Source organism: Diabrotica virgifera, chromosome 9, assembly GCF_917563875.1.
Source record: "Diabrotica virgifera virgifera chromosome 9, PGI_DIABVI_V3a".
NCBI lineage: Eukaryota > Metazoa > Arthropoda > Insecta > Coleoptera > Chrysomelidae > Diabrotica > Diabrotica virgifera.
In genome coordinates this window covers 149,703,223-149,836,462 of record NC_065451.1, presented here as the reverse complement: position 1 = coordinate 149,836,462, position 133,240 = coordinate 149,703,223, and the positions used below count along the sequence as shown (strand labels likewise).

The 133,240-nt window shown below is 35.1% G+C and overlaps 1 protein-coding gene and 1 long non-coding RNA gene across 4 annotated transcripts; one reads left to right on the top strand and one right to left on the bottom strand.

Annotated features, from left to right (window-relative positions):
• Positions 1–32,075: 32,075 nt before the first annotated feature.
• On the bottom strand, positions 32,076–123,800 carry LOC126892317 (caspase-1-like). 3 transcript variants are annotated; one of them, XM_050661815.1, is made up of 6 exons: positions 123,294–123,475; positions 104,780–104,919; positions 85,065–85,315; positions 78,789–78,938; positions 62,281–62,430; positions 32,076–32,573 (listed from the first exon to the last, which is right to left on the bottom strand). In XM_050661815.1, the coding sequence occupies exons 3-6, from the start codon at positions 85,285–85,287 to the stop codon at positions 32,320–32,322; spliced, it is 777 nt and encodes a 258-aa protein (XP_050517772.1). In that variant the 5' UTR covers positions 85,288–85,315; positions 104,780–104,919; positions 123,294–123,475; the 3' UTR covers positions 32,076–32,319. The 3 variants fall into 3 exon arrangements, with proteins under 3 accessions (XP_050517772.1, XP_050517770.1, XP_050517771.1); XM_050661813.1 differs by lacking the exon at positions 104,780–104,919 and having other exon boundaries at positions 123,294–123,800; XM_050661814.1 differs by lacking the exon at positions 104,780–104,919 and having other exon boundaries at positions 32,076–32,543; positions 123,294–123,800.
• Positions 123,801–124,515: 715 nt separating this feature from the next.
• On the top strand, positions 124,516–125,555 carry LOC126892316 (uncharacterized). Its single transcript, XR_007700784.1, has 2 exons — positions 124,516–125,056; positions 125,113–125,555. It is a non-coding gene; the product is annotated as an uncharacterized LOC126892316 (long non-coding RNA).
• The last annotated feature ends 7,685 nt before the right edge of the window (positions 125,556–133,240 follow it).

Below are 133,240 nucleotides of genomic sequence, written 5' to 3'. Positions count from 1 at the left end.
TATGCCCCAATCATTTTCGACTAGTAAGGCCAGGTCGTCCGCGTATGCAATCGCCCTTACTCCTCTCTCCGTGTTTACTTCTAGTACCCCGTTATATAATATATTCCACAGTGGGGGTCCCAGGACTGACCCCTGGGGTACACCCGCGGTCATTTTCATCTTCTTTTTCTTGGATATACATACGGTTGTTTCAGATAGGTAGTCTTTTATTATGTTGGACACATACTCCGGAGCCCCACTCTCGACTATTCTGTCTATAATGAGGCCCCAGTTTGCCGAGTTGAAAGCGTTTTTAATGTCCAACAGAACAAGGACCACCCACTTTTTTTTGCTTACTCTAGTCGTGTCCCTTATCCAGGCCGCGGCATCGACTGCCGATCGGCCTTTTCTAAATCCATATTGCTGGTTTGATAGCACTCTCTCATCTTCCAACACGCCTTCCAGCCTCTTCTTGATAAGCGCCTCATAGAACTTACCAAGGCAGTCTAGGAGGCATATTGCTTCGCTTCCTTTAGGTCTTTGGGAAACTCTTGTTTCTGCAGTAGGTCGTTGCATATTCTTCTGATCAAACCTTGTTTCTCCGTCTATCTTGATTGCCTCTGGTGGCAGCCCGTCAGGGCCGGGAGCTTTCCCTGTCTTCATCTCTTGACCAGCGGTTTTTATTTCCTCTTCTGTAAACTCCTCCACCATATTTGGAAATATTTTTATAAAATTCTGGATGTCTTTGGTTGGGATGAGGAGTTCAGCCGATTCCATCCGCTGGTCCTCATCCAATTTATATGAGGCGATTATTTTCAGGGCCTTCATGGTTATCTTGTAGGCATCGCCCCATACATCTTCGTCCAACGCTTTTATAAGGGCCTGCCACTTTTCCTTTTTTTCCTGTTTTATTTTTTTATTTAATTCTTTCTTTAATTCCTTGTACATTTCTTTGAGCTCGAGGCTGCCCTGGCTTGTCGTATAATTCCTGCGAGCTCTGAGGCATCTCTCCCGTAGACCTTCAATCTCATCCGTCCACCAATAGGGGGATTTTTTATCATTCTTTTTCTTCACGGTGGCCAACTTTGCTGCATCTTTTAGTGCTCTTTTTAGTTGGCCAAGGTCAGAAATCTCTTCCTCGTTGATCTTTCTGACCTCCGATAGGTACGTGGTTTTGTTAAAATAGATGTCAGTGTGTCCTATCGACCGTCTTATTCCCCCCTTCACCTTAATTTCGTGCCTAATGTATCGGTGGTGGGTAAACAGCTGGTCGTCGAGGACATCCCAGTCGTGTATTCTGCGGGATAGCCCTTCACTTGCTAATGTTACATCGATGTGTGTCTGGCTGGCCCCTCTCACAAAAGTTGGTTTGTTGTTGTTCAGAACTTGGAGGCCAGCCTGGGCTATCCATTCATTCCAGAGTTCCCCCTTTTTATCATTTATGGGGGAACCCCACAACCTTGACTTCGCGTTGATGTCCCCGGCAACGATCACGTCTTTTTCGTTTGTAGCGGCACTTATTACTTCGTCTACGATGCTTTGGTATCTCTGCATAGGGATGTTCGGAGATACGTAGCATGCCAGAAGGCTGAAGTCCCTCAGTTTAATGAGGATATGATTTCCGCCCCTGACAATACCCCGCACTCCTAGATCCCTATTTCTAATGAGCACCGCCACATTTTTTCCGTTGTCTTGTACCCATCCACCTTCCGAGGTTATCTTTTTGTTCGGTTCGGGGACGATGAGCAGGTCAGATTCTAGCATGCAGGCTTTTGCGTTGACAAGGTCATGTGCTCTTCGAGCCCTGCCCACATTCACTTGCAATATCCGTATACCAGGTTGATCCTTGAGGTCCGTTTGGTTCAGTTCCCGAGAGTCGCCCCTACATCGGATTCTCCATTTTTAATAAATTTAAAATTATTAAAATTTGATATAAATAAAATGAATAAATAGATAAAAAAGTATAAATAAAATTGACTAATAAATAAATATAAATAAATAAAAATATAGATAAAATAGTTAATAATATAAATAAATAAATAAATAAAATATATACCCTAGGTGGGCTGTATATGGGCCCACCTTTGTTTTCCAAAAAATCTGTTGTTTCTTTATTATTCGTATTCTAAGGGGGGTTCTCCCTCTCCTCTCCTTCCGTAAACTAGGGCTCTGTAGGCTGGACAGGCCATCCTGTCCATCCTGTGCCCCTCATCCTTGCACACTAAACAAAAGGCTTTGTTTGTGCAATTTACTGCCGTGTGTCCTTTTTCAGGCAGTTGTAACAACAAGCTGCTTTACTTTCTTCTTTGCAGTCATATGTATTATGACCGAACTTAAGACACTTGTAGCACCGTATCGGGTTGTGCCTCTCCATGACTGGGCATATCACCCAACCTACCTTTATCGAGCCGTACTTCCTCAACTCCTCTGCTTTGGAGGGTCGTACGGTTATTGTGGCTACTTGCTCCCCATATTTATTTGTTCTAAGGACTCTTACATCAACTTCCTCCTCTGGGATGCCCGTGTAGCTTCTTATGGACTTTTTTAGGCTTTTTTCACTAACCCCCGGATCTAAACGCGTTATCGTGAAATACGTTTCTTTTCTACGTATTGCGGTGTCCATACCAGTCATTTTTTGATCCAACTCCGTTCTTAATTTTTGTGCTGCCCCCTCCCCTTTAGTTTTACTAGTAAATCTCCTCCGTTTGTTTTCTTTAATTTCTCTACCTGTAGGCCCATTTTCCCTATATCAATTTTTTCTCTCATCTCCGTTAAGACTTCAGTGTACTTCCTCCCTCCCATCTTTATTAGGAGGGCTTCCTCTTGCTCTCCTTTCCTCTCTACACCTATTTCCTTACCTCTTATAATTATTTCCCAGGAAATATCCTCGCTTTGTCCTGCGTACTCGAGTGCTTTTCTTACTGTTTCTTTGTTCAGATCGTTTCCAATTACCACTCGTACGACCGTTGGGATTTCGCTTATACGTTTCATTGCTTTTATTGCCTTCTCTGCCATGTCGTATAGGCTTCCTCCCCTCTCGTTCCCTATCCTGGCCACAAAGGTGTACCAGGTTGTCTTTTTGTTATCTCTTTTCTTGGAGGTCTCTAAGTGCTCTATTTCTCCTTCTTCACCTTTTTCTAACATATCTGCCTGGTCCTCCCCTGTCTCCTTAAAAATGTTTTCGACCCCTTTATCTTTAGCATTTTGTTGGATTATTATCAAGCTTGTTTTCTTTTCAACTGACTCCAGTAGCCCCCCTTGTTCCCATTTTGTTTTCGTAAATACCTTTTCCTCCCATTTACTATCGCATATGCTTAGGAATATTCTTTTCCCTCCCCCCATATGTAGTGCCTTTGTAATTCTTTCTTGTTCTTTCTGTTTTTTTCTTTCAACTTTTAGTTTACATTGTTCACATTTTGTGTCTTCATGGGTTTTGTTGATTTCGTCTATGCTGTCGTCTATTTTATTGTTGGTAGATTTTATAATCCCAAACAGCTTTCTTATTTCAGTATCCATTCCCTCCCCTAGTTTATCGCTTACTTTCTAGAATAGTTCCTGCAATTTTCTATTTATTTTTTCTTTTCTTGTTTCGTTCGGGAATTTTATACTTTCCTCTAGTCTTTCCCTCTTGAGGTCATTTATCCTCTCTATGCTGTCCCCCTTTCTTTTTTTGTGTTTATACTCCCTCCATATCTTTCTTCTTCAAGCAAGATGGTGGCTAGCACACTCTGTTGAAGGGCATTTCGCCATCCTTCCTCCATTTCTTCTGCATCCGCCTGCGATTTTTCCTCTCCTATATCTTCCTTGTCGTTCTCGCTGTCTTCTAAATCGATTGTCTCCCCGACTAATGTTGACTGCTTTTGGACAGTCGACCTATTCATTCTCCTTCGTTCGTTGTGTGTGCTTAAGAGTTCTTTTTCGAAACTGGTCATTTCTTCTTCTTCATCCTTTCTAAAGTCGTCTAGCGACTGTTCTCCTCCATTCGGTTTTGAATCGTTTTCCTTCTCATTTTCCTGTATGTTTTGCCTGTGTTCGTCATCTTTGTCCCCCATCGGTATTTTTTGTGTTGGTCTATCCATGTAGTTCCCACGAGTCGGGACGTGCTACACGTCCGACGCGGCAGTGCGCCCTTACCGCGTTAAGGCTAGGTTACATCGGGAGGTCGCCAGGTATCCCGAAGGGATCGTTTGTGATGCTCTAACCCTCGCATCTCTCATATCTTTGGCACGATGCCTTCCACCGTGATAGTGGGGATTATTTTATTGAGGTTTACTCCTCTAGGCTTTTTATCACGGTTGCCTCCGGACGCAGTGGCAGTCTGTATTCGCAGGCTACCTGGAATTTCCGCGAAACTGCTGCATTCCCTGTTACGCGGGATTAGGGTGGGGATTTGTATATATGGGATAAAGGTACTTAGGTGGGGTGAGACATTTCGGCTACTCTTTATAGAGAGGTTAGGATCATTCTAAGAATGAAAAAGTGTTTATCGATAGCCGACAAAACGTTTGTTGGAAGTGGCGATTAGACTTAGGAATTAGAGTAGCCGCAGGGAAGTTGGAAGGTATCAGTCAAATTGCTGAAGGCGAAGACGCCGCAACTGTTCGCTTCAATTGCCGCGCCTTTTAGCGTCCAGTGGCGGTGTCCGGCGACCACCCGGTGCACAGACACTGGACGCTAAGACTGTGTTTGGTTTCACTGGTGTGCTCCCCTCACAAAAATTTAGGGACCAAGACCAGTTACTCGGCCCTCCCACCAACGTCGAGGAAAAAATTACAATTCCGAGGAGAGGAACATTACGAACTTGCCGGTCTCCAGTTACGTCACGACTTCCGGATGTGCAATATATTATCTTGTTATTTATAGTATCATGGGTAGAATCATGATACTATAAATAACATGCCGGTCTCCAGTTACGTCACGACTTCCGGATGTGCAATATATTATCTTGTTATTTATAGTATCATGATTCTACCCATGATACTATAAATAACAAGATAATATATTGCACATCCGGAAGTCGTGACGTAACTGGAGACCGGCAAGTTCGTAATGGTTCGTAATCATTCGTAATGTCCGATTACTTTGAATTGTTCGCGGTTATCTTTGACAGTTATTTTGACTAGAATCTCGACACTAAATTTTTTTCGAATACATTGAAGTTTAATTTTATTTTGCTAATTGAATAATTTCATCACATAATGCATACAAATCCCATTTAACTTTAACAAGAATTCAAATTCAACTTCCGATCTCCAGTTACATCATCAATACGCGAGCTCGGACGTATTTGCGCTACGGGAAAATACTATCTCTTTATTTATATTATCATGATTCTACCTTCTACCAATGTATTTTGAATCATGACATAGTCGGTTTGCTAAACTCAGACACAACTGGCTAGTAATTTTAGTAAGTAATTTCGCCAATTTTGGCAAAAAAAATATCTACTAAAATCACTAGACAGTTTGTTGTGTCTGAGTTTAGCGAACCGACTATACTACAAATAACAAGATAAGATCTACCCGTAGCGCAAATACGTCCGAGTTCGCATGTCGTAACTGGAGACCTGAATATGAATTCTTGTTGTTAGCTTACAACCGCGACCGCGAACAATTCAAACTAATCGGAGATCATTCGGACATTACGAACTTGAAGGTCTCCAGTTACGTCACGACTCCGCTCTCTTCAGGATTGGCAATATATTGTCTCGTTATTTATAGTATCATGTTTTGAAATAAACAAATTACATGCATCATTGTTTTTGTGTGTATTAATTCAAAAAGTATTATTTTTTGCCACCCTGTATAAATAACTATGGTAATATTTATATTACTGAAAGACAATTAAATACCTTTTCAAATGAGCTCTCACACGACCTGTATTCCCATTTAAAAAGTCGATTACGTCATCGCGCTCCGATGGAAGACGTCACTAGTATGATATAAACTGCTCGTCAAAAGTTAGGGATATCATAGTTGATTTTTTCGTGATCAGATGAACGGATTCCGCAAATTTTTTTTTTATTATTTTAGATTTTTTTTAGTATTTACACATTTATGCAAAGGTTTACTCAAACTTTTTTTTGTACTTATACTGGGTGGAAGAAAAGAAATGTTTTTCCTTTGTTATGTTTGTGACACCCTGTAGGGAGGTCGGGGTATAAATGTTAGTATACATCGAAATCGTATTAGTCTTATGTTTTGTGAATATTTTGTTTTTTTGAATTTTTCTGATATCTTTAGTAACAAAGAAACTACAATAAACGGAATTACTCTTTAATATGTGTTTTAACTGACGACATGCGTCACACATGCAAAACAGAGAAGCACATATTAAAGAGTAATACCGTCTAGTTTCTTTGTTATTAAAGATATCAGAGAAATTTAAAAAATAAAATATTCAGAAAATATTCAGAAAATATGAGACTACAACATAGTATCGAGGTATACTCACCTTTGCCCCTTTTCCTCCTTACAAGGTGTCTCTAACTTTTGTTTCGGTTAAAACACATGTTAAATTACAAAACCGTCATTTTTTTATTCTAAAGATATCATTGACATTCAAACAACATGTTCAAAAAACATAAAACTACAATACGATTCTGATGTATACTCACATTTGTACCTCGTTCTCCCTACAGGGTGTCTCAAACTTAACATAAGAAAAATATTTATTTTCTTCCACCCATCAGTGCCGTTTTATCCATTGGGCGCTTGGGGCGGGTGCCTAGGTTAGCGGGCCCCGGAGGGGCCCTTTGGGACCCTTCCTTTTATTAATAACAAATTAAAGTCCGCTAAATAATCGAGGACCATATTTTTTTAAATAGAGAAAAAGACTACGAAATATCTGTGATTTCGATATGGTCTGATTTTAAGACTGATAAATAAGAACTGTGACAACTTTTAAACCAAAGAGCGATTCCTTAGAAAATTGTAAAAAAATGTATGAAGCTGGAGACAAAGCTTATTATAGAAGATTAAATGAAAGCAACTCTTATAAAGTAAAACCCAATGGAGGCAAAGAGAAGTATCAAGGCTGTTTATTGTTACCCTTGCCAATTATTTTCAATCGAAAAAAAAATAGTTTAACTAACTGATTTTGGATTATTTTACCCACTGGAAATATTTGAATAGTTTACTCAAATCTCACGAAGGAAGTAAATTTCATCTGAAGTGTATGGTTACATTAATAACAAGATCATCAGTTGGAGTTAGATGGATCATCAGTTAAATTGGAGTTATATAGACGCTGGCTTAAAAGAGCAAGTAGAACGCGAAGCTGACTATTGAGTAAAGGTCCTAAGAAGAGTTGTGGTCACCATTAAATTACTTGCTTCTCAAGGACTAACTTTTCGTTGATCCCATGAGAATTTAACGAGTCGTCATAAGGGAAATTACTTAAGTTGTCTTGTAGACTTTGCTTTTGACAACTTCTTAGCTCAGCATTTACAGCGGAATGCGAATAAAGAAAAAGGTTCAGTTAGCTATCTGTCTTACCAAACTTGCAATGAATTCCTGGAAGCGATGAAAACAAAACATGTAGAAACTTTTGACGCTGTAAATACTTTACTTAAAAACTACGGATCCATCAAACATATTTTTCCAGTTAAGCAATAATAGAGACAAAAAATCAACCGTTAGAAGTGAAGCCAAGTCACTGCATAATAAAATAGATACCTTTGAGACAGGTTAACTTGGATACTCTATTGACACTGATTTGGGCAAGGATTTTAAAACGAGTGAATGCAACAAGCCAAACGTTAGAAACAGTGGACTTGGACGTCTCAATTGGAGTAGAATTATTGATATTTGAGCTTTGTTGGAGACGTAAGAAATAAATTAAGCGAAATTGAACTAGAGCCAAAAATATTTTTTGTAAAGGCAATAATCTCAAACATATTCTATAGAATTGGCCTTCAAAAAACAAAGAAAAAAACATTTTTCGGGGAAGCAGTTGAAAGTGAAACAATTTTAAAGGGGCAAAAGATATTCAGAATTGAAGTACCTATTTAATGTTATATTATGCCACAATATTTCTCAAAATCTTTTAAGGAGAATATAATGCTACAAATGTTACATCAGCTGTTAGATGTTTTTTTAGAAGAAGTCAAAAAGTGAATTATTAATATTTTATGCGAGGAATATAAAAAAGATGTTGATGAAACTAAAGAGAACTTGCATAACGAAATTATTCATTTTATAACGTTATGCCAAAATTTGAATAAATATTTGAAAATTTGGTGTCATCCAGGATGTATTAATATGGCAGTTTGCTAATGCCTAGCCAAGAAAAAAAGTGAGTTAATTTTTGTCTTGTATATTTTTTAGAATATGTTTTTTTGTTTATCATGTGTTGTTCTGTAGAACTTTCTGTTTTTTTTTATATTTTTAAATGTATTTTTTGGAATATTTTTTACGTTTGCCATTTTTCTCGTTTGGTTTTCGTGTAAAAATCTTTTTAAAAATGTTTTAAAAACGTATGGGTTTTACAATAAACGTTTATAGTTAATGCAGGTTAATGCATGTATTTTTTTTGTTAAAAATATTGACAACGAATAGCAATGCAGGGCCCGGTAAATCTCTAGTGCCCAGGGCCCGAAGTTAGGTTAAACCGGCACTGCCACCCGGTATAAGTACAAAAAATACGTTTGTGTAAACCTTTTCACCACTATGTAAATACTAAAGAAAAATCTAAAATAATAAAAAAATGGCGGAATCCGTCTGTTTGAAAAAAAATCAACTATGAAAAAAGCATAATTTTCTATTTCCCTAACTTCTGACGAGCAGTTTATATCTTAAATATCATAATTTAAAAATAAAAATCGACAGGTTTCGGGATTTTTGTCCAAAATTTTCTATTCTCGAAAAAATGAATTTATACCATAATTTTGCCCCTGATGTTTGATTTTTGAGCAATTTAAATAACTATTTTATTTAAAACTTTGATGATTTGTTTTATTGACATTATGTAATTAACTCTTACAGCTCAAGACTATTATTTGTATTTGTCGTAGATGTTGCTAATTTTTCAGTTGTCGTGTTGTCTCTTTCGTTAGTTGTTCCTTTGTAAATTTAATTGGCCAATCAAAATTTAATGGCGCCCACCCTTTAGCTATAAATATTTAGCTGTATTCTCGTTTTCCTCGAGTTCAAGTGTCAAACCGTTAACCAATTATTATCTAGCAATCATTTTTCTATTATTTGTCTACAGTTTTCATCTTTTATTGCAACATATAAGCCCTACCCAAAGAACCACGTCCGTATCTCTCCCGACTCTAAGCAACGTGGCCACCGTATCGCAAATGTAAGCGATCGGACAGGGCCGTAACTACGATGTTGGGGGCCCCGAGCAAACGTAATCTGGGGCCCCCTTCCCCCATCGCAAGGGGGTCCAGAAAAATGTTTGATATTTAACCCCTTGAAATCGCATTTTCCCTCCTGTGTGAACACCACACTCTCCTCTTTTTTTTTCTGCATGTCCTGCAATAATTATAAAATTAGCAGTGCTAATGAATACATCTTCATGTGTATCTGGCATTGTGGACGGATCATCAACGAATGCGTTCCTTCGCTACAATGTAAATGGTCTTAGTTTGTAGCGAACGAATAACCAAGCGAACTACCAAGCAAACTTAAATGCACCTTAAGGTGCCTTAAACAACTGCAGTGTGAGCCAAACACACTCAGTGAAGCTGGTCAGTGCGCTGGTGGGACTGATCCTAATGTGCTCATTCTATCTTACCCTTGCCCTTCTTTTCAAAATGTGGTATCATGTGGTTCCTTTCACATATGTACCAAGATGTGGTCTGGGAAAATTGGTTAAGACAAAGTAACTGGGCTGGGACCTGGGGCATTCCGGTTGCATTTTAATTTTTATTTCGCCAAAATAACAAATTTCCTCAGCAACAAATTATATCTTTACGAAAGGTCTCGCGGCTCCAGCTTAGCCCGGGTCCCCTCTTTCAATGGATGGCATTTTATGTTTTATTACGCCGAAATAACTAATTTTCTAACTAATAATTTAAATTTTTATGTTAAGGTCTCGGGGGTCCCAGCTTAGCTCAGGGCCCCTGTTCTGTTCCAACTGCATTTTAGTCGAAAGGACTAATTTTCCCAGTGAAAAATTAAGACTTTATGTTGCTGTCTTTTTAAAATTGTCATTTGAAAATATTTCGTTGATATCGGCTTTTCAATTACATATTTTTATTTTCCTCGTTAAACCTATGCACGGCCTATATTATGCCTATGCTATATTAAATCTATGCACGGTCAACCAAAAGGGGGCCTCTCAGTGGCGTTAGAAATACAATAAAACATCATAATGCTGGCGAGTACCAAACAAATCACATTCAAGCGACCAATATTGTGGTTGAAGACTGGGATGGACCACTTACAGTATCTGCGCTGTATTGCCCCCCACGACACTCTATCACAAACGAACAATTTAAAGATTATTTCAATTCACTTGGGAGCCGCTTCATAGCAGCAGGGGACTATAATGCCAAACATACCAGGTGGGGATCAAGACTAATCACTCCGAGAGGTAGAGTTCTCTTAAATATCATAGAGTCAAATAATATGGATTATTCATCAACCGGCGAACCAACATACTGGCCCTCGGACAGAAATAAAATCCCCGATTTGGTCGATTTTGCTGTAGTTAAGAACATCCCTAGGTCTAATATAAAAGCTACATCATGCTACGAATTATCTTCTGATCACTCGCCTATACTATTCACAGTTGGAACCCAGGTACTTATTAAAGAAATATCCCCCTCACTTTATAACAGACGCACACACTGGCCAAAATTCAGATCTATCCTGGAGAACAAGGTGTCTCTAGACATTCCACTAAAAATCAAAGAGGACATTTTTCTTGCTGTGGAACAACTAACTACAAATATCCAATCAGCTGCCTGGCAAGCAACACCAACAATACAAAATAAATGCATAATAAATGACTGCCCACAAGTTGTCAAAGAAAAAATTTCGCTAAAGAGAAGACTGAGGAAAAGATGGCAACAGACCAGAGATCCTGCTGATAAGCGTAGATTCAATAGTGCATCAAGGGAATTAAAAAAGCTCTTCGAAGATCTCAAAAACCAATCACTTCAGTACTACTTGGAAAATTTAGATTCCACTAAAGATACCGATTATTCGCTATGGAAAGCCACGAGAAAACTGAAACAACCCCAGAAACCGTCACCTCCAATTAGAAAATCGGACAGAGAATGGGCTCGTAGTGCACAAGAGAAAGCAAGTTGTTTTGCAGAGTATTTTTCCGAAGTATTTACTCCCAATCAAGTGAATTCACCTGTGGAAGTAGACGTATTCTCATTTCTTCAAAGTCCATATCAAATGAGTTTGCCTATTCCGAAATTTAAGTCGTCCGAAGTCATCTTGGCTATTAATAATTTAAACGATAAAAAATCTCCAGGGTACGATTTGATCAGTGGAAAAGTATTGAAAGAATTACCTATCAAATGCATAAAACTTATAACGTTTATATTCAATGCCATATTAAACTTAGGTTACTTTCCTGATCAATGGAAAGTGTCTCAGATAATAACCATTCTAAAACCGGGGAAACCTCAAGAAGAAACTACATCGTACAGGCCAATCAGCCTCTTGCCAATCACGTCTAAAGTTTTCGAAAAACTATTAGTAAAAAAACTCGAACCCTGGATCAAAAATCTAATTCCAGACCACCAGTTTGGATTTCGATCCCATCACTCAACAATCCAACAAGTTCACAGAGTGGTAAAACATATAAATGCTGATTTTGAGGCCAAAAGGTACTGTTCAGCGGCATTTCTTGACGTTAGGCAGGCATTTGACAAGGTATGGCATGAAGGCCTCCTATACAAGCTAAAAAAGACATTACCGCACAGCTTTTACATTCTTCTTGAGTCATATTTGTCAGGTAGGTGTTACTTTATTAAATACCAAGATGCAATTTCCAAACTCTATTCTATCAAAGCTGGCGTACCACAGGGTAGCGTGCTGGGACCTACCTTGTATCTCTTGTTTACCGCAGATATACCTCCACCTCTTCAGGAACCACTAGAGGAGAGACCACTTACAGAAGAAATGATGCTAGGAACATTTGCCGACGATACTGCAATCCTAGCCTCACACACAGACCCTATTTATGCCTCGCATATCCTTCAAGCGTATCTAGACAGAGTACAAATTTGGTTTTTGGAATGGAAAATTAAAGTGAATGAAGGAAAATCTATTCAAGTTACATTTACAACACGAAGAGGAACTTGTCCTCCTGTAACTTTAAACAATCACCAATTACCATCAGCCAACGAGGTAAAATATCTTGGTATTCATTTGGACAGAAGTCTCACATGGAGGAAACATATCTGGACCAAGAGAAAGCAACTAGGTCTCCAATTCAGAAATATGTATTGGTTAATGGGCCGTTCATCAAGACTATCTCTGGATAATAAATTGCTGCTCTATAAGGCAATACTTATGCCAATCTGGACATATGGGTTGGAACTATGGGGAACAGCCAGTCACTCCAACATCGAAATCATCCAACGCTTCCAATCAAAAACCCTCAGAACCATCACTAATGCACCTTGGTACATCAACAATAGAATTATTCATCGAGACCTTAAAACTGATACGGTACAAGAAGTCATCACAAAACGTAGCGCTGCTTACATTGCCAAGTTGGAGGATCATGAAAACCAGTTTGCACTTAACCTCCTAGACAATTCCCAAGAACAGCGTAGGTTAAAGAGGTTCAAACCATTGGACTTACCATTTAGAGTAAACTTTTAAACTAATGAGTTAGTAGTTATGAAATGTAATTATTTTGTACAGAACTTTATAAAAATTGTACTTTGATCTTGCCAGTGGGTAAAATCTTGCTTGTCCTTAGTCAATGTAATTACTTTTGTTTATTGTTGACACTCAACAGATTGCAAAATAAATTTAAATATAAAAAAAAAAAAAAATATCGGCTTTTCAATTACATATTTTTATTTTCCTCGTTAAACCTATGCACGGCCTATATTATGCCTATGCTATATTAAATCTATGCACGGCCAACCAAAAGGGGGCCTCTCAGTGGCGTGCTGTGACATTTTCGGAAGAGGAAGCGATTCAATAAGGGTTTAACAAATATTTTCTTACGAGGGTCGAGATCAAAACATATACCTACTTAATAGGTGTATACCTAATGTATTACCTGTTAACTTATATCGACTAAAACCAAGAACTACAAAAAATTAGGTATAGTGTTTAACCCAGTCTGAGAGACATGCACACGCCTTGAGAATGAGATTCGGGTGATACAAATTCATTGAGGCAAGGAGGATTTACTCTTATAAGCGGGTGTCACTCCATCCCGCCCCAATGCTTCATACTATCCACTTCCCCTCCGATAGCACTCTGATGCGCTATATGGGCTCTCTATCAGCAAAGTGCTTATTATGTGGGAGTCCTGGATACAAGGACTCACAAACGAAATCCTACCCCGATCAATGCAGGTTAGTGACTCTAGTGACTTAGTATATCGTATATCTAGTGACTTATCATCGATCTGTACTGCTTGCTCAGGGTCGAGTCCCTGCTCCAGGCTTGGTTTCTTTGAACTTAAAAAGAAGAGTTCTATTCAAAATTGTTTTTATATTCCGATTTCGAATCACCTTCCATAACACACAACTTTCAATAATATGACACTTATTTACTTATACTTGAGTCTATTCTCTTATCAACCAATGCAAATTTTTTGTCGATAACATCGTCGTAAAATTTTGGATTTTCTGATAATTGTTTAATAAATGCACTCTTTTTCAATGGATAATAGGGCTAACTTGGAAAGTCTGTCTTCACTTGTAAAATTTATTGTAAAACTGTTGATGCGTTTTAATACTGAAAAACTTCGTTCAACTGATTCACTTGTAGCTGGGATAGTTAGTACCTACTACTTAATTCACACAACTTGCCCACTTCACACAGAGACTGATTTAAACCAGTAGTATTCAAAAAATTCAACCGATTCCTAAGTATTTCTTTATCACTAATTTCAGGTGTTTTATAAATGACACTTAACTGAGAATGCAAAGCTAGATTATCAAAAAAAATCATAATTTAATCGTACTGAATTAAATAGGTACATACCTCTGTGGGAGATTTGAATGAATTATAATTAGACATATTAAAATTACATAATTCTACATATTTTATTTCTTTAAAATTTTCAAAGTTATAATTCATTTGTTATTATTATTATCAGATTTAGCCATACGGCTCACACTCCCTCTAAGGGGAAAATTGACTCATCCCAGATACCTACGGTATCAAAAGGATTGAGCTCTGGTGGGACTCTTTCCGTGTTATCGAGCCCTAGGTGACTTGGAATGCAGGTGTATCTCCCAGAAATTTTCGTACGCATCTGGCCGTCGCGAGTAGTACAGCTTTCTGCATGGTCTTATAAAGATGTTCATTCAGACCCAGCTTTTTTATGCTTTCGAGGAGGGTCTTCGGAATGACTCCAGTAGTAGAAATAATAATCGGTATCGTCTGGGTACTTTGCATTCTCCATTGCCTTCGTATTTGAATTTCTAGATCTCTGTATTTGGCGATCTTTTCAGTAAATTTACTACGTAGATTATTGTTGTTAGGTATCGCCACATCAATTAGTGTTGTTTGTCTTGTTAATTTATTAACTAGTACGAGATCTGGTCTATTATGTGCCACTGTTTGGTCTGTGAGCACAGTGCGGTCCCAGTATAGCTTGTAGTTGCCATCCTCAAGCATACTCTCAGGAACGTATTGATAATACGGGAGATGGTCTGTTTGGAGAAGTCCCAGCTTGATAGCTATCTCTTGATGAAGGATTTTTTCCTACTGCATCATGCCGTTCCTTGTATTCAGTTGCAGCAAATGCCTGGCAGCCCCCTGTAAGATGTTGGATGGTTTCTTGGGCTTGACATCCATATCGGCATCTGTCGTTTTGAACCTGAGGGTCTTTGATGATATATTTCAGGTAATTTCTGGTTGGTATAACCTGATCCTGAATGGCCAGTAATGAACCCTCCGTTTCAGGGAACATCTTTCCTGATGTCAACCAGTAGTTCGACGCTATATTGTCGACATAATCTTGGCTGACCTCATTGGGATGTCGCCCGTGCAGAGGTTTACCCATCCAGGCGCGCACTTTTTCGTCCTTAGTAAGGTGGTTTATGCGCATTTCTGGTTCCCTCAGTTTGATCGGTGTTGTGTCATCTACTGCGCAGATAGCGCGATGTAGAGTAGATGTCTCAGCCTGCATCTGAAAATAAGTTCTTAAATTAGCAATTTGTTTATCTAATTGCTCACCTATATCCATAAGTCCTCTTCCTCCTAGATTCCGTGGTAATGTTGTTCTTTCTACTGCACTTTTAGGATGGTGTTTTTGTGCATTTGTGAGGTGTGTTCGTACTTTTCGCTGAAGAGCTTCTATATCTGTTTTTGTCCACTTAACAATACCAAATGAGTAGCTAAGCGCGGAACACGCGTAGGTATTTAGTGCCTTAAACAAATTTCTACTGTTAAGGTGTGAGCGAAGCAGCTGTTTTACCCTTCTTATAAACTCAGTAGTTATCTCTGTTTTCAATTGTTTATGGTCAATTTTCCGCGCTTGCTTTACTCCAAGATATTTATACATATCGTTTTCACCCATGGCCTCGATGTTCTGACCATTTTGCATATCGAATCCTCCGGGGTGTACTTTTCCTCTGACTATATTTAAAATACGGCACTTGTCTAGTCCGAAGTGCATACTAATATCATTAGAAAAAGTTTCTACAGTTTTTAGCATCTCGTCCAGTTGGTTTCGAGTGGAAGCCATTAATTTCAAATCATCCATGTACAATAAATGATTAAGCTTCGCCACCACATTGTTGTTATTTTTTATGCTAAAACCTGCATCTGTTGAGTTCAATAGCTGAGATAGTGGGTTCATAGCTAGACAGAACCACAGTGGACTCAACGAATCTCCTTGAAACAGGCCCCGGCTGATTGCGATATTTTCAGTTTCGATGTTACTTTCACCAGGTATTTGAAGGTGAATTCTAGTTTTCCACTCTGTCATTGTATGTTGTAAAAAGGTCACTATATTATCATCGACTTTATATATTCTCAATATATCTATAAGCCATTCATGCGGCACTGAATCAAAGGCCTTCTTGTAATCAATAAAAGCAGTAAATAGGTTCCTCTTTTTGGAATATGCTTGATTAGAAATGACTGAGTCGATGAAAAGTTGTTCTTTGCAGCCCATGGAACCCTTAGCGCATCCTTTTTGTTGAGGCTCTATAATATTGTTCAGCGCACAGTGTTGGTAGATACGCCGGGCTACACAGGATGTGACCAATTTATACAAAGTTGGAAGACAAGTAATTGGGCGGTATTTTGCTGGATCTTGGGTGTTATTTTGATCCTTCGGTATTAAATAAGTGGTTCCCTGAGTTAGGAATGATGGTATATCCTACGGATGAGAAATAACATAATTAATTAATGTTGATAAGCATTCATGAGCACTCCAAAACTTCTTGAGCCAAAAGTTTTGAACTCCGTCTGGTCCAGGAGATTTCCAGTTATGAAGCTCTTTGATGATATTTGAGACTTCTTCAGTGGTGAAGGGTTCGTAGAGAGTAGTAGTGTAGTGTTGGCAGTTCTGTGCCGTATCTTCTATCCATCCAGCATTGTTGTTAAGAGCAGCTGGTGTGGAAAGTTGATTTCCCCAAAACTCATGAATTTCTTCTTGGCTTGGATAAGACTTATCGAGATTTTCTACGGTGGAATTGAGTTTTCGATAGAACGCCTTCTCAGCAGTCTCAAAAAGGGCATTGTCGGATTTTCGGTTGTTACTCACTTTGTACCTTCTTAGTCGTCCTGAATAAACTGAGTCTTTGTTTTAACGTATCCAGGCACTGTTGGGCTGTGTTGTTTTCTGGATCGTATCTTGAGTGTCTTGCAGTATTCCGTATTATTTCTTCAGCTCTCCTGATGACTCTTGTACTTCTTACACCTCGTATATATTCTGTGACTTGACCAATATCCCTACGCAGCAATTCAATCTTTCCGAGCAGTCTTTTTTCCCAGGGTGCAATTCTGCTACCAGTCCTTCCGTTATTAGAACCCCGTCGTGTTCTGATCTTAATGCCCATTACATTAGCAATTGCTGTTGCTGCACAGTAGATTAGCATGTGCAGATACTCTAATGTGTGGGCTTCTACGACATAATTGGGTAGGACTTCAGTGTTCACAATTTGTAACAGCACACCTAGTCTCTTACAAGAGTTTATTCGTGGTAGCGGTGGTCTGCTAAGTGGATTTGTTCCATTAAACTCTTGTACAGCACGTGCCATTTCGCTTACTAGTTTATCATGTAGCTCGTTGTTTTCCTGCTCTGTATTGTCAGGTTGAGTTTCTTGTATGGCCAGCTCAGGAATCTGCTCATGCACTTCATTGGGGACTTGATCTTCAATTACAACATCGTTATGAATCTCCCGTTCGACTTCGCTTCTGATGATATTGCGTCTAGTCTCTGGGATAAGGTTGTTTCTTATAATTACCCGGTATTGGTCTGATACTCGTTGCTCCGATACTTGAATATCTGGGTACGTCCTGCAAAATTCGGCATACAGCTGTTGTCGGTAGCCGATTGTTTCTTGACCGAGGTTTGTCAACTTGTAGTAGAAGCGCAAAATGTTCTCATTGATGGACACAGTCCATTTCATGCGCTGCCTCGGTCGTCCCGCTTGAGTGAGCGCCGGCTGATGATCCAGCGCAGCACCTTCGGCGGGTGGAGCTCTTGTTGTTGTTTGGCTCGCTTGTGGTTGTGGTTGGGCTGTAGCTGATTGTATGACAGGGGCCCGCCTCCATAACACCCTGCCACCGACGTCCCGCATGCTGTCACGTCCAGCGCCGGCTCTAGACCTGCCCTGGCGATCCCCAGGCAGCGATCCTAAACATAAATTATTATTCTCCATTCTCATGGGTGTGCATTTTATACCTACTACCAGGTGTCAGTTTTTTTTCCACGGCAAGTATCCCTGCTACTCTCTGGGTATTGGCGCTACGAATACCCAGAAAGCATCCCCCATTCGCAGGGGGCCGCGCCTGATAGAAGAACTGACAAAAAACTCCCACAGGAATTACTAGAAGTTATTATTATTACAAGATTTAGCCATACGGCTCACACTCCCTCTAAGGGGAAAATTGACTCATCCCAGATACCTACGGTATCAAAAGGATTGAGCTCTGGTGGGACTCTTTCCGTGTTATCGAGCCCTAGGTGACTTGGAATGCAGGTGTATCTCCCAAAAATTTTCGTACACTTCTGGCCGTCGCAAGTAGTACAGCTGTCTGCATGGTCTTATAAAGATGTTCATTCAGACCCAGCTTTTTGATGCTTTCGAGGAGGGTCTTCGGAATGACTCCAGTAGTAGACATGATAATCGGTCTCGTCTGGGTACTTTGCATTCTCCATTGCCTTCGTATTTGAATTTCCAGATCTCTGTACTTGGCGATCTTTTCAGTAAATTTACTACGTAGATTATTGTTGTTAGGTATCGCCACATCAATTAGTGTTGTTTGTTTTGTTAATTTATTAACTAGTACGAGATCTGGTCTATTATGTGCCACTGTTTGGTCTGTGAGCACAGTGCGGTCCCAGTATAGCTTGTAGTTGCCATCCTCAAGCATACTCTCAGGGACGTATTGATAATACGGGAGATGGTCCGTTTGGAGAAGTCCCAGCTTGATAGCTATCTCCTGATGAAGGATTTTTCCCACTGCGTCATGCCGTTCCTTGTATTCAGTTGCAGCAAATGCCTGGCAGCCCCCTGTAATATGTTGGATGGTTTCTTGGGCTTGACATCCATATCGGCATCTGTCATTTTGAACCTGAGGGTCTTTGACGATATATTTCAGGTAATTTCTGGTTGGTATAACCTGATCCTGAATGGCCAGTAATGAACCCTCCGTTTCAGGGAACATCTTTCCTGATGTCAACCAGTAGTTCGACGCTATATTGTCGACATAATCTTGGCTGACCTCATTGGGATGTCGCCCGTGCAGAGGTTTACCCATCCAGGCGCGCACTTTTTCGTCCTTAGTAAGGTGGTTTATGCGCATTTCTGGTTCCCTCAGTTTGATCGGTGTTGTGTCATCTACTGCGCAGATAGCGCGATGTAGAGTAGATGTCTCAGCCTGCATCTGAAAATAAGTTCTTAAATTAGCAATTTGTTTATCTAATTGCTCACCTATATCCATAAGTCCTCTTCCTCCTAGATTCCGTGGTAATGTTGTTCTTTCTACTGCACTTTTAGGATGGTGTTTTTGTGCATTTGTGAGGTGTGTTCGTACTTTTCGCTGAAGAGCTTCTATATCTGTTTTTGTCCACTTAACAATACCAAATGAGTAGCTAAGCGCGGAACACGCGTAGGTATTTAGTGCCTTAAACAAATTTCTACTGTTAAGGTGTGAGCGAAGCAGCTGTTTTACCCTTCTTATAAACTCAGTAGTTATCTCTGTTTTCAATTGTTTATGGTCAATTTTCCGCGCTTGCTTTACTCCAAGATATTTATACATATCGTTTTCACCCATGGCCTCGATGTTCTGACCATTTTGCATATCGAATCCTCCGGGGTGTACTTTTCCTCTGACTATATTTAAAATACGGCACTTGTCTAGTCCGAAGTGCATACTAATATCATTAGAAAAAGTTTCTACAGTTTTTAGCATCTCGTCCAGTTGGTTTCGAGTGGAAGCCATTAATTTCAAATCATCCATGTACAATAAATGATTAAGCTTCGCCACCACATTGTTGTTATTTTTTATGCTAAAACCTGCATCTGTTGAGTTCAATAGCTGAGATAGTGGGTTCATAGCTAGACAGAACCACAGTGGACTCAACGAATCTCCTTGAAACAGGCCCCGGCTGATTGCGATATTTTCAGTTTCGATGTTACTTTCACCAGGTATTTGAAGGTGAATTCTAGTTTTCCACTCTGTCATTGTATGTTGTAAAAAGGTCACTATATTATCATCGACTTTATATATTCTCAATATATCTATAAGCCATTCATGCGGCACTGAATCAAAGGCCTTCTTGTAATCAATGAAGGCAGTAAAAAGATTCCTCTTTTTGGAATATGCCTGGTTAGAAATGACCGAGTCGATGATGAGTTGTTCTTTGCAACCCATGGAACCCTTAGCGCATCCTTTCTGTTGAGGCTCTATGATATTGTTCAGAGCACAGTGTTGATAGATACGTCGGGCTACACAGGATGTGACCAATTTATACAAAGTTGGAAGACAAGTAATTGGGCGGTATTTGGCTGGATCTTGGGTGTTATTTTGATCCTTCGGTATTAAATAAGTGGTACCCTGAGTTAGGAATGCTGGTATATCCTGCGGATTAGAAATAACATGATTAATTAATGTTGATAAGCATTCATGAACACTCCAAAACTTCTTGAGCCAAAAGTTTTGAACTCCATCTGGTCCAGGAGATTTCCAGTTATGAAGCTCTTTGATGATATTTGAGACTTCTTCAGTAGTGAAGGGTTCGTAAAGGGTAGCAATGTAGTGTTGGCAGTTCTGTGTCGTATCTTCTATCCATCCAGCATTGTTGTTAAGAGCAGCTGGTGTGGAAAGTTGATTTCCCCAAAACTCATGAATTTCTTCTTGGCTTGGGTAAGTCTTATCGACACGTTCTACAGTGGAATTGAGTTTTCTATAGAACGCCTTCTCAGAACTCTCAAAAAGAGCATTGTCGCTTTTGCGGTTGTTACTAACTTTGTACCTCCTTAGTCGCCCTGAATAAACGGAGAGTTTTTGTTTTAATGTATCCAGACACTGATGTTGTTTTCTGGATCATATCTTGAGTGTCTTGCGGTACTCAGCATTATTTCTTCAGCTCTCCTGATGACTCTTGTACTTCTTACACCTCGTATGTATTCTGTGACTTGACCAATATCCCTACGCAGCAATTCAATCTTTCCGAGCAGTCTTTTTTCCCAAGGTGCAATTCTGTTACCAGTTCTTTCGTTATTAGTACCCCGTCGTGTTCTGATCTTAACGCCCATTACATTAGCAATTGCTGTTGCTGCACAGTAGATTAACATGTGCAAATATTCTAATGTGTGGGCTTCTGCGACATAATTGGGTAGGACTTCAGTGTTCACAATTTGTAACAGCGCACCTAGTTTCTTACAAGAGTTTATTCGTGGTAGCGGTGGTCTGCTAAGTGGGTTTGTTCCATTAAACTCCTGTACCGCACGTGCCATTTCGCTTACTAGGTTATCACGTAACTCGTTGTTTTCCTGCTCTGTATTGTCAGGTTGAGTTTCTTGTATGGCCAGCTCAGGAATCTGCTCATGCACTTCATTGGGGACTTGATCTTCAATTACAACATCGTTATGAATCTCCCGTTCGACTTCGCTTCTGATGATATTGCGTCTAGTCTCTGGGATAAGGTTGTTTCTTATAATTACCCGGTATTGGTCCGATACTCGTTGCTCCGATACTTGAATATCTGGGTATGTCCTGCAAAATTCGGCATACAGCTGTTGTCGGTAGCCGATTGTTTCTTGACCGAGGTTTGTCACCTTGTAGTAGAGGCGCAAAATGTTTTCATTAATGGACACAGTCCATTTCATGCGCTGCCTCGGTCGTCCCGCTTGAGTGAGCGCCGGGTGATGATCCAGCGCAGCACCTTCGGCGGGTGGAGCTCTTGTTGTTGTTTGGCTCGCTTGTGGTTGTGGTTGTGGTTGGGCAGTAGCTGATTGTATGACAGGGGCCCGCCTCCTCAACACCCTGCCACCGACGTCCCGCATGCTGTCACGTCCAGCGCCGGCTCCAGACGTGCCCTGACGATCCCCAGGCAGCGATCCTAAACATAAATTATTAATCTCCATTCTCATGGGTGTGCATTTTATACCTACTGCCAGGTGTCAGTTTTTGTTCCACGGCAAGTATTCCTGCTACTCTCTGGGTATTGGCGCTACGAATACCCAGAAAGCATCCCCCATTCGCAGGGGGCCGCGCCTGATAGAAGAACTGACAAAAAAACTCCCACAGGACAAAAAACTCCCACAGGTACTACTGTGGGAGTATAATTACTATTATTATCTGTATTACTGTATTATTATTATTATTATTTAGCCATACGGCTCACACTCCCTCTAAGGGGAAAATTGACTCATCCCAGATACCTACGGTATCAAAAGGATTGAGCTCTGGTGGGACTCTTTCCGTGTTATCGAGCCCTAGGTGACTTGGAATGCAGGTGTATCTCCCAGAAATTTTCGTACGCATCTGGCCGTCGCGAGTAGTACAGCTTTCTGCATGGTCTTATAAAGATGTTCATTCAGACCCAGCTTTTTTATGCTTTCGAGGAGGGTCTTCGGAATGACTCCAGTAGTAGAAATAATAATCGGTATCGTCTGGGTACTTTGCATTCTCCATTGCCTTCGTATTTGAATTTCTAGATCTCTGTATTTGGCGATCTTTTCAGTAAATTTACTACGTAGATTATTGTTGTTAGGTATCGCCACATCAATTAGTGTTGTTTGTCTTGTTAATTTATTAACTAGTACGAGATCTGGTCTATTATGTGCCACTGTTTGGTCTGTGAGCACAGTGCGGTCCCAGTATAGCTTGTAGTTGCCATCCTCAAGCATACTCTCAGGGACGTATTGATAATACGGGAGATGGTCTGTTTGGAGAAGTCCCAGCTTGATAGCTATCTCTTGATGAAGGATTTTTGCTACTGCATCATGCCACTGCATATTATTATTATTATTATTATTATTATAAATCAAATAAGGGCAGAGGTGCGAGCTCCTATTATGCCCAAAAACAAAGAGAAATATCATTTTACAACTAATACAAATTAAGAATAAAGTTAAAAATTAACAAACATCAAATAAAAATATTGAAACAATAAAACAATGTCGCCCTAAAACAATTAAATCCTGTAAAGCTCCCATAATGTTCAAAACAAAGAAAAATATCGTTATAAAACTAATAAAAATTTTAAAGATTACAATTTCAAACAAAATTTTGAAACAATAAATAATGCTGTCCTAAAATGATTCAGTCTTGCAAAGAAAATAAAGAATTATCAAGTCTATTTTTAAAAATGTTAACACTAGTTGCCGATATGGTGTCTTCATCTAAGTTATTCCAGATGTTAAATATTCTGTTTGGTAAAAAGTTCATTCTGGATCTTGTTGTCGTCTGTTCCCTCTTTAATTTATAACGATGACCTCTTAATCGTTCGTCTAGATTTAGCGTAAATATTGTGTTAAGGTTTCCAAAATTATATTTTAAAATACGGAAGGATATAATTAGGTCACCTCGAAGACGTCGATGTTCAAATGTTGTTAGATGAGCCAATGATAGTCTGTCTTCATAATTAGGTCTTACACGGCCAAATGCCAGTCTTGTGGCTTTACGTTGAACATTTTCAAGTAAGACTTTATCACGGTTAAGATCTGGACTACACACTGGTCCGGCAAACTCAAGAATAGGTCTGACGTATATAGAGTAAAGTTTACTCATTGAGGTTAGAGATATTCGTGTAAAACATTTGCGGATTAGAAACAGTTTGGAATTTGCACGTTTACACACGGACACTATATGGTCAGACCAATTTAAGTTACTGTTAACTATCACTCCAAGATCTTTGTGGGAGGTTACTGACTCTATGGGATGCCCATTAATAAAGTACGGTAGTAATGGGTTATTTTTGCCAATATGTAGTATGACGCATTTTTCAATATTCAGTGGAAGTAACCACTCTGAGGACCATTTGAATATTGCGTCAAGGTCGGTTTGAAGAACATGTTGGTCAATAATTGGATTCACATATAATTTAGTATCATCTGCGTAAATGGAAACCTTACTGGATACAACAAGAGGAAGATCACTAGTGTATATACAAAATAGTAGTGGTCCAAGTACTGATCCTTGTGGAACTCCACTCTTGACTGGTTTGTCCAGTGAATAAGCTTCCCCAACACGAACTCGGAAGTACCTGTCTGATAGAAAATTTTGAATCCAAAAGTTTAACTTTCCGCGGATACCATAGTGATCCAATTTAGCTAGTAATCGACGTTTGGGAACACGATCGAAAGCTTTGGAGAAATCTAAATAGACTACATCAACAGGATGTCGATTGTTTAAAGATGAAGACCAGTCACTTATACTATGAAGTAAGTTTGTGATCGTTGAACGACCCTTGATAAAACCATGCTGCTGGTGAGGGATGACATTTTCTTGAAGGAGGAATTCAGACATAGCTTCAGAAATAATGGATTCCATGACCTTGCCGACAATAGGAACTAGGCTGATTGGACGATAATTATTGCAGTCAAAAATGAATAACCATTTTCAATTTCGTTGCAAAACGAAAATACAGCCGAACCATATTCCAGTCCAATGGCTTGGCTTGCAAATTGTAGAAGCCTCGGAGGTGTAACCAGAGAAGGTTCCCATTGTTTTCATTCTGGTGGGATATGTTATATGCCATTAGAGTGAAAACTTAGTCTATTGCAGTCAAGTTTATTTCCTTTCTTGAATATAGGAGTAACCGAAGCCAATTTCCATGACGAGGGAAGAGAACCCTGATTAAAAGAAGTATTCATTATAAAGGATATAGGAATGGCTACAGACTCTGCACACTGTTTAAGGAAAAAGGAAGTTAGTCCATCTAATCCAGGTGATGAATTATTGCGTAGTTTCGACAAATGTTGTTTAATAACATCTGGAGTGAAAGAGATATTATCAAGAGTTGTAAGGAGACGTGGACTCATTATTTGAGGAATGGTGTCATTTGGTTCGTCTGTAAAAACCTGAGAAAAAAATAAGGATAAACATTCCGAAGATTCATTATTAGAAGAACATATTGTAGAATATTATCAAAAATTTCGATGTATAATCGTCGATAGGTCTCTCTTTCGCCGAAATATCAATCATCATTATTTTTCTTTTAGGTTCGAAGCCCATATTTTCAGCTTTATCCCAAATATTTTTAAACAGCTCATTTTTTTAATCATCATAAGTCATCAAATTGTCTTATACAAAATGCAATGTCACTTGACTTCGTCTGTAAAATGTCGTAGGTACTATAAAATATCAGTAAAAGGAAAAATCTCAAAATGTCAAATAAAATATTAGTAAAAATATTAAGCAAAAAATTGAAATCGAGCCATTTGTACCTAAATACCTACCCCTTATAGCAGCAGTAACAGACTCCGCATCTCGTTTTCGAATCGGAAGCGGTCGGACGAGCGCTTCCAGGCGTATCAAAATTCGCGTGAAAGGAACATGACTAGCGAGTGAGGTTATTAAACCCTGACCAATTTTTGAACGGAACAAATGCATGACAAGCAGCGATTTTGAGATGCGCTTCCGTCAGGACCGGACTGAATCGTTGAATTGTGTGCTTATTTGAGACCGTTCGTATGCGATCAAATTTTAATAATGTTTCAATGCCTATTAGTTAAATAATAGATTACTTAGATTAGGGAAACATTGTTGATAATTAAATACTAATTAATAATATATGTATTTTCTTATATGGAAGTATAGGGAAGCGGTGCTTCCCCCGCTTCCATGGACCGCACGCCTCTGGGGCCTCTGAGGGACCCCCTTTGGCCGGGGGCCCCGCTCCGGTTGTCCCAATGGTAGTTACGGCTCTGTGATCGGACCTTTCCATCTTCTGTCATTCCTTGTTTCACCTAAAGATAATATTACGCCAGTCAATGGGAGCAAGAATAGGATATTACCTCCGAATTTTATCCTACTGCATGGATTTTAATGAAAATTTGGGCCTACCCTCTACTTATCTCCTAATTCAAAGTCTACCCTATGCCTATGTGTGCTTTTATCTTGGGGGTGGTTCCCACCCCTTCTTAGGGGAGGAAAATTTTTTGGTTAAAATAACCACGGAATTCGCTAGAGAGCCTAATTCTAAGCAAAAACTGTTCTATAATTTCTTTTGAGAATTCGACACTTTTTGAGATATTCGTGGTTGAAAATTGGCCATTTTCATTGAAACATAATAAATACCTTTTCGAACGGTTTTTGCGAGTACCTTAAAAACTATGCATCTAACTAAAAAAACTATATTAAACATTTTTGTAGGTTATAAAAAACAAAGAGACACTTGCCTTCATAAATCTTCTAGTTATAATACAAAAAGAGATATGGTAGGTGAAAACAGTTTGTTTTTTGGTACATTCTCAAATTGGTGTATTCAACTTGAAATAACAGAGAAACGGTCGATTTTAGGTGTATAATGCTGCTAATACTTTTTGTAGTGCTTGAAAAGACCTTTAAAATGAGCTATATTAAAGGTCCCTTACATTAAAACTAAGCGAGATATGCTGCAAACAAAATTGACAACTAATGTATTTTAAGAAAAAATGAGAAGTAATTTTAACCCCCATCCACCAAAATGTAAATGCATCGTTTTCCTTCCACAATACCTTTTATTATAGTGTTACTTCTATGTTCAAAAAGTTGGACGGGTTTAAAATGAATGGTTTTTGAAAAAAAAAGATCAAATTTTAAGCGCATTTTTAAATTTTCTTAAAAATCTTCTTTTTTCTCCATGTAAATTGAAAATGATAAGAGATACAGTAATGAAAAATAAGAAGGAAATTTTTATCTGAAAAAGCCCTACATTTTTGTGTGGTATCTTTTTTTCGTATCCCTTATCTTTTTCGAGTTACATGGAGGAAAAGGAAGATTTTTAAGAAAATTTAAAAATGCGCTCTATAATATGATCATATTTTTTTTTTAAACCATTCATTTTAAACCAGTCCAACTTTTAGAACATAGAAATAACACTATAATAAAAAGTATTGTAGAAGAAAAACGATGTATTTAAATTCTGATCGATGAGGGGTTAAATATACTTCTCATTTCTTCTTAAAATACGTTAGTCATCAAATTTTTTTGCAGAATGTCTCGCTTAATTTGAATGTAATCGACATTTAGTATTGCTCATTTTAAAGGTCTTTTCAAGCACTACAAAAGTTATTAGTATCCATTATACACCTAAAATCGACAGTTTCTCTGTTAGTTCAAGTTGAATAAACCGATTTGAGCATGCAGCAAAAAAACAAACTCTTCTTACCTACCATATCTCTCTTTGTATTTAAACTAGAAGATTTATGAAGGAACGAATATCTTTGTTTGTTTATAACCTACAGAAATATTTTACAAAGTTTTTTGTTCGATGCATAGTTTTTAAGGTATTCGCAAAAATCCGTCCGAAAAGGTGTCATTTTTCAATGAAAATGGCCAATTTTCAACCACGAATAACTCAAAAAGTATTGAGTTTTCAAAAAATAATTATAGAACAGTTTTTGCTTAAAATTAGGTTCTCTAGCCTCTTCCGTGGCTATTTTAACCAAAAAAATTTTCACCCCCGAGAAGGGGTAGGAACCACCCCCAAGATAAAAGCGCACATCGGCATAGGGTAGACTTTGTTTCTTGAGCTATTCCCTACTTACTGTGAAAATATCAAGTAAATCGATGTAGTAGGATGGAATTCGGAGCCAAATACCCTCATTGACTGCCCTATATCGTCGATTGATGAATATGGTGGTATTCCCCCATATTCATCAATCAACGATAATATCGTCCTTATATTCTTGTTCAGCCTTTAGGACCTCTTGTCTATCTGATGTGATATTAACCTACTTGTATTGCATTGGCTGTAACTTTAACTATTGTGTAGATAACTTTAGATACGATCAAGATTGTTAGAGAGTCTGACATTAAGTTTGGAAGAAACTTATAATATAGCTATTTCAATGGAATAATGGCAGAACTCAACTCTCAGGTTATGCAAGTCAAAATCCAACATTCAGTGCTCTGCCTGGTAACTATCAATTTGAATCACAGAGGTCTCCAACGAATTCTGAACTTGTCACTGTGACAGCTGCTACCAACTCTACTGCTAACTCTTCTAGGTCAGGACACAAATGTTTTTTCTGCGGTGGGTCAATACATCCAAGGAAAAACTGTCCTGCTCGGGAATCCATCTGTAAATCCTGTAATAAAAGGGGGCACTTTGCAAAGGTTTACCGCTCCAAGAGCGCTAGTGCATCTACCAATGTATTTGAAGGCTACGATAACTTCACAGCCTGCATTCTTGCTGTTACTCCTGCTTCATTGACGAAAGCTATCGTGCCTGCTTTTATAAAAGGCCTTCGTGCTGATGCCCTTATAGATACGGGTAGCTCTGTCAGTTTTGTTAATGAAGACTTCGCTAACATGTGAAAACTCCCTAGGAAGCCATATACGCAGACTGTTTCTATGGCCTCATTATCGCATTCCTCTAAGTTAAAGGTGTAACATGTCAAAATGTTAAAATTGGTGACCACTCCTATGACAACATTAATTTACTTATAGTTAAAAATCTCTGTTCTGATCTGATAATTGGTCATGATGTTCTATCTACCCACTCGAGTCTAGAGTTTGAATTTGGAGGACCTAAAGAAGTATTCAAAGTATGTAGCGTCGTTGAAGCCTCAGTTCCCGCAGTTCCTTTATTTTGTAACCTGACTTCAAATTGTAAACCAATCGCAGTAAAATCACGCAGGTACAGTGCTAAAGATAAGATTTTTAGTAAAAATGAGGTGAAGAAACTTTTAAGCGATGGCATTATTGTAGAAAGTCAATCCCCTTGGAGAGCGCAAGTCCTTATCACCAAAAACGAAACTCACAAGAATCGCCTTGTCATTGATTATTCTCAGACAGTTAATCGATTCACACAACTTGATGCCTATCCACTACCCAATATCGAGGAAATGGTTTCCAAAGTGTCACAATTCACTGTCTTTAGTACACTAGATTTTCCAAGTGCATACCATCAGGTCCCAATCCTTCCACATGAAAAAGATATACACAGCCTTTGAAGCCGCTGGTAAACTGTACCAATTTCGACGTATTCCGTTTGGTGTTACCAATGGTGTAGCCAGTTTCCAAAGAACAATCGACTGGCTCATACGCACAGAAAATCTTGAAGGGACTTATGCCTACATTGATGACATAACTGTTTGTGGCAAGACGAAAGTAGAACATGACAAAAATCTTATGAACTTTCTGAAAGTCACAGACAAATACGGCTTGACTCTAACCAAAACGAAGAGCAAATTTAATCAAACAGTAATAAACTTACTTGGTTATACTATAGGCCCAAGCCATATCATAGATAGTAGCAGACTCCAACCCTTATTAAAAATGTCTCCACCGAATGACACTGTATCTCTCAGAAGGATATTGGGTATGTTTGCTCATTATTCAAAATGGATTCCCAATTTTTCCGAAAAGGTCCACACATTAGCTCATGTCAACAATTTTACTTTAAACAAAAATGCTTTATCATGTTTTGAAAATCTAAAATCTATAGTTGCAAAGTCGTCTATTCATGCTATCAATGAAAATATGCCATTTGTTGTTGAAACCGATGCTTCAGAACCCTCAATTGCTGCTACCTTGAGTTAGGATTCCAGACCCGTTGCTTTCTTCTCAAGATCACTTAACTCTAGTGAGCTGAACCATTCTGCTGTGGAGAAAGAAGCGTACGCTATAGTTGAATCTCTAAAAAAGTGGCGTCATTTTCTTATAGGAAAGCCTTTCACAGTAATCACTGATCAAAGGTCTGTAATATTTATGTTCAACACGAAGCATTCCAGCAAAATTAAAAATGAAAAATTGTAATAACAAAGATGGCGACTTGAATTGGCACCTTATAAATATGACATTATGTATCGACCAGGAAAAGACAACCTAGCAGCAGATGCTTTATCACGCATCTGCTCTTGCGCTACTACCACGACGGCAGGTGCATCAAAACTCAAGTCACTTCACACAGCACTTTGTCATCCAGGAGTAACACGTATGTTTCACTGGATAAAATCAAAGAATTTACCTTTCTCTCTCGATGAAGTTAGGTACTTTACTAGGTACTTTAAGACTGAGGGACCTCTTCCGAAGCTCATAAAAGCCACATCTCCCTTCGAACGCCTTAGTATCGATTTTAAAGAACCAGTGCCTTCGAATACCAATAATCGTTATATTCTTACGGTAATAGATGAGTATTCCAGATTTCCATTTGCTTTTCCATGTCGCGACATTAGTGCCAAAACGGTAATCAAGAATTTACATAACTTATTCATGATGTTTGGAATGCCTGCATATATCCATTCGGATTGAGGGACTCAATTTTTATCAGCTGAAGTCAAAGAATTTCTCAACTCCAGAGGAATCGCGACAAGTAGAACTACTGCTTATAATCCTCAAGGAAATGGTCAAGTGTAGAAGTTGAATAAATACTGTCTGGAAAGCTATCCAACTGGCCTGTGAATCACATGAAGCACCTATTGAGACTTGGAAACAATATCTGCCAAATGTTCTGCATTCCATTCGTTCATTGTTATGTACTGCAACTAACTGTACTCATGAAACACCACATGAAAGAATGCTCGTGCACACACGTAGATCTCCAAATGGGAATACGATACCGTCATGGCTAGCAGAATCAGGGCATGTATTGATGAAAAGGTTAGATCGGAAAAGCAAGTATCTCCCTATCGTAGAAGAAGTAGAGGTAATAGAGGCAAATCCTGAATACTCTTTTGTTAAACTGAAAGACGGACGGGAGACAACAGTGTCGAATCGTCATCTGGCTCCAATTGGACGAGGTGGGGGAGAAATACTAGAGATACCAGATCAAGAACCAGTCTTGGTAGAGGACCTACAGGAGTTACATTCGAGCTTCAATGAATACTCATCTACAACTACGCAAAACATGCAGCCCCAGGCAGATACGTCTATATCTCTCCCTCCACCGGCTCCATTACTTGTTGAAGAACCCCCAGTGTTCTCGACGAAGTTCAATAACACCTCCTTCAGGAGCGCCTAGAAGATCTGAAAGAGTTCGTCATTTACCACGGTATTTGGAAGACTATAGTGTGGGAGAATGATGTGATATTAAACTACTTGTATTGCATTGGCTGTAACTTTAAATATTGTGTAGACAACTTTATACTGCCAGTGTTTGACATAAGTTAGTGTCACTGCCAAGTTATTCTCAAACTCATTTTGTTAGCGTTATAATAGAATACGTGTCGTAATGGGGTAGTTACTCTGAGAAGAGGGTTGGTTGTTAGGAATACACTATTTGTTCATACTTTATTTATTGAACACTACTACTTATTATCAGTAACAAGTTGGTGGACGAAAGTCTATATTATAACTACCTTGATGGTTGAATAATGAATGCTGAATAATGAATGATCTCTTTCTTTACTTGTTACGTATCTATAATCAATCCCAATTGTTTATTATGATTGTTGACACGATTCGACCTAATGAAATAATTATATCAAAATAGCTGACTAAGGTGATCTTGAAACAAGTGCATTATATTGGGAAATTTGTGTCACCTAGTTATTTACAACAACAGGCAATGTTTGTTTTAAGATATTTAAAAATTAAATGAATATGAGTTGCTTTTATTTTGGAATGATAATATAAGTCCTGTACAGCGTTATGTACAATTTTACGTTGATTAAAACCTTATATCACAGGTTTTACTTTATCATTACACTATCCGATCATATAATTCTTTTATTCTTCTTCTTCTTCACGTGCCATATCAGAATTATCCGACGTTGACGATCACCATTGCGAAGGCTTCTCGATCTTCTGCAATATGGAATAATTGTCCTGCATTTGATATCTGAGTCCATTCAAGAATGTTTTTTAACCAAGAAACTTGTTTTCTTCCTACACCTCTACGGCCCTCTATTTTGTCTTTAAGGATCAGTTGTAATATTTTATATCGACTTCCCCTCACTATATGTCACAGATAAGATATTTTTCGATGTTTAACAGTCTTTAGCAGTTCTCTATCTTTTATTACTTTTATATCTTATTCTTTTATTACTTATATTTATAATTCATTTTCCTTTCTTAAATACTTCTCAAGGTTTCTTTCGTGTTTTAGATTATCTCACAGTGTCGAAGATTAGAAAAAAGGTAGATAATAAATTAAAATTATATAAAAAGTAAAACATTTATTTTATAAAAAATACATGTTTAATGAAAACAATTTTCTAAAAATAATAAAGACAAAGATAACAACAACAATAATTATTTATAAATTATAATTGTAATTTAATGTTTATGAAATTGAGAAAAATTGATTTTTAGTCTTATGATAAAATATTTCGGTTTTATCGCAGAAGGTTTCCGTTGAAATCAATTAAGAAGAGTATCCACAAAACCAGAAATAATGTTTTTAAACCTCCTTATCACCCTCCTTATGGTTAAACTGGATAAATCTAGTAAGCATGCTCACTATACAGGGTACTTGTTTTTGCTGGTGCATGCTGGGGATGTCTGGAACGTTGCTTTCACAGTCTAAGGCTACACGTTTAGAGACGAAGGTCAGAATACTTAAGAGGTCCAGCTCAAAAGCTTTTTTCTTCAGCTCGTCACAAAGTGATTGGATGAACCAGGAACCTTTAACGGGATTACGCCATGAAAAATAACCTTAATGAAAATAATTTTAATAAGTATGTTGCATAAATGTGTGCTGTTACCCACATAACAATTTCATGTTCTTAGTAGACTCATAGAACATACCTTCCAGAAAAAGTATATGCTGAGAATATGCGTAATTACCATTGGGAATGTGCAGAGCAGATGCTGAGTATATAGGTACTACATTACATTACTTAAACGTTCTATTTATATACTTAAAATTTACGGACATCTTGGATATTAGTGCACCCTATGTAACGCACAGCTGAATCTTATGTTTGTGCGTCATAGTGTTGCCATGCTGTTTTCTATTTTTTTTTTCATAATTTCAATCAATGTTAAATGTAACTACAAGAATAATAGAATAAGAACGTTTACTTCTCCGTCATTATACTAGGTAGAATGACAAATGAGGTGTCAAATGAAAGCTTATAATCCAAGGATAGTACTAAAGGTGAGAAATTAGACCTAGGTTGTCTGTCCGTCTATCTGTCTGACCGCGAATATAACTCATCCGTCACTATACCAGGTAGAATGACAAATGAGGTGTCAAATGAAAGCTTATAATTCAAGGATGGTACTAAAGGTGGGAAATTTGACATAGGTTGTCTGTCCGCCTGTCCGTCCGACCGCGAATATAACTCCTCACTATACCAGGTAGAATGACAAATGAGGTGTCAAACGAAAGCTTATAATCCAAGGTTGGTACTAAAGGTGAGGAATTTTATAAGCTTTTATTTGACACCTCATTTGTTGTTCTACCTGGTATAGTGACGAAGGAATTATATACGCGGTCGGACAGACAGACGGACAGACAGCCTACGTTAAATTTCTCACCTTTAGTACCATCCTTGGATTATAAGCTTTTATTTGACACCTCGTTTGTCATTCTACCTGCTATAGTGACGGAGGAGTTATATTCGCGGTCGGACGGACAAGACGGACGGACGGACAGATGGACGTGGATAATTCAATGTTTTCACATTTTTTCAAAATTGGTGAAAACAACAACTTAATAAACTTTACTTAATTGGTGTTTCAAAACTAGTTACTTTTAACACATTACACAATATCACAAGGATCCTAGCAAGTTAAACTTCACAACGATTTAAAATAATTAAGTAAAAACCAATCTATACATAACATATTACCTAAAATACATAAATGATACATTTCACACACAAATATATTATCACAAAAAATTATAACGTGATAGTATGAAAAAAAAAAAGAGGATACGGCAACGGTGTTACAAGTGATGGTCGGATCCAATGCCAAAATCTACACAGACATATTAGGGTGCACTAATATCCAAGATGTCCAAATTTACTACAGCACATATTTTTAGTTTATGGGAAGAATATATAGTACTTGTAAGAATATTACTAATATTTAAGAATATTACTAATATTAGTAAGAATACTTACTAATACTTGTAAGAATATTCCAAGGATGTGCTATATTTCTCAGAAGTATGTTTTCAGCATCACCCAATCTCATCCTAGGTTCTACTAAATATTATATTTACATGTTCTAACTGCATATGAGAATGTAGTTAGTAAATTCTACAATATTAATAAACAATATTTTAAATCCAAGACTTTTCGTTAAGAAACTGCTTTCTGGCTGCATCCTGTATCTCCGGCTTTTACAATATATAAGCACAAGAGACGACGAATATAGAAGAAAGCAAATAAAGGACACTTTGGCCTCGTATTTACCCTCTTTTCGTCTAGGAAAAGGACCGAAAGACAGTTTCAGGTACTCAAATCTGAGTAAAGGTGAAAAAGATAAAGGCAGTTTTTGTTTTCATTTGATTTAGAGTTGGACCACCATCTCCATATAGCTATTTCAGCATATATGCATCCTCAGTGAAGCTATGCAGTCACAAGTCTGAAACAAATATCAACATTACTGCCTATTTAAGGGAAAACATCGCTATGCAATGATTCCACCTTTTGAGACGCAAAACAGCGACATATCCACAGAGAACGGCAGTTCTCACCAGTGGCGCACAACACCCCTACATGCGACACTATATATACACGAAATTTTCGATTTTCTAAACCTGACTGAATTTAAACTTGGGCCAAACCCCATCTTAAAGTTTAGGAAAAGACTCGTCCATTCATATGTCAACCATCAATTTTGGTCCAAGGGTGTGGATTTTACGGCCCTTCCCATTTAATGCCTGTTTTTCGTTCTCGTCCCCAAAACTCCCAAAAATTTCAAAAATTTAAGCCCGACCTTTGCGGCTTCTGATAGCACAGATAATTACCTTTCCAACGCATGTTAAATTTTGAAAATCGGTTATACCATTCAAAAGTTATCGAGCTCAGAAATATGACTCAATTTTTATTTAAAAAATGGAAAATGTTTGTGGATATGTATGTATGTATGTGTGTGGAAAAGTTACACCGATCTGAATAATTTTTTCTGTGTTTCAAGAATGTGTGAGGGCCGATTCAGAACCGGTCTAATTTTTGACTTCTGACTACCCTTAAGCCAGCTAGAGGGCTAGGTAGATACAAAATAGCATATTTTTTGGGCGTATATATCTTAGGTTTAACAAAAAACAGGAAAACCGCAAATACACCAAATCAATAGGGTTGAGTTAAGCTTTTAAATGGCGCATAAGCGAGCAAGCTGAGACATACACACTGCTCACCATAGCCAAAAAACTGAAAAATTAAACTTTGAAAATTTTGGTTTTTCGACAATTACTCAAAATTTCAACCTACGAATTGCGCCAATAACTGAGCGTTTGTAGAAGGACTCAGGACGCGTCTAACGGTGTATACCTCATATCTGGGAAAATTCGAATTTTTAAGTTATAGGCTTCATAAGTATGATCAAATCTATTTCTTATGGGAAAAAACGGTTTTCAAGCTCAATAATTCCTGTAATACGTTCAGTTATCACACTCGATCTTGGATGCATCAGATACTACTTGTCAATACGTTTCAAATTCATGTTTGGTGATCAACATCAGGTAAGCCGTTCAGAAGTTATAGAGCTCCAAATGTATAATTAGTCCAGGAACTGTAATTTTTCACTTAGCAATTTTTACAGAATGGATAGATTTGTTTGAAAATTTGACAATAAGTAGTGGATAGTCCAAGGATCAAAATCTATATGATGCAGAAATACGCTTTTACCATGGGGTGTGACAACCAACCTCATCTCGAGGGTGGAAATTTTTTATTATATTTTGACCGCAAATGCTGGTAAAAATATTAATTATAAGCAAAAAATGTTCATTATAAATTTTTTTCATAAAATTAATAGTTTTCGATTTAGTGGTTATCGAAGCTGTTAGTTTTATATCGAATAAATTACCAGAGACCGGTAGTTCCCGCCAGTGGCTCAGAAATACACCCCCCTACACGCGACACTATTATTTGCACGAAATTTTCAATTTTCTAAATCTGACTGAATTGAAAATTGTGCCAACTCCCATCTTCAAGTTAAGAAAAAGACTCACCCATTCATACGTCAACCATCCATTTTATTCCAAGGGTGTCGATTTTACGGCCCTTCCTATTTAGGGTCTGTTTTTCGTTCTGGTCCCCAAAACTCCCAAAAACTTCGAAAATTTAAGTCCGACCTTTGCGGCTTCTAACAATACTGATCATTACCTTTCCAACTCATGTCTAATTTTGAACATTACCAGAGAACGGCAGTTCTCGCCAGTGGCGCACACCCACACCCCCCTACACGCGACACTATATTATACACGAAATTTTCGATTTTCTAAATCTGACTGAATTGAAAATTGGGCCAACTCCCATCTTAAAGTTCAGAAAAAGACTCACCGATTTATATGTCAATCATCGATTTTGGTCCAAGGGTGTAGATTTTACGGCCCTTCCTATTTAGGGTCTGTTTTTCGTTCTCGTCCCCAAAATTCCCAAAAATTTTAAAAATTAAGTCCAACCTGTGCGGCTTCTAATAGAACTGATCATTACCTTTCCAACGCATGTCTAATTTTGAAAATCGGTTATACCATTCAAAAGTTATAGAGCTTAGAAATGTGACTCAATTTTTATTTAAAAAAGAGAAAATGTTTGTGGATATGTATGTATGTGTGTTTAAAAGTTAAACCCATTTGATATTTTTTCTCTGTGTTTGAAGAGGGGGTCAGGGCCGATTTAGAACCGGTGTAGTTTGTGACTTTTGACCACCCATAAGCCAGCTAGAGGACTTGGTAGGTACAAAACAGCATATTTTTTTGGGGTATATATCTTCGGTTCAAGAAGAGACAGGAAAACCGCAAATACACCAAATCCATAGAGTTGAGTTAAGCTTTTAAATGGTGTCTAAGCTGTCAGGATCAGACATACGCACGGCTCAGTATCGCCGAAAAACTGAAAAACTAAACTTTGAAAATTTTGGTTTTTCGACAATTACTCAACATTTCAACCTACGAATTGCGCCAATAACTTAGCGTTTGTAGAAGGACTCAAGACGAATCTAACGGTGTATACCTTATATCCGGGAAAGTTCGAATTTTTAGGTTATAGGCTTCATAAGTATGATAAAATCTATTTCCTGTGGGAAAAACGGTTTCTTAAGATCAATAATTCCTGTAATAGCTTCAGTTATCATACTTGACCTTAGATCCATCAGATACTACTGGTCAATACGTTTCAAACTCATGTTTACTGATCAAAATCGGTTAAGCCGTTTAGAAGTTATTAAGCTATAAAAGTATAATCCAATTAACGATTATTCCCGAAATGGTTTATGTAGTTGTAGTGGTTACGACGCTAAATTTGATCTGGCAACGGGCAATCCGATTTCATTTACCGGCCATCTCAATATTTTTGTTTCAATCTATTTCGAATAGAAAAAAATCTAGTGTACATTCGATAGATACTAGATTATTTGGGATATAATGCAACAAAGGTGACCATTTATAAAGCTTGACGTGTAATAGGTAGTGTGACCAACTCCAATTCAGTCGAACTCGGGACAAAGCTGAAAAAAATACTTAAAATCCGGGACTTTTCAATGAAAATCGGGCCATTTTTTCAAATATAGAACTTTAATATCATCATTTTATTGATAATTTAACATTTTTATGTTGACAATGATATTTTTGTTGGGATTAAGCAACAACTGATTGTAATTATAACTACATTTTTCTTAGTTTTTGACGTTTCGACTCCCAATCCGGAAATCGTTCTTAAAAAAGGAAATTTTTTATGTTGTACTAGTATTACAAAGAGCACTGAACGCTAGAATGCTGGAAAAAAGACCGGTTGGAAAGCCAAGAAAGGGCTGGGAAGACACAGTAAACAGCGACGCACAAGCACTTTTAGGAGTCCGTGTATGGAGAAGAGCAGCCACATACAAACAACAAAGGTGGAGGCAAAAAATAAAGGAGGCCAAGGCTCAATTTGGGCTGTAGCGTCGTAGAAGAAAAAAAATTAGTACATATTACATTCCAGACATTGTCGACTTTTTTGCGTCCCACCAATTCAATTTAATGTGAATTCTTAAAAGAATAACGTATTCAAAATTTCAAAATAAAATTTTACCAAAACGTTGAAAATTCGGATGGCCCAGAAGCCTTGTCCGGGACAGCGGGACACGACTTCGTAATTCAACACTAGTAATAGGGGAACATTGCATTCAACTTCATACATTTAATTTATAAATAACTTTGAAAAACTCCTGATACAAGAATAAAAAACCGCTAAACGCCGTAAAAATGAGTGGCGCATAAAATATTCCAGCTACAAAAGATCTGATATGAATATTACTTGGCGCGAAAATGGATTTTCATTTGATGCAAAACAAAATTCTAGTTTTATTTTAAAAGATTTTTCCATAATATTTGCTAAATTTGAAGTAAACGCGCCACAAAAGAGTTTTAAAATGCAAACTGTATCAAAGTTACTCTTTTGTGGCGCGTTTACTTCAAATTTAGCAAATATTAGAGAGTTATTGCCACCGGCAAATAAAGGATCCTTTATTACAGGATACTTTAATAAAGGACAAATACAGGACGGGTCTAAAAGAGTGGTATTGCAAACGCAGTTAAGGAATCTTTTATTTTGACAAATGACATGAAATATTTTTGTAAATATAAAAATAACCTATAAAATTCCATTTGTTGGTAAAAGTTAAAATAAGATAATTGAAAAGAGTAAAACGTTAAATTTAATTATTTTGTCATTTAAAGATGTTTAGACAGCAACTTATATCCCATAATACTCATCGTTCAATAATATGGAAGTGCAATTGGAAATACCTACTATTTTAGGAGTTTTTAAATACTTTTGGATTATGGGTATATAAAATGGGGAATTTCTGCAGAATATATTATTAGGGAATAGTGGATATCCAGTCCTCAACTACAACTACCTATGACACCATTGCAGAACATTCAGACAGAAGTTGTGTTTTATAATCAATCACAAACCCCTTCAAGAATTGTTATTGAAAGAACATTTGGTATTTTGAAGAGATTTCCCATTTTAACATATGTAATGAGATGCAAGTTACCTTTTTTTCAAAGAATAATATCAGCTTGTTCAGTTTTACATAATATTGCAGTAGATAATAGAGAAAACGTTGAAATACTGGCAAATGAGTGTGCTATTGATATTGATATAGAAGCTGTGGCAGTACATTTTCAACCAGGAGCTAATCTAATGCAACTTAATTGTGTGTGTGTGTTTGTTTAAAAATATTGTTCAACATTTAAAGTCTTAAACTAGGTAATTTTATTTTTATTGGACTGCAGTTTGTTAATAAACTTATAAATAAATATAAATATTATATTGGTGACTGATTTTAAGTATTTTATGATCATTAGCAGGTTTTAAATAATAAATTTATAAATATATACATGCTATTGGCGTTTGATCTTTTATCGTTTAAAATATATTCATTGTTCATTAAGATCCATTATGGCCCTCTCTTTTCACCTCTGGATAACTAGTTATCAGGAAGTTTATCTGACAAGATACTAATAGATATCTGGCAGAGAAAAACTTCCCGTTAACTAGTTATCCGGAGCCGAAAAGACAGATACTAAGGATACTGTTATATAAACTTCCCAATAATTAGTTATCTGGAAATGAAAAGACCTCTAATATCTAATCTGTCAAATAAACTTCCCATAGACAAAAATATAATAGAAGAATTAAGCTTTATGGTGTTTTTTTCTTAATTTTTTTGGCAGTGTTTAAATAAACAAACACTGATGGCATGAAATGGATCACGAATCACGAATAATTAGGTTCTAGGAGGAATGAAGAAAGAATTGGAGATTGTGTTTACCATTAAACGCATAAAACTGCAGTATCTGGGACACATATGAGAAATCAGCACCGTTACTCCCTGCTGCAATACATATTGCAAGGTACAGTCAAAGGTAAGAGAAGACCCAGTAGACGGAGAATATCAATGGAACTGTTTCGAATTGCAGCTAGCAAGGTTATGATTGCTAATATGATTTCCAACATTTGAAACGGATAGGAACCAAACGAAGAAGATGGCATGAAAATGAAAGTGTATTAATACTTTTGATTAAAAACTTTATAGATTCTAATCTGTAAAATACCAAATTTTCAAAAATAAATAAGTACTTAAACCTTTGTTTTATTTTGTTAACCTAAACTGTTATATATATGTTGAATTGAACTCTATTTTGAATCTAGAATTTTAACAAATCCTAACCTTCTTTAAAACTTATTGAAATTACCTCTTACATCTATAATAAATATTTATTTCTATACAAAAATGTAAATTATATTGAGTTTAAATGAGTTAATGATAATCTATGTCTGAGCATTGTAATTAATAACACTTTTTATTTACATAATATTCCTTTTTACAACTTTTTGTAATCACTCAAGCTTCAATAAAATGTTCTTTTTTATATTCCTTTGGGTCAAAACATCAATAATCTATATCTGAGAATATTACTTAGAGTTCTTTTTAATAAATAAAACCCAACATACAACTTTAAGGATGAAAGTTAATCAAATATCAATCCCACAATAAAATTATCAATCAAAAGAAAGGACAAGATAAATTCAAAATACAAGTGAAGTTAGACTTTTCTTCACATTTTTGACACGTTATGTCAAAATAAAGGAACTTTTATTAAAAGAAGGGTGTCCTCGAATTTTCCTTAAATACAGGCGGCCTGTATTTTATTAAAGGACAAAAATAAAAGACGCAATACTGCGCATGCTTATATGTCAAAATACAGGATCTTTTATTACAGGCCGACTAAAAAGACGTTGGCAATAACTCTCTATTATGGAAAAATCTTTTAAAATAAAACTAGAATTTTGTTTTGCATCAAATGAAAATCCATTTTCGCGCCACGTAATATTCATATCAGATCTTTTGTAGCTGGAATATTTTATGCGCCACTCATTTTTACGGCGTTTAGCGGTTTTTTATTCTTGTCTCGTAATACGAGGAAGACGAAAAGCCGTAGATACAAAGTTTGTTTATATTTTTATATTTAAGTATTAAGTATATTTTTATATTTTATGTTTAAGTTTGCAAATATTGTTTATTTTTATTTCAATTCTTCTAATTGTATAAATGAAGCAAACTTTGTATCTACGGCTTTTCGTCTTCCTCGTATTACGAGAGATGTCGCTGTTTTGCGTCTCAAAAGGTGGAATCATTGCATCGCGATGTTTTCCCTTAAATAGGCAGGATTGTTGATATTTGTTTCAGAGTTATGACTGCCTAGCTTCACTGAGGATGCATATATGCTGAAATAGCTATATGGAGATGGTGGTTCAACTCTGAATAAAATAAAAACAAAAACTGCCTTTATCTTTTTCATCTTTACTCAGATTTGAGTACCTGAAACTGTCTTTCGGTCCTTTTCCTAGACGAAAAGAGGGATTTTTATATAGATAAAATCTCATTGTCGTTGGAGATTTCAATTTTCCTGAGATTAGCTGGCCCATTATTTCCAAAACTGACACTATTAACTCCCAAAATTTGTTTAAAAACTTTGTCATGAACTCAAACTTAATCCAACTAATAACTGAACCTACAAGGTTTAGAGTTAATAATCATCCTTCAATTTTAGACTTATTTTTTACAAATGATGATCAATTAGTTTCTACACTTGATGTGTCCTCTCCTGTGGGTATTTCTGACCACTCACTTATTACTGCTCACATTCAATTTAATCTAACACCACTTTGCAAAAATAATCTCGTAACGTATGCCACTACTGATTTCTTTACTGTTAATTTTGTTTTATCCCAGATAGACTGGCAATCTATTTTTCTTAATCACCCAGATCCATCGTCAATGTGGGACTCTTTTCTTCATACTGCTATTAAAACAATTTCTGATAATACAACTGAACGACAAATATACAAAAATCGATTAAAACCTTGGATTAACCTCTCAGCTATCCGCTTAATTCGACATAAACGAAAGCTTTGGCGAACATATAAACTTACTGGTTCCCTGTATGATTTTCTCGCTCACCGTAATTTTTCTAACAGAGTCAAACAAACGTTGCTAAAACTAAGAACAGAATATGAAGAATCTATCATATCTAGTGGTAACAGTAAAAAAATTTATCGGTACATTCGCACATCTTTATCTTCTAAAGTCTCCATACCATTACTTCAAAAAGATGATGGGTCCATATGTTCTTCTAATAATGAATCTTCGGAATGTTTATCCTTATTTTTTTCTCAGGTTTTTTACAGACGAACCAAATGACACCATTCCTCAAATAATGAGTCCACGTCTCCTTACAACTCTTGATAATATCTCTTTCACTCCAGATGTTATTAAACAACATTTGTCGAAACTACGCAATAATTCATCACCTGGATTAGATGGACTAACTTCCTTTTTCCTTAAACAGTATGCAGAGTCTGTAGCCATACCTATATCCTTTATAATGAATACTTCTTTTAATCAGGGTTCTCTTCCCTCGTCATGGAAATTGGCTTCGGTTACTCCTATATTCAAGAAAGGAAATAAACTTGACTGCAATAATTATCGTCCAATCAGCCTAGTTCCTATTGTCGGCAAGGTCATGGAATCCATTATTTCTGAAGCTATGTCTGAATTCCTCCTTCAAGAAAATGTCATCCCTCACCAGCAGCATGGTTTTATCAAGGGTCGTTCAACGATCACAAACTTACTTCATTGTATAAGTGACTGGTCTTCATCTTTAAACAATCGACATCCTGTTGATGTAGTCTATTTAGATTTCTGCAAAGCTTTCGATCGTGTTCCCAAACGTCGATTACTAGCTAAATTGGATCACTATGGTATCCGCGGAAAGTTAAACTTTTGGATTCAAAATTTTCTATCAGACAGGTACTTCCGAGTTCGTGTTGGGGAAGCTTATTCACTTGACAAACCAGTCAAGAGTGGAGTTCCACAAGGATCAGTACTTGGACCACTACTATTTTGTATATACACTAGTGATCTTCCTCTTGTTGTATCCAGTAAGGTTTCCATTTACGCAGATGATACTAAATTATATGTGAATCCAATTATTGACCAACATGTTCTTCAAACCGACCTTGACGCAATATTCAAATGGTCCTCAGAGTGGTTACTTCCACTGAATATTGAAAAATGCGTCATACTACATATTGGCAAAAATAACCCATTACTACCGTACTTTATTAATGGGCATCCCATAGAGTCAGTAACCTCCCACAAAGATCTTGGAGTGATAGTTAACAGTAACTTAAATTGGTCTGACCATATAGTGTCCGTGTGTAAACGTGCAAATTCCAAACTGTTTCTAATCCGCAAATGTTTTACACGAATATCTCTAACCTCAATGAGTAAACTTTACTCTATATACGTCAGACCTATTCTTGAGTTTGCAGGACCAGTGTGGAGTCCAGATCTTAACCGTGATAAAGTCTTACTTGAAAATGTTCAACGTAAAGCCACAAGACTGGCATTTGGCCGTGTAAGACCTAATTATGAAGACAGACTATCCTTGGCTCATCTAACAACATTTGAACATCGACGTCTTCGAGGTGACCTAATTATATCCTTCCGTATTTTAAAATATAATTTTGGAAACCTTAACACAATATTTACGCTAAATCTAGACGAACGATTAAGAGGTCATCGTTATAAATTAAAGAGGGAACAGACGACAACAAGATGCAGAATGAACTTTTTACCAAACAGAATATTTAACATCTGGAATAACTTAGATGAAGACACCATATCGGCAACTAGTGTTAACATTTTTAAAAATAGACTTGATAATTCTTTACTTTCTTTGCAAGACTGAATAATTTTAGGACGGCATTATTTATTGTTTCAAAATTTTGTTTGAAATTGTAATCTTTAAAATTTTTATTAGTTTTATAACGATATTTTTATTTGTTTTGAACATTATGGGAGCTTTACAGGATTGAATTGTTTTAGGGCGACATTGTTTTATTGTTTCAATATTTTTATTTGATGTTTGTTAATTTTTAACTTTATTCTTAATTTGTATTAGTTGTAAAATGATATTTCTCTTTGTTTTTGGGCATAATAGGAGCTCGCTCCTCTGCCCTTATTTGATTTATAATAATAATAATAATAATAATAATAAATACGTGGCCAAAGTGTCCTTTATTTGCTTTCTTCTATATTCGTCGTCTCTTGTGCTTATATATTGTACAAGCCGGAGATACAGGATGCAACCAGAAAGCAGTTTCTCAACGAAAAGTCTTGGATTTAAAATATTGTTTATTATTTTTATTTCAATTATTCTAATTGTATAAAAGTAGTAAACTTTGTATCTACGGCTTTTCGTCTTACTCGTATTACGAGAGATGTCGCTGTTTTGCGTCTCAAAAGGTGGAATCATTGCATCGCGATGTTTTCCCTTAAATAGGCAGGATTGTTGATATTTGTTTCAGACTTGTGAATGCATAGCTTCACTGAGGATGCATAGATGCTGAAATAGCTATATGAAGATGGTGGTCAAACTCTGAATCAAATAAAAACAAAAACTGGAGTCTTATCATACCAGCCGACGAGTAAAGACGTTAAATTCTAATTATTATTCGCTTAGTTTTTGCAAAAGTTAAAAACGCGTTTTGTGAATGTGTTATTTTAACGATAAACATTGGTAAGGTGACTTTATTTAAATACATATTATAGACGACTTCAAAAATAGGCCAGTATTTACTGGCCCCAAATAATTGATATTTTGGCATACAAAATATCAATTTCTACATCATGGCATCCTCATCTACGTCAACTAAACCTACTTCTACACCAGACCAACAATCTCTTGAACCTAAAAGCTACTGTTCCGTAACCAGACAACCAACCGCTAATGTTTTTCCATCAAGAAACCAAGCAATTGTGTTCGACGCAATTGACAACACCAAAATTGAAGATTACCTCCACAGTTTAAGCCAAATTATTCGACCAATAAATATTATTTTCTGTTCAAAGCTATCTAACAACAGAATGTGCATTTACTTAGCAAATGAAAAATTAGTGGACGACTTTATTACCAACCACGGAAAAATCAAAGTTAATCAACAACTCTTACAAGCACGACGACTAATCACACCCAGCCAACGACTAGTACTCTCAGGCGTATGTCCATCTATCCCACACTCAATCTTAGAATCCGAATTGCAAGCACTTGGTGTCAACCTTCTGTCACCCTTATCATTTCTCCGTATAGGGACTTCCAGTCCTGAGTTCCAGCATATATTAAGCTTTAGGCGACAAACCTATATATCCCCTTTAACCAACCATACCTTACCCGATTCTTTTATTATAACCCACGAGGAGACATCATATAGAATATGGATATCTTTAGACAACCAGACTTGTCATATATGCAAAAACACCAAGCATTCAGCAAAAGACTGTCCAACAAAGGCATCTGTATCAGGTGACACCACTTCAATCCCTCAAAATACAGAATCAGGTGAGAACTCTATTGAAAATAATTACAATCAGGCGACTAAAGAACTAACGAGTGGCATCCCACAAAATAAAACGGAACTTAACGATCAAGTTGTACAAAATGAAACACTAAGCACAGAACTCCAAACTAACCAAATAGAAACAGATCCAATATCACAAAAACACACAGTTTCTGAGCGTTCTCCAACTCCTTCATCAGAACACGCTTTTGAAGTACCAAAAAACAAAGAGAAAAAGACTAAATTAAACCAAGGCAATAAACCAAAAAAGACGTTAGAGGAAATGCTGAAACCTACAGAAGAATTATTTAGAGACCAAAATTCCAGTTATCCCTTAAACTATGATCAACTAATAGATTTCTTCGAAAATTGTACAGGCTCTTCCGACCCAATAAGCATTACAAAAATGTATACCAATGAAATTTCTGAAGTTACAGACCTACTGACAAAAATTTATCCTAAACTAATTGACCGAAAAATTAAAAGTACATGCATCCGAATAAGAAATAAAATTTTACGACAGATTGATCCGGACTTCCATACCGAACCAGAAAGCGACACCTCTACGGACACATATTAAAATATCAATATCATTCACTAGTTTAATTCAATGGAATCTGAATGGGTATTACACCCATTTAGAAATGTTGCAAATACTAATCTCAAAATACAGACCAATGATTATATGTTTACAAGAAACTAATTTTAAAAACAACACTGCACATAAACTAAAAAACTTTAATTGTTTCTTTAAAAATCGACAACATGCTAAAATCGCCAGTGGAGGAGTAGCCATATACATAAAGGACGACATTAATAGCACAGCAATACCACTAGAAACAAACATTGAGGCAATTCAGTCAGAATCAAAGACGTAACTAGTTTTTCCGTATGTAACATATACATCCCCCACAATCAAGAACTTAACCATAACGAAATATCGGATCTTTTGGAACAAATACCTACTCCACGATTAATTGTTGGGGACTTCAACGCACATAATCCTTTATGGGGTTCAAAAAAATTAACACATCTTGGTAGAAAAATAGAAGTACTTCTGGAAAAACTCAACCTAAATTTACTTAATGATGGACAAGATACCCGTTTCGACATAAGAACGGGCGAGGGTTCTGCTATCGACCTATCTATATGTGAACCATCAATAACGCATACACTTTCATGGGATGTATTACCAGAGCCATACGACAGCGACCATTATCCTATTTTAATCCATAACGAAGATGCATCTACAGCTATACCAGAAGCAAAATGGAACTTAAAAAATGCGGATTGGACGAAATTTCAAAATCATATCGAACGCAACTTGCATGCCATAAATGAAAATAGTAGTGTGAACGAAGAGGTAGATTTTATTACAAAACTAATAATAGATTCAGCAGATAAAAATATTGGAAAAATTAACTTCAATAGTAAATTCCATCCAGTTCCTTGGTGGAATCATGAATGTCGACAAGTAATACAACAATCCAAAAAAGCGTTTAATAAATTCAAACGACAGAAAAATGAACAAAACTCTTTAGAATTTAAACGATTAAGAGCTATAGCCAGATTTACTATCAAAAAAGCTAAGCGCGAATCTTGGAAAACATACGTTTCAACAATTGACAGTTCTACTCCATTGACAACTGTATGGAAAAAAGTAAAAAGAATATCTGGTGCAAAATCACACAAGTCAATAAATCTGTTAGAGCAAAATAATATAATATATAAATCCCAAAAGGAAATATCAAATATACTGGCATTAGTTTATGAAAAAAATTCAAGCGACGCAAACTATTCACCAAATTTCTTAAGGAACAAAAGAAATGAGGAAAGATATACCATAGATTATGAAGATCAAAATAATAGTGAAATAAACTTTCCAATATCGATGGATGAATTAGAAGCGGTAATAAAAAACTGTAAGAACTCGTGCCCTGGACCAGATAATATACCCACTATTTTTCTAAAAAACCTCACCTACCCATCTAAAGAACACTTACTCAGCATTTTCAACTTAATCTTCTCGAAAAGTTTATTTCCAAAATCGTGGAGAAATTCAATAATAATTCCTATTCCTAAGCAAAGTAAATCAAAATCAAATCCCAAAACATATAGGCCAATATCTCTTACTTGTAGTATGGGCAAAATGCTAGAGAAAATAATAAATAACAGACTAATGTGGTATCTGGAATCAAAAAAATTAATTATACCAGAACAGAGTGGCTTCAGAAAACATCGTTCTACTGTAGACAATCTTATTGACGTAGAATCGGAAATACATGAGGCTTTTGCAATTAAACAACATTGTATCGGAATATTTTTCGACATTCGTAAAGCCTACGATACAGTGTGGAAATTATCAATATTAAAAACTCTTAGCGAATGGAAAATTAGAGGTAATATACTCAAATATATATCAAACTTATTAGAAAATAGACAGTTTCAAGTCAGAGTAGATGGCGTAAATTCCTCAACAAGAAATCAAGAAAATGGTATACCACAGGGCTCGAACCTTAGCACAACTCTGTTTCTTATAGCTATGAACTCTATTACCGCAAAAATGAAACCTCCTGTAAAAGCTAGGCTATATGCAGATGATTTGGTTATACTTTGTAGAGGAAAGAATCCAACAACTATCCATAACCATGTCCAAAAAGCCATAAATCATATTGAAGAATGGTCATCCACAAGTGGACTTCAGTTTAATACCCTTAAAACCAAAGCAGTGTGTTTTACGAAAAGTCACCAAATACAACTGAAGAACTTATACTTAAATGGAACACAGGTTAAATATGTAGACGAAGTTAGATTTCTCGGTATGATATTTGATCAAAAACTAACTTGGAAAATACATTTAGAATATTTAAAAAAGACATGTCAGCCTGGAATAAATTTGTTACGATCACTTGCAAACAAAAAATGGGGCGCCGACTCGTCTACATTACTACATATCTACAAGGCCCTAGTACGTTCCAAACTTGACTACGGCTCAATCGTTTACAACTCCTCAAAAAAGACGTACTTAAAAACAATAGATGTGATTCAAAATACAGGTCTTCGAATTTCCTTAGGAGCACACCACACAAGTCCAATACAAACTCTATACTGGGAGACTGGAGAGATCCCACTCACGTTTAGAAGACAATATCTAAGTCTTTCTTATGCCGCTGCAGTATCCTCTAATCAAGATAACCCAGTTATACACAACGTATTTGCTGACCGCTTTAAAAGTTGTTTCCAAAACTCAAATAGAACTGATCACCCTTTTTATTACCGCATACAAACTTACTTATCAAAAATAGGTATTCATTTTCCAGACACCTACGATATTTCCGCAATCCAAACCCCTCCTCCTTGGACAATTCGCCTTCCCTCTACTGATACCAGCTTATTGCGACTAAACAAATCAGAAACGCCTGCAAGTCAAATCAATCAAGAATTTCTTAAAATATTAAGCAAATATGGTAGCTGCTTCAAAGTTTTCACCGATGCCTCCAAAAACGAAGACGGAACTGGCGCAGCAATCTACTCGTCAGATTACACAGCAGCTTATAAGTTACCTTCATATACAACAACGTTCTCCGCTGAACTGTTTGCTATTCTAAAAGCATTGGCTCTGATAGTTAACAAAAATAATAAGAGAAACATCATTATCACAGATTCTCTCAGCTCAATATTGGCATTAAAACAACTCTATTCTGATCATCCACTACTACTTTTCATTAAAAAGGAACTGAAATATGCAGAAAATATGAATATTAAAGTTAATTTTATTTGGGTACCATCTCATACTGGAATCGAAGGTAACGAGGTTGTGGACAAAATAGCAAAGAATGCACCTAATAACCCAAACGCAGAAGAGAACACGCAAACCCTACACACCGACCTGAAAGCATATTTCAAAGTAAATACTTTTAAAATATGGCAGGATACATGGAGGGACTCATCAACCAAGCTATACGAAGTTGACATTAACCACAATCAAATTCCACAATTCAAAAACAGAAGAGAGCAAGTAATCTTCACTCGTCTCCGGATTGGCCATACTCGATTAACCCATGACTACATACTCCAACGTGCCGATCAACCTGTGTGTGATTTGTGTAGAAGTGTCCTTACCGTAAAGCATTGTTTATTGCAGTGTCCGAAGTATAAAGTGCAACGAAAAAAGTGCAACATACCACCAACATTAAATAGTGCACTCGGAAAAGACAGTGATACAAAAAGCATCTTCACATTCCTCAAAGACTGCAACCTCTTACCAAAAATATAGTATTTTACTTTACTTTGTATATATTTAGAGCTTTTTATAATTTCCTATTGTTATGTTTAAAATCTATTTTTAAGTTATAATTTTGTAACACAATCCATACACGCTAATAACCCTGCGTGGTTGATGCGGAATGTAAGGAAAAAAAACAAAAACTGCCTTTATCTTTATCACCTTCTACAATATTACTTAAAAAGTAAGTATACTTTAGTTAGTTATATAATAAATATTATATGGGTAAGTAGGTATACATATTTAGTTATTATGTGCATGTCAAAATAAAAATGCTACTTACATATTGCTATATAATAGCTAAATATATAAATATTATGTAAGATGTATGTACATAACTAAAATTTATATGTATCTATACACATATTTTTACTTACTATTTAAGTAATATTGAAGTACCAAATTGAATTTATTATTTTCAAGCTACCCACAAACAAAATAAACAGGTTAATTATGTATGTTCCTAGTGCTTGTAGAAATACTTCGTCTTCGCTTCGTCATAACAGCGTAGACACAAATGCCTAACTGTACTGTAAACTATTAACAACTATTTTCATATTTTGCCCTTGTTCCCTACCCCCTTCCCTTATGCATGTATAGGCAGTGGCCAGAATGAGAATGAATGGCCGTTTCATGTTTCCCGTTTCACCGTTTGGTTGTGGGTTTTGGCACAGCCACCAGCGCTTAACAAGCTTACCTGAATGTAATGTACTTAAAAATAAAATTTCACGTAAAAATACTCATGATATAAACTCAAATCAAAATGGTATATTCAATTCAATTATGAAAACGAAACGAGAATTTCTCCTTTTTCTTCAATACAATTAATTTTTAAACTTTTTTACCATACAATTCAAACGATTTTAAAAAATGAATTAAGTAGTTCAATATTGTACCTACCTACATATATAAACGTTATTAATGATTCTTAACGAAGTTGATAATCTACAGGCTAACATTATTTTTCCTATACATACATTATTATTCTTTTTAAGATATTTTAAAAGTACATACAAGTATGTGTTAAGCATATACTTTTAAAGAATATTCGAGTAAGGTATATTCTAAGAATAAACTTTTACGAATATTCCGAGAGACTACGTACACGAATGTGCTCGGTATATTCGGTACGAGAATATTCTTTGAAGTATATGCAAAGAATATGAAATTTAGAATGTTTTAAGGTACATGCTATGCTTGTACTACGCATATATGCGAACATCATTGTTATGTAGGTAATGATACGGTGCGTTATTTATATTTTAGGATTAGGCATTAACCCGTAAATGGCAACTTCTTTCTGAACGCCTAACAATTTTTATAGTGGCTTGCGAAAAGAAAACAAGTCTATTAAAATTTCACTAGATAGGTATAGCGATTTTTATAATCTAAATATTTAGCGAAAACTTTCAATTAAATACAATATTTCCGGAGAAATAAAACCTCTATTGGAACCAGTATCTGGTTACAAGTGGTCTGGTCTAAAAGTTGCACTTCACTACCTGTCTATTCATCATGGCCATACTCCAACAAAAACTTGGTTCCGATACTCAGTTAGAAGTAAAACTAATATAAAATAAAAATACAAATGTATACTATTTTTATTCAGTTGCAATGCGAAGCCAAAACTGTCTTAATTTTTACTTAGATTAGAGAGCACAGCCAGCATCGACGATTTCACCACTTTTTAGTGGTTCTTGAGAGAATGCATAGATTGCTATACCTGTCCCAAGTGGAAAATATCGACTCTATTAGTCCACGCATTGCAACTGACGAAATGGTAGTACATAGGTGCGTAGCAGCATCTGCTAAATAAAAGTCAAAGTTTTCAACCTAATCAAAATATTTTTAAAGTTATTTAATTGAAAACTTATTGGACCATTTTCATGGTAACACCTACATTAGGGTGGAACGAAAAAAATGTTTTAATAATAATTTCAATGTGTAATAGTGATAGAGAGTTGCCTATAGCCATTGTTAAGCCATAGATAAAATATTTTTCGAAACAAAATATTTTTAGAGGTGCCGCAAAAGGGTTGAAAATTAGAATTTTTAGTTAAATTTTGCGAATTTTGATGATTTTGGTTTGGTAAAAAATAGCTATTTTCTTAATTCCTATTTTAAATGATAAATACACACTCTAAAACTACTTTTTTTTTTAATAAAAGATAATTTTAGTTTTAACTTACAACAATCCAATATTTATTTTTACTAAAACTGGCAAAGTTTGAACTTGAATTCCACATTTAAAGAAATATTTAATAGTACATATTTATTTCATTCCTTAATAAATTTAACATTCTAACTATAGTAGAAGAGCGAATTTCAATAGTACAGGAACCTGGATCAACCTTCCTAGGGCATATAACTCCTGCTTCCGGAACAGGTGAAGCTATAAAAGATAGCATAATGGAGCAGTTTCAAGGTGACAATACTTTGAACATTTCAAATATAACAGCTGTCGGATGTGATGGAACTGCCACTAACACCGGTGTTAACAACGGTGTTGTTAACACCGGTTAAAGAAAAAAAAACCTAAATAAGCCGCTGAAGTGGCTGATTTGTTTGTTTTATACCAATGAATTGCCTTTGCGTCATTTGTTGTGGACATTTGATGGAAAAACTGAGACCCTAATGAATTTGGAGGACTTTTAAACAAAGAACTTGAAATCTGCAACCAGACTAACCAGCTTCCTGTGGTTTATTTCGCTCCCATACAAAACAACCTCCCTATCCTAGAGATTAAGGGTGATCTAAGCACAGATAAAAAATATAAGCACAATCTCCAGTGATGTATGTCTTTCTGATCTTTCTTTAAAAACCCCTGGGAAATTAGCTCATTCACGATGACTTACGTTAGCCAATCGCCTACTTCGGTTATATGTTGCAACAGACAATCCTTTAAATAATCAAAAATGAATAACCATTTCATATTCCTTTAAATAATCTGACAACTTTAACTACATACATACATATGTGATGGAGGTGTATGCTCCAGTTTGGTTTCATGTCAAACTGAAACCATTTTGTTTAAATGGATCAAAACATCTATGCACGCATCAAATTTCCACGTTATCTTTGTGAGGAACATCTCCAAATAATTGATCCAGTAATTTATTACTTCTCTCACCCAGAAAATGTGCTTCTCTCCATGTTATGTGACAAGGGAAAACACATAAGGGAGCTAGGCCAGCGGCGACTTTTGAAGGTAAGATCGGATCTCATAAATGGTGTAAGGAAGAAGGAAGTTTGTTGTCCCGAAACTTAACTTTAATGCGAATGACTGCATTTATATAATTAACTGGACGGAAGAAGAAATGATTGAGCCTCCTATGACAAAACATAACTGACGAGGACTTAACAAAGTATATAAGTGAAGCAAGAGACCCTAGTTGTCAGGTACAGTGTGTGGATTTTCCGTGTTTTCCCTGTCATATACAGGCAGTGAAAAGAGTCATACACCTCGTGACTGAGTCATCTCTTAGTGTCTGTAGTCTTGAAGCAAAAATGGCTTTGTTAGAGCAAATATTGCTTCCCAAAAGATTGAGAAAAAAAAACAATTTATTTAAATATCAAGATGAATATTGTAACTAAAGAAATATTATAGCAATGTGTACATATAGCAATGAGAGCAATGTTAACTGCTATTAGAAATATTAGGTTTGTTCTAGCAAACAGTCAAACTAGTCAGAAACCGTCAGCAAACAGTTGGTCAGTGAGAGAACATAATACAGGCACCAGTGCTATCCCCTCTACTCGCGCTGGTCGACTGTTCGCTGATAGATAGATAGATAGATTTATTTAACTACTTTACAAAAATATTGTTTGTAGCAAGTCAAAATTACAAGGTATATCAAAAAATTATAAAAATTACAAGGTGTATAAAAGTACAAGGTGTATAAAATAGAAATATAAAACATAACTTATTAATATCACAAACAAGAAACATAGATTAACAAAAAATATTTTGTGTCACGGTAAGCATTTCAGTGGATGTTCTGCAATGCGTCATATATTCTTCCGAGCAATAAAAGCAATGCTTCAACAGATACCTTTTTATGACTTTTTTGAAACTGTTACAGCTTAGCTGTTTAATATCTTTTGGTAAAATATTGTAATAGTTATAATAAGACAATTTTTATCTGAAAGACGCAATCTACAGCGATTTGTTCGCAAATAGTGAGAGTTTCGCGTATTGTGAACGTGAACATCAGACTGCTTTATTAAATGGGCCCTTTTTCTGTGAATTTCAGTCAGAACTTGATATATCAACAGAGTAGGTAGCGGCATAATTTTTAATTTAATGAAGAGAGGTCGGCAATGTTCCAGATAACTAACCCCTGCTAAAATTCGGATAGCTTTCTTTTGCATCCTGAAAATTTGAAGAGCATTTGTTGAATTGCCCCATAAGATTAATCCATAGCTTAGGTGCGAGTGAAATAAAGAAAAATATGTCACCTTCAATGTTTCAAAGTTGACAACCCTTGCTAGTTGACGAATAAGAAACAATGAACTAGACAGCTTCCTCTTTACTTGTGAAATATGAGCCGACCAGTTCAATCGATTGTCTATGGTTATTCCTAATAGTTTAGCAGTCTCTTTTTCATCTGGATCGCCATGTAAACCACTTGCAGATATAATCAAGTCCTGCGTTTTTTCAGTATTAAGTTTTAGTTTGTTCGCAGCAAACCATGTACTAGATTTATCAGAAACTTCCTCGTAAGCCATTTTTAAATCCTCATTATTATTACCTGATATTATGTATGTCGTATCATCCGCGAATTGTACTAATTTGTACGGAGATATGAAATGAGGCAAATCGTTGACATATATAATGAATAAAAGAGGTCCCAAGACCGAACCTTGTGGGACTCCATGTTTTACGGGTCGAAAATCGGAGAGATGACCTTTAGACACAACAGCCTGATGTCTGCCACATAGGTACGAAGAGATAAGCTTAAGAGGGATACCTCTGATTCCATAATAATTTAATTTGTGGAGCAAAATGTCATGTGAAACGCAGTCAAAAGCCTTCGACAAATCGCAGAGAGAAATTGCTACGCGATTGCCACGTTCAAGTCTCTCAATCACCTCGCTCACAATATTATATCCGCGTTTGTAGTAGAACGAGCACTTCTGAATCCATATTGCGAGTTGCTAAAATAACTTTTAGACTCAAAATAAGAATATAATTGTTGTTTGATCACCTTTTCAATCACTTTCCCGAATGTAGAAACAATGCTTATGGGCCTGTAATTGTCAGTTTTCGAGGAATCACCTTTTTTATAGATAGGTAGTACCTTTGAGTACTTAAGTGCTCCTGGAAATACTCCAGTTGATAGAATTAAGTTAATAAGATGAGTGAAAGGTGTTAAAACTATTTGGTAAGTTTCTTTTAAGATCTTGCCATTAATTTTGTGAACGTCCTTACAATTGGAATTATTAAGAGATTTAATTATTTGAGAGATCTCATCTTCCACAACAGGTCGGAAACAAAAGGACTTGCTCGGGGAAGGATAATTTCTGTAACTGAAGAGGATATCGTCATTAATAGTGGGAAGGGATGTAATTATGTTTTCTGTGATTGTAATAAAAAATTGATTTATTTCGTCTGGAGATAGATCTGGTTGTACCGAACTGGATCTTGTATTGCCTCTTTCGAAGTTTAATATTTTCCAGCAGTCTCTAGGTTTATTATTGGAGTAAATAATAAAATCAGAGTAAGCCGACTTTTTAGTATTTTTTAACTGCCGATTATATTCATATTTTTGTTGTTTATATAGTTTGAAAATATCGGGATCCTTAGTGACATCTGTAATGTGTTTAAGTAGAGAAAGATTATATATGTAAGCCCTTAATTCGTCATTAAACCATTGCACGGGTATTATTTTAGCAGTTTGTCGTACTTTTTTTAATGGAAAAAACTTTAATATTAAGTTGTTATAAGTTTCAGTTAGAAAGAACATCAAAACATCGGGATCGTTATTGGTATCATAGAAAAAGTCCATCTTTATACTAGCTAGTGCATATTTAAGCTTCTGCAAACCAGAAGAAGTAATAGACCGTTGAATTGATTGATTAGTGTCAACAACTTTAAGCTCAGAATCAATAGATATAAATTGTGCTCGATGGTCAGAGAAACAAGGTTCAAATACGCCCACTCTGTAGATATTTTCAGAAAAATTCGTCATAATGTTATCGATGCAACTACTGGACTGAGATGTGATTCTAGTATAATCGTTTATCGTTATTTCTAGACCAAAAGACATTAACAGATTTTGAATATCATAAGAAGAGTCAGATTTAATTTTAAAATTTATATTAAAGTCTCCAAGTATAATCAGTTTGTCTGCTTTATTAAGTAAGAACGCTATAACATTCTCAAAATTCACCAAATAAGTCACAGTCACCATTACCTGATCTGTATACAGTTAAAACATTGGTTTTTATTGAAGGTATATAAATTGCACAAAACTCTGAAGTTTGCTCTACGTTATATTGATTTAGATTAAGAGAAGAATACATAAGATTTTCTTTTACATAAATTGCAACTCCACCTTGTTTCTTTTTAACCCTACAAAAAAAAGTTAGCTAGTGAAAAGCCGGAGATGTTAATTAGTTTTAGATTTTCTTCAGTTTGCCAGTGCTCTGAAAAACATATGACGTCATAGAACTTTTTATCCGCAAGAAAAGCATTGATCATATCGACTTTATTTGATATACACTGTAAATTTACATGAAACATGCTTACCGTGCCTAGTTGAATTAGGTTATTTTGAACATTTGATTGAGAGTTAACACTTATGATTTTGAAATGTTTTAAAGAGTCTAGCTGATTATTATTTATGGTACATTCATCAGCGTGGTTGGTTATATCAAATTTGTCTGGTGCGTTCTTTGAAGGTATAAAAAACGCTGGACATATGCTCCATGGGGCCATTTATCAGAGTCCATAGCATTTTGGAAATTAGATTCATAAATGCTTACCTTAAATGACGAATATATATTAGGATGTTTCGAAGTGAGAGCCTCACAAGTTACTTCTGGAAAGTGTGGTTGTAACATATTTCGTAGGTCATTTGCGTTCACCTGTGGATCCACCCGGTATACGTGAAGATTTGTCATTTTTGAAACTCCCTTAAATTCTTTGCCCTTTATTTTAATGGTTTCATTTTTGCCTACTATAAGATGCCTTCTTGGTTTGTTTCTTTTCACTTCTTTCCATTCGTTGTTGATACGAGAAGAAGTATCCTCCCTTAAACTTATGATTTCGTGACATTTTTCTTTTGTGGCAGCACTCAGTATAGCAGAGGAAACATCTTTTCTTGACACTTCTGATTTTATCGAAGAGCTGGCAACAGGCTCAATTAACCTTTTATTTTTGTCTGGTTGGACAGTAAGCTTATCAGCTTAAGTTTTATTGTTAATTAAGCTTTTTGAGGATTCCCCACTTTTTTGTACATGATTTAAATTGTCAGCTTTTGTCTCATTTTTATTTAATTCACATTTTAATACGGCAATAAGATCATTTAAAATATTTATTTTGTCTCTTAATTCAATTATTATTACATCTTTTTGTTTTAATATGTATGCAAATACCTGTGAGTCAACTAGCTTACTTCCTTGAGTTTCTATAGCATCGTAAAATGCCTGGTCTAGGTCGGTAGTGGCCGCTGTCGGAGTACAACATGTGACTACTTCGTCAGTAATAAACGTAACTGCACTAAGATTTCTGGCACAGCCAGTATGGAAACAGCTTTCACAAATACTGCACTTTACACCATTTAAAACATTCTTTTTACACTTTTTACAGGACTTTGGCTTAGGAGCATTTTCCAACGTGCCTATGCCATTTGATGCCATGTTGCCGAATTCCAAACTGATGAGAACAAACCTATTATTTGACTAAGAAATGTTGCCACGGCACCAGGTTAAATATGTATATAAAATATTTGAAATTTTCTGTATTTTTTTGTTAAAAACCTATCTTTTCAAAGCTCTTGCGGCGCCTCAAGATGTAAACATAGAACAACAAAATTTTGTAGTTTTATTGTAGACATGATAAGGCAACTTTCAAGTGCTATTAGAAAGTTCTTTGAAAAAAAAATGTTTTTTCCTATCCTTTCGTTCCACCCTAACCTCCATGGCTTCTAAAAATTGCAAGCCAGATGGATGCTGAAGCGAAGAAGACAAGAGGAATTCTAAAACTTGCAATTCACGACCATGTCTGTTCAGCTGGTAAATTCCAACGGAAAATGGACCTATGTTACTCAAAGGAGTAATACTAAGTCCGTTCAGCTGGGGTCGTGAATTGCAAGTTTCAGAATTCCCTCTTGTCTTCTTCGCTTCAGCATCCATCTGGCTTGCAATTTTTAGAAGCCATGGAGGTGTTACCAGGAAAATGATCCAATAAGTTTTCAATTAAATATCTTTTAAAAATATTTTTAAATATTTTTATTACGTTGAAAACTAAATATAAAATAATGAATCAAAGAAAACATGGGGAAGTCTAAAAGTTGCAATTCACTACCTCATTCACATATTCATGGCCAAATTTCAACGAAAAAAAATTAGACATTTACATTTCAGTAGAAACCACGAATAGGCCTAATAGTACGTTCTTTAAAGGTAAAATATTGCAAAGCCTCTAAATTTTAAAGAACCGCTTGGATTGACATGAAATTTGGCAAACACATAGCTAACAAGTCAAAGAAAATAAGTGATATTGTGCCGATGTGTGCTTTTGCCCTAGGGGTGCCATTTTGGGGTGAAAAATATATGTTCGAAGAGTAAGTCCGGAAATGGATAAAATGACTAATTATAAGCAACTTTTGTTCTATAAAGTTTATTCACCAAGTTAATACTTTTCGAGTTATTTGCGAGTGAATATGTTAATTTTTCTACAAAATATCCACGTTTTCAGACGGTTTTTCGCAAATAACTCTAAAAATAAGTATTTGGTCGAAAAAAAAAATATAGCACGTAAAAAAGTGAAAAACATAGTGTATATATTAGGTCATTATACCTAGTAGAAGCAGAATTATAGCTAATGAAAAATAGGTTCATATTCGTCAAATTCCAAATCGAATATTTTAACGTGCCATAACCAACCAATCCAACGTGTTGGATACCCTGGTTTACCAACTCAGCAAGAACGGTTTCCACACAATAGCCTATGCAGACGATATAACCGTCTTGCAAAGCGGTAAGTTTGAGAACACACTATGCGAGAGATTACAAGTTGCTCTCAGACTAATAGAAACATGGTGTAAGGAACACTCACTGTCTATAAATCCAAAAAAGACAGAGATGGTCCTCTTCACCAGAAAAAGAAGGATCACGGGCTTAATACCCCCTAGGATTCTAAACTGCAGTCTGAATTTCTCTGAAGAATTGAAATACCTTGGTATTACCCTTGACAGGAAGTTAACATGGAACTCTCACTTAGATAGTAGAGCTAAAAGAGCATATATTGCCTATGAACAGTGTCGGCGAACGGTCGGACGCACTTGGGGCCTTTCGCCCAGGGTGGTCGCCTGGATCTACACTACTGTCATTAGGCCAATGCTAACTTACGGAGCCATTGCTTGGGTACCAAAAGTGCTACAGGCAACAGCGATCAACAAACTAAACCATATTCAACGGATGGCTTGCCTAAATATAACAGATGCCATGAAATCAACACCAACTGCTGCAATGGAGTTGCTCATTGGCATTACCCCTTTAGACATATATGTCAGAGAGGTGGCGCTGATGACGATGATGAGGTTACGCTCAGCGGGTGCAAACCTTGATGTAGGAATGGGACAATTGAGATGTCGTTTCTGGCGGGGTGAGCTGGAGGCACTGCCCCAGCTGCATGCGGGCCATGGATGCGACTCAATTAAACCTACGTTTGTCTTCGACAAACTCTACAAAATCGAAACAAGACAACATAGGGAGTCAAACGTGGCAAATGCATATTGCATCTACACCGATGGCTCCAAAACGAAAGAAGGCTCAGGATGTGGAATATACTCCAGATCATTGAACCTTAGTATAAAATGGGGCATGGGCAAAAATGCCAGCGTAGTTCAGACTGAACTGGCTGGTATCTCCATAGCCGCAAAAGAGATAATCGGGAAAGGTATAGCCGGCAAAACTGTAATAATCTGCACAGACAGAAGACAAGCGCTACTAACCCTGAACAGACCACGCGTCATATCAGGGCTAGTAATGGAGTGTCATGAATCACTAGCCCAAGCTTCGGATGGTAACAACATCATCCTGAGGTGGGTTAAAGGACACAACAGAAATAAAGGCAACCGCATTGCTGACCAGCTGGCTAGAAGGGCAGCAGGCCTAAGACTCTTAGGACCTTGTGATCTTTTTGGCTTGTCGACTACAACAATCGCGGAAACTGTCAAATGTCACTCCCACACGCAAACCGTAAGAAGATGGAAAGAAGGGCCAGGATGTAGACTTGCCAAGGTAACACTAAGGAACCTTGGGAAGTCAGCATCAGAAAAGTACTTGAGAATGACCAGGAAAAACCTACGCTTGACCGTTGGTTTTTTAACTGGCCATTGTCAACTAAGAAAACACCTCCACACACTGGGGCTAGTAGACACATCTCTATGCAGGAGGTGTGAACGAGATGACGAAACTGTCGAGCATGTCCTATGTGAATGTCCGGAGTTATCGTCAATACGAGAGTATGCGTTCGGCGAGCCTTGGCCTACACCTACCGATATAGGGGAGATGTCACCAGGTGATTTGTCTACCTTCCTGGAAATGGCAGGATGGATAATGAACTAAGGACGACAACCCCCTGGGAGGATGTACAATGGGTCAATTGTGGCCTAAGTGCTGTGGGACTTGACTCACACTCCCTACTCTACAGAGATACAGAACGTGCCATAACCAAAAAACGAAGCACTTTTTTGGGGAAAACTTATTTTAACTTTTTTAAAATGTTTAAAAAGTGCTTATTTTTGTATGTTAAAAAAGTTTTTTAGCATCAAAAGTAAACAAGTTACGCTCAAAATAAAGTTGGTCCCTTTTTTTTGGCAAGAAATCGGGAAAATCACCCGCTAATTAGCATTTCAAATGAACTTAATTGTTACCACTTCACAAGTTTTTTACTCGCGTATGTATTGATCATTATGATCTGTAAGTTTCATCGGTTCAAAGTCCTTATTTTTGAAAGAGCTGTAGTTATAAGGGCTTGAACGAGTCACTTATCACGAGTGTATGCAAATTTAGAAACACCGAATCTTAACCAACTTTTGTCTTACAGAAAAACAAAAAAATACAAAATATTCAGAAGAGTAAAGCCGACTTTTTTATTGTATAAGATTTTTGGTATAGCTAACAATTTTTAAGTTATTTTGAAAAAAAAAACATATTTTTCAAAATTAAAATTTTTAAAAATTTTACTTTAAAACCAATTTTTTTCAGAAATAAGCACTTTGAATCGATGAAACTCACAGATCATAAAAACACAACATAAGCAAAGTAACTTGTGAAGCGGTAACGATTAATTTCATTCAAGTTGCTAATTTGGGGGTGATCTTCGTGATTTTTTTTTTTTTGGCAAAACAAAAGGGACCAACTTAATTTTGAGCGTAACTTGCTTACATTTGATGCTAGAATTAAAAAAAAACAGAAATAAAGCTTTTTTGAAACACTTGTAAAAAGTTGTAATGTGTTTTCCCCAAGAATGCTTCATTATTTGGATATTTCACATTGAATTATTCTATTTGTAATTTTTTAAACATGAACCTATTTTTCGTTAGCTATAACTTTGCTTTTGCTAGGTATAGAGACCTAATATATACCGTTTTATTCACTTTTTTTTTCGACAAAATGCTTACGTTTTGAGTTATTTGCGAAAAACCGTCTAAAAATGTGGTTATTTTGTTGAAAAATAAACATATTCACTTGCAAATAACTCAAAAAGTATTGATTTGGTGAAAAAACTCTATAGAACAAAAGTTACTTAAAATTAGTCAGTTTATCCATTTCGGGACTTATCTTGGACATATATTTTTTCACCCTCAAGAAGGGTGAAAGTCACGCCCAGGCCAAAAGCACACATCGGCACCATATCACTTTTTTTCTTTGACATGTTAGCTATGCGTATGCCAAATTTCATGTCAATTACAGCGGTTCTTTAAAATTTACAGCAAAAACCGTGAAAGAATGTACTATAACCAGAAACTGGTCCCAATAGTTTATAATAGAATTGTTTTAAGCAGATGTCGCTACAGCATCCATATCGAGTTAAGTATTGATTTGTTGCAATTCGACATTGGGAGACTGACTAGTTTTTAGTTCGTGCAGAGGTAAAATCATCAAATATACCCCTCCTATCTCTAATCTATACCTCTAATAAAAGTAAAACCTACGTAAGGGCGTTTTTGGTCCTCTCTGAACGAACCGAAATGTAAGATGTCTCTCATTTTCGTTTTACAGCGAATTATTTAAAAAAATAAAGATACGCCGAAGCTCGCATGTTTCTTACCAATCGCTGTAGAATATACTATGAGGAAGTCAGCTTCAACTGGAATTTTATAAGAAGTCTGCTCTCCATCAGTTTCAGTTTTTTTCAATATGATCCCACTATCGAATTGCCTACCTCGACAGGCTTGCAAGAAGAATATTTTCGGTTTTCCTAAAAAATGAATCATGATTTTTATTTCTCACGAAAACAGCGTGTCTACTTAAGTTGGACATTTACGGGAAACTTTTTTTATTATTAGGTACATACTTTTACTTAAAGTTATTCTTCATAAAAAGTTCTGCATGATCTATAATCTATAGTTTATGTTTTAACCAGGAGGAGTAAACTAAAAAGACAGATTCAGACCCAAGAAAGTCACTAGAATAATAACCAAATACATCTTCTTTTTTGGTTGATCTAGTCGGCCCTCAACGTTAATCCATAAATATTATATTAAATTAATACGTCGTTAAAGAGTTCCAAAAACAACTGCTTTTTATATAAAAGCAGACTAACAATCTAAAAATTAAACGAATAACACAGAAAACACAAAAATCGCCGATATAACTTAATTAACCTATGAAATGTCACTAGTGTCAAAATTTTAGAACAGTGGAGTAAATTTGCCTGTGGTTGGACCAATTACAATCAAGCAATACAGCGCGGTAAATTTGAATCACTCCTCTTGGTTAAAAAAAAAACATAAAACATAAGATGCAACCATCATATTTACATCAAATTTCATCAATTTTATACGAGGTATGTCAAAAAATATGAATTTCGCTCAAGAGTAAAGTATGTATCTTTATTTTTCACAATATTGAAATTTGCTATTAAGAAAGGTTGTTTAGAATTAAAAACTATGTTTCAATATACAATAATTGCATCCTTCTAATTTAAATATTGTAAACTATAAAGGTACTTTATTCTTGAGCGAAATTCATATTTTTTGACATACTTTCTTTCTTTCTTTCTCCCCTTCCTTATACCCTTTCAGGTGTCGGATTTGGGTTTAATTTAGCTACATATTCACCCATCTCTTCCATTCTTTTCGGTCCTGTGCTATTAGTTTCATTTCTTCTAGCGTTTTCTGTTTGATTTTTCCTGCTTCTACTATTTGCTGTATCCATTTTTTCTTCGGCCTGCCTTTTTTCTTTTTTGTAATATTCCTTGTTTCGTGAATTTTCCTTGCTAGTCTACTAGGTTTCATTCTCATCAGATGTCCATACCAGTTTAATTGACTCTTTATTATTTTATTCATTATTGGTTCCTGTTTAGTTATCCCTCTTATTGTCTCATTTCTTATTCTATCCCATTTGGTCTTTCCGGCTATAGCACGTAAATGTCTCATCTCAATTGTATTTATCCTACTATTATGCTTTTTCTGTAAAGTCCAATTTTCGCTTGTATACAGTATCGTCGGTATCACAATCGTATTATATATTTTAATTTTTGTTTCGTGGGACAATTCTTTTTTCCTCAGAATTGGCGCTAGTGCGTAGTACAGTTTGTTTGATTTTTTAGTTCTGTTTGTTATTTCGAGGTCTATTTTCCCATCATTGGTAATAATACTTCCAAGATAATCATATGCTGTAACTATTTCCAGTTGAGTATTTTTGCATTTTATAATTACTTCATTTTCTTCCTTTTCGCCGATGACCATTATTTTACTTTTCTCGATGTTTATTTCCATTTTTAATTTCTCTATTTCTTCTGTCCATATATTTATGAGTTTTTGCATTTTTGTCACGGAATCTGCTATCAGGACTATGTCATCCGCATACAATAGGGCTTCTATTTTTATTGGCTGTAATCTTTGGTATCCTATTATTGTCTGTATTTGGTTCGTTCTTTCTCCAGTATTTCTAGTCAATTCATTCATGACTATTATGAATAGTAGCGGACTAAGACTGTCTCCTTGCTTGATACCTCTTTCCCAATTGAATTCTTCAGATCTTTCTCCTGCTATCTGTACACGTCCTTTTACTACTCCGTATATATTTTCTATTATTTTTATCAGTGTACTTGGTACTTTCATGTTCTGCAAGCATTTCCATATAATTTGTCTTTCTATAGAGTCGAATGCTGCCCTTAGATCTATGAATGCTAGAATGAGCTTTCCCCCCGAGTCAATACTAATTATGTAAATGTTATCGTTTGTCTGTCTTTCTGGTCTAAACGCTGCTTGTTCTTCTCCCAGTTCTTTTTCTACCTCTTGTCTTAGCCTCTTCTCTACTATTTTCGTGTATATTTTAAAACATACCGATGATAAACATATTGCTCTATAATTTTCGCAGTTGACGTGTTCTCCCTTTTTGTATATTGGCACGATAAGGTTACTTTGCCAGTCTTTTGGGATTTGCTGCTTTTCCCATGCCTCTTTGTATATTTTCAACAACCAGTTTATCCCTTCTTCTCCCATGTACTTGACCATTTCCGGGTCTATGTCATCATCCCCTCCAGCTTTACCTATTTTTACGTTTGATACTTCCAATATTACTTCTCTATTTATTTGCTCTAATTCTTTGTTCTCGTTATCTTGATATGTTTCATTTCTATCATCTATTATTGCATTTCTAAATTTGTTTTCATAGTATTCTTTCCATACTTTAGCTATTTGTTCTGGAGTTGTTTGGATTTGGTTTGTTGTATCCCTTACGGCTGTTATTTCTTTATGTTTTCCTTTCTTCATATGTCTGATTGTTGTCCAGAAGCTTCTATTATTTGTTACATAGTTTTGTTGTAATTCTTCTCCAAACTCTTCCCACGTCTTTGTTTTTACTTGTTTTATGATGTTTTTCGCTAATCGTCCCAGCCTTTTGTATTCTTCTTTATCTTCTTCCAGTTCGGTCTCAATGTATTTTTTCCATGCTATTTTCTTTTTCTTCACTGCTGTTTTAACTTCATTGTTCCACCATCTCGTTCTTTTATGGAGTTTGTTATGTTTTCTGATTCCACATATTTCTGTTGCTGTAGACTTTATGACTACTTTGAAGGCGTTCCATCTTTCTTCCAGTGTCCATGCCTCTTTTTGGTTTTCTAGTTGTCTTAATCTCCTATTTGTTTCTTTTTTGTAATGTTCTCGCACCTGTTCTAATTTGAGCTTATTTACTTTTACTCTTTGGTAATCTTTTCTTTCCACCTCCTTTATTTTTTCATCCTCGAGTTTTGCAGTAACCATCCTGTGCTCTGTAGCTAGTTCCGGTTCCTTTTCAGTTAAGACGTTATGTATTTTATCTTCCAGGTTTATCGTATAAACTATGTAATCTACCAAACTTTTCGCTCTTCTCTCTTCCGCCACGAACGTATATTTGTCTTCGATGTTTTGGTTTGTAAATGTGTTTCCTATTAGTAGGTCATTTGCTTGGTAGAAATCTAGCATTTTGACACCATTCCTGTTCAAACATTCCTCTCCGTATTTTCCAATGCATCCTAATCCTTTGTTGACATCCTTGCCCACTCTTGAATTCCAATCTCCTAAAATTATGATTTTCTCTCTCGATTCTCTTAATTTGTCTAGTGCTCTTGTAACAAAAAGAAGAAAACTTCTGTTGGAGTGAAAGTAAAAAGAAAGATATACTCCAACAGAAGTAAGGAAAAAATAAATAAATAACTAATGGGACATAGATGTAGAGAGAGAGTGGGGTGTGTGTAAAGAAAAGGGTGTAGTGGCTTCTACGTTGAGAAGCCGCAATAGGAAAAATACTACTAAAGTGCAGTAGTACTGAAGAAAGGGGGATTAGAAGGGATAGAAGTAAAGTGGGAAGAGACAGAGGCAAACTGAATAGAGTTGGCTAGCAAGAGATGCAAGAAAACCACTTGACACTCAAGGATGGATACGGCTCGTTTGCATGCCTGTCGAAGAACAGTAGCTCTATATAGATAGTAATGATGACTAAAAGATGAAATAATAAAATAAGAATAATGTACTGAAACTGAATGAAGATGGATAATTGCTAAAGACGAACAAGATAAATAAATCTAACAAATCATGGGCGCCATGAAAATGATCTTCGATCATTTTCCCAGGTATCTTATACTGCTGTCAAATATTAAATATATCAAACCTGTAATAACAAACATAAAGGAATAATAAAATTCATGATATACAAAATAAATAAATATTTATTAAAATAACTACTAGATTTTTAACAATCTCTGAGTTAGACAAGCATATATCATGTAACTCTAAAATGACATAAGTTATACAAGAAGCTATATATATTTTAAAGATAACAACAATAATGTTATCTGTTATAAACTTAAATACCTCTTACATATATATAGGGTACAAAATTACATAAGTCTTCTACCAAATGGTTATAGTACGCCTGCTACGTACAACTAAAGGAAACTGACAAAGATGAAAATACTACAAATAAATAGGACCAAGCCTCACTAAGGGAAAATACAATAATGAATAAATAAAGTTAAATATACAATTGACTAAAGTAGAAATGAAGTTGAGGTAAATACCGACGATGACCTAAATTAACCGAACAAACGGAATAAACCGAATAACAGTAAAATATTTGGGAAACAAGCTAGTAATATTAAAAAATAAATTTACCCGAATTACATAAACCAATATCAAAGCAATAATAAATTATTAAAAACCTAATTTTCTCTAGGCTTATTCCTGTGCACAAGAAGTTACCGTAGATACAAAGTTTGGGAACCAAATAGTCTAATATACAAATATGTCAAAAAAAAACCAGAGGTAACCTAAATCTGGAAAAAAACATAGTGTATTTAACAGATAGTCTGAAATATAAAAAAAACCAATAGTTACTAAAACACCTCACTAAATGTTCCCAAACGAGGTTGCGGTTGCATCCTAGAAAATGATGCACCAGGATGGTGCGACCCCATGACTCTTGTAGGCCCAGGTGCCAAGACGAAAATTGAGCTGGAACGCTCCCATAGCTTGCTCCCAGATTACTACCCAATGATGACTTGACTGTGGCTGTAGTGTTTTCCCAAGGTGGTCAAATAAGGTCTAGGACTTCATGGTAGGGTTTCTCCCAAATGGCTAAAAAACATTCCCAGTTTTATTTCTCATTTTAAACATGAGCAAAAAGTAAAGGGAAGAAGAAATAATTGAGGAACTTTTTAGAAGCAATAGTATAGAAAAACCGACCATTAAAACTGGAACAAAAACCAATCTCAGGTAACCTTGAACTGTTTTGAGTGTGAATACATGGACAAATGACATTGAAATGATTTATTTGAGGAAATATCTGTAAAAATATATTGAATTTATAAAATATTGGATGTTGAATAATTTAAAACCTACAGAGAAATGGTAATTATTTTCAATATTAATTTGAGGACTTCAAAAATGTTTGGTTATGTAAAACCAAAAACCACATTAATATAAAAGATCGATATAAAGATAATATAAAGATCGAAATAATCTACATCCTTCCCTTAATAGATTGACTAAGAAAGTTTAAAAATGAACCAAGTATATCTAATGTTCCATAACAAAAAACAAAGCTATACAAAAAAATTATTATGAAAAAGTAGATCTCACCGAATGATTCCTATTTAGACTCCAACAGGAGTTGTCACCCACATGTCTCCTCACTCCAGACAATCCTTGGTGGTAACCTTTTACTTTACTTTAAATTGCTTGATGTTATAAAATAAGTTGGATGAAATCATCCGCCATTCTATATGGTACCTCTATTCGACACAACAGCCAACAGTCAAGTAAAGAACGAGAGGCGCTTCTCCGCCAAGGTAAACGTCAAACTCTCTCAGAAAACGAAATCATTCTCGATAGGTGGAGTACGTTCCATCACCGAGGTATGACGTCACCCCAGTAGTCCTATACGAGAAATTAGAGAATTTAAATGGAGACCGAGGAAAAATAATTATAATAATAATTAAAGAGCTAATTTTGTAACGTGACCGTTACACTCTTTGGAGTTCATTGTAGAATTCTGTCATCGTTTCTTCATCTCTGCCTTCAGTTGGTCCATATAATTGTATGAATCCTATTTTGTCTTTTAGGTCCAATTGGATTGTTATAATTCTAGATGATAATGTTTCATAGTGTGTTATTCTTGGTTCTAGTCTCTTATTTACTATTATACCAACTCCTTCCTTTGCTCTTTGTCCCTGCGGTACTCCTGAATAATAAAGACTATATTCCTCATTTAGATTTATGTGCCCTCCTCCTACCTTTTTTGTTTCACTTATTCCCATTATTTGGATACCCATTTTTTCCATTTCTTCGGTTATTTCTATTTCCTTTCCATTTAGAGAGGTCACGTTCCATGTTGCTATTCCTATTTGTTCTGATTCTTCATTTACAAAACTAGTATTTGATTTTCCATTATTGTTATTACTACTACTACTACTATTTATACTACCTATACTACCAATATTTCCACCACCCATCCTATTTCTATTATTATGTTTAACATTTGAACTCCTAAACCTAATCTTATCACTAATCGAGTCTATACTTTTATTTTCATTGTCCAGTGTATTCGTAATTTCCTTGTTTTCTGATCCTTGTCTGGCATCTACTTCGTCTCTTCTCTGTCGCTCTGCTAGTTTTTTGGACTCGCTACCTCCACTACCTTTTCCTCATTGTAGTTCCATCTCCATTCCTTACCATCCACTGTAATTTTGTTGTACCCAATTTTCACTGTTTTTCCTTTATCTCTCATTTCCCTTGCTTTGTCTCTTAGAGATTTCATTTTTTCTCTCTCTTTTTTTGTAAGGTCCTCTGTTATCCATATTTTCTTGGGTTCAACATTCTTTAGTTTGTTCCTATTTCGTAGAATGGCTGTTTTTTCTGTTTCGTTTCCTAGTTCTATTAAGCATGTTCTTATTCCAATCTTACATGCTCTTTTAATATTAATATTTACACCTAAATGTTTTCCAATCATATTTGTTGCTCTTTCTTTCAGTGTTGCTGAATCGTCAGTATCAATTTCTAACCCACTAATAATTAAATTATTTTTCCTTTTGTCTTTGTCCATTATTTCTATTGTTCGTTGGAGTTCTTTTATATCTTCTGTTATCTTTTTATTTTCTTTTTTAAACAATTCATTTTCTTCTATCAAATCTTGTCTTTCCTTAGTCCATTCATTTTTCATTTTTTGGATTTCTAGTTTTATAATATTTATTTCTTCATTATTTTGTTTTATTTCTTCTTTTAGTTCTTTTATATCACTTCTGGTCTTCTTATTTTCTTCCTTCATTTCTGTTTTTAAGTTATTTATTTCTGTTTTAATCTCCTGCTTCAGTTCTGTTAATATGTTCTTTATTTCATCCATTTCTTGCTTTTCCTTATCGTCTTTTTGGGGTGGTGTTCTTATTGTTGACTTACTTTTCTTAAATGCTTCCTCTTTGTCAAACGAATTATCATGCTCCGGTTTGCTCCTTTTATTGTTCATTCGAGTGGGATCATACCCGTAACCTTATTTTGTTCAAAGTTGGCGTCAGGCAGTGTCTTCCACCCTATCCGTTCAGAGAAAACACTACCTACCTACTTTAATTTAATTTATCTTCCACCTGATTAAATTTTCCAAAGCCGTCCCTGACTTTTATATTTAATTTTGCTAAACGGCTGGTCTTAATCTATTCTCGACAAGTTTTTTGTTCCTGGTTTATTTTATTTAGTTTTTGATTATAATATGCTTAAATATTAGGTACTGGATTTTTGATTTTATGAATATTAATCTAGGCATGCATTAACTTACAGTTTTTCTGAAGGCTTTTGCGTTGTGTCGTACACTGCACTTTCCTTTAACTATTAATCTTACTTTTAATATTTTATTATTTGTTTATACCACTTAATTTTTGATTTTTATGAGAGCTAAATTTTTCACGTTGTTCACTTTCGATTTCCAGGACCGGACCGGTTTGACATACATACTTCGTATAAAATTAATAAAGTTTGAATGATGGTTGCATCCCTAGATTTTAGACTATGCAGAGCTTTGTATGAGGAATAACTTTGGAATTAATAATAAAAGAGTTATGATAAAAAAAATTATGTTGGGTATTCGTAATTTGAGAAAAATTTGGATTCAATTGCATATTAGAACATAGTTTTTAATTCCAAACAACTTTTCATAATAACAATTTTCAATCTGATGGTTGAATTTTAAATTTTAGACCATGCAGAACTTTTTATGAAGAATAACTTTTTTTCGTAAAATTAATAAGTAAAAATTTTCCCATATGTGTTCAACTTCAGTAGACACGCTATATATACAGAGTGTCCAGAAACTCTACACCGACAAACGAAGACAAAAGATTGATTGATTCTATCCATTGCGAATTTCTAGTACCGGTCATAGGCGTCCGTTTTGGGTAGGGCAACGGTTATTTTATCGCATAACTTTTTAATCTTTAACGTTTAAACATTTTTGACTCTGGATTAATGAATTTTGAGGTATTCTAGAAATAAAAGGTACTCTTGCTTTAAGTCGGTAGGACACACCGTTTTCTAGAAAAATCGATTTCGAGAAGAAAAACAAATAATGGAAAGATGGAGAGAACATTTCAAAGAGTTAACTCATGCAGACACGGATATAATGGTCCAGGGTTACTAGGACCATCTTCTCCCGGTAAGGGTGGTTAACCCTTATCCGAGGGGTGGAATGATTAATAGTCGTATCACTGCTTAAGTTGTTTTATTATACTTGCATGAGTATAAGCTGGTAGCAAGCTACGCGACGTCGTCTCGCGGAGTGGAGATGATACTATTTGAATATGAATAATCTTACGTCTAAGAAAGTATAATGACGAATGTGGAATGTGGATTCCCTTACTATGTTTTGATTGTATACGTATATTTGAAAGTGCCGAGTCAGCGGCGACCCTGAAAGGTGTTTATAGTAAACACCGACCGTGACTGTATGTATAACTACTCCTCACAATCTAGGTCAATAATATTTATGTAACGAAAGATATTTGTTTATGATAACATTTAAATAATTGAAAGAAATTAACGTAGATAATTAAAGGGTATTTTAAAAGATATCTAATAAGTACAGATGAATTCTTGTACACCTTTCCCTCCTAAGAATTTTCTGACTACGGGGAAGAAAATTTTGCAAGTAGTGCTACCAACCAATACTGTGTTGTAATCAATACAAAAAAAAATTTATTTTATATAAAAACTTTCCTAAAACTACGTAAATACATAAATAAAAATAAAAATGTTCGTTTAACAACATTGTTTCATTACACTTGTCACTCACTGTGTTTTCGGATTGTAAGCATATAATCTATTCTTATGTATTTCCTTGATTTTATTGTTTTCTATTCTGATTTTACAATTAACGTTATTTACTTCTGTTATTGTGAAGGGGCCTACATAAAGACTATCAAACTTACCATTCTCTTCCCTTTTTACCAGGACCAGGTCTCCTATTTTAAAGTGTTGAGGTGTTGCTTTGAGCTTATTCTTTTCTTGCCGCTCTTTTTTGTTTTTTAATTAGAAGGTTCTAGCTCTCTCGTGTGCGCTTTGTAGTTTGTATCGTAACTCATTGTAGTAGGCATCTATATTGTAACATGGTTGAATCTCCTGTGTAAGGTCTTCCGGTAGGTTAACCTTCCTGCCATATAACAGTTCGAACGGTGTGTATCCATGATACGCGTTAGGGGTTGTATTGTAGCAGTATGTGAACATTCTGCAACACACATCCCAATTTTCTCTGTCTTCGTCTATGAATGCTCTTACATACTCGTTCAACGTTCTGTGTAGTTTTTCGCAACTTCCAATGGACTGTGGGTGGTATGCCGTTGAAAAGTTGTGCTCTATTTTTAATAGCTTTGTTAATTCCTGCATTACTTCGTTCTTATACTCTGTGCCTTGGTCTGTTCTTATTTGCTTCATGAGTCCGTATGTTGGAATGAAATGATCAAAGATTCCTTGTGCTATTGTCTCTGCTTCTTTATTGCGCACTGGTATGCTGACCGCGTATTTTGTCAGTTCACACAACATTGTGATACAGTATCTATTACCTTCATTATTTCTAGTGAATGGACCTATTGTATCTATGTATACTATGTCCCATGGTTTGGAAGATGTGTCCGATATCACGAACTCTTCAACATGTGTTCTTTTCGGTTTGTTAATTTGACATTTGTGGCATTGTTTAACGTATTTTCTTACGTCTTTTTCCAAATTTTTCCATCGGAATCTTGCCTTTAGCTTCTTTATTAGTCTATTATTCCCTACGTGTCCTCCGAACATCGGGTGATTATGGTATTCTTCTATTAATCTGTGTTTTTCTTTGTCATCTTTTATTGTTTCTGGTACTTCACATATGTATATTTCTATATTCTTCAATTTTTTATTTCCTTCTTTAATAAATTCATCAATTGTGCACAATTTAAAAATAATATCGTTTACGTATATCTTTACTTTACGTACTGCCTTCTCTACCGCCAGCTTATCAAGCTGTGCCAACGCTTGGTTTAAATCGAAATGATCCAATCCTGTGGCTATGCTTTTGCTGCATTTTATTTTGTTTTTGGCCCTAATGCTCAGTCTTGGTGAGATTAGTTCTGCTCCAAAGGACAAAATTGGTAGTCTATGCGCCTCTAAATTATTTAGTACCTTCCTTACTGTCTGTTTGGTGGCTTCTGGCTGTAGTGCGAGTTCACTTTCAGCCTTTGTTTGTCTTGCTTCTTTCTCCTTTTCTCTTGCTTGAGCTCGTGTTATAGCTAATATATGGGTGTTGTCTATGTATAGGTTCTTTAGTTGATGCAATGTTATTCTTGAAAGGCTGTCTGCGTAGTTACTTTTCCCTGTTGTATATTCTATCTCGAAGTCATATTCTTCTAGGTCTAATCTGATCCTCGTGAGTTTTGAGGTTGGTTCTTTCATTGCAAATAGGTGTGTCAAAGGTTTATGGTCTGTTTTTACTTTGAATGTTGGTGCTCCATATAGATAACATTTAAAATAATTAATTCGCCAATGGATCGCTAATAATTCCTTAACGATTATAGGTTTATTACATTCTCCTTTACTAAAACTTCTTGATGCATATGCTATAGGTAGGTCTATTCCGTTGTAATCTTGACTTAAAATTGCTGAACAACTCTCGTTGGATGCGTCTGTTGTTAGGATAAACTGTTTGTTGAAATCAGGATATTTTAAGATTGGTGGTTCCGTCAGAGATGATTTAAGCTTTTTGAATGCTTTTTCACACTCATCAGACCAAAAAAATTCTACTCCTTTCCTCGATAATCTGTTGAGTGGTCTGCATATTTCCGCAAAATTTTTAATAAAACGTCTATAATAGTTGCAAAATGCTACAAATCTCTTTGTTTCTTCCGCTGTCTTAGGTGTCGGGTACTGTTCAATTGCTGCATACTTCGCTTTGTCGGGTGATACTCCCTCTTGAGAAAGATCATGTCCTAAATATGTTACTTCCCTTCTAAAAAAATTGACATTTTCCTGGGTTAAGTTTCAAATTGAATTTTCGACATGTCTCAAATGTCTTTTTCAGGTTGTCTAGGTGGTGTTTTTCAGATATTCCTATCACTACTATGTCATCCATGTAAAGAAATGCTTTGTCTGGTGTTAATCCTGAAAATGCTATTGACATCATTCTTGAAAAGCTATTCGGGCTTACATTTAATCCAAAAGGTAATCTGGTAAATTGAAATGCTCCGTTTTCCGTGCTAAACGATGTGTATTTTCTCGATGACTTTTCTAATGGTATTTGATGAAAACCTGACATTAAGTCTATAACTGAAAACCATTTTGCTCTTCCCAGTTGATCTAATATCGAATCTATTCTTGGTAATGGGAATTTGTCTGTAACTATCTTCTTGTTCAATTGTCTAAAATCTATGCATAATCTCCATGCTTTTCCTCCATCTATAGCTTTTTTCGGTTCCAGTACTACTGGGCTGTTGTACTCGGATGTAGATGGTTCTATGATTCCTTGGTCTCTTAGTTTTTGTACTTGTCGATTTAATTCCTCTGTTTGCGCATGAGGTGTCCTATAATTCTTGATATATACCGGAGTTTGGTCTTTAACTCTTAGTTTCTGTTCGTAGAAATTGTTACAGGTTAGGGCGAATATGTCTGAATATTCTTCGCATAACGATACTAAGTTATCTCGTATGTATTCTGGTATGTCTAATTTCAGTGATTCTCGTAATTCTTTTTTTCTATCCTTGCTGTCGTTGACTAGTCTATATATGTTGAATAGTTTAATGTCCAACGTCCTGATTGTGCTTGCCTCTACATTTACTGTTTCGTATGTTGTGTTCAAAATTTTGATGTATGGATTATTACTTGAAATAATTGCTCTTGCTATGAATATTCCTGGTTGTATTTCTTGTTGCTCCACTATCCTGTCGTTCTTTAGCGTTTGAAAAATTTTGACTATTCTGTAAATTTCACATCGGGGTGGTATTATTATGGTGTCATTATCTATATTATCCAGAATTTTCGTACTAATGTAACAATCGTTGTCCTCTTTAATGTGCATTTTAAGGTTTGCGTAGTCCAGTATACATTGAAAGTTAGAAATAAAGTCTCTCCCAATGATTCCGTCTGTTGGAATTGGAAAGTTAGGTTCTACCAATTGAAAGATGTGTTCGAATCGAGTTCCTTTTACTTCTAGTGTTGTCTCAACTTCTCCCATTGTTTGCAACTCTCCTTTAGTGACTCCTTTTATTTTCGCCTTTGTGTTTGGTTTCACCTGTTCCTTCATAAAATCCTGTGAACATTTTAGTATTGAAATATCAGCTCCTGTGTCTATGATAAAGGTGCTTGTGTTTTCAAGGATTCCTGTTTTCATTCGTACAAAGTTCGTTAGGTTTAGGTCGAAGTTGTAAATGTTATATTTTATTTCTGACTATGTGCTTCCAACTTCTTGTTCATTCAAAACCCCAACTGCTGGTTTTCTTGTTCTTCTTGACTGTCCTCTATCTCTAGTAACCTTACGTTCCTGTTACATCCTCCTCTCCGGTTTCCTCTGTATGTTTGATTGTTAAATTGTCTGTATCCTCTGTTCGAATAATTTCGTTGATTGTCCGTTGCTTCTCCTTCGTTCCGTTGTCCGAAGTTATTTCTTCTTCCTCTGTCATATTTGTTATGGTATCCTCTTCTGTATTGCTGCTGTCCTCTCCTATTCTCGTAGTTTGTCCTATAATTTAAGACTCTTCCATGTGCATTTTCTTCAGTCGTATCGATCGATAAAAATTTAGATACTACTTCCTGCGGTGATGTAAAGTTACCTGCTTCCAGTATTAGCTTAGCTTTCTCTGCATTAACGTTTCGTTTCATTGTTGTTACTACTATTTCCGTCGTATATTTCTTCGCTAACTCCAGTGGCATTCCTTCCGCTATGTATGCTACTTTTAATTGTTCTGCTAACTCTTCCACTTCAGATGCGTACACTGCTGCATCTCTATGCCCTTGCCTTTTCTTGGCTAATTTGGCTATTAAATTCTTCGGATTATCACCTCTTAGTTCTTTCTTCAGTGCTTCAGCTATCCGTGGAATCGTATCTTCCGTGGTTATTAGGTTCCTAGCCTTATTGGTAAGTCGTGTTTTTATTAGCGTTACAGCTGTGTCTTCATGACCTTCTGCCAATTTTCCAAGTAGTTCTAATGCGTCCAAAAATGGTTGTAATTTCCCTGCGCTTCCATCGAACTCGTTGGGCAATATCTTGCTTGCGATATTCAAAAATTCACTGATTGTCAGAGCCATGTTTAATATTGTTATATCTTGTTTTATGTCACCTTTTTCCTCTTCTATTTCGTCGTTAATTATTTCTTCTTCTACTTCCTCGTCGCTTTTTCCTTCTTCTACTTCCTCGTCGCTTTGTTCCTTTTCAACTTCCTTGTCGATTGGTTGATGTATTGAATTTGGAACCACTGTTCTTACATTTACTGCTTGAAATGAGCGTATAACTTTGTCTCTGATTTTTCCAAAATATTTGTTGCACGCTTCCCTCTGTTTGTCCGAAAGTGCTTCCCAGTTTTTCTTAGTTAAGTGCGTGAACTTGTTATAAGATTTAATTAGCTGTGTCGTTACTTCTTCCTGTATGTCCTTAGATTTCGGTACTTTTTTCTTTAAGACCCTTCTGCTTTGTCTTCCTACTTCTTGCGCAATTTCCTCAACTATTTTGACAAAATCTTCCCAAGTAACTTTGTTGCTACTCATTTATACATAATTTTTCTATCCTCAGTTCCTGCACTTCTTAGCGAAAATATAAATTCGATAGTCTTACGGTGTATATAGATATGTAGTATATAGATATATAGTAAAAAAATAACGAGATAAAATAATACGTCAATATATGGTAAAAAATATGTAAAAAAATTTGCAATAATAATAAATAAAAGTTCAATAATAAATAACGTTATATTAACCCTTGTAAATAAGTAGTTAGAATAATAATGTAAATGTATTATGCATATAGCGTATATTTGTTATATATTTATATCGTATTGTACACTATAAATTTATATTTATAGTGTATATTTACGATAGCAAATATTAAAATCATAAAAAAAAATTGCAAAAATGTACCCTCGTAATGAATAATATAAGTAATATATACCTCAAATAATAATGGTAATATGCCATGTGAATAACTTTAATATTTGTGATAAAAAATTCCAATAATACCCATAAAGATAATTAAAAATAAATAGATAAAAATACTAGAAATATACCTTACATTACTGCTATACTATTCATTTGTTATGAAATATCGTGGAAATACCATAAGAACAAAATATAGACTCACCACTTTAAACGTTTGTGTTCGTATCACCAAAAGTTCTCGATGCACGTTCCATGGCATTGTCCATTGTCCCACGATGTTCCATCTCCATACCATTGTCCATTTAGCTCCATGTCAGGCCTGCTGTCTCCATCCTTTCTACATACCACACTGTATTCTAGGGTGGTCGAGGTACCAGAACATTGACGTTTTTCTCCATTTCTCGTTTACCAGTCCTGTGACGTCTTTCCAGTCTCTCTTCCCTGGTCTTGGATCGCCATATAATGGTCCAGGGTTACTAGGACCATCTTCTCCCGGTAAGGGTGGTCAACCCTTATCCGAGGGGTGGAATGATTAATAGTCGTATCACTGCTTAAGTTGTTTTATTATACTTGCATGAGTATAAGCTGGTAGCAAGCTACGCGACGTCGTCTCGCGGAGTGGAGATGATACTATTTGAATATGAATAATCTTACGTCTAAGAAAGTATAATGACGAATGTGGAATGTGGATTCCCTTACTATGTTTTGATTGTATAAGTATATTTGAAAGTGCCGAGTCAGCGGCGACCCTGAAAGGTGTTTATAGTAAACACCGACCGTGACTGTATGTATAACTACTCCTCACAATCTAGGTCAATAATATTTATGTAACGAAAGATATTTGTTTATGATAACATTTAAATAATTGAAAGAAATTAACGTAGATCATTAAAGGGTGTTTTAAAAGATATCTAATAAGTACAGATGAATTCTTGTACACGGACAACATAGGGGAGATACAAGAAAGGAATGAAGAACAACAAGTGGAATCCGTAACAAGAGAGGAATTAGAGAAAGCAATAGAAATAGTAAAATTGGGCAAAGCACCAGGCAAGGATCATATCACCCCGGAAATGATAAAATTCATGGGGACAGAGGGAATGGATAGCATGAAAGAACTAATGAATGATATCATAAATAGAGAAGAATTACCAAAGGACTGCAAGAAAGACATTATATTACCAATACACAAAAAGGGAGACTAGAGAAATTGTAATAATTACCGAGGTATCACCATATCAAGTATCCCTGGGAAGGTATTCGCAAGAATAATAGAGACAAGAATAAAAACCCAAATAGAAACAATTATGGAAGGCACAGTGTGGATTCAGGAAGGACAGAAGCACGCAAGACCTAATTTCACATTAAGACAAGTAAGTGAGAAGGTAATCAAGAAGAATAAAGAGATACATATGTGCTTCATTGACCTGGAAAAGGCGTTTGACAGAATCCGAAGAAAGGGCGTATGGAAGACACTAAAAGAAGGCTAACAAAACGAGTTTTCGAAACGAGAGTGCAGGGGAAAAACAAAAGAGGAAGACCAAGAGTTATGTGGGTAGATGAAATCAGGAAAGAAGTCGAGGAGAAGGGATTGACATTGAAAAGTACAAGAAACCTAACGCAAGATCGGAAAGCATGGAGACTACAATGCCAAACTCAACTACACCAGCCTAACACCTAAAGGTAGAAAGGCTTAGGACTAAGTAAGTAAGAATTCGTTGTTACTTTTTCTTTTTAACTCCCAACATTCAGTTCCGCACATCATAGCTGGTCTTATAGCAGTTTTATAGAACTTACCCTTCAACTTCATTGGAATTTTTCAATCATACAACACACCACTCCTGCCTTCCAGTTCATCGACCTAGGTTCTTAAAACTACTACTAAACTTAAATCCTTTCATAATAACTTTACCATATTAAGTTACCTCTTTCAAATAATATAATTTTGCCCTACTAATGCCCTAGTAATATCTCTTACCTGCAAGGCTGGGACACTTGTCTGCAGTAAAAGGTGTCCAAAGTGTTTCAGGCTTATACGGTCCATCTTTTGCATGTACTATTCCCAAGTCACCATGGGACAGAACAGAAATTAACAGACAATCATATTTGTTATGATCGATTTTGGCAGCTGAAAACAAAATATAATTTTTTGTAAACATTTTTTTAAAGTCAATTCAGTATTACATACATATACAGGGTGGGCCAATGAAAACAGTTCACCTCGATATTTGGCAGTATTTATTAGATTTTAAGGAGATCAGGAAACAGGTCGTTTTTGTTCCAAGGGGGACACATTTTTAGAACATACATCTGTCATTTGTCAACCCCCACCCCTTCCACTTTTCCAAGGCATTTATATGAAGTATTCAGATAATATAACGATCGTCCACGATATTTTTTTCGATATCTGCACCATCTATGAGAAAAATACTATTCATCGTCATTCTCTTTGCCTTATCCCTATGCGGGGTCGGCTTCCCTAATTGCATTTCTCCACACAATTCTATCCTGGGTCATATCAATATTAATCCCCTTTACCAACATGTCCTGCCTAATCATCTCCCCCCAGATCTTCTTTGGTCTTCCTCTCCTACTCCTTCTAGGAATCTGCACTTCAGCTACTCTTCGTATTGGATGATTAACGTCTCGACGTTGAACATGACCAAACCATCTCAACCTACGCTCTCTCATTTTGGCATCAATTGGTGCCACACCTAGGCTTCCCCTAATATACTCATTTTTAATTTTTTCCTTTCTTGTCACTCCACTCATCCATCTAAGCATTCTCATCTCCGCCACATGCATTCGTTGTTCCTCTTTCTTTTTCACTGCCCAACATTCAGTTCCGTACATCATAGCCGGTCTTATGGCTGTTTTATAGAATTTTCCTTTCAGCTTCATTGGAACTTTTCTGTCACACAACACACCACTCGCTTCCTTCCACTTCATCCATCCAGCCCTAATTCTACTGCATGCATCTCCATCTATTTCTCCATTACTCTGTAATACCGATCCCAGGTACTTAAAACTATTGCTTTTTACAATCAGTTCACCATCCAAAGATACCATTTTATTTGTAGTAACTCCATCTTTAAATGAACATTCCAAATACTCTCTCTTTGTCCTACTAAGTTTTAAACCTTTTTCCTCCAGAGCTCGTGTCCACTGTTCCAGTTTTTGTTCTAAGTCTCTTTCACTATTTCCTACTAACACATCATCAGCATACATTAAACCATTAAGCACCATGGAATGTTACCCTGTAGTTTCGCTGTTATCTGGTCCAAAACTAATGAGAATAAATACGGACTAAGCACCGAGCCTTGGTACAATCCTACTTTCACATGAAATTTATCAGTCTCTGCCACACCTGTCCTAACACTAGTCGTTACTCCCTCATACATATCCCTCACCTCACAATCTTTACATATGCACCAGGGACTCCTTTCTTCTTGAGTGCCCACCACAGAATATCTCGAGGAACTCTATCATATGCTTCCTCAAGATCAATGAATACCATATGAGCGTTTGTTTCTTTACTCCTGTATTTTTCCATCAACTGCCTTATAATGAAAATTGCGTCTGTTGTTGATCTGCCCTGCATAAAGCCAAATTGATTCTCGGATATGTCAAAATAATTCTATTAAATAAACCTGCTAGCCACCTTATTCCTGTCTCTCCCAATGCTTTCCATACTTCCCCAGGAATATCATCTGGTCCTACCGCTTTTCCTTTCTTTATATTTTTTGAAGCGCTTTAGCCACTTCCTCGTTTGTTATTTTGGTGACCATTGCTGCTACTGTCTCCGTTGACTCCACAGGCTGTCTGTCAAATTCTTCTTTTAAAGCGCTTGAGCCACTTCCTCGTTTGTTATTTTGGTGACCATTGCTGCTACTGTCTCCGTTGACTCCACAGGCTGTCTGTCAAATTCTTCTTTTAATAAGCTGTCAAAGTACTTTAGCTTTTGCTACTGCTACTTTCGCTTCAGTAGCAAAAGCTAAAGCAGAAGCGTATTCAAACCTATGTGAGAAAAATACTATTGATTAATTTAAAGTACTTACAACACCTCTTAAAAATGAAACACAACGCCTATGGTTTGCTAATACGTCATTTTTTTCTGTCACGTCACATTTACTTTTGATGTGAAATAAAAAATGATATATTATCAAACCATAGGCATTACGTTTCATTTTTAAGGGAAACAATTTTGGACGACAGTTATGTCTGAATGCTTCATCCAAATGCCTTTCTAAATGATGTATCACATATGGTATATTCCCTATCTAAAAATAAGGGGTTGGGGAAGTGGAAGGGAGGTGGCGGACAAATGACAGATGTATGTATCGTAAAAATGTGTACCTATTAAGAGCAAACAGTAGCGATCAACAGGTAGCAACAAACGCGGTCCAAGATTGCGAAAGTTCTGCGAAAAGTGAGGCAACAGTGCGTTGGTAATTCGACACTGACAGTGACGTTTATACTATCAAAAACAATAATTTTTATACACATAGGCGCGAAATGTTGCCAAGTCAGTGACGTTCGATTTCTTGTTATAAAAAAATCTATTTTTAGTAGTTCTAATGTGACACAAAATCTAGGCACGGGATAAAAAAGTTTATTTGAAGAAAGTTTATTTTTTTGTCTTTCTTAATGGCGGTACAGGTCCTTTTTGCAATATTTTATTTAGTTATAGAGTAATTTCCACATACTAACATATTTCTGAAATTGGGCTCTGTACCGTCATTCTTTATTATATTACGAATATGTGTGCCAAATATGTTTAATGAGTCATACCCTTAAAGTATTCTTGCGTATTATCCATTCCAGAATACGAGCAAAATTAGAACACAGCATAAGTAAAACACAGTTCGGTTTTAGATGCGGTTTTGGAACTCGAGAGCCCCTATTTGCAATACAAGTCTTGATTCAAAAATGCCTGGATCAACAGAAAGATGTTTACGCCTGTTTTATCGACTATGAGAAAGCATTTGATACTATCAAACATGACAAACTCATAGAACTATTACATCTTTCAGGACTTGACACTAAGGACATCCAGATTATAAAAAATCTATATTGGAATCAAACAGCCCACATAAAGAATGGACATATGGTGAGTGAAAACATAACCATTTCTAGAGGGGTTAGACAGGGCTGTATTCTTTCGCCACTGCTTTTCAACGTGTACACGGAACAAATATTTCTAGAGGCACTAGAAGAGTACAATGAGGGCATCAAGATTAATGGCGTACCAATAAGTAATTTTCGATATGCAGATGATACTGTTATACTAGCCGATAACATCGAAGATTTACAGATGATGCTAAATAGAGTAAATACAACTGGCAACCAATTTGGACTGAAGATCAATAGAAAGAAAACTAAATTTATGGTGATCAGTAAAAAGAACATTCAACATATCGACCTGAATATTGAAGCCGAACGTATTGAAAGAGTACACCGATTTAAATATCTGGGATATACAGTAAATGATAAGTGGGACCCGACGTAGAGATTAGGATCCGAATTGAAATAGCAAGATCCAAATTCATAAAAATGAGAAAGCTCTTAAGCAACCGCAACCTAAGCGTTAACCTCCGATGGCGCGCCACAAAATGCTATGTACTCTCTACGCTACTTTACGGAGTAGAAGGGTGGACGTTAATAGCAGCAACTATAAAGAAGTTAGCGGCTCTAGAAATGTGGCTGTATCGACGCATACTGAGAATTCCTTGGACAGACAGAGTGACCAACACAGAGGTATTGAGACGAATGGGTAAAGAGTTGGAATTGTTAACAACTGTTAAAAGGAGGAAAGCGTCATACCTGGGCCATGTGTTCCGTAATGATAAGTACAGTCTGCTACAGCTTATCGTCGAAGGCAAGATTGAAGGTAGAAGAGGTTTGAGCAGGAAGAAGAAATCCTGGCTGAGAAACTTGAGAGAATGGTTTCAAATACCAGAAGCTGCGAACATAATACATGCGGCACAAAACAGAGAAACCTATCGTTTGATGGTCGCCAACCTTTGGTAGAAGACGGCATATAAAGAAGAAGAAGTGCCAAATATCTCGACAAAATATTCAAAATTACAGCCGCAATCTTGGAACGCGTTTGTTGCTACCTTTTGATCGCTACTGTTTATATCCCTACTTTTTCTGTCTTTACACGGCAAATTACGTGTAGTAAAATTCACACTGGTAGGTATGTTCTTGGATAACTGTCATTTGTATAATTGCAAATTATTAATTCAGTTAATAAATGTGATAATTTTTCCACTAACTATGTATTCAGTGATTGTAATAATTTATATGTACAACATATGTTGGAAAAGGATGTGAAGTTGTACTTACTGTTAAAAGAAGAAAGCTTGAATACTTTGGCCATGTTATGAGAGGTGACAAATACTCGCTGCTGAGACTGATCATCCAGGATAAAATCAGGGGTAAGAGAAGTATCGGTAGGCGCAGAATATCTTGGTTAAGAAATCTGAGGGAATGGTTCGGCTGCAGTTCCATCGACCTATTTAGGGCGGCCGCCAGTAAAATAAGAATAGCTGTGATGATTTCCAACCTCCGATATGAGACGGACTTTAAGAAGAAGAATAAGTACAACAAAAACTAATAATCAATCGAGAAAAGAGGAAAAGTGTTAAAGTGATTTTTTAATAATATATTGTTACTATGGAACGCTTACAATTTTGAACATCTTTAACAACAAAATATTTGGATCACAGAATATATTACCCTGATGTATTCTCTGCTTGGATCTTCCACAAATAATACACAATAAATAACTTTTTATTAAGTTCACGTCTTAAATCAATTACTTATCAAATACACTATAATATATGAATATTATTTAATCAACAACTCAAAATATTCCCGACGCCATATCAAATATTTAAAATTGTCACTGATTGTCACTATCTGACTGACAATATTCTGACAATATTCTATTCGACTGAGTGCGTTGTAAGACAAAGATAGATTTGGAAAATATTACCACGGACATTGTGTTCATTTTTTTCGAATCATGAAAAAACCAACAAATATTTTTGAAAAATTTAAACGCAGAATGAAAGACTAAATTAACTCTAAACACCTCTACCGGTTTCGAAATTTATTAGCCTCTCATCAGGAGGCATGCTGCTCTCTCTGATCCAACCAAAACAAACCTCGGCGTGCAGTCACGGATTTGCAACAAACGAAATGGCATAGATGCCCTAGCGGCAACTGCTAGCAAAAGACTAAGTTTTGAATCCAGTGGAATATAAAACATGTTATTTTACATCCCACCCGACTGAAAACAATGGGAACCTTCTCTGGTTACACCTCCGAGACTTCTACAATTTGCAAGCCATAACGGATGCTGAGACTAAGGAAGATGAGGGAATTTTATAATTTATAATTCACGTCCCATCTGCTCAGCGCGGTAAAGTTCCAATGAGAATGGTTCCCTTCGTACTCCAATCAGAGTAAACATGTAAATAAAAAATGAATAACCATTTTAAATTTCGTTGAAAAACGAAAATACACAGCCGCATCATATTCTAGTCCAATCAGAGAGTGCAGCAAGCACCTCTACCGGTTTCGAAACTTATTAGTCTCTCAGGAGGCACATATGCTGCTCTCTCTGATCCAACCAAAACGAACCTCAGCGTGCAGTCACGGATTGCAACGAACGAAATGGCATAGATGCCATAGCGGCAACTGCTAGCAAAAGACTAACAATCCAATGGCGCTAACCAGTAACACGCTAATGTGTCATAAAACATTTGTTGATATAAGAGGAGGACATACGAGATTCGACATACTTAATAATAGACTTGATAACAGTAATCTCAGTACGAGACATCCGCAAGTGGGTGTCAAGTTAATCGCGGTACATCATCAAATAAGTACTAACTCCATCATAATTGCAATTGTAAATAGTTCGTCACCAATAAAGATGTATGGGCCATTCCACGAACATACGCCTGTTTTGGATTACTTCGACAACGAATATTTTACTGTGCAACATAAGAAGTACGAAAGTAAATGGCGCTGATAATTATTCCAATAAACAGCAATGTAATTTGCAATTTACTTTCGTTCTTCTTATTTTGCACAGTAAAATATTCGTTGTCGAAGTAATCCAAAACAGGCGCATGTTCGTGGAGTAGGGTATAATCATAAAGTGTATGTGTATCCCGACTGTCCACACGCACTACCCCAGTTAAGGGATACCGCTTAACTGGGGTAGACCCTTAAAACTTACTGTCATCAATATGTTGTTCAATATCCCGATTATCTAAATCCTTGAAAACCTGCACATCAAAGCCCAAAGCAATAAGGCACTCTTTGAGGTTTCTGCAGTCTTCGTTAGTACCTCTTCTAGTTAGTAGGTCTTCATCGTCGAAGAATTCATGATTGAAAATAAGGGCCATACCTCTTTTAGGATGGTCCATGTTGTAATAAGGGGAATTTTTGTGCACTGGCATTCTTGCAGCTTTTTCACCAGACGTTTTTCTAAATAAAATATATTTTTATAACAAGTAAAATAATACAAAAAATTAAACTAACTCACAATAACCCTGGCATAGAAGCTAAGCTGAAATGTCAAAAAAAGAGGACAGAATGCCATAAAGCTGCTAGTATAGATAATATGAACAAGATTCTGCAGAATGGAACCAAACCACAAATCTGTAGTTTAGGTGTTAACCTTCCCATAGGATGTAAAACACCCCATCCCGTAGATGTCTGCAGAAAAGAGCCAAGCCAAATTAGGATAATACTGTCCTCTATTAGCGAAAGAACCAACCAATATTATAGTTGTAGCTAGTGATATAAGTCGAGAATATTTAAAATGGAATTATTCTCCTGAGCGCGAATATTTCCGGAAACTTTAAATGGAAAATTCTCGAGAATATTTCCGAGAATTTTCAAGAATGTTTCCGAGAACTTTAGAGAATATTTCCAAGAGCCTTTTGGACGTAAGAGTCAGTGACATGATTTGAATTTACATGGAAGTAGCGCTATTTAATTCACACGGCCGGTGAACCTATACCACTGCCAAGTGCAACATTGATGTGATCATTGCCTTCATTATTTTTATACTAAAAATGCTTAAACTATACTAAAATCACAATAAAGATGCACTAGAAATAAACAAACAAAGGGCCAATTTCTCATATCGAGTTCAACTCCAGTTTAACCTGAACTTCTAGTAAACGTCTGTTTAAAGTCAAAATCGTCTTTCTCAATTCACGTTCAACCGATGGCTGTTAAACTTGAACGATGCTTGAACGGTGGAATTCGGCCGTTCAAAGATTTCAGAACTCAGTTCAGATGATTTCATGGACTACGCATGCGTTGTATTAACACGAAACGCTGTCATAATATAAATATAATATCCTATTTTATTATATTAAGCCTAACGATAAACGATAACATTATTTTTGTTTTTATAATATTTATTTATAATTATTAAAATGACTATTTGACTATAAATACTTAAATTTAAACTTACTAATGAAGTAAAAACCTCACATGTAGGTAGGTGGTATATAATTTATTAAAAATTTTTTTCTAAAAATGATCCAAGATGGATAAAATCACAAACGTTTTCGGACCAATCAGTCCATCATCAAGTGATAGAAACTTCAGATCCAAAGTAGTTGGAACTAGCTACATATTTAGGTCAAAAGACCTTAATGTAATAATAATTATGCCATTTAGACTACAAAAATGTCGACAATAAGTCGATGTCACAAGAAATTAAATTGCAACGGTATTACAAAGTGGTCTTCATCTTGGCCTCAAACTGACAGACCTTGATGTGCACTGGCACTTAATTCAAAATGTAATTTTATATCTTAAATTTAACTTTATTCAAAAACAGCATAAAAAAGTTAGTTCAAAATGGCGACAGTTTTTTACCTTTTGCCATCTATTAGCATTTCTCGAAGGCTGTAGACGAGCACTGACATGAACGTGCAATGAGAAATGCATTCCAAACAAAACCGAAGATCACCGGTGAACCTGGTTCAACTGAACCATAGATTACCGCAGGTATGAGAAATCGACCCTAAGACACGTTGAATGTTAAGAGGAGTACTCCCGAATCATGATTTACAATGTGTAAAATTTGCAAATCATGATTTCCCAAATCATCAATTTCCCAACAATCTTCCAAATCATCAAAGTCCTCCTCGAACATTCAATGTGTCTTTGTTTGTTTATTTCTAGTGAATTTTGATTGTGATTGTAGTATAGGTATAATGCATGGGAATATTGCAGAAGAAAAATAATAAATAAATAGAAAAAATTCAAAACTACAAGAAAGTTCTAATATCATTAAAACTTCTTGTAAAAACTAGATGGGATTCAATTTTTAATTATATAAATAACATTATTGCGTCTAAAAGTGCTTTACCGATACTTATGGTCAGAGGGAGAAAATTTAAAATTTTCACGGAATTTTAAACAGAACTGTCTGGATGATGAAATATTTTGGATAAAGTTGCAAAAAGTAGCAGTTGTTCTAACACCAACTGTTAAATGGATTAGGTACTTTATTGGAAGGCAATATGTTTAAAATATCCCAGGTTGTTGAGGCATTTAAGGATACAGAAAATATTTTTACCGAGAATATTTCATTACATAACTTTTTTATTTTTAAATTATAATGACTCAGATATTCAGAGTATTTTTTTAATTAAGTTAAATAAATTTTTAGTAAGTATTTTTGGACATTTAATTTTTAACAGATTTTTTCTGGAGTTAGTAGTAATACCACAACAATAAGTAAAGCTAACCACTGATTTGTATAATTTATTATAATAATTTTAATAAAAATTCAATATTTCCATAAGTTTCCGAAAATTTCCCGGAAAGTTTCCGGAAACTTTCTGGGGTTTGAATTTTCCCGGAAATTTTACATCACTAGTTGTAGCATGGTAGAGTTCTGCAGAACAGATACATGTGGGTTGGTTCCTTTATGCAAAAGGCTTAAAGGTTGATTTTTGTTAGAACGAGCCGTGTACGAAACTGATGTCTTGGGGGGCACGTTCAGGAATCGTGTAATATGAAAGACATTGGGTAGTTTATAGTATAACGGGACCGGGCGACAACGGCGATGGACCCCGTCGGCCGGCTATCCTCGCCCCATTCCAACATTCGGCAACATAAACTACTTGTCAGCGTGCTATTCACGGGGAACTATTGTATTTTAATTGTTTTTGACCTGCCCTTATCGGTAGCCCTTATCGGTAGCATGTTGCATGTCTAATTTAAGTATTATATTTATATGGTACCTATTTAACCACAATTATTGGTGTAATGAAAATTACATTTTTTAATTAACTAATATTTTGACGTTTCCAAATAACGTTCCCAATAAAAATCTTCCCATAATTTCTTAAATTTTCTTTTTTCCTTTTTTTGAGAACGATTTTCGGAATGGAAATGGAGTGTTAAAACATTACTACCTAATTCAAAATGTAATTCTCATTACACCAATAACTGTGGCCCATATTATAAACATAATATGTACTTATATTATAGTTATATTCTAAAACATACAAAAGTTAAAAAAAAAGTATAAAAGATCTAAAAATCTCAGTTAATTTAAAGCGAAAGGTTTTTGACATTTATCCTTCTTGTCATGACTTCTGGAATGGAGACCACTGCAGAGGCGTAGCTACCGCCGTATCAGCCGTATCAATTACACGGGGCCCCAACGCGGCATGTCGAAACAAAATTCCATTCAAAGAATTGAACAAAATATTCTGCAATTATTTCACTATTAAAACGCTTTGAAACAGTGTACATATTGTTGGGATATCGACATTTTCGTGTAATGGATTCTTTATTATAAACTATATTTATGTACTGTACAGGTACCTATCTATTTTCTGCCTCTCGCCGTTCTATAACAACAGACGTTTTTTGTTTTCAAGCTACTTCATATTGTCTCTTCACCGTTGGCTGTGTGAGACATTGTATAATGTATAATGCGAAATTGCAATATTTGTAATCGCTTTACTTTTGACAATTTGAAACATTGAAACACTGTGTATTGTTTGCGTATATTTTCGTGTAATCTGTTCTTTATCTATAAATTATATTTAGGTATATCTATTTGCCGGTCGCTCGCCGTTAAAGAACAGAGCTTCTTCGTTTTCGCCCCTTTTTAATGTCTATTCACCCTTGGCTTGAAAAACTGAATCTGTTTTAAAACAATGAGTCTCAATTCAAATATGTTTTTTGACTTTGGATTATTAGAGTTTATTAGAGATGAATCGATCTCATGTAGTATCGGTCATATGCGTACGTTTTGAGTAGGTCAACGGATATTTTATCGCATTATTTTTTGTGTCTTTAATTTTGAAACATTTTTGAAACTAGATTATTAAATTATGAGGTTTTCTAGTAATAAAAGTTACTCTTGCTTTAGGTCGGTAAAATACACCGTTTTTTGAAATTTATTTTTAAATTTTGATCAAATTCAAAAAACGAAAAAATTTCAAATCGATTTTTTTTTAGAAAACGGTGTATCCTACCGACTTAAAGTAAGAGTAACTTTTAGTACTAAAATACCATACAATTTAATAGTCCAGTGTCAATAATGCTTAAAAGTTAAAGACAAAAAAGTGATGCGATAAAATAACCGTTGCCCTACCCAAAGAGGATGCATATGACCGGTATAGAAACTCACAATTTATGAAATAGATTTATCTCTGGAAGATAAATCAAGTACCAGTTTTAGTTTTTCTAAACAGATGTGTTGTAGAGGTATTTCAAAAAAACTAATTAAAAGGCACCATCTTCAAAGAGCTCCAGCTCCCTTATGAAGCATTTTCGGAGTAGGTGGTTTAGGTTAAACCGTAATATTTTGAGCCCAGAAATCTACAGTTAAAATATGTTCAATTATTAATGAAAGACTCTGTATTGTTTTGTTGTATTTCATTATCTTTTATTTTGTAATAATATTGGCGATTTGTGTAATTTCAGTATACTGTATTTGGGTCTAGGACGTTTCATCGCCGCCGTTTCGATACCGCCAGTTCATCGCCGGCCGTTTCGATGCCGCCGGTTCATCGCCAGTCAGTTAATCGCTAACTGATATATTTCCGAATTTTCGACAGTTACATTTATTATTTATTTTTAGTATTAATTAGGAATTCTAGGAAATGCGAGATATGACCATTCCCGTTGCCATACTTAATCTTTTACGCTCGGTTTCATAATCAGTTAAAGTGGACTTTAAGTTTTAAGTTGGTACCCTTGTCAATGCAATTCATATGGGTAAATGTCAACGTTAAAGTGAACTTTAGTTAATGTTCACTTTAAGATGAATATGAAACCGGGCGTTAATATACTTTTAAACTTTTATAATATAAAATATAATTTAACACTACAAATTTAATACTGTTTAGTATCAAATTTGGGGGAAGTAGAAATAGAACAGTAAATTAATATAATATTTTTTATCTATTTATTTGTCATAAGTTTTGAACTGAATTTATCGTCGTGTCGTGTCATCTCCCATAATACAAGATCAACTGACTAACTGGCGATGAAACGGCCGGCGATGAAACGGCCGGCGATGAAACGACCGGCGATGAAATGGACTGGCGATGAACCGGCGGCATCGAAACGGCGACGATGAACCGGCGGCGACGAAACGTCCCATTCCGCTGTATTTGTTGTTGTTTTTTTCCTACTCTTTGTCCATAAAATTGTAAAATTTTCAGTGGCATTTAAGTATATTTCTATTCTATTCTATACACGCGTTTTTGCTGCTTTTGTTGAACATTTTTTTAGCATTATCCCATATCAGTCGTGGAAAAGGGTCCCGCGACAAACTTTGATAGGGGTCCCTGTGGGGCTAGCTACGCCACTGAGACCATGACACCAACCACTCTCTCTTCTAGACTTAGAACAACTCTAAGAGCTTTTGAGAGACTTGTGAGAATTAGCTTAAGAGATCCTATGAGAAACAAAGATCTAAGAAGAACCAAAGTAAAAGATGGTATCTAAGCTATCGCAAAATCTACGTGGAAATTGGCAGGATATGTGGCAAGAGAAAGCGAATGGATGACGACATTAAAGGAAATATGGAAAATAAGTATGGACATAAAGCGAATATGGAAAACATAAGGGGAGGCCTATGTCCAGGACTGGACCAGAAGAGGCTGCTAAAGAATAAGAAGTGCCATTCTACAATTAATGACGAACATTTAATTGAGTGTGTGACTATCGATATGTTTGTAAAATTAATTTTGTGAAACTCACTCAAGATAAATAGGTAAAAGGTAAATAAAACTAACAAAAACCGTGCAGAAGCCGGAAGCGACCCGTCATAGCATAAAGCAAGACCCCATACGAAGCCTAGTTGTCCCACGGCCCGTGTCGTCCACGTCCCGTCCTGACATAAATCAGCCTTAATGCATGTTGTAGTGAATAATAACCGTAGCACATGCAAAGTTTGGTTATGCGTTGGATGTAATGGAGGTTGTTGAACTAGTTTGACACAGTTGAAATCATCTAAACTTACGTGCATAGAAATCGGCCCACTTAAAAATTTTGTCATTTTTGATGTTTCATATTTCCTAAACCTGTTGGCCGATTTAAGTGATATTTTGAACATGTTATAGCCTAATTCTTTAACAATACCACTGTAAGAGTATTGTTGTTAAACAGGTAAATTTTCATTGTATACCGGGTGTACCAATCAAACTATGTTTTTTTCTCAAAATTCACATCACCCTGTGGAATATTCTAGAATCTATAAAATACTGAAATTAAAACCCGACTTCAGGTTTTATTAACATTCTGCTTTTTGATTTATTCGTTTATGTTGGATAATAAAAAAGTTACGTACTTTAACAACTAGACATGTAGGTCTGGATCCCGCTTATGAAAAAAAAGTTGATTAATAGCAAGCTGAAAATTTGTTAATATCTTAAGGGTGTCTATTCGTATAAACTTTGATATATGGGAACACTGGAACAGGGGCAGTTTTCATCGTGGAACAAGTTAAAAATTTGGAACGGTAACACCACGAAAACGGCACATTTATTTTGTCCGACAGAACAGACTTAAACTCTCCGAACAGAGATTAAACTCTCATGCAAAAATCAGACTGCTATTTATCACCTGTCATAATTCCTGTCATTTGACATATTCTACATGTTCCACTCATTAAAACGCCCATTTGGTGATAAATAGCAGTCTAATTTTTGCATGAGAGTTTAATCTCTGTTCGGAGAGTTTAAGTCTGTTCTGTCGGACAAAATAAATATGCCGTTTTCGTGGTGTGACCGTTCCAAATTTTTAACCTGTTCCACAATGAAAACTGCCCCTGTTCCAGTGTTCCCATATATCAAAGTTTATCCGACTAGACACCCTTAAGATATTAACAAATTTTCAGCTTGCTATTAATCAACTTTTTTTTTCATACGCGGGATCCAGACCTAATGTTCTTCATCAATACACGGTGTTTCTAAATAAATGCGACAAACTTTAAGGGGTAATTCTGCATGAAGAAATAATGACAGTTGGATTTACAAACGTATGACCGCAAATGTTTTGTTTCCGCGATACGGGATGTTGAATTTTTTCTTACAAACTGACGATTTATTTATTGCTTTAAAACCAGTTGAGATATGCAAATGAAATGTGGTGTGGTTTAAGACGTAGTTATTGCGGATTTCTTGACATAAAATTAAGAATTCTCATCATTCATCATTCTCTTTGCCTTATCCCTATGCGGGGTCGGCGTCCCTAATTGCATTTCTCCACACAATTCTATCTTGGGTCATATCAATGTTAATCCCCTTTACCAACATGTCCTGCCTTATCGTCTCCCCCCAGGTCTTCTTTGGTCTTCCTCTCCTACTCCTTCCAGGAATCTGCACTTCAGCTATTCTTCGTATTGGGTGATTAACGTCTCGACGTTGAACATGACCAAACCATCTTAACCTATGCTCTCTCATTTTGGCATCAATTGGTGCCACACCTAGACTTCCCCTAATATACTCATTTCTAATTTTATCCTTCTTTGTCACTCCACTCATCCATCTAAGCATTCTCATTTCCGCCACATGCATTCGTTGTTCCTCTTTCTTTTTCACTGCCCAACATTCAGTTCCGTGCATCATAGCCGGTCTTATGGCTGTTTTATAGAATTTTCCCTTCAGCTTCATTGGAATTTTTCTGTCACACAACACACCACTCGCTTCTTTCCACTTCATCCATCCAGCCCTAATTCTACTGCATGCATCTCCATCTATTTCTCCATTACTCTGTAATACCGATCCTAGGTACTTAAAACTATTGCTTTTCACAATCATTTCACCATCCAAAGATACCATTTTATTTGTAGTAACTCCATCTTTAAATGAACATTCCAAATACTCTGTTTTTGTTCTACTAAGTTTTAAACCTTTTTCCTCCAGAGCTTGACTCCACTGTTCCAGTTTTTGTTCTAAGTCTCTTTCACTATTTCCTATTAACACTACATCATCAGCATACATTAGGCACCATGGAATACTACCCTGTAGTTTCGCTGTAATCTGGTCCAAAACTAATGAAAATAAATAAGGACTAAGCACCGAGCCTTGGTGCAATCCTACTTTCACCTGAAATTTATTAGTCTCTCCCACACCTGTTCTAACACTAGTCGTTACTCCCTCATACATATCTCTCACAATCTTTACATATTCGCCAGGGACTCCTTTCTTATTGAGTGCCCACCACAGAATCTCTCGAGGAACTCATATCATATGCTTTCTCAAGATCAATGAATACCATATGAGCGTTGGTATCTTTATTCCTGTATTTTTCCATCAGTTGCCTTACAATGAAAATCGCATCTGTTGTTGATCTGCCCTGCATAAAGCCAAATTGATTATCGGATATTTCGGTTTCTTCACGTATCCGTCTATCAATTACTCTCTCCCATATTTTCATGGTGTGGCTAAGTAGTTTTATAGCCCTGTAGTTTGTGCATTGTTATATGTCTCCCTTGTTTTTGTAGACAGGTACTAATATACTGCTTCTCCATTCGTCTGGCATTTGTCCAACTTCCATAATTCTATTAAATAGACCTGCTAGCCAAGTTATTCCTGTCTCTCCCAATGCGCTTTTCCTTTCTTTATTTTTTGAAGCGCTTGAGCCACTTCCTCGTTTGTTATTCTGGTAACCATTGCTGTTACTGTATCCGTTAACTCCACAGACTGTCTGTCAAATTCTTCATTTAATAAACTGTCAAAATACTTTCTCCATCTCTTTTTGACATCCTTTTCGTGAATTAGTATTTTATTATTTTCATCTCGGATACATCTAATCTGATTAAAATCTCTTGCTTTCTTTGCTCTCTGTTTGGCTATTTTATATATCTTTGCCTCGCCTTCCCTGGTATCAAGTTGATCGTATAGGTTTGAATACGCTTCTGCTTTAGCTTTTGCTACTTTCGCTTCCTTTTTGGCGACCATATAGTTTTGAAGATCTATGTCCGATCTGGTTTCTTGCCACTGTTTATATAATTTTCCCTTCTCTTTTATTTTTCCTTGTACTTCATTTGACCACCACCAAGTCTCTTTATCCTCAAACTTCTTTCCTGACGTTTTCCCAAGTATTTCAATAGCCGTCTCTCTAACAATATTGGCCATTTTTCTCCAAATTGTGTTAGGGCTTCCTTTCATGTTCCAACATATTTTTTCTACTATTCTTTCCCTGAATAGACCTTCCTTCTCATCTTTTAGCATCCACCACTTGATTTTTTGTGGTCCTCTCCGATATTTTTGTTTAGTTTCGCTTTTTACTGATGTCCAGAACAAGCAGCTTATGTTGTTGGCTTACCGTCTCACTAACTATTACCTTGCAGTCCTTGCATTCACGTATGTCTTCTTTCCTTATCATGAAGTAGTCTATTTGGGATTGATGTTGTCCACTTTTGTAGGTAATAAGTTGAGTTTCTCTCTTTTTAAAGAATGTGTTAACAATCGCCATATCCAATGCTGTTGCTAATTCTAGCATGTCATCTCCAGCTTCATTTCCAGTTCCAAATCCTAATCCCCCATGTATTGTTTCATATCCTGTCTTGGCTTGGCCCACATGTGCATTGAAATCACCTCCTATTATAACTTTCTCCTTTGCTGGAATATCACTCAGTACGTCTCCTAATTGATCATAGAAAGCTCTTCTTTCATTCTCACCCAGACCTGTTTGAGAAGCATACATACACACAACATTCAATACCTCTTTATCAATTACAAATTTCACTGACATCATTATTTCTATCACTCGTTCTTACAACTTCTACTACGTTATCTTTCATTTCACTATCAGCAATTATACCAACTCCATTTCTAGTGTTACTGCTCCCTACATACCACAATCTATATCCATCGCCTAGTTCTTTCGCCCTTTGTCCTTTCCACCTAGTTTCTTGAATACAAGCAATTTGAACTCTTCTTCGTTTGAGTGCATCCACTAACTCCAGACTCTTACCTGTAAGACTACCAAGATTCCAAGACCCTATTCTGATTTTTCTAACCTGTAATGGTGTTCCCCCTGAGATAGTCCTCACCCGGAGATCCGAACGGAGGCTCATTTTACTTCCGGAACATTTTACCTCAGGAGATGCCATCATTTCAGTATAAGTTTTTATTGCGTTTGGAGAAGGTCTTTTCATTATTATGGCCTGAAAAGATTTTTGGATATTTGATGCCTGAATGCCTTTTCTATCAGCACCATACCCTGCCCTGCATGTTTAGCAAATACACCACCAATGCAACCAAAGTGCAGTATTACCCCACACCCGCCTGAATTTTTCTGTATAGGCCAGGATCCCTACTCTAAGGACTGCCCTATAAGCCAATGTATTGTTGCCCGTATCCCGCCACTAGGAGGCACGTACTTTATTCGGGATAAAATTAAGAATTCTATATTCACCATTAGCGTGCATACGGGTAATATGATCGGTCATATTACACACGTATGCCCGCTAATGGTGAATATTAAATTCTTAATTGTATGTCAAAATATGTGCAATAACTACGTCTTAAAACCCACCAAATTTCATTGGCATATCTCAACTGGTTTTAAAGCAATAAAATAAATCGTCAGTTTGTAAGAAAAAATTCAACATCCCGTACCTCGGAAACGAAACATTTGCGGACATACGTTTATAAAGCCAACTGTCATTATTTTTTCATGCAGAATTACCCCTTAAAGTTTGTCACACTTATTTAGACACACTGTGTATTGATGAAGAACTTGTCTAGTTGTCAAAGTATCTAACTTTTTTATTATCCAACATAAACGAATGAACCAAAAAACAGAATATTAAGAAAACCTGAGGCTATAGTTGGGTTTTAATTTCAGTATTTTATAAATGCTAGAATATTCCACATGGTGATGCGAATTTTGAGAAAAAACAGTTTGATTGGTACACCCGGTATACAATGAAAATTTACCTGTTTAGCAACAATGCTATTACAGTTGTATTGTTAAACAATCAGGCTATAACATGTTTAAACTTACTTACTTAATCAGTAGACCCATTAGTACCTTTCGGTGTAGGGCCATTTATAATACAATTCATTAAATTACAATTCAATAAATTACAATATTTTACAATCTTCTGAATTGTCCTAGCTCTTAACGAACTTTCTCCATTCCTTCCTATTGGATGCCATCTGTGTTGCTTCCTGCCAAGTCTTACCCTTACTCTGCAGTATCTGCGAAATGTCACTGTTCCATTCTTTGATGGGCCTTCCTCTTCTATTCTTACCTATTGGTTTGGCTTCCCACACGCTTTTCACTTGTCTATCATTGTCCATCCGGGTTAGATGTCCGAACCATGCCAATTTTTTCTTCTTGATTGAGTCGAGTATCGGCTTGATTTTGAGTCTTTCTCTTATTTCTTCATTTCTGATTCTATCTGTTCTTTTTACTCCTATCGTTCTTCTGAGGTATTTCATCTCTGCTGCCTGTATTCTGCTCTGGTGTCTTTTGTTTAATATCCAATTTTCTGCTCCATATGTCACCGTAGGTCTATATATTGTTTTGTATATTGTCATCTTGGTCTTTGTTGATATTTCTTTGTTATTAAGGAATCCTCTATTTAGTGCTTGGAATAGTTTTCCTGTGTTTTCCATTCTGTTGTTAAGATCGTCCTCTATGTCTCCTTTGTTGTTGATTACTGTTCCTAAGTATTTGTATGAATTTGTCTGTATTAATTGATGTTGGTCTATCATTATTTCTATTTGATCTTCCGTCCCTTGTTTCCTTGATATTTTCATTATCTGAGTCTTCTCTTTGTTTACGTTTAAGTTGTATTTGCTTGCTTCTAGGTTCCATTTCTCTAAGTTGTATTTCAGTTTTTCTGCTGTTTCCGCAATTAGTACTATGTCGTCTGCAAATATACACATCTCAGCGTTTATCATTTGCATTCTGTTCCAACCGATGCAGTATTTCTTAAAAGTTTTCTTACATTCTTTCACTATCTCATCTATTACATTTATGAATAGCACTGGGCTGAGACTTCCCCCTTGTCTAACTCCTTGAGTTGTTTCAAATGGTTCTGACTGTATATTTAACATTCTTACTGTATTTGTTGTTTTCATGTATATACTCTTTGTTGCTTCTATCAGTTCTTCGCTTACTTCCTTCTTCTTTAGGCTTTCCCATATATCTTTTCTTTTGACTGAGTCGAAGGCTTTTTCCATGTCTATAAAGCTCAGGTATATTTCTCTATTTTTCTTTAATGCTTTTTCTATTACTTGTTGCATGGTAAATATATGGTCTTGTGTGTTGTGTCCTTTCCTGAATCCACTTTGTACGTCCTCTAATTTATGTTCTATTTCTTTTCTGATTTTCCTTTCTATTATGGTTTCGTATACTTTTGCTGCTACACATAGTAGTGATATACCTCTATAGTTCTTACAGTCTCTTGTGTTTCCTTTTTTGTATATAGGTATAATTACTGCATTTGTCCATTCTCTGGGTATTACTTTTCTCTTCCATATTAGGTTATATATGTATAACAATTTTTCTTTTGCTTTTATTCCTATATATTTCATCATTTCTGGTGCTACTTCATCGCTTCCTGGTGCTTTTCCAATCTTTATCTTTCTTATTGCTTCTTCTAGTTCTTCTTTTTCTATAGTTTCTGGATTTTCCGTGTTTCTTATGGATACTCTCTTTATGTGGCTTTCCTTCTCCATTGTGTTCACTTGATTTCCATTCAGTAACAGCTGGAAATGTTCCCTCCATCTTTCCATTATTGTTTTATCGTCATTTATTATTATTCCTTCCTTGTTCATTATTTGTTTCAGTTTCGTTTCTTTGTTGCTTCTTAGGTTTTTCAGTGTTCTATAAAATAATTTTACGTTTTCTGTGCTGTTTTCTTCCATTTTTTCTCCAAATTTTTCCCAACTTTTCTTTTTCTCTTTCCTAACTATCTCTTTAACTTTTGTTCTTTTTCTCTTATAATTTTCATATTTTTGTTGTGTTTTGTCTTGTATGTATTCTTTCCATAATTTCTTCTTTTCTTTTATTTCTCTTTTCACTTCATCGTTCCACCAAGACGTTCGTTTCCCTCTGTTGTTATTTCTTGTGGTTCCACATATTGATTTAGCTGTTTTTATCATCGCATTTTTAAATTTTCCCCATTCTTCTTCTATTGTTTCTGTTATTATATGTTCATTGTCTATTTCTTTCTCTAGCCCTTCTGTGTATCTTATTTTCGTTGTTTCTTCCCTTAGTTTATAAATTTTTATTATTTCTTTGTGTTCTCTGTTTATGTTCTCATTTCTTTTTATTTCTTTTCTTTTGCTTTTGAATGTGGTTTCTAGTAGATAGTGGTCACTACCAATTTCATAACTCCTTTTCACCCTTACGTCTCTTATCCAGTTCTTCCCTGTTTTTTGCACTATAGTATAGTCTATAATTGATTGTTCGTCTCTTGATTTGACTTCTCTTGTGATCTTGTGTATCCTTTTATGTTGGAAGTGTGTGTTCATAATCACCAGGTTATTGTCTAGACAGAATTCAAGTAGTAATTTTCCATTTTTGTTTATTTTTTCCTCCCCATACGGTCCGATGACATTGTTCCATTTTTCTGCTTCTTTCCCCACTCTACTGTTCATGTCTCCTGTGATCACCATTTTCTCTGTACAATCATTTATCACTTCTTGTAATTTGTCCCAGAACTCATTCTTTTCGTTTTTTGTTGCGTCTTCATCTGGTCCATAGCATATGATTAGGTTTGTATTGGTTTCCTCTGTATCCATATATATGTCTACTCTTAGTATACGTTCGTTGTAATATATCCAATTTTTTACTTTGTTGATACTATCCTTCTTAATCAGGCACGCTACTCCTGCCTGAGCTCTCTTCGTTTCTTCCACTCCACTGTATATTAGTAACATTCCGTTTTCTAATATTATTGATCCTCTTCCTTTTTTCTTTGTCTCTGTTATAGCTACTATTTCAATGTTCTTATCTCTAATTTCTTCCCCCAGTTCTATTTCTTTCCCATTTATACCTCTTACATTCCATGATGCCATTTTCAAAATTGTTCTGTTCTTTTCTATGTTTAGGTTGTACTTCAATTTGTTTTTCCTTACGTTTGTGTTATTATCTTTAAATCTGGTCATGTCCCTGTTCTTTGCCTGTTTTGTTTCTCGGTCCATCATTGTGTTTTCTACAGCTAGTTTTTTGAACAAGTTGGTTCTGTATTGTATGTTACTTTTTCTATCCGGCTTGTTTTTTGGTTCCATTTCCACTTAATGTCTTCAATAATTATGAATCCATATCCAATTTTTGTCCTTTTCCCATTAGTCTTTTCCTCTGCTGCTATCTTCCTAAGGTTTCTTTGTATTTCTATCTCTTTTAATGTTAGGTCACATTCTATATATACTCTATGTTGTTTATAGCTCATTAGTTTACCCTTGGCTTTCAGTATTTTCATTTTATCTTCGAATTTTTTACATTCTATAACACACATTGTTTCATTTATCTTTTGTACCCTATTTATTTCTGATTTTACTCCCATTTTTGTTTCTATGAAGTTCTCTATTTGCTCTGTTCCTATTGTGTCTAGTGGTAAGCCTCTCATTATTAGGTTATTTTTCTTCTTTTCTTTCTGACATGCTTCCAAGGTTATTTCTATTTTATCTATTTTTTGTTTCATCGTAGCCATTTCTTTCTTTAGATTTTCATTTTCTCTTATTATTTCTTTCATTTGCAATTTGTATTCATTATTTTCCTTCCTAATTTCTTTTAGTTCCTCAATCATATTACCCATTGTATTTTTTATATCTTCCAGGTCCTTGTTTTTCTTTTTGTTATCGCTTGCTAATTGTCTCATTAGTTCCATCATTTCGTTCTGGCTGCTGGTTTCATTCGTTGATGGTTTCGACCTGTCTGGTGTTCGGTTCACTTTTCTACTCCTGCTAAATATATCTGGCTCCTCTTTGCTTTTTCTTTTACCGTCCTCATTAATGCTATCATTACCATCCGCCATCTTTCTTCCTATTCAAATTATTAAAGTAGGTATGTATTTATAAATACAAATATTAAATCAAATTAAAACCTACTTGATTAAATCAAATTAATTAAATTTTTTACTTTAATTACAAAATATTTATATATTATTCAATTTTTTTTTACTTTAATTATAAAACTATTTAAATACCATTTAATATCTTATTTATTTATTTATATCAACAATTAATGTTCACTTGAATAAATTAGATTTATCAACAATGTCTTCTTCTTATCTTCAATATCTTCTTATTCTTCGATATCTTCTTATTCTTCAATATCTTCTTATTCTTCAATATCTTCTTGTTTTCGTTCAGAAAGCCGACTCTGTATTTTTCGATAGATAGATACCGAAGTACCTTAATTATAATTAAATCAATTTATTAGTAATTACCACTGCTGAAAGCAGCTTCGGCTAGTCCACCCATAGGACCTTGACTTCTTATCAGTGCCAAAAAACTTGATATGACTGTAATTATTTTACTGTTAGTAGTTAAAATATAATTTTATTAAAACTAGGTTAGATTAATAATGTATGGATCTTACTTTCAATATTCTTTTTAAATTTACACTGTAAATTTCTTAACTCACTTATTTACACTTTGCAAATAATTTGGTGATTTTTCTGCTCGCAAAGTTTCAGTATTTGAAGTTTTTTTGCGGAGCGGATTTAAATCAACCTCACTGTCTCTTTACCAGGACCGGTTCGATCACACACTCTTTCTCTCTTTTTAAAGAATGTGTTAACAATCGCCATATCCAATGCTGTTGCTAATTCTAGCATGTCATCTCCAGCTTCATTTCCAGTTCCAAATCCTAATCCCCCATGTATTGTTTCATATCCTGTCTTGGCTTGGCCCACATGTGCATTGAAATCACCTCCTATTATAACTTTCTCCTTTGCTGGAATATCACTCAGTACGTCTCCTAATTGATCATAGAAAGCTCTTCTTTCATTCTCACCCAGACCTGTTTGAGGAGCATACATACACACAACATTCAATACCTCTTTATCAATTACAAATTTCACTGACATCATTCTTTCTATCACTCGTTCTTACAACTTCTACTACGTTATCTTTCATTTCACTATCAGCAATTATACCAACTCCATTTCTAGTGTTACTGCTCCCTACATACCACAATCTATATCCATCGCCTAGTTCTTTCGCCCTTTGTCCTTTCCACCTAGTTTCTTGAATACAAGCAATTTGAACTCTTCTTCGTTTGAGTGCATCCACTAACTCCAGACTCTTACCTGTAAGACTACCAAGATTCCAAGACCCTATTCTGATTTTTCTAACCTGTAATGGTGTTCCCCCTGAGATAGTCCTCACCCGGAGATCCGAACGGAGGCTCATTTTACTTCCGGAACATTTTACCTCAGGAGATGCCATCATTTCAGTATAAGTTTTTATTGCGTTTGGAGAAGGTCTTTTCATTATTATGGCCTGAAAAGATTTTTGGATATTTGATGCCTGAATGCCTTTTCTATCAGCACCATACCCTGCCCTGCATGTTTAGCAAATACACCACCAATGCAACCAAAGTGCAGTATTACCCCACACCCGCCTGAATTTTTCTGTATAGGCCAGGATCCCTACTCTAAGGACTGCCCTATAAGCCAATGTATTGTTGCCCGTATCCCGCCACTAGGAGGCACGTACTTTATTCGGGATAAAATTAAGAATTCTATATTCACCATTAGCGTGCATACGGGTAATATGATCGGTCATATTACACACGTATGCCCGCTAATGGTGAATATTAAATTCTTAATTGTATGTCAAAATATGTGCAATAACTACGTCTTGAAACCCACCAAATTTCATTGGCATATCTCAACTGGTTTTAAAGCAATAAAATAAATCGTCAGTTTGTAAGAAAAAATTCAACATCCCGTACCTCGGAAACGAAACATTTGCGGACATACGTTTATAAAGCCAACTGTCATTATTTTTTCATGCAGAATTACCCCTTAAAGTTTGTCACACTTATTTAGACACACTGTGTATTGATGAAGAACTTGTCTAGTTGTCAAAGTATCTAACTTTTTTATTATCCAACATAAACGAATGAACCAAAAAACAGAATATTAAGAAAACCTGAGGCTATAGTTGGGTTTTAATTTCAGTATTTTATAAATGCTAGAATATTCCACATGGTGATGCGAATTTTGAGAAAAAACAGTTTGATTGGTACACCCGGTATACAATGAAAATTTACCTGTTTAGCAACAATGCTATTACAGTTGTATTGTTAAACAATCAGGCTATAACATGTTTAAAAAATTACTTAAATCGGCCAACAGGTTTAGGAAATATGAGACATCAAAAATGACCAAATTTTTAAGTGGGCCGATTTCTATGCACGTATAAAAAACTAGAAAACTTGCACATTTTTTTTTATTACCCTAATGTTCAGTTTTGTTTAAAAATGAGATTTCCAAAATTTCACGCTTCAAAAACTCATAATATGTAACTCATAAAAACTCATAATAAGTACAAATTTAAAATCTTCTGTGTATTTAAAATAGTTCGAACCCATGACGCCACATACAGTCGGAAAAATGAAAGAATACCCATGAACGATCACATCAATCACATATTTTGTATTTGCTGTTTTTTTTTCATAAATAACAAACGAGAGAGATAGATTCCCTAACAACACAAAACATTCCAGGAATGTACTATCAAAGTTCTAGTAATGTTTGAATGTCCTGGACATTCAAGGAATATTCGCTGAACATATGATTAAATTATTGGTGAAATGTTATCACAAGACATTCTATGAACATACTACCAATGTTCTATATTTTAAGAGAGGCCATTTACTATTCAATGTGCGTTCATTTTCAAATTTGCCACGCGTTTATCTATGTAGCGTGAGCGTGGTCATCACATTTCATGATTCATGATAACCTAAAAATTTCTGATTGGAAATTGAAAATGGAAATTAGTGGCTTTTGTTTGCTGTTCTGTTGGCTTTGCTCTGGCTGGATCTCTTTTGTTTAAACAATTATGTAACTATTATAAAATCCGTTTTCAATTTTCTTTATTCTTTATGAAACGAATAATTTATGCATATTATTAAAATATAAAGAATCGAAAAATTACCATTCATTTTAATTTTTTAGAATCAGCTGAAAGTGGTCTATAAAAAAACAGGAAGGAAAGGCCTTGTGGCTATGAAAGGCAAAAGAAAGATATAAAAAGTGTATTGGTTAGTTGGAAGAAACTCCACATTGTCGATGCATAATAAGTTATTACTTTATAAACAAATATGGAATGGAACCTGGATATAATCATCAAGAAGATGGCAGGGCAAGTCACGAGCAACAACTTCATAAGTACGAGAATATTGAGGAAATCTAGCTCCTCGATACTACTGGGCAAACTAGAAGATTGAAGAGGACAATGCCTTTTGAACTAGTTTGAGTGATTGGTGATAGTGAAAAGCAGAGCATAGTGCTTGTGTGCCAGAGAATAGTGCACGATCTTGTTAGATTAGATAAGAGACGCTATGGGGTAAGCTCTTCATTTTAACGAGCAATAGTAATTTAGGTTAAATTAAAATTGCTCATTGGTCAGTTATGACCAGATTGTTATTGAAATGTACAATTCAATACAATGAATCATCATCGTAGTGATGATTATGGAAAAAAATATATGACAAGATTTTGTGAAATAAAAATGTTTATATTTATCAAGGATGTATTATTTGGTATGGCCACATACACTTCTGGTATATAGTCGGTGATGTGACAATACCTCCTATCTGCTTTTTCATGAATTTTGTAGGAGACGAAAAACCGTTTTTAGGGTCATCTCCTGTTTTCACATGTAAATTTTGACGTTTTGTAGTAAATAGATAGTTGAATTTACCACAAAACATGTCAAAAAATGTCATATAAAACCAGGAGGTGACTGTAAAAAAAATTTTTAGTCTCTCTTACAAAACTCATGAAAAAACAAATCGGAGGTATTATGTCACATCAGCGACTATATCCAGGGAATGTCTAAAAAATATACTGTGAATGTCCACAGAACATACATAGACATTCATGGAATGTTCCAACAAGACATTCAGTCTAAAAAATTTACTGTGAATGTCCAAAGAACATTTGTAGACATTCATGGAATGTTCCAAGAAGACATTCAAGGAATGTTTAAAATGCTGACACAGCACTTTCCTGGGACTTTCCAGGGACGTTCGTGTGCTTTTGGGGACATTCCAGGAATGTTTTCAATGTCCTGTGTGTACCTTCTAGGAACATTCCTGGAATGTTTTGTGTTGTTATTGAAGTTGAGGGTAAAAGGAACCTAAATCCAAATTTTCAAGTAAATCCGTCGTGACTAGGAAAATAACACTCCAAAACGGTCATTTACTGGGCTAAATCAAATTTAGTATTAATTTAGTATCAAAACTTACCGAGCATATTTTTCTAGTCCTAGTTTTCTCTCCAATATCAAGTAGAACTGTCATCTTTATTGGGTTGCAAGCATCAAGTTTGTGGTGCATATTTGTTACTATAAACTTCACTTCTACTGCACTTATTGCCGATTACTCCTCTATTTTGGAAATAAAATATTCAGTGTTAATTTTACTATCAGACGTTTTGATAAGTCCTGTAACTGCCCGTCGTTGGTTTTTCCAAGTTTCTTTGAATTTCCACATTCATTTCCTCAAACTTGTATTTTTTGATACTTTAAATTAATGAGTTTTATGTATGAAACGCCTCAATTATCTCGGAAACGGCTTGCACAATTTTTATAGACTTTTTAAGGAGCTGCTAGTGCGTAAGGGTCTTATGACGCGGCAGATATTATGATGGTATTTGCATTGTTGTCAGATTTTCCGTTTTTCTGAAAATCTAGTGAACTTTCTTATTTCAAACGGGACACCATGTATAATTTTTGCGTCTTGAAGTCCTTATTAGAAATACTGATTATTTTTCATGTAATATTCCCTATACCTAATTCCCGTAATTTCAGAGGTATTGTTGCATTTATTAAAAAAAAATAAAACAAATTTATAAATCATTTTTTTCGGTCCGGACAGACATTGTTTTAGGTTCTTTGGATCATTGAGAACAAAAAAGGTCTTTTGTCATTTTTTTCTGAAGTTCATCGATTTTGACTTACCTATAAACGATTTAAAACTGAAAAAAAAAACAAAAAATGCCATTTTCAAGGCTCAAAAACATAAGTAAAAAATATAATTTTTGAAATTACCAAAATTTTGATGTTCAAATCGAATGCCGTTGTCAAAATACAAAAAATATTAATAATTTGACAACGGCATCCGATTTGGACATCAAAACGTTAATAAAACCATTTTTTTTTTTTTAGTAAAATTGTGGTTTATTTCCCATGAAACTAGTTAATTACAAAAATGTAACAAGAAAATAGCTTCAGAACAACATTCAAAAATACTATTATTTAATTGTGTTTTTAAACTTCAAAAATCGTCATTTTTCGTTTTTTTTTTAATTTTAAATTGTTTATAACTCAAAACTTTAGAGAAAAATTCCCAACGATCCAAATAACTTACAATCACGTCAGCCCTGGCCGAAAAAATTGATTTTTATAATTTGTTCATTAGATTTCCAGAAAAACGGAAGATCTGACAACAATGTAAATATAATATCATTCAAGCCGTTTTCGACATAACGTTCCATACATAAAACTCACTCTGTAGAGTGCTAGCGAAAAGTCTCCCCCTTATCTTTTAAATTGTTATACAATAAACTCTGTTCGCTCAACTGAGATTCATTTTGACAGATTCAGAATAGAAAACATACAACACAAAAATTCCTACCTCACACTATTAACACGTTGAGTATGGCGTAATGCTAACAATGTGTCACACATATCACAGACAATTGGCCGGTGAAACAACAAGAGTAATCACGGACAGAAAAGCATATTTAGACTGGGACTCCTACTCACAAAGATCTGCAAACATTACTGATAGTGTTGTTGAGAGTTGTAAGGAAGCAGTTCTGGATCTGAACATACGGAAAACCAAAATACTTGTAATAAGTAAACAACAGAATATAAGCAGAAACTTAAGCAAGTTAATCAAATTGTTTACCTTCTATATCAATTAACCCCTTAACATACACACTCGAATTAACTCGAGCGCACTAAACTTGCCAAAATGTGCACACTTGAGATAATTCGGGCAACGTTATATTTTATGTTTCTATAATTGGTCAGAGCATCTGTGTGTTGTTCGCAAAAGAATCAACACGGCATGTTATTCATTAAGAGTAATGTTCAAGTATTTGAATTTACAACACCTTAAGACAGTTTATTTTGCAAACATCTACTCAGTGCTCAGATATGGTATTATTTTCTGGGGCGGAGGAAATTATGTTGATAGAGTATTCATTGCTCAGAAGAGAGCAATAAGAACAATGCTCAAGATAAAAGCTCGAAGGACCTGTAGGGGAAAATTTAGGGAGTTAGGATTATTAACGGTGCACTCAGAAAATTTATGCGTTTTAAAATGCACAACAAATCACGTTAAAATAATTAAGTTGATCTGCTTAATTTAATTAATTAAAAGTATTCATTTCATAAACGTTCGCTAATGATATGATATTGATTTGAATACATAAGAAAAATGTAATTATTTAAAATTAAGGGAATTTCCTTTTCTTTGATATCTAATATTACTTCTTTTTAAATTAAATATTATCACATATAATTTAAAAGAACCACATTTAAAATAAAGCAGCATTGTTAAATTGTTTTACTTGTCTACTAACATTAATAGGGCGGCGATACAATCAAATATACACATTTTTATTTTAATTTGCTTTTCTGAAATTTTTACTAGTATTTCCCTTTAAATCAATTATTAGCGGATATATGATTTAAAAGAACCACATTCGAATCAAACAGCAATGCATTATTATATGAAGATGTTTCCCCGTCTGCTTAAATCAATAAGACATCCTTTTAATTTTATGTGAACATTTTTATTTTAAGAGCGAGAAGATATTGTTTCTATAAGATTCTACTATATTTAGTAGAAATTCTACTGGGTTGGCAACACTGATCAGAAAGCCGTTGTTTTCTATGCGGCCTATGATGTGCATTGTGCGTGCATTTTGTTTCGTTCCGCAATTTCGGCAATGGTGTCCAGTGTCCGCGTGCTCGTGTTAATAGTGTGAATAAAAGTTGTGCATAATACAGTTTACAGTTGTTTCCAATCATATCCTTTTATATTCTTAAACCCGTGAGAATTGAAAAATTTGTAAGGCGGTTAGATCCCCTTATAATATATTAGCGATAATATGGCAGAGCCACTAAGCATCCTGGCAAATGGCGACAGCGACAACACTGAACCCGGTGTTCTCGACGAAGCCGCCGGCGGCGGCGTTAACACCGAAGAAGACAGCGTTGTTATCTTAAATTTGACACTTGATGAACTAAATAATTCGACACGTCAAGATTTACTAGAGGCGGGTTCAGCTGAAAAATTAGAATTAGGGGAAACAGACGTTGACCTTGATCGGCTACAAACATTGCTAGAAGGCTGGAATCTGTTGCAACTTTTACCAATGCTAAAAGGTAATTATGAAGAAAATATTATTGAGACCTATTTTAACAATGTTGTTTTTATATATTCCAAAAAAGTTTTTCATATTTCTTGCTTTCGATATATACCTAGGGTGTGTATTCATCATTTAATCATTATTTTAGATTGCGGTGTAACATACAGAAGCTTAATTTATCTGTCTGTAGATGACATTAAAGAAGCAATCTCAGATATTGGTTTAAGGGCCGAATTTCGGTCCAAGTTATTCATTTGGAGAAAAGATGAGGTATGTTCTTGTATTAAGTTTATGTATAATAAGTGTTTTCGAATCTCTTGTATAATTGTACCTATGTACAAATGTTTCTGCTAAAATTTAGGAATATATTAAATATATTATAATATAATATCTATATACAGTGCTAGTCAAAAGTCCGTACCCCCCACCTATCTTTTGAACCCTTATACCTATAATAGTGAAATTTGGAGGGAAGAAATAAAGGGACATAAGCTTCTTAACTAGTCATGACAGATGACGTAATAGTGACAGATGATTTTACAGGGCCACTATGACAGATAATTTTAAATAGGACCTTATGGCAAGTGATACCTCCTTTGAAAGGTATAGGGCTTTTCATTCACAGTCATTTGTTTCGAGCTTCTGTCATGTGTCACATAATATTAATATATCTAAGTCGTACGTTGTTGCTATATACCAATGATACAAACCAAAGACGTATGACTAGATATATTAATATTATGTGACACATGACACAAGCTCCAAACAAATGACAATCGATGAAAAGCCCTATTGAAAATACCTATAGGGCTTTTCATTCACAGTCATTTGTTTGGAGCTTCTGTCAAATGTCGTATAATCCCTTATATTAATATTATACACAGATTATACAATTTATGACAGAAGCTCCAAACAAATGACAATGGATGAAAAGCCCTATTCAGTCAGACTAATTCTGCTTGAGTTTCAGCTAATGATTACTAGTCAAAAAGGTTGACGTTGACATAAAAACTACTAGAGAATTGAAAAACGTAAACTTTTTTTGACAAAAAGCCATAGGCGGGCATACATAAAGACATAGGCGAAGCTACAATATTATATTTATTTAATTTATTCACCAAAATCAAAATCAACTTAAACAAAAAAAATTAGTATGTCAGAATAGGTATTTTGAATACCTTTCAAACTAGGTATCACTTGTCATAAGGTCCCATTTAAAATTATCGGTCACAGTGGCTCTGTAACGTCATCTGTCACTATTATTTCATGACTAGTTAAGAAGCTTATGTCCGTTTATTTCCTCCCTCCAAATTTTACTATTGTAAGTATAATCGTTGAAAAGATAGGAGGGGGGTATGGACTTTAGACTAGCACTGTATATTAATTTATAGTATGTAGTAATTTTCTTTACATTTTTTACTTAGCTATTTGTTTTTTTATACCTAATATCGACAGAGTCTAGCAAGTGGTTGCGTAGGGTAGCGGTATGTGTATCTAGTTACGGACGTGTTAGTACTTGTTGGAGTCCTCCGTAAGGAAAAATTTTTTGTTTAATTTTAATGGTTATTGACATACAGACTATTAATATGGACTTAAAAAATGATTAAAATAATTAATCGGACTGTGGGCCAATGACGTCATCTGACAAGTCTGAGTTGCGCGGGTGATATTTACGAAAAACAATGAAGAGTAAAAAAAGTTTGAAATAAAATTTTCTACCAGGAAAATCAAGAAAAATGTTTGTTGTTGTTCGTATAAAAAAGTTTTGGCAAAAACCAAGGGTAGCAACCCCCAAAAACATATTTTACAAAAACTCAAAAATTGTAAAAGAGGTTGCAGACGGTGCTCTTTAGTAACTAGAAACAGCACATAAAGTTTGAGCTAAGTCAGTAAGCTAATAATAAAAATATTTCAAAAATTGTAAAAAAAATTCCACTTTGAACGATTATATCTCAGTAACAATGCAATTTCGGATATAGGTATATGGGGTCAAATCGACCCCATTTCATCCCCAGAATATGCCCTTAACTTTTGGCCGCCTACTTATGAAACACCCTGTATAGAAACTTACCTTAAAAATACTTAAACAAATCACCTTGTGAAATATCGGACACTTATTAAATAACACCCTGTATATTTTAGCATAATATAGACGACGAAACAATAACGAATCAATCGAAAGTAGCATCTTGGCTTAATGAATCCAATTTAGATCCATTATCACCTTCTACAAGTAGATCTTCAACCAGTACTACTTTTTGTAAGCTATCTATGGTGAGTAGTGCACATTTATTCAAGAAATTCTACCAAATATAATTTCCAATGCTATTTTAAAGAAACTTTGCATATGGCGAAGTACATTATTTGTTTCAGAAAAGTAAAAAAAATATCGTACAGGGACCACAATATGTAGGTATAGAATATTATCTGTAATAATAAAACAAACTGTTACATGAACTACAATATAATATATCTTTATATTCTTTGTAACATTCAAAAAACTTGTATGTAACAGTGGTCTTTTTTACAGTTCAGATACGTAAAAATAATAGATCAGTTAGGATGAAATGTTATTTTGCGGGCATTTGATACACTTGACATTATATTAATTGGCAACTACAAACTGTCGATTTTATAATACTTAGAAGTCAATAAAATTTAACATAGGGTGTCCTATTAAAAAAAATATGTAGTTGACACAGCCAGGAAACGACTGATTCTTAAAAAAATATGCAAAAGAATAACCTGACACAAATTTTTATTCAACAAAGTTTTCATATTTTTTTCTTAAATTTTACATATCTACATTATTCCATACATATTATGGGCAATGGGCACCATCTGTAATATATACTTAATAATTCCATAGATTTATTTATTTCATATTTTCTTTTTATTTTAGAGCCTATGTGATCTATTAAAGGACTCTAATAAAGGCAAATCGATTTTGGAGTATTATAATAAGCATAGTTCTTTGGACAAACTTCGTCGGGATGCCCTTGTATCTTTAATTTTAGAAGACATTCAATATAATGCTGCTTCTTTATCGCCCAAAGATTATCCACCCATCCTTAAAGAGATAGAGAAGACTTTCCCTTCAGAAAAATTGTTTTTGGTATGTAAAAATGTTTTAAAAACCTGTTTAATCTGAAGTATTATTTATAAATATTTTTTTAGGATTATTACTTTTTTTCTCGACAAAAAAGAAAAAATCCAGGAGGCCGATTGTATAATAAATATATTAATTCCACCACAAAAATAAGAAAAATAGAAAATTCATCGTCTGCAGCATCTTCCACTGACCAACCTAAAATACAGGATAATCAGGAGTTTGATGAAGATATATTAAAGTCTATAAAAGCATCTCTCCAAAGAGATTTCACTAACTGGGAAGCAGTGAAAGATAAATGGGAAAAAACTTTTGTCCTTCGACATCGCGACTTAAAAGCTTCTAGTCATGATACAAATATAGTCAATTTTTTAAAGGACTGGCCTTTATATTCACATGCTAATGCAAAAGACTTGGTAAGTTTCTTGCTATAATAATATGCATCACTTGTTTCATGTGCGATGCATTTATATTCAAGGCATCTAATATTATTTTATTATTTTCAGATTGACATTGATTTTCGCTTGCTGTTTCCTGGAAAAGAGATTTTGCTATATAGTAAATGGGACGATTTTAAGAAGAAGATAAAATCATTTTATAGAACAAATATAAATGATAAATCCTGCAAATTATTATTTTCATCTTTAAATGACAAATCTGAAACAAGTAAGTTTTTTTGTAATATAATAAATTAGTTGCTACTTGTGCTACATAGTAGCACAAAGAGCAAATTTTATTCTAACAAAAACTATTTTTACTAAGTCTTTAATATAAGTCTCTAATACAAATTATGCCTAGTTAGTAGGTATATATTACATTTACAACTTGTATTTACATGTTAAATTATGTAAATATAAGTTGTAAATGTAATATATACCTACTAACTAGGCATAATTTGTTAATGTGGTTTGAAAAAAGAAAAAAATATATATATAAAAACACAGTAAAATAATAACAAAAAAAATTAAAAAAAAATGAAACAAAAATAAAAATGAAAAGAACAATAAAAAAAGTAAGAAAGTAAAAAAAAGTGTTTAGCACAAATTAAAATATATATTAAAAAAACAGTAAAATAATTAAAAAAAAACAAAATAAAAAAAAGCAACACAATGTACGTATGTATCTAAAAATAATATTGTAGTATGTACTTATGTTATAAAATAAGAAATTTATGACTATGAATCTGCAATCAATCACAAACAAGACTGGCTAATTGGCTCTGTCAAAGCCATTTTTCAAAAAAAAAATAATATAAGTGTTTTGTCGATTTTTTCCAACTTGGTCTTGGTATACCTACCAAATAAATATATATTTTAGCAAACTGTGGCAAATATACAACTTTTGAAAAAAAAATTCATTCTATTTTTCTTTTTTATATTATGATTCAAATTTGTTTCTGTTTTAGATGTTGAAGATTATATCTTGGCCACATTATTAAACTCCATTATTCTACCAACTAGTCGGTTTTCAGTAGAAAAGGGAAGCAGCAAGCGAAAAGTTACTATTCAAGATGCACAGGAAAGCTTCACCCTAAGGATACCAACCATTAACGACTTTGAGAATAAATTGACGGAACTTCGAGCTAAGTATTATAGCAAGGGTACAACATTACAGCCTCTCATTGTGGTTGTAGGATATAGTGCAGACCAAATTACAAATTATTTTCTATATTTTGACAAATATTGTCAGCATCATGATTCTTATTTGTCATGTTTAGATACATGCTTTAAATTATTTCATGTATTGAGTCTAGAATACCCACAAGCCGCTTATGGGCCCTGGTACTTTATTCAAAAATACATCTATGAAATTGAAACAGAGTACGATAGACCATTACCCAGTGTATCATCACTGGTGGCATATCTAAATTTGCAATAGTGTTTTACATATTTTTTTAAGTACACTTTATGATGTTTATGTGCTGTAAATGTGCAATGTCATTTAAAATATTAAAAGACTTAGCAAATCATCTTAAATACAGTCATTTTATTACTTCTTCTGACACATTACAGTGTAAACAAAATGGATGTAACCAACTGTTTTCTTCAATCAAATCATTTAACGTTCATATTCAGAAAATTCATAAATCTAGCGCACCATTAACTGAAACTGTCCAACCTAATATTGATCAAAATGCTTTGGCTATCTTAACGGATAATGACAAATTTAATGATGAAATTGTAGCTACTGAGCAAATACCATTACCTTTTAATTTGTTAGAATCCTTAAATGATATAAAAGAAAAAGCCCTTTATTTTTCCCTTCATTTACATGCCGAGGACAACATGACAAGAGGTGATGTGTTATTTATCCAAAAACAGGTTACGACTTTGTGCTCTGCTATTAAAAATGTCATACATAATTGCTTCATGCAGCAAAATGGGAGCAGTGGAACGTTGCAGGAAGATGTTCTGGCAATATTAAATTTTTGCGAAAATCCCTTCTCAGAAATTTCGACAGAACACCGTTTTTTTAAACAGTTAAAGCAAGTTCATTTATATCAAGATCCACAGCGTCGTGAACTAAGCAATCATGTAACAACAAGAGTCCTAAAAGGAAATCCTACGTTAGACGGAAAGGCATTTTCTGCTTATTTTATGCCATTACAATTTCAGTTAAAATCGTTTTTTGAATGTCCGGGGATTTTAAGTTCAACGCTAAGAAATGCTGAAGCATTAATATCGAAAAATAAAATATTTAATTTTATAAATGGAGAATCATACACAAATAAAATAAAATCATTTACTGGTAAAACAGTGATACCTATATTTTTATATTTTGACGATTATGGTATAAATAATCCATTAGGAAGCCATTCAACATCAATTTTGGCAGGATATTACAGTTTTCCAACTGTTCCTCAGTATTTACTATCCAGATTGCAATTTATATTCAATTGTGCTTTTTTAAAAACGAATGATTATAAGCAATTTGGAAATGACGTGTCTTTTCATCATATAATTGAAGAACTTACATTTTTAGAAAAAGAGGGTATCGTTATTAATACACCTGATCAAAGTATTAGAGTTTACTTCATTTTGGGAGCAGTTCTAGGTGACAATTTGGGCCTCAACACAATTATGGGGTTTACCAAGTCTTTTAATTCCAACAGCTTTTGTAGAGTATGTAAACGCACAAAATTAGAAACAAAAAGGGATTGCATACAATTTGATGATTCTCTAAGAAATGAAAACAACTATGACATGGACTTAAAAAAACTAGAATTTGAAGTAACAGGGCTACGAGAAGACTGTGTATTCAACCGAATACCTTCTTTTCATGTTCTCGAAAATTTTATTTTTGATGCTATGCATGACCTTTTTGAAGGTGTGTGTCATTATGACATTTGCAATATTTTATTATCATTAATAAAGGAAAATATAATTACTCTAGAGGTTCTTAACAGCCGTAAAAATCTTTTTCAATATGGTGAAACTGAAGTCGGTTATATTTCTTCGTCCACTATAGATATTAGTCGTTTAAATTCAAATAAATTAAAAATGTCTGCGAGGGAATGTTGGACATTTATTCATTTTCTTCCTTTAATGTTAGGTGATTTGGTTCCCAAATGTAATAGATCCTGGAAACTATTGTGTTTACTTTTGGAAATGTTGGATAAGATTTTATTGCCTGAATTCAATGCGGAAGACATTAATGCACTCACAACACTTATTCGCCAACATAATGAATTATATATAAAATTATATGGAGACCTTAAACCAAAACACCATTTTCTAGTTCATTATCCAACACTCATCCGTAAATGTGGGCCACCGAAATATTTATGGAGTTTGAGATTTGAAGCAAAACATCAAAGCTCAAAAATGTATTCAACAAATACTTCTTCAAGAATTAATATCCCCTACACACTTTCTATCAAGGCTGGTCTTAAATATGCCAAATTTCTTATTGATTTTAAGCACGGATGTGGTCCAGAATTTGATTTGGAAAACATTTATTCCCTAAGCTTAGAGCATATACAGTCTTTACACACTTTAACTGACGCTCAAAAATTGCAATTGCAGCGCGCTAGTGTTTCAGAGTCAGGAACATACCATGGCAAAAAATACAAAGTTAACTTGTATTTGACAGCCGCTGAAACTCATCACCAAGTAAAACTTTTTAAAATAATAAATCTTGTTGAGCTATGTAAAAACTCACTATATATTTTGGCAAGTGAAATTGAGCTAAAACGTTTTGACTATCATTTTCAATCATTCGAAATTGGACAGTATTTAAATACGTTTGAATTAAAACCTGTAGAGTATTTTACTTCACCACCATTGCACCTATACACATCAAATAACGGCAAAGTGTACTTAAGGAATAAGTTTTTGTAAATATTTTTATGATGTTATAATAGGTTTAAGTTATTTTTGTACATGCAAAATTATTGAAATAAATATTTTTGTTATAAATTTAATGCTGATTTTATTTAAAATGTTAGTACTAATGCGCTTGAATTAAAGTCGCCTCAAACTTTAAATAAAGTAAAATACTAATATATTAATAAACATTTCATTTTAATTCATAAAGAAAACAATTTGATTTAAATTGACAAACAACTTATAATATTGCTGTAAGTTTTGAAATAAAAGGAACGTATTTTAAAACAAAAAGAACGTAATTTAAAAACAAAAGGAAAGCCAAGGAAGTAAAATCATTTTCTCTTTAAATCAAAGGGATAGCATTTTTATTTCAAATCAAATTTACTTTTAAAATGTTACTATCGACATTTAAATCTAAACAGAACTATTATAAAAATAACAGTGTTTCATGTTCATTGAAATAGATAGGTCATTTCAATTCCTTAATGGTATTTATTTAGTTCAAATACCACAGTGCGACGTTTTAATAGGATTAACCAATTAAAATGACTATGAGCATGCTTATTTTAAAAATGTGTTTAAAATGATAAGATCTGTTATTAATTTAAATAAAAACACTAATGAAGCCAAAACATATTGGATTTTTATTGAATCATTATTATTTTTTTTGATTTTACAATGATTTTTCTCTGAGTGTGGTAGGGCTTTATATATACGAGTGTTTACTGTTCCTGTTCAAGAATAGGGATAGGTTTACACATTGTGAGCCAAAACACAGCATACCCACTAGGTATGTAGGGCTCAATTTTCCTATACATAGGTTAGTCGCAATAGAGAGAAGACCTACATATTGATGTATACAATTTTTTAACAAATTACCTGTTAGAATTAAATTGCAACAGAATTTTAATATATTTAGAAATGAAATAAAAAGCATTTTATTGGATTTAGAACCATATTCTGTGTATGAGTGTTTAAATCACACATTTTAACTTTTAACTCATAGTAGTTGTAATTGTAATTTTGTATGTATATTAGACACTTATTATTCAATTGTGACAATTTGCTATAAGTGTGTTGTTTACAATTTTTTTAATAAAAGATATTTTGAATTTGAATTTATCACACTCAAATGCAATCGAGAATTGAAAATAACAATGTGAGAGCAAAAAAAAAACAAACATTTTATTGATATTGGTCATTTACATGGGATTGTAGGCTATAACAATTACTTATTCAAGTATAAAAATATCATTTTTCTTCTTATATTATTATCACTTATTAGGGACTTACCTCCTTCATATTCAAATTCTGATTCTGAAGATTAGAAATCATAACAAAATATCCAATATGCTCAGGTTTACTTTCTGTAATCACAAAATGAGTCACTGTGTGTTATTACAATATTTGACTATGTTCTGCAATCTTATCAAAATCCAAATCCATTTTTGTATTTTTGTAATTTCTTTGTCAAAACAAACGTTCTAAATTGTCTCTTCTTACATGAAAAAAAATTATTTTTTTTGGCCAGTATTTTTCAAAACAATTGTGCATTAAGGGGTTAAATTGTAACGCGGAGACTCATGACAAAATTATTACATCTAGGATAGAGCAGGCCAGAGCGGCTTATTTTAAAAGGATGTCCAAGGTATTATGTAACATAGACATAAAATTGGCATTGAAGATCTGGCTACTTTGCTGCTACGTGTCTTACTTCTATGAATAAAATCGATCTAAATCGCCTTGAGGCTTTCGAAATGTGGTAAATGTGGTGCTAGAGAAGAATTTTAAAAGTTTCTTGGGTGGAAAAGATTCGAAACTCCAGAATACTAGAATGTCTCAGCAAGACTACTGAGATTATAAAAAGCATCAAGGAGAGAAAGCTGGAGTATTTCGGACATGTAATGAGAGGAGGTCCCATTGCTCCTCTCATTATCCAGAATATTATGCAAGGGAAAATACTACAAAGGGGTTCAAAGGAGTAGAGATGCGCAATACAAGGTGACGCTTGCTGATAACACCTCGAGCCACTCCTACTCAATTCCTATCCTCACCTCCAAGAAGTGTGATTAATCACACGGGTGGACCCTGGTAAACCTGAGCAATCCTACCGGAGATTGGGTAACCAACCCCAGTGGAAAGTAGGGTCAGGGCTGACGAGGAAGGGAGAAATGGCCCTCCGAAAAGGGGGTTGGGCGTAGGGCTAACAACCCTATCCTAGAAAACACACATGTTAAGAACGTTCAAGGAAAGAAAACCGGACTGATCAAACGACGACGACTGCGCGAGAAAAAGGTACACGATTTGAGAATTGCGACATGGAACATCCGACCCCTATATAGACCGGGAACCCTCCAAAATCTGCTCGGTGAACTGAATAGATATAACATAGATATAACAGCTCTTCAGGAAATGAGATGGACCGGGATTGGCACCATCGACAAAAGACACCACATTATATTCTATAGTTGCGACTCTAAAGATCACGCACTAGGTACTGGCTTTATTGTAAATAAAAAGGTTAAACACCTCGTAAGAGACTTTCGTGCTATGAACCCTAGAATGTGTATCCTAAGACTAAGGGGAACTTTTTTTAACTATAGCATTTTAAATGTGCATGCCCCTACAGAGGAAAAAGAAGACGATGTTAAAGAAAAATTCTATGAAGACCTAGAAGCTGCATACATACCATTCATGCCCAAAGAATGACATCAAAATTATTTATGGTGATCTCAACACAAAAATAGGAAAAGAGCCACAATACCTACCAACGATAGGTAAGCACAGCCTTCATGAAGTATCCAATGACAATGGCATCAGACTAATAAATCTAGCAACTTTCCTTAACATGGTCATTGCCAGCACATGCTTCCAGCGAAAAAATATTCATAAGGGAACGTGGAGATCTCCAGATGGGGTTACAGTAAACATGATCGATCATGTTATTATTGACTCTAGACATCACTCAGACGTAATAAACGTATGCAGCAGACGAGGGGCAAACGCAGACTCAGATCACTACCTAGTGGAAAGTAGAATAAGAGCCAGAATCTCGAACATTAAAAAAAAAGGGGTCCAAAATTGAAAAATATGAAATAAAAAACTTAGCGGACAACAGCAAAAGGGCCAAATACAAATGATATATAAAAGGAAGGCTAGAAGACAGACAAAAGCACGAGGATATAAACAGAGAATGGGAAGCGTATAAAAACATCATACAAGACGCTGCCAAAGAGACCTTGGGTCTACAAAAAGAGGTCAAATCAACTGAAGGGAAGTGGTTCGATGAAGAGTGTCATAACATAACAGAGAGAAAAAATAATGCATATCAACGACTACAACAACGACATAGAACAAGACAGACAGAGGAGGAATATAGAATGCTAAGGAGGGAAGAGAAGACAATACACCTCAGAAAGAAAAGAGAACACATAGAAAAAGAACTCCAAGAAATTGAAGAATTAAATAAACCAACAGAAACCAGAAAATTCTACCAAAAACTTAACAAAAGCAGAAAAGAATTTAAACCAAGAACAATGATGTGCAGAGACAAAGAAGGAGATATAGTAACTCAACAGAGTGAAAATACTGCAAAGATGGACTGAATTCTTCAAAGAAAAGTTTGAACAAAACGGAGATCCACTATACGATGAAATTATACTGGATCAAACAGATACCAGAGAAACAACCCCCCTTCAGTAGCTGAAATGCAAGAAGCAGTTACCAGATTGAAAAACAACAAGTAACCTGGATTGGACAACATTAGCGCAGAATTAATAAAAGAAGGCGGAGACTCCCTATTAAATGCGATGCACGAACTTATAGTGAACATATGGAATAATAAACAACTGCCACAAGACTGGAATACCGGAGTAATCATTCCACTACATAAAAAGGGAGATCAACTTCAATGTAAAAACTACCGGGCAATAACGCTACTGACTGTGGCATATAAAATACTGTCAAATATTGTGTATGAGCGATTGAGACCATATGAGGAACAAATAGTTGGTGTATATCAATGTGGTTTCTGCAGGCAGAAGTCCACAATAGATCAGATCTTCGTTTTGAGACAAATCTTGGAAAAGACTAGTGCATTTAATATAGAAACACATCATCTCTTCATTGATTTTGAGAGTGCCTATGATAGTATCCATCGAGAATTTCTGATCAACGCCCTGAAGGAGTTTAATATTCCAACTCATCTCATTGATATAGTAAAAGAAACACTTAAAGTACAAAGCAGGGTTCGAATTCAAAACGCACTAACAGATACAATCTATGTTAGAACGGGCCTACGACAGGGAGATGCCCTATCCTGTATTCTATTCACATCACATTAGAGAAAATAATTAGAGAGTCAAAAGTCAACACCAGAGGAACAATAATAACAAAAAGTATACAAATATTTGCATTTGCAGATGATGTTGATATCATAGCTAGAAGCAAAAGAGAAATGATAGAAGCATTTAATGCTATAGAAACAGCGGCACAAAACAGTGACCTAAATATTAATGAAATAAAAACCAAATACATGAAGGCCAGCAAATCGACAGGCCAAAGAAACCTACAGAATCTGACAATAAGAGACTATAACACCGAAAGCGTAAAAAATTTTACATATCTAGGTTCACTAGTTACCGCAAATAACAATGTCAGCGAAGAATACATATTACTAATAAAACATATAATGGATTCATTAAACATCTAAGATCTAACAACATCACGAGAAAAACCAAATGCAAAATATACAAAACCCTGATAAAACCGGTCCTTATATATGGATCAGTGACATGGACACTGTCGAAAAGCGATGAGAACTTATTAGGTACGTTTGAACGAAAAATCCTTAGACACATATATAAGGGGGTGAAAGAAAATGATGTATGGCGCAGAAGATATAATTTTGAACCATACGCAGCATACAACGAACCCTACGTCATAACATCCATAAAGATCGGACGTCTGTGCTGGATGGGCCATGTTGAACGAATGTTGGAGACCGAAACACCAAAACATATAATGAAGCAAACACCAGTAGGGAGAAGGTCAAAGGGAAGACCCAAACTTAGATACATGGAACAAGATCTGAAACCACTTGAGATTACCCACTGAAAGAACAAAGCAAGGAACAGAAAAAAATGGCGAAAAATCCTAGAACAAGCCAGGACCCTAAAAAGGGTTGTCGAGCTACTGATGATGATGAAAATACTACAAAATATAGGGAAAACAGCAGGCAAACGCAGTCCAGGACAAAGAAAAACCTCATGGTTGAAGAACTTTTTGAAATTGGTATGGTGTTGATACAAGCATGATATTTAGGGTGGCAGTGAATAAAATTAAGATAGCTATGATGGTAACCAACGTTCTGAAAGAACATGGTACATGAAGAAGAAGAATATTACTGATTGCAGTCTCTCTGAACTAAAGAGATACAATCAATCAACTAAATTAATGGCTCATTACCCACATACTAAATACCCTGAAACTGTCATTTGGTTAGTCTATGAGGTCTATGTTAAAAGTGATTTGACTACATCAATTTTCCGTGATTGTGAAATTATTCATCTGCGAATTAACAGTTACAGGCGAACCCTCTTCGTGCAAAACAAAAGTGTTACTCCTATAACCAGGATATTCTAATAACCAATCATTGGTGGTTAGTAGAAACGTTTCGGGACCTAAAATTTCTATTCCTTAAAGCAGGATATTCCTATAACCAGAGCCTATTTTACCACTATTCCAGTGAGGCACCTGCCTCAGGTCCGCATTTTAATGGGGCCCGGAAAGATCATCAAAAAATTTTTATTGCAATAAAGCAAGATAAATTTTCAAATTTGTCAACTGTGGTCTTAGAACCACATCATGAGACACAGTTTGAAAATCTTTCTACGTATCATCTTCAGTAGAATCAGAGATAAATGTGAAGAAGACCAGGATGAAACACAATTTGGCGTCAGAAATGGACTGGGAACCCGGGTCGCACTCTTTGCACTAAATGTATTATTGCAGAAATGCCGAGATCAAAGGAAAGACGTATTTGCTGTATTTATTGACTATGAGAAGGCCTTTGATCAAGTACAACATCACAAATTAATTAAAATATTAAAGGATTAAGGAGTTGATAGTCAAGATGTACGAATCATAGAAAAATTATACTGGCGTCAAACAGCGACAGCTTGCATAAAAAGGAAATCAACAGAAATATGCAAAATACAAAGAGGTGTCAGACAGGGTTGTATACTGTCCCCACTGTTATTCAATTTATATTCAGATAGAATATTTAATGGGGTGTGAAAGTTAACCCTTAAACGCCCAAGGGTGGGTAAAAAATGTCCACCTAATGAGTATTCCCTTGTAACATATTTATTATGTGTTTAAAAATTTTCCAAAAAATATTTATTGTTAAAAAGACAGACTTTTATCGAATGTTAAATCGGTTCTACCGATATTTTTGAAGATAAAAGTAATATCTTGAGTTAAATATGGGTGGACATAAAAAGTACACCCTTGGTAAAACTTGTTACTAAAGGTTTCTATATAATTTCTCGTTGGTAGGAACATAATCCATATAATTATCGACGTATAATTACGTAATCGACATAATTATCCGCCAGTGAGGAGGCTGACAGAAGAATGTAAAAAAAAAATCGACAAATCTGAATTACTAGCTTTTACTGGTATGTTAATTTTGATGTACATTGTAATGTCGTTGTAGGGTTTGTAAATTGTTTATCTTATTATTTTAGAAGATGCTGTGTTTATTAAGCACAAGATTCTTAAGTTTAATCCATTTCCAACAACTCTCAATAAATATATTAGCTATTTTCGAGGTGGACAATTTTTACCCACCCTTGGGCGTACATGGAACCTAAAAAAGATTGGGCGTTTAGGGGTTAATGGAATTCTGATAAATACAATCAGATATGCAGATGATACAGTTATTTTAAATGATGCTATGAATAGATTACAACACCTTTTAAATGCCATTGACACAGTGGGAAGAGAGTTTGGCCTAAACATAAACTGTTCAAAAACAAAATACGTGGTATGTAGCTGTTTGGCCCATCAAGATTCACAGTTATATTTCGATGGTTATATAATTCAAAGAGTACCCAGTTTTAAATATCTTGGTTGCCATATTACTGAACAACTAGATCCAGATAAAGAGATAAAATGTAGAATCGAGATAGCCCACACAACATTTTTAAAAATGAGGTCATTCTTCTGTAATGATAACTTGAAACTTAAACATCGAAAGCGCATGATTAAATGTTACATTTGGTCAGTCCTCTTGTATGTTGTCGAAGCATGGACATTAAAAATATCGACCATTAATCGTATGGAGGCCTTTGAAATGTGGCTGCACAGACGTACACTGAAAATACCATGGACAACTAAGCTGACAAATGTGGCAGACAACTAAGCTGACAAATATAGAAAGTTGGCCTATTTTGGACACGTAGTAAGGGGAGACCGGTATAATATTCTTCAACTTATTATGATGGGTAAAATCGAAGGATGCAGAGGAATTGATAGAAAGCAGGCCTCTTGGTTGAAGAATATCCGAGAGTGGACAGGAATAAAGAAAGCAGAACAACTATTTAGAATAGCTCGAGACAGAGACAGTTTCGCCATGTTAATCGCCAACGTCAAGAAGACTTGATACAGCACGTTAAGAAGAAGAAGGTCTTAGAACAATTAAAAAATTTGATATCAAAATTAACTAATTAACTTAATTAATATTATTATTAAATTATATTTAGGGGCCCGAAAATTATGTGGTGCCTCGGGCCTGATTTGAAGTAAAATAGGTTCTGCCTATAACCGGTATTTTAATAAGCGGGTTCTACTGTAATAATTTAGTTAAATTTTAAGCTAAGAGCGCAAGGCTACAACCACAATATTCTCTAATTATTTCAAGTTTTAGAAAAATCTTACCCATCTGTTCCTTGTGCATCTCCTTCATCAGATTCAGATTTACCATTCCTGGTGCGTCCAAGGCATTGACCATCCAAAGCATCTTCAAAAGTTTCTTCGACCTCCAAACTGTGGAAGTCATTACAAACTTTATCGATACCAGTGTCTCCCATCTTCACTACAGAATTGAATAAATTTCAAAATAATTGAACGAAGTATTGAACCCTTATCAGGATAAACTAATGTTATCAGTTTTATAATTAGATTCAGTTCAAATGGGAATAACCTAAAAAATCCTAGTAAGGATCCTAAGGTTAAGGTTAACGCCAAAAGGTGGATTTTCACAGATCCGATGTCCGACGGTACGATGATACGATATAAATTTCAGAGAATTTCATTGGCTAAAAAGTGACAGTTGGGTATTCGTACGAAATTAAAGTCATCGGAAGAAGTTAAAATTATTTTAACTTTTGCACGAAAATCGGATGAATTTTGACACTGTTGACATTCTATCTTGAACGTCTTGATAATTTGATAACCTTACTTTTGTGAAGTGTTTATGTTAATGGGTGCATTCAGCAGACACAATCGCTAACTAATCGATTAGTGATTTTCTGCTGAATGCCACATAAATTTTGACATTTAGCATGTAAATCACAAATCGATTACTAATCGATTAGTTAGCGATTGCGTCTGCTGAATGCACCCTTTGATATATTGAAATGGAACAACAAAATCGTAATTATAAATGGATGTTGTTCTGAAACTATTTTCTTGTGGCATTTTTGTAATTAACTATTTTTAATGAGAAATAAGCCACAATTTTAATAAAAAAATGATTTTATTTTTTTAGTAAAGTTGTGGCTATTTCCCATTAAAAACAGTTAATTATAAATGGATGTGATGGTACTTCTAACAATAACTCACATTTTTATCCTCTTCAAACAGATAATTTGACGAATCCATGATGATCCAAACAATAATAAGAATAAAATCGAAATAAAACTATCTATCTGTTCCTGTTCAATATCCAACAGCAAACATTTGTATCAAATATCAATCCATGGAATAATCGTGACATATTACACAAATGTCAAAAAATTTCGGATACAATGGTCGCGTTCACCAGAATAATTCGAGTGCAATCCGATTAATTTGCGCTGAAACGCTGACAGTTTTTTTACTAGTGAACGACTGACGTTTGACATTCGATTGAGAGTGTTCTGTGTTCCATTCATTGAGTTATATATTAGCATAGAGAGAGTGTCATTCAGAGCGAAGTGACGACACCATCTTTTTTATTTGGATTAGTGCTGTTTCACTCTTACGCATAGTAAAGCTGCTACAGTTTTCCTCCTCTTCCGTGCCTATATTCACACTGAATGTCATCATATATTTTCGATACAATGTGTTAGAAAGAGATGCAGCAAACCAGTCCATGAGATCTTGTCGTCAGGAAGCGCGGAAGGTAGGCTCCCTCTATGTTAATATATACCTCTATGGTTCCATTTGTTTATTTTTTTATTCTTTGTTTATATAATTTATAACCTAGACTCTAGACAGTTTTGTTTTTAAATAAAACTGAAACTGTGTCTAAGCTAAAATGGATAATATTCTTGAAGAATTTTTGTTTGGGGACGAAATTAGCAAATGCCGTTATACATTTAGCAGATGTACCTGCCTCACAATTATTCCAGAAGGATGAGATGAAATTAAATATATATAAACCATAATTCAATATCCAATTTAGAGAACATTTTCGTATGTCCAGAACTACTTTCCAGGTAAAATTGTATAACAAATTAATAACATCATGTATATTATATTGTTATATTTCCAGGAACTATTTAATTGTATTGGTCATATCCACCAATTTGAAAACAGAATAATTCTATTGGAAAAAATTAATGTTTATGATGTGGATGCTAAGTAAACCAGAGAATTTGTTGCTGGGGATACGTTTGGTTTGCCAAAGAGCTCTGGACATAAGATTTTCACCCAAATAATATAGAATTACAAAAAATTGGAAATAACTAATCTTGAATATCAATGTGTATATTGAGTTTAATTTTATTGTAAATATTCTATAATATAATTTTATTGTAAATATTGTATTAACACATTTGTGGACACATCTTCATATGCAGACAGTAATTTCCCTTTGTAAGTACATGCATATTAGTCGTATCTGCGAATGGGTTAATTGTAAATCGTAATCAATAAAAATTTTTTGTGAATCAATAAAAAACTGGTTTGTTTGAAAATAAATGTAGTACAAATGTGGTCATAATATTTATTTTCATGCTTAGATAAAAACTAAATGTATTGTACTTAACACAACCTTTCATATATCTTCCTCCTCCATTGTTAAGCAGAATTTGTTAACAAGAATTGTCCCTCCATTCTTTTTTTAATAAGAGGAATTTCTTCCTTAGCGTTCCTAGTATTTGGTTGTGGCTCTAAAATTGCATTTGTTTCACTGAGAGCATCTAAAAGGTCTCTCAATCCTTATTTCGTTTGACATAGCCATACTCGTAGAAATAATTCTATCTGTATTGATGGTATTATCAGAGAACAACGAACACATGGTGGTCTTCAGAGTGCTCCCAACCAACAGTACCTTATGCTGCTGCGTTTTCTTTTACTGTTTTAACCCTTATCCGGGCAAGTGGGGCTCAATAGGCCCGAAATGCCATGTCTTTTATATGGAAGTAAAATGTCTTGCCCGGATAAGTATTAAAGTGAGCTTTCTCGTTTCAGAATTTTTTATCGAATACAGCTTCAAGATAATGTAACCATGCAAAATAATTATTTTTTCCCTTTATAGGATGCCAGCAACAACTTTGTATTGTGAGATTGCTTGGAAATGTGCTTCTGTATGAGCATCATAAAGGGATGTCTACTGCATTCCCAGTTTATCTCAAGAGTTAGTTGGTTGTGATCAAAGAATCGTATTAAAAAATAGATTATATCTCCCTCTAGTTCTTTTTTCATAGTACTTATATTAAATTTGGATTATGCCTAATTCCATGAAATGACAACAAATAATATGATTGTAAATAGTTTTGAAAAAGCTGTTTAAACTGTATAATTAAATTTTTTTTAAAACGTCTACTTTTAAAAATTTCGTACCTAGGCCTGGATCCCGCATACCAAAAAAAAGTTGATTAATAGCAAGCTCAAATTTGTTAATAGCTTAACGGTGTCTAGTTGGACACACTTTGATGTATAGAAACACTGGAACAGGGGAAGCCTTAATTGTGGAACGTGCCATCCTGACAAGTTTATGATTGTGAAAACTAGCAGGTTGTTTTTAAGTTTATTCAATAGCAAACTTTGTATATTATAATATATGAAAAAATTTTTGTCCGAAAAATATGTTGGGCAGTTGGCTGAAAGACTTTGGTCGATGGCCTTTTGGTACATTGTATCAATAAAGTATGTCTCTCTCTATGTTGGGCATTTTAATAATTCCGACACGTAGAACATGTCAGAGGATAGGAATTATATTGGTGATAAATAGCAGTCTAATTTTGCATGCTAATGAAAGAGTAGCAAATCAATAGGAAGTTCTGTCTGACACAACACATGAGACGTTTTTGTAGTCTGACGTTCGAAACCTGTTCAACAATTAAAACTTCCCGTTCCAGTGTTTGTTTTAAATTAAAACATCAAAGTTTGTCCGACTAGACACCGTTAAGCTAATAACAAATTTTCAGCTTGCTATTAATAAACTTTCTTTTGGTATGCAGGATCCAGGCCTATTAACTATTTAACTCGAGCAGATTCCATTTTACCAGCGAATATAAATCTCATTCAAAATTCGGCATATCTAGATACTTAACTTAATGAAATCTTACCAGAATAATAAACGTTTACTACAAGAACAAGAAAATTTTGATAATAAATTAAAGATTCGGTCAGCTGTAGAAAGGTTTGAACTAATAAAATGCAAATTTAGAGGATTAAAATTTGATACAGAAAATATTCGATTAACGAACATTGTGTTTTACACAATTTTATAATATAGAAGGCAATAATGTTCTGGATAAATGCAATATTGAGTAGGTATGCTAAATAAAGAAATTAATAACATAACGGTGGGTGAAGAAGAATAAAAAATTGGAAATATTATTGAAAATAACTAATATGGAGTATTATTGTATAGGTACCTACCTACCTATATTAAATTTAATTTTATTGTAGGTAAATATTAATTACAAATAGTTGGTATGCAATCAATACCAATTTTTATAAGATTTGTGAATCAATCAAAAACTGGATTGTTGGAAAATAAATGAGGTAGGTACCTACTATACAGATATTGTGTTAATATTTCTAGTAACTATATAAATAAAAAAACACAAATATTTCTAACTTAATTTAGATAATAACTATATATAGGATACATATTAATAATACTAAAATAAGAACTACAAATATTTACAATAAATTACATACAATAATTATTGTATTTATATTCTTCTTCTTCTTCTACGGCACTACAGCCCAAATTGAGCCTTGGCCTCCTTTATTTTTTGCCTCCACCCTTGCCTGTCTGTGGCTGCTCTTCTCCATACACGGACTCCTAAAAGGGCTTGTGCGTCGCTGTTTACTGTGTCTTCCCAGCGCTTTCGTGGCTTCCCAACCGGTCTCTTTCCTTGCATTCTAGCATTCAGTGCTCGTTTTGGTAGCCTATCCTCTCCCATTCTTATCACATGTCCGGCCCATTGCAATCTTTGTAATCTAATGAAGTCTGACAGGGACGTTTCCTTATAAAGTTGATAAAGCTCGTTGTTGTATCGACTTCTGAAGATTCCGTTTTCCCTCACAGGTCCTAGTATTCTCCTAAGTACTTTCCTTTCGAATGTGTCGAGTTTGTTTTTGGATGTTTCTTTCAGCACCCAGACTTCACTGCCATAGCATGTTATTGGTCGAATTAAGGTTTTATAGATTCTCATCTTTGTATTTCGGTGGACACTTTTTGACCGAAATATATGGGAGAGGGCAAAATAAGCTCTGTTTGCCTGCGTTATTCTCTTCCTTATTTCTCCATCTTCTGATCCGTCGGCATATATTTCTACTCCCAGGTATGTAAACTTTTCAACCGTTTCAATGTCATCTTCATGTATAATGTTTTCTGGGACTATATTTCTTCTCGTCTGAGTCATTATTTTTGTTTTTTCTGTGTTAATTTCCAGACCTAGCATTTTTGTTTGTGTTTTTAACTCTGCATATGTTTCCTGTGCTCCTGTTGATGTTCTACTCATAATATTAATATCATCAGCATAAGCGGCCAGTTGAACCGTTCGGTTGATCAGTAGATTTCCTCGTCCAGTTTGCATTTGCCTAACCGCATACTCCAGTGCCAGGTTAAACAATGTTGGGGCCAGCCCATCTCCCTGTTTTAGTCCCTGCGAAATGTTAAAAAAGTCTGTCCGGTGGTTTTGTATTCGTACACATGCCTGAGTTTCATCCATTGTGGCTTTAATGAGTCTTATTAACTTGTGTGGTATTGCCAATTCAGCCAATATATAGTATAGTTTGTTCCTTTTGACTGAGTCGTATGCCTGTTTGAAGTCTACAAACACGTTGTGAACATCAATATCGTGTTCCCATGCTTTGCTCAAGATCTGTTTTACTGTGAATATTTGATCCAGTGTCGATCTTCCCCGTCGGAAGCCCGTCTGATACTCTCCAATAATATTTTCTGCTAGTGGTTGGAGCCGCTGGTTTATAATATACGTGAGGACTTTATATGCTGTACATAGTAGAGAGATTCCACGGTAGTTTTTGCACTGGAGTTTGTCTCCTTTTTTATAGATCGGGCATACTATACTTTTCTTCCAGTCGTCGGGTATTTTCTCTTCTTGCCATACGTCTCTGATGAGCGCGTGGATGTGACTTGCTAGGTGGTCGCCACCTACCTTATATAGTTCTGCTGGTATTTCATCAACTCCCGGAGCTTTATTGTTTTTCTGGGCCTTAATGGCTTCGAAAACTTCCTCTATGGTTGGAGCTTCTACTCCATTCTCTTCTACGTAGATCATACCCATTTCATCTTCCATGTCTACTTGAGTTCCAAGTAGTGTCTGAAAATAATGCTTCCAGGTTTCTGTGACTTTCTGTTGGTCACTGATTATTTGCCCACTTTCATCTTTACATAGACTTGTTTGAGGTTTATACCCACTTTTTATCTTTTTTAGGTATTCGTAAGCCCCTCTAATTTCGTTATTTTTGAAATGTTCTTCCATTTTTTCTATTTGTCCATTTTCATAGGCTCTCTTTTTATTTCTACATGTCTTGTCTGCTTTCCGTCTTGCGACTTCAAATAATGTTCGTCTTTCCCGTGTTCTTCTTGTTATGTACATTTTGTGTGCTTCATTTCTTTCCTCGATTGCTTGTCTGCACTCGTCATCAAACCATGCTGCTCTTCTCTCCTTTTTCTTGTTTCCCAGGGTGGACGCTGCTGCTGTCAGTACTGCTGTTTTGATATTAGTCCATTTGCCCTCTATGGAGTGCAGTTCTAGCGTCCTTAACTCATTTGCGACTTCTTGTTCGAACTTCTCTTTACATTCCTGAATCTTCAGTTTTTCCAGGTCCAGTTTGTTTGTTCTTTGTTGTCTTTCGTTTCTTTTGCTGTTAACTCTGCATCTAAATTTGGTTTGTACTAAAAGATGGTCTGATCCACAGCATGCTCCTCGTCGTGTTCTCACATCGGAGATACTACTGGCTGCCCTTTTGTCTATCAGCACATGGTCAATTTGATTGGTTGTGGTTCCATCTGGTGAAATCCATGTCATTTTGTGTATGCCTTTATGTGGGAAGCATGTGGAACTTATAACCATGTTTTTACTGGTGGCAAAATTTATCAAAAACTCCCCATTCTCGCTTGTTTCATTGTGCAGAGAGTGTTTTCCTATTGTGCCATAGAACTGCGGTTCCTTGCCTATTTTAGCATTCATATCACCCATTATAATCTTGATGTCATTTTTTGGCGCATTATCATATACTATCTCCAGCTGTTGGTAAAAGCTTTCCTTTGTATGTTGCTCTTGATCTTCTGTTGGACAGTGAATGTTTATCATTGTTAGGTTGAAGAAGTGGGTGCGAATTCTCAACTTACATATCCTTTCACTGACTGCCTGGAAGTCGATGATTTTTGACTTAAAATCATTATCCACCACAAATGCGACTCCACATTCTTTGCTTCCTTGTTCCTTCCCACTATATAGAATTGTGTGCGTTTTAGTGTCCCTGACACCTTTCCCCAGCCATCTCGTCTCTTGAAGAGCAGTAATCATGATCTTATATCTTTTTAGTTCTTGCAGAAGTGCGGTTTGAGCTCCTGGTCTATTTAGCGTCCTCACATTCCAGTTTCCAAATGCATAGTCCATGTTTCGTAGCTTGAGTCGTTTCCGAAAGTTCCGTCCTGTATTCCGAGGCAAATGTTCAGGTTTCGTAACAGTGTGTTTTTTCCGGGAGTGGGTTGTCAGCCCACTGCCCAACCTTCCTCCTTTATCCGGGCTTAGGACCGGCAGTGGTGACTCCTGAGCTACTCGATTCACCCATTTGTCACCACAGGCGGAGTTGTATTTATATTCAATTTTAATTAAATTATCCATTTTACTTTGAACTTAATTTTAAAGTTGGCGGGATTCAGCTATCACAGCACAATAACAAATTTAAGGCTGAATAAAATGGCGAGCGCTTCCAATCCGATTAATTCAGCGCACCGTTCACTAGTAAAAGAGCTTCCAATCCGATTGCAATCCGATTCCAAGCTCTCTGTTTGATGAACGCAACCAATCAAATATAATCGTACGAAAAAATTTCGTATTTCGTGTCTTCGGATATCGGATCTGTGAAAATTAGCCTTAAGGCTAATTTTCACAGATCCGATATCCGAAGACACGAAATACGAATTCTTTTCGTACGATTATATTTGATTGTCGTATCCGAAATTTTTTGACATTTGTGTAATATGTCAGATCATTCCATGGATTGATATTTGATATATACAAATGTTTGCTGTTGGATATTGAACAGGAACAGATAGATAGTTTTATTTCGATTTTATTCTTATTATTGTTTGGATCATCATGGATTCGTCAAATTATCTGTTTGAAGAGGATAAAAATGTGAGTTATTGTACCATCACATCCATTTATAATTAACTGTTTTTAATGGGAAATAAGCCACAATTTTACTAAAAAATAAAATCAGTTTTTTTTATTAAAATTGTGGCTTATTTCTCATTAAAAATAGTTAATTACAAAAATGCCACAAGAAAATAGTTTCAGACCAACATCCATTTATAATTACGATTTTGTTGTTCCATTTCAATATATCAAAAACATAAACACTTCACAAGTTCAAGATAGAATGTCAACAGTGTCAAAATTCATCCGATTTCGTGCAAAAGTTAAAATAATTTTAACTTCTTCCGATGACTTTTTAATTTCGTACGAAAACCCAACTGTCACCTTTCAGCCAATGAAATTCTCTGAAATTTCTATCGTATCATCGTACCGTCGGACATCGGATCTGTGAAAATCCACCTTTAAACCGCGTTTTAAGGCTAATTTTCACAGATCCGATATCCGAAGACACGAAATACGAAATTTTTTCGTACGATTATATTTGATTGTCGTATCCGAAATTTTTTGACATTTGTGTAATATGTCAGATTATTCCATGGATTGATATTTGATACAAATGTTTGCTGTTGGATATTGAACAGTAACAGATAGATAGTTTTATTTCGATTTTATTCTTATTATTGTTTGGATCATCATGGATTCGTCAAATTATCTGTTTGAAGAGGATAAAAATGTGAGTTATTATTAGAAGTACCATCACATCCACTTATAATTAACTGTTTTTAATGGGAAATAAGCCACAATTTTACTAAAAAATAAAATCATTTTTTTATTAAAATTGTGGCTTATTTCTCATTAAAAATAGTTAATTACAAAAATGCCACAAGAAAATAGTTTCAGAACAACATCCATTTATAATTACGATTTTGTTGTTCCATTTCAATATATTAAAAACATAAACACTTCACAAACGTAAGGTTATCAAGACGTTCAAGATATGTTCAAGATAGAATGTCAACAGTGTCAAAATTCATCCGATTTTCGTGCAAAAGTTAAAATAATTTTAACTTCTTCCGATGACTTTTTAATTTCGTACGAATACCCAACTGTCACTTTTTAGCCAATGAAATTCTCTGAAATTTCTATCGTATCATCGTACCGTCGGACATCGGATCTGCGAAAATCCACGCGTTTATTATAAGGTACTGTCACAGTATATTCGCTCCGAGCGTTAACAAAGTGTCAAAGCAAAATCGACCGACCTGCTCATGGTGGCGGTTTTTTGAAATTTTATAAGGACGCTTTGTGTATGTTTAAATGAGACATTTAAAAAAATGTCGTGTCACGCTAGTGATATTATGTATTAATATAAACAGAAAATAAAAACGCACTATAAATTCTTCACTTTCCAATATTGATTACCAGTTTGATTTTGTATGCATAACCTCACTATCGCAGTTTATGTCAATAAATATTTATTAACGAAAAAGAAAATATTTTGTTGCACTATAAATTACAGTATAAATTAATAACTAATGAATTCTAACAATTGTATTCGGTTATTATCACTACAAAATAAAATATTCAAGTTTAACAAAATAATCCCATAAGACTCAATGTTAAAACGTCCTTACAAAATCTGACAGCGTATCACGTGACTGTACGTAGAGGGGAGACGCACGGAGCCAATAGGTTTATACAACAATCAGTATAGTCACTTGCCGTGAAGTACGTTATGAAAAAATGTTCCATTTTTCCCACTGCGCATCGAGACCTTGCAGCCGGACGCAAGCGCATAACAGCGTGTGTTATACTGCTCAACATTATTTTTGATACACTGCTCGAAAATAAATAGGACAAATTTGA

Excerpts from the sequence above, each read along its gene's own strand:
- LOC126892317 (XM_050661813.1), bottom strand. The coding sequence starts at position 123,445 with ATGGGAGACACTGGTATCGATAAAGTTTGTAATGACTTCCACAGTTTG. Across the intron at positions 85,316-123,293 it reads GATGCACAAGGAACAGATGG|AAAAACGTCTGGTGAAAAAG; the intron begins GTAAGATTTTTC and ends TATTTTATTTAG. Across the intron at positions 62,431-78,788 it reads CAAGTGTCCCAGCCTTGCAG|GAAAACCGAAAATATTCTTC; the intron begins GTAAGAGATATT and ends TTCATTTTTTAG.